General features: G+C 32.4%; 9 protein-coding genes, 2 long non-coding RNA genes and 1 pseudogene across 21 annotated transcripts; 5 read left to right on the forward strand and 7 right to left on the reverse strand.

The window, feature by feature from the left end:
* Positions 1-845: 845 nt before the first annotated feature.
* Positions 846-3019, reverse strand: LOC120090007 (NEP1-interacting protein 2-like). The gene is made up of 5 exons (XM_039047480.2): positions 2223-3019; positions 1821-1999; positions 1568-1651; positions 1304-1471; positions 846-1207 (listed from the first exon to the last, which is right to left on the reverse strand). The coding sequence occupies exons 1-5, from the start codon at positions 2374-2376 to the stop codon at positions 1085-1087; spliced, it is 708 nt and encodes a 235-aa protein (XP_038903408.1). The 5' UTR covers positions 2377-3019; the 3' UTR covers positions 846-1084.
* Positions 3020-10448: 7429 nt separating this feature from the next.
* On the forward strand, positions 10449-15650 carry LOC150032365 (aconitate hydratase 1-like). The gene is made up of 12 exons (XM_090306880.1): positions 10449-10560; positions 10954-11114; positions 11200-11283; positions 11779-11951; positions 12256-12352; positions 13504-13583; positions 13891-13966; positions 14058-14374; positions 14697-14752; positions 14818-14912; positions 15289-15426; positions 15471-15650. Exons 1-12 carry the CDS (start codon positions 10449-10451, stop codon positions 15648-15650), a joined length of 1569 nt encoding a protein of 522 aa, XP_090163006.1.
* A 732-nt stretch (positions 15651-16382) lies between these two features.
* On the reverse strand, positions 16383-17133 carry LOC120089928 (methionine-S-oxide reductase). Its single transcript, XM_039047372.2, has one exon. The coding sequence runs from the start codon at positions 16952-16954 to the stop codon at positions 16574-16576; it is 381 nt and encodes a 126-aa protein (XP_038903300.1). The 5' UTR covers positions 16955-17133; the 3' UTR covers positions 16383-16573.
* A 4656-nt stretch (positions 17134-21789) lies between these two features.
* Positions 21790-31138, forward strand: NRPB1 (RNA polymerase II large subunit). Its single transcript, XM_039048815.2, has 14 exons — positions 21790-22101; positions 22739-23002; positions 23377-23676; positions 23778-23936; positions 24093-24254; positions 24368-24588; positions 24680-24821; positions 24908-25243; positions 25350-25636; positions 26072-29413; positions 29564-29635; positions 29766-29819; positions 29900-30103; positions 30821-31138. Exons 1-13 carry the CDS (start codon positions 22018-22020, stop codon positions 30018-30020), a joined length of 5544 nt encoding a protein of 1847 aa, XP_038904743.1. The 5' UTR covers positions 21790-22017; the 3' UTR covers positions 30021-30103; positions 30821-31138.
* A 642-nt stretch (positions 31139-31780) lies between these two features.
* On the reverse strand, positions 31781-33825 carry LOC120091266 (pentatricopeptide repeat-containing protein CRR2, chloroplastic pseudogene; annotated as a pseudogene). Its single transcript, XR_016524369.1, has one exon. The product of XR_016524369.1 is annotated as a pentatricopeptide repeat-containing protein CRR2, chloroplastic pseudogene (transcript).
* A 604-nt stretch (positions 33826-34429) lies between these two features.
* Positions 34430-38675, reverse strand: LOC150032366 (uncharacterized). Its single transcript, XM_090306881.1, has 4 exons — positions 38481-38675; positions 38278-38385; positions 35341-36159; positions 34430-35236 (listed from the first exon to the last, which is right to left on the reverse strand). The coding sequence occupies exons 1-4, from the start codon at positions 38673-38675 to the stop codon at positions 34430-34432; spliced, it is 1929 nt and encodes a 642-aa protein (XP_090163007.1).
* A 1881-nt stretch (positions 38676-40556) lies between these two features.
* LOC120091837 (Wound-responsive family protein) lies at positions 40557-43929 on the forward strand. 5 transcript variants are annotated; one of them, XM_039049977.2, is made up of 10 exons: positions 40572-41301; positions 41439-41621; positions 41713-41765; positions 41851-41907; positions 42611-42676; positions 42774-42845; positions 43062-43171; positions 43248-43339; positions 43453-43549; positions 43637-43929. In XM_039049977.2, the coding sequence occupies exons 1-9, from the start codon at positions 41049-41051 to the stop codon at positions 43503-43505; spliced, it is 939 nt and encodes a 312-aa protein (XP_038905905.1). In that variant the 5' UTR covers positions 40572-41048; the 3' UTR covers positions 43506-43549; positions 43637-43929. The 5 variants fall into 5 exon arrangements, 2 of the variants coding, with proteins under 2 accessions (XP_038905905.1, XP_038905906.1); XR_016524605.1 differs by having other exon boundaries at positions 40651-41301; positions 43256-43339; XR_016524606.1 differs by having other exon boundaries at positions 40651-41301; positions 43256-43339; positions 43676-43929.
* A 940-nt stretch (positions 43930-44869) lies between these two features.
* On the reverse strand, positions 44870-45412 carry LOC150032367 (uncharacterized). Its single transcript, XR_016524607.1, has 2 exons — positions 45232-45412; positions 44870-45082 (listed from the first exon to the last, which is right to left on the reverse strand). It is a non-coding gene; the product is annotated as an uncharacterized LOC150032367 (long non-coding RNA).
* Positions 45413-50046: 4634 nt separating this feature from the next.
* LOC120092172 (serine/threonine-protein kinase STY8-like) lies at positions 50047-58463 on the forward strand. 6 transcript variants are annotated; one of them, XM_039050404.2, is made up of 17 exons: positions 50049-50570; positions 51436-51550; positions 52012-52112; positions 52431-52550; positions 52971-53025; positions 53514-53624; positions 53787-53837; positions 53929-54104; positions 54198-54305; positions 55032-55105; positions 55380-55555; positions 55890-55985; positions 56711-56791; positions 56897-56950; positions 57032-57166; positions 57241-57363; positions 58116-58463. In XM_039050404.2, exons 1-16 carry the CDS (start codon positions 50368-50370, stop codon positions 57322-57324), a joined length of 1740 nt encoding a protein of 579 aa, XP_038906332.1. In that variant the 5' UTR covers positions 50049-50367; the 3' UTR covers positions 57325-57363; positions 58116-58463. The 6 variants fall into 6 exon arrangements, 5 of the variants coding, with proteins under 5 accessions (XP_038906329.1, XP_038906333.1, XP_038906332.1 ...); XM_039050402.2 differs by lacking the exon at positions 58116-58463 and adding an exon at positions 57461-57568; XM_039050401.2 differs by lacking the exon at positions 58116-58463 and having other exon boundaries at positions 50047-50570; positions 57241-57568.
* Positions 57934-59164, reverse strand: LOC120090538 (protein IQ-DOMAIN 3). The gene is made up of 2 exons (XM_039048264.2): positions 58864-59164; positions 57934-58262 (listed from the first exon to the last, which is right to left on the reverse strand). The coding sequence occupies exons 1-2, from the start codon at positions 59149-59151 to the stop codon at positions 58083-58085; spliced, it is 468 nt and encodes a 155-aa protein (XP_038904192.2). The 5' UTR covers positions 59152-59164; the 3' UTR covers positions 57934-58082.
* Positions 59165-99638: 40474 nt separating this feature from the next.
* On the reverse strand, positions 99639-100430 carry LOC150032368 (uncharacterized). Its single transcript, XR_016524229.1, has 2 exons — positions 100393-100430; positions 99639-100077 (listed from the first exon to the last, which is right to left on the reverse strand). It is a non-coding gene; the product is annotated as an uncharacterized LOC150032368 (long non-coding RNA).
* Positions 100431-114783: 14353 nt separating this feature from the next.
* On the forward strand, positions 114784-117451 carry LOC120091903 (SEC14 cytosolic factor family protein / phosphoglyceride transfer family protein). Its single transcript, XM_039050061.2, has 3 exons — positions 114784-115253; positions 115764-116028; positions 117022-117451. The coding sequence occupies exons 1-3, from the start codon at positions 115118-115120 to the stop codon at positions 117233-117235; spliced, it is 615 nt and encodes a 204-aa protein (XP_038905989.1). The 5' UTR covers positions 114784-115117; the 3' UTR covers positions 117236-117451.
* The last annotated feature ends 2331 nt before the right edge of the window (positions 117452-119782 follow it).

Genomic DNA, 119782 nt, shown 5'->3' on the forward strand with positions numbered 1-119782 from the left:
TGAAACACCAAACAGTTTCAAATTCCTTTTGGTAGATTTTCAACACTATTTATTATGGTAGCTGAAACAAAAACGAACCCAAAAAAAAAAAAAAAACCCTAAAAGAACCAAATATAAATATAAATATAAATAAAGTCACTCTCAAGGTCTCTAATCTAAAGGGCCCCATTGAAGACAACTGTGTTTGTTCTATGACTTTTGGCATCTATGTAGGGTCTGAATCTAAAGAAAGAGGGGGAAAAAAGTTTGAGGCATTTCCTTTTCTTATGAGATTGAAAAATATTGTTTAATCCAAGAGAGTGTTAATGAAAAGGGTGTGTTTTAAAGGCATCTGCCCCTACAATTCTGAGATCCTATCAATGCAGTATCTGATCTTGCAACAGCATGGGGACTTCAAAATATCTTGTATTTCACCCTAATATATATATTATATATATTATATATGCATTTAATATTTTCAAAAAGGTTTCCCAACCAACTTCAACAATCTTACCTTTTGATTTTGGGGCTTAGGACAAAGCACCCTAATGAAGGGCTGCCATTAGTCCATCTGGGCTGTCCCTCCTGTCTAATTTTGTGTTTTAAAATTAAGATCTTTAACTGTTGTCTCACAAGAAACATATAGTAACCTATCAGAGAATCCCACCTGTAAGACAGAGAATGGTGACTGAAACTACAAGTTTAAACAAATCAATGGCTGAATCTAAAAAGTTGTTCAAAAAGGAAAGAAATTATTCAAGTCTTTAAGCTAAGCAAACTTCACAAATATCTTTAGATGACAACAGAAGCAACCAATACTCATGATAATGTCGAACAGTTTTTTTATAGCATAATCGATCGATCAATGAGTAAGAAAAGGAGGAATATAATTTTATTCACAAGAGCAATATAAAGCCTATAATAACTCAAAATTTTTATACATCGGTGATGATCCATCGTCACAGTATGTTCTGAATGCCCCTGTTCGAACTACTGAAGCAATGATCTGACTCAAGTTTAAGCAAAAAATAAGGAAATTTTCTCTGTTTTTTTTTTTTTCTTAATTTACAAGGGCAAAGTTAAGACAGTGGTGAGTGGAAAAATATTACAGATCCCTTCTGCATAAAGGGCAAGAGCCATGAGTAAGAAGCCATTTATCAATGCAGGGCAAATGGAACATGTGATGGCAATATGGTAAGCTTCTTACAGTCTCTCCAAGCTGAAAGTCCTGGGAAAATCAGAGCCAAAAATACGATTAAGCAGCCATTTCGACCGTGTTCATACAAGAACGATCGATATAAAGATCGAAAAGTTAGAGCCTAACCTGAAGGCAAACAGAACAACAGACTTTCTCGCCATAAGCATCTACGCTATTGTTCTTAGATACAACGATTTTGGGAATTTTCTCAACCGAGTCCCCAGGCAATCCTTTCGCACTACTGGTGTCGAAGATGTTCGGGATGTCATCAAAGCTTGTCTCTGTAGCACCCATCTAATTCACATCAAAACCAAACATAAGTTCCATAATTTTACATGAAGCTAGAACAATACAATACACCAACCACAATCAATGGCATTGCAAAGCTACCTGACTTTGAACTGCACTCAATATGGCTGGACCGATGCGTTCTCGAACTAGACGTCCACTGAGGAGGCTTGCAATGACATCAATCTATACAGAATTACAAACAAAAATGATGTTGGATTACCAGAGAAGCCGTGTCCCAACTCGAAAACAGAGCAAAAAAACAAATAATGATTAATAAAACTGAAGCTAAAAGTATTTAGATTGATATGTGGGCTCAAATCATCAAAAGATTTGGATACAAAAGTCTGCTCACCAGATAAAGAAGACAGCCTATCCCTGATTCATCTGATTGCCAAAGAACCAAAGAAGATTCAAAGACTTCAATAGAGAAAACAGCTCCAGAAATTGCCCCAACAGCAGCTCCTCTAACAAACCCACTCTCAGTTTCTTGGCCAATCAATGCTCCAGTCATGGCTCCAAGCAAAGTCCCCACTGCCAAAAGCAACAAAGAACAATTTCATTTCCTCCAAACCCAAATAAGAATCAAAACCCCTGTTTGAATGTTTTCTCTTCTTCTCTTTTGGGGCAAATCAAATTCTCCAATTTGCTTCCATTCATACGATTATCATGAAATTGAAAGGAAAAACACACAAACACACAATTCATAAACACGGAAATGATACTAGGAATTACACAAGATCAATGAGAAACAAACCTAGAGCGAAGAAGAAAGTGAAGATCGCAGACAGGATATTGCCAAGAATCGCAGAAACCGCATAGCAACAAATTTCTCTAACTCTCTCAAAGAGATTCCCAAACGAAGGCGAGGAAGATGAAGAAAAACGAAATGGGTTCGCTATGAAATCCATGGAAATGAAAAAGGGTTGGTCCAAAATCGAGAATCCAAAATGGGTTTTGAAGGATTGGGGGTTTCAAAGAAAGGGGGAAAAACTTAGCGCTTAAGAAGAAGGAAGAGGAGGAAAAGAAGCGCATCAACCAACTCGCATTTAAAGCTGTGTTTGGAAGAGTTTTCTTGTCGCTACAAATTAAAGGGGGTTTAGAGATAATAAATCAAAGGGGGATTGGATTGAAAAGGATGGAGAAAGAAAAGGTAAAAGAAGAAGAAAAAGGGTTGGTTGGGTTCGTATCATTTCCTATGACAAATTTTTTCGATGCAGCGTGTAGTTCAGGGTAATTAATTGGTCCACAACAAATTGAAGCAATTTGCAGAGGGATTTCCAGATTGATCTTGAAATTGCTTTAAAAACAAATACAATTTGAGATCGCCATACCAATGCCTTTTCGTCTTGTTCTCCACAAATCTACCGCCGATCAAGTGGGTCGACCGTCACCAATTTCTTCCATTTTTTTAAACTTCACTTTTTTTCTTTCTTTTTTTTTTTTGGACTTTTTAACTTTGATTTTGAAAGTTTTTTTTTTTAAAAAAAAAAAGAAATTACATTTGGGGATTTGGATTTTGATATATATTAATCTTTCGGAGATTTTGAGGCTGTGGAGGGTTTGGTGATGCATAATTTTTATTGGCTTTTATTTTTTTTAAAAAAAAATTATTAAAATACCATTTTTTGGTCTTGATATTTTAAAGGGTTTTTTTTTTTCAAATTTGATCTTTATATATCTTTTTCCAATTGTTTTATTTTAGTACTTGTTATTTGAATAAATTTTAAAATTAACTCCTATTTAAATTAAATAAATGATGATAATAATTTACATTTCAATATTATAAATTATGTGAACATGTTTTCAAAATTGATGGTAAAAAGTGATATAAATAACAATTTTTTAAAAAAAAACAATAATAAACTAGCATTATGGACTAAATTTAAGACTTATAAAAAATACTTACACTAAAATTAAACAATTGAAAGTACATTGAATGAAATTTCAATTTCAAAATATATGGACCAAAATGATATTTTAATCCTCGTACTTTGAGTTTTGTTTTACAATATAATGACATACATCTCGATTTTACATATATATTTTGACAATATGTGGGGTGGACGATCAAACTACTCTGAAATTGATAATACATATTTATATCAATTAAGTTATGCTCGTAAGGATAATGTTCAAACAACATTCACATGTTAATAAATATTTCTAAGTTAGTAAATTCCTTCTATACTATAATTGTGTAGGTCTGACCACATAAAAAAAATAAAGGACGTAGATTTTCTTTTTGTCATGTAATAATTAAATATAGCAAAGGTTTAAAATAGAAAGTTTAAATTATATAAAATACACATTGTTTCAATAATATCATAAACTTTGAAAAGGTTTCTTTAATATTCTATGACCTTTAAATAAAAGATTTAAAAAAGTAAAATATGATATTAAAATGTCGACATCAATCAAACAATATCTTTTATCATCAATTTTACTTTATAGAAGTTTAAAGTTATTATTGACCATTTTAATAAATAAAAATATTAGATGCATCTTGGACTGGATCTATCTTAGTCCAGTCATAACTCGTCATATGATAAGTTTTGATTTTTTTTAAAAAAATATATATTTTATGTGAGTGGTGGAAATAATGTACAAATATAAGTACATTCCCGATATAATCTTTTTAATAATTAAGTTAATATTTAATTTTTTTCCTGTTTAAAGAGTTAGTTGGTTTCATAATCATAAGACTAGACCAAAATATCGATTTGGTTTTAAGATGGAGAATACACATTGAATTATCAAAATAATTTAATAAAACTTTCTAATCTCAAGAGTAATGTTATTGACCAATTACCAAAGTTCAGATTTAATGTGAAAAAAATGGTATATTTAGGTTAAGCAATGAAATAATCTCTATATTTTTATTTTGTCTTTACATCTTTTAATAATTTTTATTTTATTCTTTGTTACAATTATTCGAATCAAGGTGATTACACGCGAATAGATAAGTGGCCGAAAAAAAAAATAGTATTTTTAAAAAATGGCCAAACCGATTTTAGTTTAGAAAAATAGCTAAACAATTAAATCTTCTACTTTTTAGAAACTAAAAATGGACAAATATACGTTGTCAAATTCTTACGACTACAATTATGTTGTTTTTTAATCTAATATATTTAAAATAAAACATCTAATGATCTTAACCATCCGACCAAAAATTCCCTAAAATTTCTAATTTAAGATACTATACTAATTTAACAAACCAAAAAGTGATATTTTTGAAAAAAAAAAATTTGGTGCCCATGATAGTCCCAAAGAAAGTAAAGCAACCTACTTAAAATTAGATTCATCTTACAAATACTTTATAATAATAAATTAAATCTTTTGATAAAAATACTATATTCGACAAAAGGATTTTCTATTGGATAACTTAATATATTGAAGATCTCAAACGTTGGAATAATAAAAAGTAAATAAATAGTATAAAGAAGACTTCAATAGATTTGAAAAAAAAAATGTAATTACCTAGTGTTTACACATTTTAATCACTTAAAATCTTTTTTTTTTAAAAAAAAAAACAAAAACAAAAAATATTTAATGCATACAAATACTTGATGTTTGCAACTCATCAAAATCTCGAGGTTAAAATAATAAAAAGCAAGAGAATAGTTTAAAGAAGAGTTTAATAGATTCGAGAAAAATATGCAAATACCTATTTACAATGTTCCAATGAAAATCTTCTATCAAAAACACATTTTATTTCTAGAGAGAGATAATAATGACATCTTTCTTCCATCTTTTGTTCTTTTGGCTAGGATTTTTCAAATATGTCTACATATATTCGATGAGATTAGGAGAGCTTTCGGGTCCTCAAATTTGTCCAACCCTTCAATTTGTCCACAATCAAGCATTTGACAAAAATATTCAACAATCACCGTGTACTTTTTAATTTTTCCTTGACCGTAAAAAACCCAAACCACTCATTCTACTCTATGCTCTTGAAAACGATCAACAAAATAGTATATTGATGAACAAAGGCTAGGGTTACCCAAGCCGACTATCCCATTGGACATCTTCCTATATTGTTAGCTACTAACATTGTTTCCTTTCGATAGATATTGCACATAATTTTGGCTTTGAAGATTATACAATAAGGTTTCGAATCCTCAACCATATTGTTCAACATCGATCTAACGCCTTGGTCGACATCTAAAATTGCGTGTTGATCAAAATCCTCGAGAAGGAAAAACCCAGACTTTAATCTTAATTTAATTATATTTAAAATAAAATAAAATAAAACTCCTTAAAGAAATTTTAAACGTCTACAAATGGGTCCTACACATTATTATTATTATTATTATTAATTTTTTTTTTTTTTGCGATAAACCATACAATTCAGAAACCGGTCATATTTTTAATTGAGTATTCGTTTTGACCATCCAACACAATTTCTCTATGTTCTTTCTCATATGGATTTGATCTAGATCATAAATATGAAACATCACAATCGTGTCATTTACTTTGCTTTGTTACACCTATGTGGGTTGAGTGATTATAGTACAAAGTGGTATAACGTCGTTTGTGTATGTAGTGTGATCTAGATCATACAAATAAAAATCACGATGTAATACTTGAGATATGCTTGTGCATACAATCACACATTCTTTGTCCAAATTACAATTATTTGAGTCGAAGTGGTTATACGATAGAGTGGTTTTGGTTGGTGTATACTTTTGTGCATGGTTGTGATTTATATCACTGATATGAAGCATCACAATCTGACTTGGATATATGAATAACAGAGAATCGCGTCATTTTTCCTTTAAAATTTCATATATTTCTATTTTATGTTTTTCTTTAAATATTTACAAGTATTTGAATCAAACCACAAGATTATTTCATTAATTATAATTTTTTTAACTTTTTTTTATGCACTAAAATAATTTTATTAATTTCACGTACTTGGCGCTTGTTATGGCGTGGTAAGAATAAAAGGTTAGCTTAATGTCAAAATCAATCCACTTAGATATAGCAAAAAAGTAATTTCATTACTTCTTATATTTTGCAGTTTTGATATTAATTATTTTGAAAAAATATTAATCTATACTCCTAAATTTTAGAAGTTGATCGATTTAAACAGTGAATAAATATTTGTATCAATTGTAATTATATCAATCTAAACCATCCATTCAATTTCATTTAAAAAAACATTGAACGAAATTTATAATTGTATCAATTAAATCTTCAACTTTAAAAAATTAGTCAGTTTAAATTTTTAGATCTAATTTCATTTAAATATCGTCCTGCATTTGCTCTAGTTGTGCATTATATAAAACCGACATCTAAAGAAGTCAACATACGTTTGATAATTAATATGTGAATGATTTATAGAGACTGACAGATTAAAACTAATACAAGTCTATCACAGATAGACATTGATAGAACTATATCATTGTCTATCAATGTTTTTTATACTATTTTTTAAATAGTTTGACATTTTTTCTATCTGTGAATTTTTTTTCTAAAAAAGTTATATTATTTTACGACTTTTTTTTTTGTCTAAATTTTCAGTAGTACGGAGTTTTCTTTCATCATTCGTTGGGTTCATAAAATGTGTGTTAAGAAAAATACATGTTAAGCGTAAATTAGTTGTTATTATTATTATTATTATTTTTCAAATACAATATTTTCTAAGATAGGAGATTAACCTACATATCTCTTAGTCGTTAATACATATGCCAATTAAGCTATATTTGATTTTTTTTTTTCTCGAAAAAAATACAATAATACCTTGTAGATACATATAAATATATATTTTTTTTAAAAGAAAAACAAGGTTAAATAATAGGTTTGCAAGAAAAGAAAAGAAAATACAAGTCTAATTATTATACTTTAAATTTATGTCTATTTGGTTTCTAAACTTTTAAAAATATCTAATAAATTTCTAAATTTTTAATTTTATATCTATAAAAAAATTCTAAAAAAATTAAAAGAATTAATCTTTATGTTTAACATAAATTTAAAATTTATTTTTAATGGAATTCAAAAACTTTAATTTTGTATTTAGTACCTCCGTAAATTTTTTAAAAGGTATTAAATTTCACAAACTAAATTTTACTATAAGAATTAGAAATAAATACTTTTATCATTTTTTTTTAAGGAACTTGGCTAAAATTTTAAAATTTACAAAATATTGAACATTTTTATTATTAGAAGATACCATGATTGATTACAGAACGTTAGGTGAGTTAGTTTTATTTTTTTCTTCAAAAGGGAACAAAATTTCAGAACTGGTATTTATTAAGGACTCTAATTTTAGATTTTTTTAAGTGATATTCAAATTTAATAATAGTTCCTATTGAGGATTATAAATTAGGTATGGAATTGACTTTGGAGGAAATTAAATTAAATTAAATTAAAGTTTCAATTAGAACAGTATTTTCTACTTCCCACACGCTTTCTTTCTTGGTGTATATAGAAATTGAAAAAAAAAATAAAATAAAATCATTTCTTTTATTATAACAAAATTTAATGGTACTAGAAATCTCTTGTTTTGATTAGGATGGGAAAGGATCTTTCTAATTAATTTCTAAGATGAGGATTGAAAATTATATTTGGTCCCCAATTTTAAAAATCCATCCCTATTCTCGTATTTTTTAAATGTTAAATTATAAATTTAATCCCTAAATTTTTAGGTTCATATCTATTTAATTCTTAAAATTTCAATAATATTTAATAAATGTATGAATTTTCAATTATGTGTTCAATACGTTCTTAACAAATTAAAAGATGTATATAATAGATTAGTTTTGTATCAAATAAATTATTAAATTTTCGATTATGTGTTTAATACGTTTTGTCCTATTTAATATCTTTTTAAAATTCAAGACTCCACTAGAAAGAAAAAAATGGAAGCTTACAATTCAATTACATGCAAATTTCAAATTTTATATAGTAGATCAATTAATTTTTTAAAATATAGTTGAGATTTATTAGATACGAAATTGAAAATTCAAGAACCTAATATTAGACATAATTAAAAAAGACCAATAAACACAAGTTTAAAAGTTCAAGAACCACTCGTAATTTTGAGTTAAATCACAAGTTTAGTCTTTGAACTTTTAAGTTTTTATCTATTTAACCCCTAGAGTGTTAAATTTGTGCCTAATAAGCTAAACTTGTCATATTGAAAAATTTGAAAAACTCATTAATTTATTGGATATCAACTTGACTCCAACTATTTAATAAGACCCTAAACTTTCAATTATGTGTTAAGTAATCTCTAGATTTCAAAGAAAAGTTGAATAGGTCAAAAACTCGAGGGACATATTAAACATAAAATTAAAAGTTTAATGGACAAATTAGTCATTTTTTAAAGTCTAGGGATTAAATAGACACAAACTTAAAAGTTGAAGAACGAAACTTGTAATTTAGCCTATAAAGAAACTTATTGGAGGTCTCTCGAATCTTTTTCAATTATTTGAGAACCATAGAAATACATTGAAGGAGAAAACTAAAATAATTTGTATTAATTTCGACGTAGCTTAGGGTAGTTGTGAAATGCATGAGAAAAAAAAACTATATGAAATGGAGACATGTTATTAATATTTCCGTTTTGAATATTTCTAGTAGTGACAATGAAAGAGATTTAAGGAATTTAGTTGCATTAATTTGAATTTTCAATTTTAAAAAATTTTTGACATTTTTTTGTTCTTCCTTTTGACTAATTCAGACGACGTCGTTTTTATCCCTCTTTCCGGACATATTCCGCATTGGCTAATCCGTACGGCCTATGACCATTTTTTTTAGGCATTAACCATACAAACCCAAAGACCAATTGGTCTCTAACATTGTCATCATCAAGCATCAGAAGCTATAAGAAAAACACATCTTTTCAAATAAAAGAAAAACAAAAATCCCAAAAAATATGTCAAAGCGATAATCGTATGTATCGCTTTGTTCTCCTCACAGAGACAATGATAAAAATTTATCTCATATAAACAAGTGTTTCAATGCTAAACCTAAAATTAAGAAAGTGATACAAATTTTGATTTCGAAATATTGTTAATATATACATACATACATACATACATATATATATATATATATGCATTCAATTAATTTAAACAACTTGTATGGTACAAAATTGTTCTGGAGGTTTTTTTTTTTTTTTTTTTTTTTTCCCAACAGTTTTGACAAAGTTGTTCGATGTTAATTTTGTTTGCACCTTAAGCTAAAATTTGTGCAAAACTTGCTATTATTGAAATGAATGAATTTTTGTTGCTATTTTTGAATTGTTTTCGGTTAAAATTAGTGAGTGAATTGGTAAAAATTAAATGGTAGATAGAAATACCTACACATATTGAAATCTAAGATCTACAAATGAATTGTGAATAACTCATTCTACTCTCTTTGAAACAAGAGACATTTTTTATTCTGTTAGTGCTTAAACAATTTAGTCTTCTCCATATTACTATATCTCAAAAGTCAATACTTTTATATGAGTAACTACTGACCTCAATCACTTGATTGATGAAATTGAAAGTTAAGGGTGAAAATTAGTACAACCTCATGAGTTTGAGTTAAAAATCGAATCTTTCTCTAAATAAGTAGTAGATTATATATCACGATTATAATTCAATATAGTAACATATATGAAATAGTTCACGTCTAAATATAGCTCAATAAATAAGTTACAAATGACCATCTCAAATGTTAGACTATTTTTTCTATTACTTAACCTCTAGCCAAAGTGAACATAACTCAACTAATATCCAATGTATGTTAACGACCAAAAAATCTGTAGTTCGAATCACTTCCACCCGTATGTTATTAAAATAATATATATATATATATATATAGCCTCTAAAAAGAAAAAGAAAAAGAAAAAGAAAACAGTAGTTCTGTTAAGGATCGACATGTAGGAGCTTACTCAGGATGTACATACAAAACAACCGACAGAAGCAGCCTCTTTTTCCGAGAAATCTGTCTCTGTCTCTGTTTTTTTTTCCCTCTCAATCTTAAAATCATGAGAGGACTGCAAAATCTATTCAACAGGCTAATTAAGAAGCTCGAGAAGCCAGAAGGTGGTCACTTGGCCTCCTATTTCTCTTTGCCTCTTCTCCAAGATCCTCAAATTGGTCAGCTTTTCTTCCTTTCTTTTTCATTTCTATCAAATCCACCTGCATCACATTACATGTCATATCAGAACCTTAACCAAGTACTATCGTTTCTAGCCTTAGATACAAGAAAGCTTCAAAAGAATTTATATTTTTGTCGATTTAAAATGGTATTTGAAGCACTTGAAAAGTCATTTCAAATAGAGCCTTACAATGTAGACAAACTAAGTCGTTTCCAGCCTTGGAAACAAGAAAGCTTCAAGAGAATTTATAGTACTACTATCGTACGTGCACCTGTGTTAAGAGTTCAATTTGAAATGACTTTTTTAAGGGCTTGAAAAGTCATTTTAAATAGAGTCTTACAATAGACAAACTATGTACGTCTAAACCTAGATATGTTGTGTTGCATTGCAGAGAAGTTGCCATTTTCAATTAGACTGCTTCTGGAATCAGCAATACGCAATTGTGATGAATTTCAGGTGAAGTCCGAAGATGTTGAGAAAATTCTTGATTGGGAAAAGACTTGTCCCAGACAAATTGAAATCCCATTTAAGCCTGTCGTAGTTCTGCTTCAGGTGTATTAATAGTGTAGCCAATAGATCGATTAAGATTGTAAGTTTATGAAGTTGTGAAGAATTTGAATTGATCAATGGTGATCAGGATTTCAGTGGAGTGATTGATCTTGCTTGCATGAGAGATGTAGTCAACAACATGGGTGACGACTCCAACAAGATTAGTCCATTAGTGAGTGAAAAACTTAAGCACAACTCAACTAGATAAGATTTATACCCTCAAATAGGAAGTCAAATGACCCCAATGTATTCATCTAAAAAGAAAAATCATTAGTGAATGAACCATGTTCATATTTAATAAGCCCAATATGTTCCTCTAAAAAGAAAAATCATTAGTGAATGAATAATGTTCATATTTAATAAGCAAAGTTAAAACGTGTATGCATATATAAAATGAAAAAGTAAGTGCAAAAAGAAAGATTAGTAAAAGAAAGTGGGTAGGAAGAGCTTAATTAGTAGAAAGGTATATACAGAGAATGAAATTTAGGATAAATTATACCTCTCAGGTACTTTTTGCTTTTCTTAATAATTGTATTTTTAAGTTATAGTTCAAACACAGATGAGAGGTAAGAATTGGTTTTAATCCTTTTTAAGGGTATATCGAAACGTGACCAAAATAAATCTAAACTTTGATTTATATATGTAAACTTGTCCTTGGATAATGTAGATTCCGGTAGATCTTGTGATTGACCATTCAGTAGAGGTTGACATAGCAAGATCAGAAAAGGCTGTGGAGGCCAATATGGAGCTTGAGTTCCATAGAAACAAAGAAAGATTTGCTTTTCTCAAATGGGGATCCAATGCATTCCACGACATGCTCATTGTTCCTCCTGGCATCACGTACTGAAACGCGAAACGTTACTTTGATCTTAAGAACCGTAGGTACAGGCATTCAAAGAACCCAACAAATAAAAAAATAAATAAAACTCAGATTGAACGAGATTAATTAGGTTGAGTTGTCAAATCTTTTTAAGTTTGGTTGGTTCATGATTTCATCGAATTGGTTCAATCCAAGTACATGGGTTAGGCTAGGAGTTTTGTTGATCCAACTCGATCCAATCCATGAATATCCATAACGAAGGTTGTTTGGGCATGAATTTGCAGGTTAATCTTTTGGGCATGAATTTCTTGAACATCTTGGGAGAGTTGTGTTCAACGTGCTTTACCCGGACAGTGTTATTGGGACAAATTCACACACCACCATGATTAATGGATTGGGTGTTGCTGCAATGCTTGGCCAGGTTTTCTTTAAAAAAGTTAAATTCTTGTTTTGTATGCAATCTTGTATTCATTTATATCATGTGTTATTGATTAAGATTCACCTATATCGTGTGTTATTGATTAAGATTCACTTGAATGTGAATCTGGTTTTCTAATTTTCTACTAAAAGTCAAAGAAAGAGACTAAGATTTGAATTGTTCTTTACAAAGAAAATGTATTAATGGTATGGTACAGATGATTGGACGGAATGAAGATCCTTTTCTTAGATGTGAGCCATTTTTTAACATTAATTACAAATTTTGGGTAGGTTGAATAAGCAATTCCAAATATATTGGTTCTTAAGTAATGGTTCACATGGATGAGGTAGTTGGGTTGGTCAATTAAGAACAAATACTTCAAAGTTCAACCCACACCTCAAAATAAATAAATAGGTTTCATTTAGTCACAATTTCCCCCCTTTTTTTTCTTTGTTCCTTGAAACAAAAAAAACAAAACAAATCCTAAATCAAGAATTTTATTTTTTAGAAAGAAAAAAAAAAAAAAGCGTTATTCGATAGGTCTTGAATAAATAGAAATGTCTTATTACTTGTGTAGCCCATGAGCATGGTCTTGCCTGCGGTAATTGGATTCAAGTTGAAAGGAAAAATGAGAGATGGTGCGATGACTTGGTCTTGACTGTAACTCAAATGCTAAGAAAATATGGGATTGTTGGAAAATTTGTAGAGTTCTTTGGTAATCTTCATCTTTTTACATCATTGTTGGCTCTTCAAAATTATTAGGCATTCTAATGCATCAGAAAGCAAAAAAACAATAAAAGAAAATGGAAAAAAGAAACCTGTTATTTTCCTATGCAGGAGAAGGCATGAGTGAACTTTCTTTAGCTGATAGAGCCACCATGGCTAATATGGCTCCCGACTATGGTGCAATAATGAGTTTCTTTCCTATTGATCATGTCACTTTGCAGTGATCACTGGCAGAACTGATGAAATTGTTAGAAGTTTTTATTTAGATTTGTATTATAGAGTCTTACTTGAGAGCTAATAAGATGTTTGTGGACTATAACGAGGTAAGCTAAGAACTTCACTTCTAACTTTACACGATGTAATCTCTGGAATCCAAATGGTAATGGATTGATTTATTTTAACTTATAGAAGTTTACTGATTGAAGCAGCAACTGGAAAAAAGAGTTTACTCGTCTCATCTTGAGCTCAATCTTGAGGACGTCAAACCATGTGTTTCTGGTCCTAAAAGGTACCGTTTTAGGTTCTTCCCAATGTAGACTTGTTTTCATGACAAACCCAAAAATGGAAGTATTAGACTCTAACAGATCTCATTTCCAGTTGAGCTCAATTTCCTGAGGCTACATATCATTAATGTCGAAATGAAATATCTTTTACTTCACATTATGATCTACTTTTAAATTCTGAAAATTACAATACTTTATAAGATATCGAAGGCAAGTAAATTTCAACCCTGACAGTTGGAAAGATATCCCATAATCTGACAGTATGATATCGGTATAATTCATGATCTTCTTCTGGGATGTAATACTTGACAGACCACATGATCGGGTCCCTTTGCAAGAAATGAAGGCAGATTGGAAGTCATGTCTAAACAACGGGGCTGGATTTAAGGTTTAACGGTTTTCATTTATCTTTCAGATGGGAAGTTTTTCCTTTCTAAAAAGCTGCCCTGCATACGCTTCAGGAATAATTGGTTGTGCAGGGCTTTGCTATACCAAAGGAATCACAAACTAAGGTTGTAGAATTCAGTTTTCATGGAACAACAACTGAGCTTGGGCATGGTGTTTTTGTAATGGCAGCTATTACTAGCTGCACCAACACTATGCTTGGTGTTGCCTTGGTTGCCAAGAAAGCTTGTGAACTTGGTTTAGACGTGTGCAAGTTGTTCCCCGTTCCTACCTCCTTGCATGGCCTGGCCTGTGTATCCATGATTCCTTTCAGGAGGACAATGACAAACAAAATGAAACATCTTATCAAATCTATTCCAAAACACACCATTGATATTTGGTCTCTGCACAGGTTAAGCCAATCTTCGGGAGGGGAATCTATCTTCTTTCTTACCTCTGTATCGACTGAATCACTCTTTAAGTCTAGTTGGTGGCCATAGACTTTGTCTTTCGGGCTGGGTTGTTGTTGGATAAAGACCAGTCTTGCTCTAGATTCAAGAGTGGTAACCAAATACTTGGAAAAGAGGTGTCATTATCAAACTCTCAAATGCTTCTGTTGTTAAATGAGAAGTAAAAATTGAATTAAGAAATTCAACATAGAATGAACTATTATAATTCATTTATTCTTCTGATTGGGAGTTTTTCTGTTCCTCTTCTTGTTTTTGTTGTTGTAGTATGGAGGGTTATATTTCTGAAGTCAATAATTGCATTTCTGCAGTGGATTGTAGAAGTATTTAGATAAGCTAAGGTTCAATACTGTTGGGTATGGATGCACAACATGCATTGGTAATTAAGACGATCTAGATGAAGAGGTGGCCTCTGCAATTTCTGATAATGGTAAAGAAAAGTTTAATCTTTCCCACTGGTATCCTTTAGCCTCTCTAGCTCAGGTAAGCACGTGAATCACTGATGTTGTAACTTATACACTTGCAGCAACGGTAGTTCTGTCTAGAAACAGGAACTTTGAGGGTCGTGTACACCCTTTGACAAGGGCAAATTATCTTGTCTCTCTGGTTGCCTATGCTCTTGCGGGTAAAGTTTAGAAGGTCTAAATTAACAAGTCATTTCATAGGAAAAAAATAATATTTCACATTGCACATCAAATATTATCAACTCAGTTTCTGATCTTTGCTTTGTTTTTTAAGGTTGACCGCACCATTAAAAATGACCCCGAAAGATATGGAAAAGAGGAGCACTCTCGTCCTAAAATACTAGATGAATTATTATAGTATCTAACTAGTTGATATTGAACTACTGCTGCAATAGGTGAACTTTGATTTTGAGAATGAACCTATTGGAGTTGGAAAGGAAGGGAAGAAGATATTTCTCAAGGATATTTGGCCATCAAGTGAAGAAACAACACACGTAAGTTTGCAAACCCACAATGCTGAATTGCTTGCTCAGGTTTGAATTCTTGCACAAATTTTTCTTTTTCTTTTTCGCCATAGGTTGTGGAATCAAATGTCTTGCCAAATATGTTTCAAGAAGTATACAAAGAAATCAACAAAGGAAACTCGACCTGGAATCAATTGCCTTTTGGAACTTTGTACAATTGGTGGGACCATCATCAACTTATGTACAAAAACCCCTTTCTTCAAAGACATGACTATGACTCCTCCTGGACCTAATGGAGTGAAGAACGCTTGCTGTTTGCTCAGTTTAGAAAACAGCATTACAACAGACCACATCTCACCATCTGGTAGCCTACACAAAGAGAGCCCAGTCGCCAGATACCTAATGGACCACAGGACTAATCGCAAAGACTTCAACTCTTATGGTAGTCATCGGGGAAACCATGAGGTGATGATCCCTGGTGCTTTTGCCAATATAAGACATTTCAATAAACTATTAGATGGAGAGGTTGGACCAAAAACTATACACTTCCCACTGGAGAGAAACTTTCCATCTTTGATGTTGTCATGGTACAGATACCTTTCCTTCATCTTCAGCAAGAAGTCCGTTGTTTGTTTCCTTTTATCCTCTTTCGGTCAATTAAGTTGTTGAGTATATTTACTCTTGGCTCAATACTGAATTAACGTAGATACAAGAGTGAGGGTAATGATATTGGTTAAAATGGGTGCAGGTTGAACTCACTTATTTTGATCATGGAGGAATTCTACACTATGTGATAAGAAGTTTGGTCAACACACAAGACTGAGTCATTAACAAGACCAGTTTGGATGGTCAGGGCATTTATCTTCTTAATGAACATAATAAAAATCAGGTTCTCCATGTTTCTACACGAATTACAAGCATCCAAATCCAGGATATGAAGAAATTTTCCTTCCTGTTTTCCAGCTTATATGAATGTTAAAGGACTCAAAGGGCTGCTTTTTATTTCTACATCAAAAGCAATAAAATGAACAGAACATTTCACAAGCATTCTATTGAAGTTCAACATATTTGTACAGTAACAGTAGTGTGTATTGACGATGTAGACAATATTCACAGATCCCATAGCAAAAACAGACCCAAATCAACTATGCAAGAGTTGAAAAACATACTCAAATCTTAGAACTTTGAAACCCTAATGTGCGATTATCAAAATGTTTCAACTCTCTGAGGTAATCCGAAGAGCCTTGATCTTGAATCTGTACCTGGGAGCTCGGGGAATAACCTGGCTAGGTCCAAAGTGGTACTGACCTGGACTGTCGGTCAGAGGAGGCCCATCGTCGTAAAGATAACCGACGAGATGCCCACAGGAATTGCACTTGAGCTTGGTCCGTTTCCGCTGGATTCCCCAATAGTTGACGGTCTCGAAGAATGGTCGGAGCTTGTCCTCTTTCTCGAGCCTGAACTTGGTGGAGTCGATGAAGGAAAACGAAAGGGTGCCCTTGTTTCCGGCCTCGAAATAGAAATCCGGTGGGAAGAGATGACTGGAATTTAGATTCAGATTCGTTCCGCATTCAATACAGGAATAGATGGAAGCCATTGTTGACGAGAAATTCAGAAGCTTCCCGGAGAGAGAGGTTTTGCAACTCGATTGCGCTCAAAATGAGAAGTGGGATTGTTCAAGCCAAGCGTATGCCCCATGTTTGAAACGAAGATTGAAGGAAGGTTCTATGATACAAAGTCGTCGTCATCGTGGGAAATGGACTTTTGTACTGCAAATTACAGCTCTTGTTCTTATCCTTTGCTGGATTTTTTTTTCCCAACGAAGGGTGAAAATCACCAAAATAGTTTTTAAAAATGTATTTTAATAGATTATTATAAAAAAATATATTTAAATAAAAATAAGTTTTCTAAACTCAAACAACTATTAGAATTTTGACCCTAAAAATTTTATAAATGTAGAAATTAGACACGTATGTACTTGGATTTTTTGTTACAAATAATTAAGGCCTCCAAAATGACAAAATTCGAGTGGATATTTACCATTTCTATAATTATATACGTATGTTTAAGAGTCCAATTTCAACACTTAGGTAAATTTGAGAGCTCGATTTTTACAATTAAAAGTTTGAAAATGAAATTGTAACTATCACTATACTTGAGGGTTATTTTTGTAATTTGACCTTTCTTTCTACATAATTAGTTTAAAAAAATCTTACATTTGGTTAAATTACAAATTTGGTAAGAGGGTCGACAGAGAATTGGAATTTAGTCTCCAAGATTTTAAGTTGAAAATTTGTCCCTTTTTTTTAAATAAAAATTAAAATCTCATAAATGTATTCATGTGCTAATGAGGTTGTTTTTTTTTGTATTCATTTGTAGGAGTTTAGTGAAGTTTATCTCACTAAAAACGTAATAAATCAATGGCAATGTAAAAAGTGAGTTACATTTGATTACTTTTAATGTTGTTTGTTTGTATTTTGCATCGATACATAGGGTCCACTTCCAAATTTGTAATAAAAAATGCAAACCGGTTGACGAACGGAGCGTGCTCGATCCAATTACTTATGAAAATTATGTCGTATTTTTGTTACTATTGCAGTTACCATTATTATTACTGTTATAAATAATAAATTATGATTTTTGACATCTTTATTGTTATCGTTACAGTTATCACTTCATCCTTAAAGGTAATAGTAATGGTAATAATAACAATAAATGTGATAAAATTCATAATTATAAATAAACGGAATCAAAATAAATCTAATTACATTTGCGATTTAAGTTTATTACAATTGATCTATCGATCAAATTCTGTTACGATTACATTCATTTTCATTATGGTTTAGTAAATGTGACCTAAGTTTTAAAAAATGACTCGGATATTCACCCAACCCACGATGATGGACGAATGCACACAAACGTGCTAAATCGGGTAAAACTAATGAAGTCATGCATTCTTGCTCAATTTGTATCGTTGCATGTATTTGTTTATGGTTCTTTCCCAAATTCCTTTGTGCAAACTTGTTTATTTCTTAAGATAGTGTCATATTTGATGCATAGTTGTTGATAGGAGGTCATCGCGTTGGGTTGTCGTTCAATATCTACTCGTGCCATAATCTATTTGCGGTCATACAATTGATACTTAGTTTTAATGGGGTTTGTCATGATGGGGATTAAGGACCCGTTTGATAACGTTTTTGTTTCCTGTTTTCCATTCTCCATTCCCAGTTTTCCCTTTTTTTTAGAACAAAAAATATGAATATATTTGATAATCATTACTGTCTTTTTAAAAAAAAATAAATAAATAAATAAACTTGTTTCATAACTATTTTTTTTTTGTTTTTCCTTATATTTTTCTTTTATTTATATATATATATATATATAAGAAGATAAGTCGTACATTAAATATAAAAAAAATATATTATCAAAAGTTGATGTCATCTAATACAATTAAGTCCCAATGAAAACTAAATATAATAACAAATTGTATCATATTCTTTATATGTTGTCCAAATTTGATTGACCCTATCATAGTCATATGTCTTAAACGACGTCAAGTCAAATCTAACTTAATCCTCTTATCGTGTAAATGTCGTAGTTGTAAAATATTAAAGTTAAATTAAATGAATGTTTTAATCGACAAAATTTATATATACAATAAAAATCTACTTAATTTCAGATATACTGAAATATTAGAATTAATAAAATATATAAACATGCATATCGCAAAGTTTAATGTTGAAATATATATACAAAAAAAAATAGTATACATATTGGAAACTAAAATAATATATAAAAATCTAAATATTGAAGACTTTTAAAATTCAAAATTAAGATAAAATATAAATATAGCAAAATTATTTTTGTAAATAACAAAATTAATAAATAAAATATAAAAGATGAAAATAAATATAAAAAAGTAAATAAAAAATAAGAGTGCCCTCGTAAATAATATATAAATCTAACTATTGAATCATTTTAAAATTCAAAATTAAAATAGAGTAGAAATATAGCAGATTTCTTTAATATAAAATTAATAAATAAAAGATGAAAGATGAAAATAAATATATATATAAAAAAACAAAATAAAAGTGTCCATCTCAACCCACAATAAAAAGATAAAGGAAATTGTGGATATGCAAAACTGTCCATTTTGTTAAATAAAATAAATATTTAATATAGGGTAAAAATGGAACTGTAGAAAACTTTTTTTTTGGTGGTAGTTTTTCAAAATTTTCCATTTTTTAGGAACATTCCTCAAATTTTAGAAACATGAAACGGAATCAGTTGTTAAATAAGTTCGTTTATTAAAAAACGAAAAACAAAAACGAAAATCTTATCAAACAGACCCTAAATTATTATATATTTTAAAACATATAGACTAAATTGTTACTTATTAAAATTCTTATACTTTATCGATATAATTTTAAGTATACCTATATTGAATTATTATGGAATGAAGTTTAAGAACTAAATGATTACCGAGTTTAGACACCAATATTTCTTTTTTAACTAAATATTTTTCATCAACTCATTAGAAATTAATGGACAGGTAATGTTATATTCCCCAATATGTTAGAATTTTATTTTTGATAAATTTGATCAACTGTATTTGATTAAATTAATGCATGTGTTTTGTGAGTGATTTTAAAACGATTAGAATTACTTATATTATGTTCAAATTTATTCGAAAACATACTTGTAATCTCTAAAAATTAATTCAATGAAATAAAATTTATATTATTAAAAAATGATTTTAAAGTTCGGTTTGGTAATCATTTTGGTTTGTTGTTTTGTTTTTCAAAATTAAGCCTATGGACATTTATTTCCACCTCTAAATTTTTTTCCTTTATTATCTATTTTTCATTGGTCTAAAAAATAAGTCAAAATTTGACAACTAAAAAAAACGTTTTTTTTTTAAAAATTGCTTTTATTTTTAGAATTTAGTCAAGAATTCGACTATTATACTTAAAAAGATGCAAATAATAATAATAAAAAAAAATGATATAAGCTTAATTTTAAAAAACAAAAACAAAAAACTAAATAGTTATCAAATGGGTCTAAATGACTAAAAGTAATTTCAAAGTAATCTTGAAAATAACAAAAATGATTTTAAATACCTCAAAATCACTCTCGAACATGTCCATAATAACTTTTTTAATCTATCGTCCAATTGTTTGTCACAACTATATATGATGCCATGCAGTTAGAATTTAAATCTCCCACTTAGTGTATCGCCTAATAAATTCATAAACTTTAAAATATATCTAGTAGATCCACATCCTATTTTGGTCCATGATTTTCAAATTTGTCATTTTTCTGTCCTTAAAACTTTTAAAAATATATACTATGGTCCTCCAACTTTCACATATTACTTTGCTCTCTCAACACTAAAATATCCATATTATCACAACTTTTTTAAAAATACTCATCTTGGCCTTTACCTTTACTTTTTGGTAAAAAATTAGGTAATGACACTCTCACATTTGCCAATTCGCTCTCTTAACATCAAAATGTCTTTATTATCACGATTTTGTTTTATTGAAAAATACTCATCTTGGTATTTACTTTTACTTTTTGTTGAAAATTTAGTTAATAAAGTAACTTTGAGTATTTATAATAATTAATATGTATAATAAAAGAGTGATTTCAAGTTAAAAATGAGTATCGAGACTTGGGTCAATGAAAATTAATTGAAATTTTAACATGAAAATTATCAAAATGTTTGTACTCAAATTGTGTATGGATTAAAATAGATATTTTGAAAATTTTGAAACCAAACGATTTATGATTGAATTGGGATAAATAAGACAAGATATATCAAATTATACTCCAAAATATTTGAGGTTGTATCAATTAAAACCTTGATATAATAATTGATCAATTTAAATTCCGAATCTCCATGAGTGTCGAATTTTCACCTCCCATTATATTCCCATTTTGACTCCTATGAAACTTGTAATGTTATGGATTAAACCCCTAATCTTTAATGAGCAAATCCATTTAGACTAACATGTGGATGTATTAGTGACCAAAAGTGTGTAGTTCAAATTTTCCTATTCCTACAATACTAAAAAAAATCAATTCAGATTATCAATTACGATTTTCATTAACTCCGACATACGAGGAAGGTACACGTATAAAAATTGATGCTGGGTCGATTTTTAATGGTAAGTTAAACAAAAGTTATAAATTGATAAACTATAAATTTAGTTAATACAATTATAAGTTTCATACCGTATTTTAGCGTAAATAGATACTATCACAATTATCAGTCATTTATTTTTTAATTTTCATTGTACACCCCAAATTTAGGGTATAATATTTAGAAAAAAAGGAAAAGAAAAAGGGCAGATGGTTAAGAAAGTAATTTCGCAGGCCGCCCCAAGGGACGTGTTCGTCTATAAATACCCCTCTAGGGCTGCGTTTCTCGGTTCGTTTGAAGCTCTCTCTTCACAGGGGTTTCTGCGAGAGAGAGAGTGGGGAGAGAGATTCAGTCGATCTCTCTGAGTATAGCAGCAAAGAGAAAAAAACGAAAAACAAACTGAAAATTTCTGAAATTCCAAGTTCCAATCCAAATCTTTGTATCTGAACAAGCCGAAACTTCGCTTTCAATCTCTTCAACTTGCTTTAGGGCTTTCTTTCTGCACTTCGATCGCCATGGATTTGCGCTTCCCTTACTCCCCGGCAGAGGTTGCCAAAGTTCGAATGGTTCAGTTTGGCATTCTTAGCCCCGATGAGATTGTAATTCTCTATCCACCGCCTCAATTTTGTTTCATTTTGTTTAATTCTGTTTTAATGTCGAGGGGTTGTTCGAGGGTCAGGAATGCTTTACATTTGTATGAACTGGGTATGGTTTAGGAAGTGGTTCAACTTGGTAACTGCAGCTCGCTCTGCTTGTTTTTTATAACTCGGATATAGAGATGGGAACCTTGGCAATGCTCTCTTCTTTTTCCTGTTTCCTGTTTCCTGTTTCCTAGTTCTTGTTTCTTGTATTTTATTCACTGATCGGTTGTTGTTTCTTTTACATTGAAAGGCTGCTTTTAGTGGTCCTTTTTGGTTTCTTCTCCCAAATTGTAAATTGGAGAGTTGTAATTTTTTGAGAAAAATGTATATTTTTTTCTAAAGTAAAAAGTTCAAAATTATTATGTCATGTTCAAAAGGATTTATTTTTTTTCGTTTTTGAATAATTGGAAATAGGAAATAGGAAATCAGAAACTGGATTCTTTTTGTATGCCAATGTTTCTTTAAAATGAGAAATGGAAAATAGCATCTGTTGCAAAATGTAGACGTTTCTAAAAAATGGAAACTGGACATGAGAAATGAAATCTTTTACCAACCACTCCTTGGTGTTTAAAATCCTATATTCTTTGGATTGCAGAGGCAAATGTCCGTGGTACAGATTGAGCATGGTGAAACTACGGAGAGGGGTAAGCCAAAAGTAGCTGGTTTGAGTGACCCGCGACTTGGTACAATCGACAGAAAAATGAAGTGCGAAACTTGCACTGCAAATATGGCTGAGTGCCCTGGGCACTTTGGGCACCTGGAGCTTGCCAAGCCAATGTTTCATATTGGGTTTATGAAGACCGTGCTCACTATTATGCGTTCTGTTTGCTTCAATTGCTCAAAGATTCTAGTTAGCGAGGTTCTTTCTTAATATTATATTTTATGTTTTCTGGATTTGTCTTCTTTTATTCTATTGTGCAGACAATTAGAAATTCACGCTGCACATATATTTTTCCTTCCGTTTTCTGCTTGCTAGTTGCTATGATTCAGTTTCATTATGAAGGATTCTGGAAGACTGCATAGGATTACATTGGAAAGGACTTTTGTGGTGTTAGACCATGTAATAAGTTTTTTACGGCTTTTAAGAGTAAAGTGGAAAAGATAATTGGATATATCTTTTAAGATGTTGGGATAATGGGAAATTGGTATAAGTGATATTATCTAATTGAGTTATTATAGACTTTGTATGGAAATAGTCACTTTCCCTCAGCAAATCTGTTTAACATCTTTCAGGATGACCCCAAGTTTAAACAAGCATTGCGGATAAAGAATCCCAAGAACAGGCTTAGAAAGATTTTGGATGCCTGCAAGAACAAAACCAAGTGTGAAGGTGGAGATGAAATTGATGTTCAAGGTCAAGAATCAGATCAACCGGCCAAAAAGGGTCGGGGTGGCTGTGGTGCTCAGCAGCCTAAGATCACAATTGAGGGTATGAAAATGACTGCAGAGTACAAGCCTCAAAGGAAGAAAAACGACGATCAGGAGCAGCTGCCTGAACCTGTGGAAAGAAAACAGACACTTACTGCTGAAAGGGTGACCATTTTCAATGCTGATCAACATTATTTTTTGTAATTAACTTTTTTCTTTTTTGTGTTTACCTCTTCATGAGGCCACAATTTGATGGATTGTTGTAGGTTCTTGGCATTCTGAAAAGAATAACTGATGAGGATTGCAAACTCTTGGGCCTAAATCCAAAGTATGCTCGGCCTGACTGGATGATTCTGCAAGTCCTTCCAATTCCACCACCTCCTGTGAGACCATCAGTTATGATGGACACCTCATCTAGAAGTGAGGTATGCCCGTTCTGCTTTTGTTTTCTGATATCTAATTGTTTCTTGTTTAGTTTACTGCTTCCCAGTAAAATTCATTTTGTTTTTCTAGTTAGTTTCTGAGATAGTGTTATATGATGCTCTATCAGATTAATTTTAACATGACATTTCTTAATGCAGGATGATCTAACTCATCAGTTGGCGATGATTATAAGGCACAACGAAAACCTCAGGAGACAAGAGAGAAATGGTTCTCCTGCACATATCATTTCAGAGTTTGCACAACTATTGCAGTTTCACATAGCCACATATTTTGATAATGAATTACCTGGACTACCCAGGGTATTAAGTCTCTTTTGAAGCTATATTATGTTTGTTTTGTTTTTTGTTTTTGTTTTTGTTTTTTTTTTTTCCAACTATTTATTTTCTTACATTAGAATGCTGCTTTAATATAGGCCACACAGAGATCTGGGAGGCCCATTAAATCTATTTGTAGTAGGCTCAAGGCAAAAGAAGGCCGGATAAGAGGAAACTTGATGGGAAAACGTGTAGATTTTTCAGCTCGAACTGTGATAACACCTGATCCAACAATTAATATTGATGAACTGGGAGTACCGTGGAGCATTGCTTTGAACCTTACGTATCCGGAGACCGTGACACCATATAATATAGAGAGGTTCATGTTTTGAAATCATTAGCTTGCTTCTTGATTCTTTCCCTTTCACAATATTTATTGTTTGCAATTGGTTTCTTCTTTTGAAAATCAGGTTAAAGGAACTTGTTGAATATGGTCCCCATCCTCCCCCTGGTAAAACCGGTGCCAAGTACATCATACGAGATGATGGGCAGAGGCTTGATCTTCGATATCTTAAAAAAAGTAGTGATCATCATTTGGAGCTTGGGTACAAGGCAAGATTTTCTGATCATGCATGCAATTTAATATTTTTTAGGCGTTCTATAGTTCCTTCCTAATTCTTTTGCTGCTGTGATCCTAGGTGGAGCGTCATTTAAACGATGGTGATTTTGTACTTTTTAATCGTCAGCCTAGTCTCCATAAAATGTCTATAATGGGACACAGAATCAAGATTATGCCCTACTCAACTTTCCGCCTAAATTTATCTGTCACGTCACCTTACAATGCTGATTTTGATGGCGATGAAATGAATATGCATGTTCCTCAGTCATTTGAGACAAGGGCAGAAGTATTGGAACTCATGATGGTTCCCAAATGCATTGTGTCGCCTCAGTCAAACCGTCCTGTAATGGGTATTGTGCAAGATACTCTGCTAGGGTGCCGGAAAATTACAAAAAGGGACACCTTTATAACGAAGGTGAGAGCAATATGATTGTTATCTCTTGCCCTTTTAGTCTTCAAAGCATTTTTGTCTGTTATAACTTGTAAGTTGGGATCATGAATTTGCATTGGTAAATTTGCAGGATGTTTTTATGAATATCTTGATGTGGTGGGAAGATTTTGATGGGAAAATTCCTGCCCCTGCAATTTTAAAGCCACAACCTCTTTGGACGGGAAAACAAGTTTTTAATCTTATTATACCAAAGCAGATTAATCTCACGAGAACTTCTGCCTGGCATTCTGAGTCTGAAACTGGATTCATAACTCCTGGGGATACTTTTGTTAGGATTGAGAAGGGGGAGCTACTTTCTGGAACTCTTTGCAAGAAGGCACTTGGAACATCAACTGGAAGTCTTATACATGTTATTTGGTATGCATTAGCTATAGGTGCCTATGTGGTCTGTAATCATCATCATAATCTTCTCTTAAAGTTGTTTTGCTCATTTTTTAAACTCATTAAAAAATTTAAAATAACTGTTCTTGACTCGTTGCTTGGCTAATTGGATGTCTTTATCACATTAAAATTAAAAAAAAAAAAAAATCTGCTGTTGGGATGCAGCTTTGAGGTGGTATGCCACTTAGAGATTGAGGTTAGGGTTTCAAGTGTCATGCTTTTCCAAAACTTCCCAAACTAGCTTTTATAAGTCCTACCATTCCCTTCTCTTCTTTGTGGTTTGTATAATAATACTTGCTCTTTGTACTTTTCTTTTGTTTAACCAGCTTAATGTAGCTTTTAAGTTGCCTTCTGTATTGTGTAATGTTCATTTTCTTTTTGTCTCCTTTCCAATCATATAAATGTTTTCAGGGAGGAGGTTGGTCCGGATGCAGCCCGAAAATTTCTGGGTCATACTCAATGGCTCGTCAATTACTGGCTTTTGCAGAATGCTTTTAGCATTGGGATTGGGGATACAATTGCTGATGCAGCAACCATGGAGAAAATTAATGAAACTATCTCTGCAGCTAAAAATGAAGTGAAAAACCTCATCAAGAAAGCCCAAGAACGGAGTTTAGAACCCGAACCTGGACGAACGATGATGGATTCATTTGAAAACAAAGTGAATCAGGTCCTGAATAAGGCTCGTGATGATGCTGGTAGTAGTGCACAAAAAAGTTTGTCAGAGAGTAACAATCTGAAAGCTATGGTTACTGCAGGATCCAAGGGCAGTTTTATCAATATCTCCCAGATGACTGCTTGTGTGGGGCAGCAGAATGTTGAAGGGAAGCGAATACCATTTGGTTTCATTGATCGAACATTGCCCCATTTCACTAAAGATGATTATGGGCCCGAAAGTCGTGGCTTTGTTGAGAACTCGTATCTTCGAGGATTGACTCCACAGGAGTTCTTTTTTCATGCTATGGGTGGTAGGGAAGGTCTTATTGATACTGCAGTCAAGACCTCTGAAACAGGGTACATTCAGAGGAGGCTGGTGAAGGCCATGGAGGATATCATGGTTAAATATGATGGGACTGTTAGAAACTCATTGGGTGATGTTATTCAGTTCCTTTATGGTGAAGATGGTATGGATGCTGTTTGGATAGAATCTCAGAAACTAGATTCTTTGAAAATGAAGAAAAAGGAATTTGAGAGGATCTTCAGGTATGAGTTTGAAGATGAAAACTGGAAGCCAAATTACATGTTGCCAGAGCATGTAGAAGATTTGAAAACCATCAGAGAATTCCGGAATGTGTTTGAGGCTGAGGTTCAAAAGCTTGAAGCGGACAGGTATCAATTGGGAACAGAAATTGCAACTACAGGTGAAAACTCTTGGCCAATGCCAGTTAACCTCAAAAGGCTTATTCAGAATGCACAAAAGACCTTCAAGATTGACTTTCGAAGGGCTTCTGATATGCATCCTATGGAAATTGTTGAAGCTATTGACAAACTTCAAGAGAGGCTGAAGGTCGTTCCTGGGGAAGATCCTCTAAGTGTGGAGGCTCAGAAGAACGCCACCCTTTTCTTCAATATATTACTCCGAAGCACTTTTGCTAGCAAAAGGGTTTTGGATGAATACAGGCTTACACGTGAAGCATTTGAGTGGGTTATTGGAGAAATAGAATCACGCTTCCTTCAGTCACTAGTTGCACCTGGTGAAATGATTGGCTGTGTTGCTGCACAGTCCATTGGAGAGCCAGCAACTCAGATGACTCTTAATACCTTCCATTATGCTGGTGTCAGTGCCAAAAATGTCACTCTTGGTGTTCCCAGATTGAGGGAAATCATCAATGTAGCCAAGAGAATCAAAACACCTTCTCTTTCAGTCTATCTGAAACCTGAAGCTAATAAAACTAAGGAGAGAGCAAAGACTGTTCAATGTGCTTTGGAATATACTACTCTTAGAAGCGTTACGCAAGCTACGGAAGTATGGTATGATCCTGACCCCATGAGCACGATTATTGAAGAGGATATTGATTTTGTAAAATCCTACTATGAGATGCCAGATGAAGAAATTGCTCCTGAGAAAATCTCCCCATGGTTGCTTCGAATAGAGTTGAATCGTGAAATGATGGTGGATAAGAAACTAAGCATGGCGAATATTGCTGAGAAGATCAACCTTGAATTTGATGATGATTTGACTTGCATATTTAATGATGATAATGCTGAGAAGTTGATACTTCGTATCCGTATCATGAACGATGAAGCCCCAAAGGGGGAGTTGACTGATGAATCAGCTGAAGACGATGTGTTCTTGAAGAAAATCGAGAGCAATATGCTAACTGAAATGGCTCTTCGAGGAATACCAGACATCAACAAAGTTTTCATTAAATGTGGTAAAGTGAACAAGTTCGATGAGAATGAAGGTTTTAAGCCAGAGATGGAGTGGATGTTGGATACAGAAGGTGTCAATCTTTTGGCCGTTATGTGTCATGAAGATGTTGATGCGAGGAGGACCACAAGCAACCATTTGATTGAAGTTATTGAAGTTCTTGGGATTGAAGCAGTTCGACGTTCTCTCCTAGATGAATTGCGTGTTGTTATATCCTTTGATGGATCTTATGTTAATTACCGACATCTTGCCATCCTTTGTGACACCATGACTTATCGTGGCCACTTGATGGCGATTACTCGTCATGGTATTAACCGAAATGATACTGGACCAATGATGAGATGCTCATTTGAAGAAACTGTGGATATCTTACTTGATGCTGCAGTGTATGCTGAAACTGATCACTTGAGGGGTGTAACTGAAAATATAATGTTGGGTCAGCTGGCCCCCATAGGAACAGGAGGTTGTGCTCTGTATCTCAACGATGAGATGTTGAAGAATGCTATTGAACTCCAGTTGCCTAGTTACATTGACGGTCTGGATTTTGGCATGACACCTTCCCGTTCTCCTATCTCAGGAACTCCTTATCATGAAGGGATGATGTCTCCTAATTATTTGTTGAGCCCAAATCTCCGCCTTTCACCTATCAGTGATGCTCAATTTTCACCCTATGTAGGTGGAATGGCTTTCTCTCCTACTTCATCTCCAGGTTATAGCCCATCATCTCCGGGCTACAGTCCATCATCCCCTGGCTATAGTCCCACATCTCCTGGTTATAGTCCTACTTCTCCGGGATACAGCCCTACCTCTCCGGGCTACAGCCCAACATCTCCCACTTACAGTCCTAGTTCGCCGGGTTATAGCCCAACTAGTCCTGCATATTCTCCTACGAGTCCATCTTATTCGCCCACCTCTCCCAGTTACAGCCCTACCTCTCCAAGCTACAGCCCCACCTCTCCTAGTTACAGCCCCACGTCACCAAGCTACAGTCCCACTTCCCCAAGCTACAGCCCCACTTCGCCTGCTTACAGTCCCACTTCACCTGCTTACAGTCCCACTTCCCCTGCATATAGCCCAACTTCACCTTCCTACAGCCCTACATCACCTTCTTATAGTCCCACATCTCCTTCCTACAGCCCAACATCTCCGTCTTACAGTCCTACATCACCTTCGTACAGCCCCACCTCTCCAGCATATAGCCCCACCTCCCCTGGCTATAGTCCCACATCTCCGAGCTATAGCCCCACTTCTCCTAGCTATAGTCCCACATCACCTAGTTATAATCCTCAATCAGCTAAATACAGTCCATCACAGGCATACTCACCCAGTAGTCCTCGGTTGTCTCCTTCAAGTCCATATAGCCCGACTTCACCGAACTACAGGTAGTGGATTGTTGAAGTATTTTTGAGATAAAATATCTTGGGTACCGTTCAAGTTTCTGAATGGAAACCCCCTTGCATTCATGCTTGTTTTTCTGGTTTGTTTCTGAATGCCTTGAATCTAACAAGTTTGAACATCGTCTTACCTTGCAGCCCAACATCACCATCATATTCACCTACTTCTCCAGCATATTCTCCATCAAGCCCGACCTACAGTCCCAGCAGGTAAACTTTTACTTTCCCTTTTCTGGAGGTCTGTCCGTAACATCTATACTTTGAGCTAAAGCGATGAATTATGATGCACATTTTTGTCTTCGCATATTCTTAACCCATTATTTGTCTTTTCTCTCCTCAGTCCATATAATACAGGACCCAGCCCAGACTACAGCCCCAGTTCTCCACAATACAGGTTAGCTGAGATAAACTTACTAGTCGAACCATTTACATCTTTTCTCCCAGTGAGAATCTGATTGTTTATTCTCCTTCCAGTCCAAGTGCAGGATACTCACCTACTGCTCCTGGGTATTCTCCATCATCTACTAGTCAGTACACTCCACAAACAAGTGACAAGGATGATAGGAGTAGAAAGGATGATAGGAACAATCGATGAGGGTTCATAGCAAATATCCTTGAAGGAGGAGGGTGAAGTTCTTGAAGCCCTGATATCGCTGATGATAAAAAGGAGGCTAACTGGTTCGTTTAATTTTCCTGAATAATTGATCTTCAGGATGTTTATGTGGATTTCTCTCTGATGCCTGCCATCATTTCTGGATATGAACGGTTCTTACTTCTTAGTAGCTATTTCGTCAAAAAGATTGGGCTGGGTACATACTATTTAGGAGGGCTGAATTATCCCACTAGAAAGCCTCTTTTTTGAGGACAAGAGTGTATACATGAAGTATCTTTATATAGTCAGAAAGAAATATAATGAAGAATACTGGAGTAGACAAACTTAGAGAACACGGATTTTGGTTCCCATATGGCTGGTGTTTTATATAATTGATGCCTAGACAACGTAACACAGGGTTATGTAGTTATTTTCCTCTTGTTTTGGTTATTGAAACATCGCCCCACTTGCATGGTGCAAGTGATTTATATGGAACTTGTCCTCAAGAGAAAAAAAAAAAAAAAATGGAAGTCTGTTCTAGTCTTTGTGGTAAGTTAGGCGGTCAAGTTTCAAAGCATATTCAAATTTTCTAATGTAATTACCTAGAGTTTCTTTTAGAGAGTTGCGAGACAAAAGGTGAAATATTTGTAGTATTTGAGTGAAGTAAGCTTGTGCTGGATTCCTCTCCTTTTGCTAGGCTTGATGTCCTTGTATATTCTTTCATTTGTCCTAATCGAAGTGTGGTTTCTTATCTCGAGATTTGAACGTAGTTGCTTCATTGTAAAATTGAACTGATTGTGCAGGTAATATGTAAATGTCAGACCCTCAAATCTCCGGATGGGAAGAGGTGAATAAATGACCAAACACTGAGGGATGTTGCTCGGAATGGACAACATTATATCATTAACTAGGCTTTCGCAAGCGTGCTTACTTTTGCTTTGAAGAATTTGTCGAACATATTAAGAAGCAAAAACTTGTTCCCTTACAATTAGTGCCACACTTTCCATGTAATTTTGTACCTTGCCAAATAGTAGATCATTATTTGAAGAACCCTGTAATTTGTGTGATGATATTGGAAGCCTGGAACTCTTCTATAACAGTATTCCCTTTTTTAAGCTAAATTATAATCTCTCTCAACTACTAACTATAAATTTTAATTCGATTTTCATCCTTGCATTTTTAGCTACATTTTGATCCTTTTACCTTAAAATATGTTCCTTTTAGTTTTGACTTAGAACCTTTGTTTATTTAGTTCCTGAAATGTTTAAGGATGCAGTTTTTTTGGAGAAGAATCAAATGTTGCATCTTCATGGTGAGTGCAATTGACCCTAGGAGGACATATCTTTAACCAAACTTATAAATGTTGAATTTGTCGAATCTTTTTCCTCTCTAGCAGCAAGAAGAAATCTTGAAAATTTGTTGCATGTCTTTTGAAGTTGTTTAAGGTGTGCAATCAAAAGCTCAATTTTATTTTAGTGGGTTTTTTGAGTCCCTTTTAACATTTTTGGAGTTCTCCTCTTTAAGGATCGAGTTTTACATTCAAAGCTAATTGAACTTTGGTCATTTTCATTATTCATAATTCATACAATATTGTTAACTAGTCTTCTAGAATGTATTTAGATGGATTCCACTTTTTATATTATAATTGATTGATTGTTTTTACTAGGAAGTAAATGTGGTCCGACTTTTTTCAAGGCTTTTGCCTTTCTGGAACAACATAACTAAAATATGTATTTAAAAAAAAATAATGACGACATCAGAAATAGTAGTCAAACTGAATTTTTCTTTGTTAATATCACTAGCATTCAATAAACTGTTTGTTTTCATTATTGTCTGAGTTAAAATTGTTAACAATTGTTAACATGAGGTAAACAAAATGATGGTTAAGTATACTTGTCTTCAAATTATGTTTGAACCACTGTTTTGTTTTGAATTCTGTAGAAAAATAAAAGCATAGTCAAGGATAAATTGTCCTCAAACTGCATTAATTCAAATGTGTGGGAAATCAAAACTCCATTAAATAGGTTCAAAATCTGCCTCCATTATGCTTTCTAGCTTCTCCAATGTGTCAAAAATCTGTTCTGTGAAGGGATGCGTTTCATCCTCCTTCCCAAACACATGATGGATCCTATCTACCTCTATTGAACTGCAACCAACTGGCTTCCTAACATTCCTATCTCTCAACAACTTCCTTAGTTTAGCAGCATCTTCCCACTGTCCTGCATCTTCATACATACTAGCTAAGATCATGTACCGACCGGCGTTTTGGGAATCTAAGATGAACAACTTCTCTCCAATTTCTTTAGCTAGCTCTATGTTTTTATGTATCCTACAAGCACCAAGCAATGCACCATACACATCTTTCCCTGCCTGCACTGGCATGCCTTCGATGAACTCAACTGCTTGTTCTAAGAAACCAGCTCTCCCTAAGAGATCCACCATGCACGCATAATGTTCTTCTTTCCTCTCCACACCATAACCCTCCATTTTTTCGTATATCTCGTGCCCTTTTGCAATCAACCCCGCATGACTACATGTTGACAACAAATTCAGGAAGAGTACACCATCTGGTTTAAGACCTGCTTCTTCCAATCTTGTGAACATGTTTAATGCCTCATCTGCAAAGCCATGCATTCCATAACACCTTATGATTGCACTCCATACGATAACATTTTTGTCGTCGATTCGGTTGAAAACATCTCTTGCAATATTCACATGACCACAGTTAGCATACACTGAAATAAGGCAACTGCCCAGCTGAGCCCCAACTTCCATTCCTGTCTTTATAACATAGGAATGAACCCAGAAACCAACTTGGGACGCAGATTTTGTAACACAAGCAGGAAGAATTCCAAGGAGAGTTGCACTATCAGGTGAGCAAGCAGATTGGTTATGCAGCATGGCATGGAAAAGCATAATAGCATCCTCCACTTTCTCATTCAAAGTATACCCAGCAATCATGGAGTTCCAACTCACAATGTCTCTCAGAGACATTTCATCGAACACTTTACGAGCAGTTTCAACGTCCTGGCACTTGGCATAAAACGCTATCAGAGCATTGCTCACAAACAAATCCAAGTCCAACCCACATTTCAAAACATGCCCATGAACAATCTTGCCCTTGTCACTGTTCTTCATTGCGCCACATGCCTTCAATACGAAAGGAAATGTATAGCGATTGGTGGGTGCGCCACTGACTCGCATTTCATCAAACAGGTTGAGGGCTTCAACAAAAGGACCCAAATTCGCATACCCTTGTATTACCACGTTCCACACGAACACATCTCTTTGAAGCAATTTATCAAACACCTTCCGTGCAATTCCCATTTTCGATTCACCATGCTCGACGTATTTGCCGATTAGCTTCGTGGCTAAGAATCCATTTTGGTCTTGACCCTCAACGATGATCTGGGCATGTAATCCTTGAACGCTTCTGATGGTTCTGCAATGATCCAATAATTTCGTGTAATCGTATGAATCGCGATGATACTTCCCAGAACTCCGATCGCTGAAGAAGGATCTTAGCAATCTGAAGCATGGTTGATTTCTTGACGCCAGAGCTTGTGGAGTGCGCCGGCAGAGCTCATTCATTTGTTACTGTTGTTGCGGCAGTGGACAAACGGCGATCGATTATCCGGTACCGGACGACGTGTCCATCGTGGATCTGATGGTTGATGATGATGTGTTGATGGTGACAGATACCATCTAAATACTTTTTTAAGAAATAAAAGCTTATCAGCATATACATTTATTTTTTTCCATAAAGGAAGACAAATATTTAACAGTTTGTGGGACCCACTCCAGATATTTTTTAACATGTTTGTATGACAATTGAACTATGTTGAATTTGATTTATTGGTGATATGGATTTCTCTTTAAATTTAATACATTTCTTTTCATTTAGGTCCCGTTTGTTTTACAGGTTTGACAGATATTTAATATCTTTGTTTATTTCATAGAATTTCATTTTTTAAAACTTGTACAGATAACTTTAAAACCCTTATGACATGGGTTTTTAATACCCTGCAAAATTGTGAGATTTTTTTTAAATAGGTAATATTATTATACAACAACAAGAGGGATCACACAGCACGGAATCAAGGCACCAATGTAAAAAGAGCACCTACAAAGATGCACAGTGGCGACAAAACATAACCAACAAAAAGGCCCATACGAACAAATAACTAAACATCTAGAAAAACAAAAAACACCCCACAATCCAGGACCTCAGAAACTAGATAAATAGGGTTAAAGTATCCAAATAAAGAATGAAGAAATTAGACAAACTAGATAAGTCCATGAAGACCAATCTGCCACGAAGCAGCACGCGTATGAATCATAGATACAATAAGCTAAAACACAGTAGACGCCAATCTCGATTGACCACTGTGTAACCGACAGTTCTTCTCCTATCAAATATAGTAAATCGACGCACACCAGAAGACTCTAAATAACTTACTCCTCACACCCTTCCCAGTCCCTATCTGACACACACAACTCAACTCCACATCCCACCCAGCAACACGATGAGATGAACCCAACAAGCGTACCAAACCCTCCCAAATTTCACGCCCAAACACACAGTCAAAGAACAGATGATTCCTGGACTCAATCTCACCCAAACAGAGCAAACAAGCATTATCCACTGACTGATTCCATCTCCTCAACCAATCTTGAATACCCGACCTATCTTTCTCTGCCAACCAGGCACAAAATGAATGCCTTGGAATATTACCCCCATACCAAAACAGGCAAGCCCAAGCCACCCTAGGACGCCTAGGATGCAAACTCTCCCACGCAATGGCAACAGTGAAATGATCATTACCACTCGGAACCCAAACCCAACTATCCACCTCACCCACCTTCGGAACCATATCTTGAACCGAACCCCACAAATCATGCAATTCCCAAGATAACAAAGGCCAATGCCAACAACCATCATCAGATAAGAAATCTGAAAGTCTAGCCTCACGACAGTTCACAGCATCATAGACCACCCCCTCCTCATAATTCTCCAAGATAGACCCCATAAGCAACCACAGATTCCACCAAACAAAACATCTCCTCCCATTACCAACCTGCATCCTGACCAGCGGCTTAAACCTATCTTGACAATGTAATATCGCCCTCAGACACCACGACTGCCCCACCTCCAAGCAAATTGCCCATAAAGATCGCCCCGAAGCACATATGCCTCCATCCAAGCAACTCACAAGGACCTAGATTGCACCAACAATAACCATAAAAATTTCATGATAGCTGCCACATTCCAGGAAGATGTGTGGTGAATACCCAAACCGCCTTCAGATTTCGGTAAACAAACCTCATCCCAAGCAACACACACACCCCCTCTACCATCAGTCGGCCCACACCATAAGTATGTCTGAAAGATACGATCCACCTTCTGGCCAACAGAAACAAGAAACACAAAAACACTAGACCAGTAAACCTGGAAACTCTGCAACACTGACCAAACTAACTGCATGCACTTCGCAAAAGAGAGAGATCTCGCAGCCCAACTCTTAACCCTCCCAATAATCTTCTGAATCAACAAGGCACAATTTTCAACCTTTAACCTACCTGACAACAAAGACAACCCAAGAGAGCGTACAGGTAAAGACCCTAGAACAAATCCCATACTCCTAGCCAGGTCCTTCACAACATCACCAGAAATACCAGCCACAAACATAGAGCTGTTCCCAACATTAGCCACCAACCCAGAAAATCCTGCAAACTGATTTAACATCTGATTCACAAAACTCAACGAGGAATAATCAGTTGCACAAAAAATCTTGAGGTCATCCGCAAACAACAAGTGAGTCAGCCTCACCTTCTCACACCTATGATGAAATATAAAGGAGGGAGGAGGATTATTCAACATACGTGATAAGACCTCCATAACCACTACAAACAAAAACAGAGACAAAGGATCTCCCTGTTGTAACCGTTTCTTACCAGGAAAGTAACCCTCTAGAGCTTCATTAATCACCACGGAGAAAAACGGGGAGGTAACACAAGTGTGAATCCAACTCACAAACTTTAAAGGTGTTTCAATAGCCAGAAGAACATGAATGATAATTTGCCCTTGAATAACCCCTAACAAGCTTTTGGCATAGAAGAATATTATCAATGATAATTTGCCCTTGAACAAATGCCAATTGGTTCCCACTAATAAACTGAGGCAAACATACACGTAGTTTGTTAGCAATCATCCTAAAGATGCACTTATATATCACATTACAACATGCAATGGGGCGAAAATCCTCTATACGATCAGCCCCATGTCTCTTAAGGATGAGGGTAAGTGTTGGAACACGAGACATACGCAACATAATAAGGATCTAATAACACTCTATTGCTTTTAATTAAAAGGAAAATAGTATGCAAAAATAGGAAAAACAGTAAATTAAAAGTGAGTAGAGTACAACTTTTGTAGCTCCCGAAAAAAGATTTTCCTCGCTGAATCTCGAACTGAAATCTTCCAATCCACCACTAGAGTTTACCCGCTATTCTATGGACTCAAAAATCGGGTTGTGGGACCCGATAAATGAAGGAATGAAAAGGGGAAGAAATGGTGATTCAAGGTTAATGTGAGAAAGATAGGAGAATTTTTTGTGAGAATTTTGGAAAACCAAAAATAGGAAACTTTTCCAAGGAGTGAAAAAGATTTCAAAAAACTATTTTTATTAAACAATTACATACATCTAATGCATGTAAAAACTCACCAAAATTCAACACCTCACAAAGCACTAAACCAAAGTGAGCTATGTGTCATTCTATAATGTTTACACATAGTTCATTTAAGTTAGTGGGATTATCCAATAAAAATGTTGGATAATTCCACTAACTCTTAGTCAAGGGTAAAATGGTATTTTTTCAATTTGGTCAAATTCAAATTTGGACTTTCCCTAGTGAAAAAGTCAACCCTTTGACTTTTTATAGTTTTGACCCTCTTGACTAATTTTAACCTCCTGAACATGAATCCGCATTCATATTTTCAAAATTCAAATCACATTTGAATATAAAGCGCCATACAAAAAACCGATATCGCATGTACTTGTCGATTTTAATCCCTTTTCCTAATTCGAACAATTTGAATTAATCCAACATATTGTTCTAAGTTTAATCCATATGAGCTAGTAAGGGACCTAATGGACCTACAGATCATGGGCTTCAACAATTCGAGATTAACCGGTAAAACTCTTTAACCTAATTAATCAACATTTGTTAACTAACTGGTCATTCCACTAAAGTCTCGTAGTTGCACTCCCCTCACTGTAGATATGTTTCTGTCCATCTGATATAACCATAATCAGTAAGTCAATATTTCACAGGTTGTTCATGGTCTTGGCTGGGTCAAAATATCGTTTTGCCCCCGAGAACACTTTTTGTTCCTTCAGTACCACTGAACCTCTAAAGAACAATTGATTTGTGGTCCAACCAATAAATCTAGTCCCTCTCAGCCTAGTGAGAGGGTGGGGCCCCTTGTTCTTATTCCGAAGTTAGCACTCAAGGGAACAACCTATCTATTACCCTTAGAGAAGGGTAGGAGTGAAGCCCGTCTTGCACCCTATGTCCCCAATTATTTATCCGGTCTTACCCCTGAAATGGGAGGCTTATTGAGCTAGCGCTGTTAAACTGCTCTCACCCATGTAGATCTAAGGATAATCTCGAATAAATAGGAGTTCTTAGTTAGCTCAGGATTGAGATCGAGTTACTTAGGTCATCAAATTTGAATTAGTCAGTTTTAAACAGTAAACAGTGTTATAAAATAAAAGTGACTAAGTTATGGTCCAGTCTTATACAAACTCATTACATAGGATGCCCCCACTCACATATCTCTATATGAACGATTCAGGATCACATCGTTTGTTCTAACTACAAAGTGGGCCGCATCCATAGTGTCCCCAGAATAAGGCGCCCAATCTTATCCCTATACTATAGACCATTTTAGGCTATATACTCGAACTTGATCCATGTTTTATGTCATTTCATAAAGTTCAAGTCTACATTAAATAGCCTTAAGACCTTAGTTTATTGGATTCAAGATTACAATTTCAATAATAATTTTATCGAAAAACAAAACAGAATATGCTTATCAATTTACAAACTACGAGTTTTAGGACATAAAATCCAACAGCAAGAGCCGTGACATTCACCCCACCGGGAAGATAACACGTAGCAAAGAAATGTCAAACAGTTAAGCAAAAATCATCCTCTACTATATTCCATGCAGATTTATAGAACTCCATAGGAAAACCATCCGGACTAGAGCCTTTCCCAATTTCATTGAGAACAAGACATTACGCATTTCCTCCCTTGTAACCGGTTTGCACATCTCTCGAATACAATCACCAGGCCACTGAAACTGCAAATCGCATCAATTTGGGACGTAAGATCTCTATAACCCACCCTTTATGACCCCAAACTCCCACTAAAATATTTAACAGCCAAATCCACCACCCTGCCATGAGAAGACTGACAAATCCCATCAGAATCATACATCGATAATAAACCATTCCTTACCAAACGCGTCCGAATAGTACGGTGAAAAAACGATGTGTTCTGGTCCCCCAAATCCAACCACTGAACACGAGACTTTTGATAAAGAGAAGCCCTCTTCAGTCTTGCTAGTCTCCAGAACTCTTCGGTTTCCATGGTAGCCTCCCCAATCAAAATATTAGAAGATGGGTTACTCCACAGTAGCCTAAGCAACCTTCATCCTACCTCTAGCCTCCCGAGTCAATCTACTCAATCCCTCTATCTTCCTCCCAAAAGTACTACGCATAACGGGTTTTAAGACCTTCAAGTTCCTCATCAAACTAACCAAAGGGGACAATCCAGGATGCAGTTTCCAAATAGGATCCACAACAGTAAAAAAATCAGCAGAATCAGCCCAATGATTAAAATAACGAAACGTGGGAATTGAACGAGTAACACAACCATCAATGGTGACCAGAATGGGGCTATGATAAGAAATTTCCCATGACCATACCCTAACCTCAATAAGAGGACTCAACTCCAACCACAACTCATTCACAAGGAATCTATCCAATCTGCGTAGAATATCAGTACCCTTAACTTTACTCATCCATGTAAACCAGTTACTCTGTACACCCAACTCCACCAGGTCAGCCTCACGAATAGCCGCATCAAACTCTTCCATCTCGCCCCTACAAGGATTACCCCCAAAGGCCTTCGAAAGGTTGTGAATGTCATTAAAATCACTCGTAACCGCCCCCTGATTTGCCAAGAAGAGCAACTACCCACCACCAACCTCCAGAGGGCATGCCTCTCAGTCATATTATTAGAAACATATATAACAACTACATTTATAGTATCCGACAAGCTCAGCTCCCCAAGACACCATACAATGCACTGCTCATTAATAATCGAAGGAGAGAAGTCAAACATATTCTTTTTCCACATCACCCAAATATGGCCTACACCTCCAGGGCTATAACTACACACACACTTCCAGGAACCCCTAAATCTGCCAAACACTGTATCAAAGTTCTACACCTGAACCCTAGTCTCAAGCAGACAACAAAAGCTAACTGAAGACGAATAAAGAAAATCCATCACCGCCATACATTTAATTGGGTTCAACCCCCTAACTTTCCATGAGCACCAGAAATAATATTGACAAAACCTCCCCACTGCTACCTCCCACAGGTTGATTGCCTGTACTTCTAGTATTACCATCCAGAACAAGCAACGGATCAAGATCAGATTACACTAAAACCAGTGCAAACGAGTCACCCCCCTTCTCTAGCAGAATACCGAACAGGTTATGCTCATCGACATGTTGCACAAACCTCTTAATCCCAGGGGATCCACAGACTAGTCTATCTGGAGGCGTAGATCCTGGAGACCTACTACCAACTCTACCACCATCAGGAGCAAGTCCACCCACATGTCCACCCTTCTCCCCAAAACCACCCTTAGCCACCATAATACTCGAGTCCTGAACCTTAGACATACTCTGCTTCTTACACATACTAGTAGTATGTCTAAATGAACTACAACAGCCACACTTACGAGGTTTCCACTCATACGATACCGTATCTATAAATTCCTGACCCAACATTCTAACAATAACTGTAGGGGGCATCAACGAATCATCATCCACCTCCACACAAACTTTGGCATATGATAAACAACGTCCCTCTCTAGTTGCAGTATCAAGTGTTACATGTCTACCCACTGCACTAGCCAAAACAACTATCCCCCTATCCGTCTACAACTCCAGTGGAACCTGATCAAAGATAAACTAATTATAATTATTAAAAAAATTCATATTATATTAATCATAATGATCATTAACTAACTATAATTATATATTAAATTGTTTGTATGTATGTATGTATAAATTAATTAATTTATTAAATAGGGGTAGGTAAATTCATACACTATAATTTAAAATTTAATATACTTTTATAAAATATAAATTTAATTTTCATATAATAAATAATTTAAATAATATATAAAATAAAAGAATAAAGAAACGTATTATAAGATGTGAGAGTGGAGAAGAAAGGAAGCTAATTTCTTATTCTCATGTCAAAACTATAAAACTTGTCCTTATCATATCCATTCTAATTCTCCCAATCCAAACCTCCTTTCAAAGTGTATATGCATTGTAGTAAAACTTTGAAATTAAAGAAGAAGAAAAAAAAAAGAGTAAAAGGTGATAAATTTAAAAGTTTGGATCAAATAAAACTCATAATTCAATGTCCAAAAGGGAAAAAAAGTTGGAATTTTTTTTTTGTTAATGTTCAAGTTAAGGGGGTTTTGTATTTTGCCTCATCTTCCTTTGATCTACTTTGTCCCTTTCCTCCAAATCTATTCTCTCTCAAAATCGATTCAGCGGATTGAAAAACAAACTCTTTTCTGTAACAGCGAAAAAGAAAGCGCTTTCAGGCCAACCCCACTTCATCCCCAGCTTCCAAACTTTCCCCTTTCCCCTTCAATCTCCATCTTCTTCTTCTTCTTTCTCCATTTCTTTTTCTCTGTAATTCCCTCATTACAATGCTGGGTTTAGCCCCTCACTTCTGTTTTCCCACCATTTTCCCCGGATCCGCCATAGCCATGGATCATCCCTCTGCTTCTCGCCCCTCCTCTTCCCTTCACTTCTCTGTTCTCCGATCGCGTCCCATTCCGGTTCGCTCTCGCCGCCCCAAGTCGATCCTCATTTCTTGCCACTCTTCTCGTGATAGATCCACCCACAGTCATGATGATGATTCTCATCAGGATTATTTCGAAGCTTCGTTTCTTGTTTCAGGTTCTTGGTTTTACTTTCTGGGTTTTCTTTTTTGAGCTTTGATGATTGTTATAATCGCTGATTCAATCGATTGGGGTTGTGGTGTTTCTGATTCCTGTATTTTTTTTTTTTGAATTTTTTTTTTTTTTTACTATTAGAGACTATCTATCACTATCGAATGTGGAAGAAGAGGTTCCAAGAGGACGCGACTTTCAACCAGAGAGAATCATCGCGTGTCAATTCTCATTCACTTGGACTGGGGTTTTTTAGACGTTTTCGAAGCCCAACTGTGTTTCTCAAAATTTCTTGCAATGGAGACTTTCTACTGCCAATTGTCGTAGGTATATTGGTTGATAACTTTTTCGTGATTGGGATTGCGTTTTCTTATGATTTTGTTGAAAATAAGCTGTAAATTTTGGACTTGGTCTGCAGGAGAATATGCTATCGAGAAACTTATTGATTGTCAGCTTGGGATTGAAAATGGGGTTGGTTTTCTTTGGCTTTGTTATTCATATCTTTGGTTTCTTATACTTTGATGTTGGTATTAATCGCCAAGTGACTATGTTACAGGAGGCCCCGGATATCTTTCAGTTTATACAAGATCTCATTGTGAAAGTTGGCTATGAGGTATGGAACTACCTTCTAACTTACCAAATAAATACATGTTCAACCTTTATTATTATTTTGAGTTCAATGTGGTGATCAAACCATCAAACTTTGAGATGGTAATCGGTGCTTTGTCTACTGGGCCGTAGATTTTATATTTGGTTCTATGTTTTCTTGGAGAGAGTTCATGACATGAATGTGAAGGACACTAGGATGAAGTTTTCAGCTTTTGATTATGCACTAGCTTGAAAAGTAAATTGTTGCTTCCTACTGCATGGAAGAACCAAGAAATATGTACATAAACTTTTTGCTTTTTCTCTATACAAGAACCGATAGGCTGAGAAAATCTGCTAGTTTTGTTTGATAACTCAAATGTATGTATACCTGATGGGACAAGGTTATGCCAAGGATATCAGTCTCTCTGTCCCTTACATCCCAATATTATATAATTTGAGACATAATTCTTCATCTAGTCATGGTTAATAAATTATTTCCTGTAAGCTAAGATTATGGGTAGTCAGTGATTAGCGCTAGGAATCTTCCTGCCTTCCTTGACTTGTTTCTTTTAATATAATTGTGTAGTAAAATCTAGAAGCATTTTACGGCTTCTGAATATATCATTTGTACTTCCATTACTTCTTCCCTTTTTTTTTTTTAACCGCTAACCATGGAAAAGGGGTTTAGAACAATAATCTAATACCACTTTATGTTGTTACGAGTATAGGCCACCACAGCGAGAATTACTGAAAGAGTGGTGAACACTTACTTTGCCCGGCTCTTCTTAAGAAAGGTTGGCTCTTATACATTCATTCACAATTAGAATACATGTTTAGAAGTTTTCAACAATGATAATTTTTTAACCTTATCACAACTATTATCACCTGCAGGAAGGGGAAAATGAGATGTTAAGTGTGGATGCACGCCCCTCAGATGCCCTAAATATTGCATATCGGTGTAAGGTAGATATTCTACCATTAACTTCCAAGATCATTGCAGAACATGCAAGTTGCTGGAATGACTTAGTTTCCTTTAAAATGAAGTACAGTAGTACTAGTATATATGCTAATTTGGATGCTTTACTGTGCACCCTCTCACTCTTTCATGACAGAACTAATAATTTCTTATTTCACTGAAACTTCAGCGCCACACAATTTTCCTGTTTAACAAATGTGCAGATACCGGTTCTTGTTAGTAAGCAGATTGTCTTTGAGGATGGGATAAGAGTTAGTTACGGGTTTGGAAGAGTGCACGAGAGGAAGTCATGTTTTGATGTTTTACTTGACTGGTATAAGTGCAATCATCCTCGGCTTATTTGATAGACATCTTTTCTTGATATCTAAAAATGATAATTTCTTGTTCAGTGCTGCAGATGGCCCAGATTTCTTGTCCGAGGAACTTGATATGCTGAAGAATATGAAAATGGCTATTTATGAAGAACGGTACAAAGATGCAGGTATAAGCAGAGAGGGCTAACCAATTTATTCCAATTGCACAAATAGCTATTTATGAAGAACGTTGTGTTTCATGCGAATGAGGGTATTTATAATTGCTATTTGTTCCCTTCAGCCATGTGGAGGGATAAGTTAACAAAGCTCCGCAAGTCGGTACATGAGGCGTAACTTCGACATTCCAACTACATTTATCTACACTTGGACTTGTTCCTGTAAGTAACTCTCAGTAATCAACTGCTGTACGGGGAGAAGTACCATATGGCGAAATTGTGTTTGAATTTAATACTGCATCCTAACAGGGCGACTCTTCTGTTGGGTGGGAATTGTTTCGCTCGCAGGCATCTCTTTGAACATTCAATTCAGCATTGGATGGATTAACACTGAGCGGACTGTTATGCATCGTTGCAGAAATTATTGATAGTGTACAGTTACAGTTAAGAGTATGTAAATATTACGTTCGGGTAGTCAATGTGTTGTATCTCTAAGATTTGAATGAGATGGCTGATATTCTTTTCAGCTTTAAGTTTGCAGAGAATGCTAACATGAAAAGGAAGCTTTTGTATATTCTAACAAAGTCGTCTCGTTCCTCTCACATATACTTTCCTTTGATCCTTTGGCTATTACGAATTAAGTGAGAAAGTAAATGATAGTTCGTCCAGTTTGGATATTGAAATCGAGTTCTGGATTTAGAAGGTAATGATAGAAAGGATGATTAAAGGTTAGTGAAGAGAATTGTCTCATATAATGGAAGATTTGCACAAAAAAGAAAGGAATAGAGGGATTTTATTTTTAATTGTAGCTTTGAAGAGATTATACAATGGGGTTATCATGGAAAAGAGAGAATCCAAAAGGGAATTTACAAAGCAAATACAAACATAAGGAAATATAACATCTGTTGTAACTAAAACTCCAAGGAAGGTGCCATTCTCCAACATTACCAGCTCCCATCTACAAGGCCAATTCCAAACATCAAAACTTAAATAAGAAGAAAGGGAAAAGAATATGAACTTCTTGTTGTTAGTTGACTATGGCTAAATTATGTGTGTATATATATATACAAAGCTTTCAAGCTTTGTCGTTTGTTTAAAAGGTACTTTATTATTTCAAAAATTATAATATCTTTGACCTTTTATAGATGTTTCAAAATTATCACTGGAATAGAGATTCGTTAGAATTTTTTTTATGTAAGTTAGTACATGGAATGAGTATGATAATAAATTGGAATAATGTGATGGTGTGTGAGTCTTAATTTACACGTTGAGTCTTCGCTACGTCGTTTCAAAGATTGTTTTCATCCAACATTCTAACAGATTTCTATGCCGAAATGGTTTTGAAACATTTATGAAATGTCGATGTAAAACCTAGATTTTTTTTTTTTGGTAGTTTAGTGTATGTAGTTGTTACCATATTTGTGCCAGCAAATGAGCATGATGAGACATCTCCTTGCGATATAGAATCTGGACTTTCTCTCTTTGATCATCTCCATACATCCAAACTTGTGTGGTTCTGAAATTTCCATCTCTTCTCTCCCATTTTCTTTCTTGGATTGACACTGCCCCATTCACAATTCACACTTCACCACCATCTGGCTACCCGAACCCGAACCCGTGCTTGCCTTCTTCGCGCTTTTGACAGTGTTTCTTCTTTCTTCTTCAGGCGCTTCTTCCTCTTGTGATATCCATTCTTCTTCTAGCTGTCATCTCCTCTTTCTTCAAGCTCGTCTTCTTCGTACGATATCGTTTCTTCTTCTTTCAAATCAACAACATGTGGAGGTGAGGATGAGAATCAAACCTCTGATTTCTTAGTCGAAAATATATGCTTAGCCAGATAAGCTATATTCAAGTAGCTTATTCTTATTATTTTAGATCAACAACGTTTAGGGCGGGAATCAAACCTGTAATCTCTTAGTCGAAGATATATACCTCAACCAATTAAACTATACTTGAGTAGCTTATTGTTGTCCTCCTAGTATTGCTTCCTCTTCATGTTCTAATATTAATCTCTCTCTCTCTCTCTTTCTTTGTTTCTTCTTCCTCCACCTCGTTTTGATGTTTCATGTTCTTCAAAGTAGAAATAAGAGACAGAGAGTGTTTAATTGAAGCAATTGATTGTTCCCATTTAGCTTGATTGGCTTTTGGTGATCATGATTGGTCCATCATCAAAATTGTGGGCCTCCACCACTGAAAAAATCACAACCGTTCATCCATCCACGTTGCCACTTAGCCAATTGCTTTAAGCCATTACATTTTTCATCTCTTCTTAATCTCCACCAAAAACCTTTGGATTATAGCTGGATCTTCTTAATCATTTTTTTCATACTATTATGCGTTGGCAACCACTGATTGGCCTTCCAACTTATTCTTATTTTAATTTAATCACACACAATTAAAGAAAAAAAGTAGAAGTAAAGGCTCCAACTCTTCTAAGCAGCATTTATCTTAGCAGAAAAGAATAAAAATCGATTTAGTTTTATTAATTACATTCATTAGAAAGATTCTCCAAATTTGTTTCCGACAAGCAAAAGATACCAATTTTATCTTATCAAAATTCAAAAATCAACTCCAAGATATTATTATGACTTTGGCTCAACATTTTAATGATTTTTCTTTTGTTTTTCTTAGTTGTAGTTCCAACAATATCTTTTCTTCTAATGACTAGTTTTGAGATTTTTAATAAACTTTGAATATTTTTCATTAAAAAACGCACATCAAACTTGTCTTATAAGAAATGGTAACCTTTTCTTTTGATCTCGGTCACGATCTCAGCCAAAAATAAATTAATCGAACAGGAGGTTATTTGTGAAAGATGACGTCTATTTATTTGTATGTTTGATTTTGTGGAAGAGTTTAAATATTTTATGGTTGGTTTGGACACTTATTGTATAAATGTAACCATTTATGTTTATTTAGATTTTGCATGGTTTAATATAAGGTTCACGAGCAACATTAAAATTGACTAATCAAATTATAAACATAAAATTTTGAAAGATGAGTAATTAGGTTTATGTGTATTTGGTTAATGAATTTTAAAAAGTGTCAATAGGACTGTATTTAATAGATTCTTGAATTTTAAAAGAGTCAAATGATCTTTAAACTTTCTATTTGTATCTACTAGCACGTCCCTAAATTTTTAATTTTGTACTTTGTAGCCATCATTGACCTATTAATTATTTTCTAAAGTTTCTTAGATCTATTGGATAAAATTGAAAATTGGGTTCCATTAAACATAAAGTTCAATTCTATATCTAATAGATTGGTTAAATTTATAAATTTCGACTATGTTAAAGATTTATTAGACACAATATTGTTGATGTTATTAAAGTTGAGATAAATTTGAAAGTTTTTGGGCAAACTTTTATATTAATAACCTAAAGATAAAAATGAGGTTTCTTTCCAACTACTTGTGTTGACAACTCATTCCATATGGCACCTATAGAAGTATAAATGAAACTATATTATATGAACTGAAACAAGTTTGTGAGGCATATATTATTTAATTTGTGTTATTCAATATATATTCTGTCTATCTCTATGATGATTGAGATTAATAATGGTGCATGTACTATGTATCCAAATTTATATGTGGTAGTTCAATACAATACAAACTAGCTTTGATAAGCTTATACAATCACATTATTTTATAACTTTGTTGCTTCCAAACTTTCAATCACAAGATTCCCTTGAGACTTCAAATATTCAGAAGATGAGGATATCACAACTCATTTACTCATTTTATCTCCATTAATCTCTTTTCAAGTAAGGGTAAAAAATTCTATCAAGTAAATAAAATAAAATAAAATTACCGATTCAATTTCAAAACGGGTATCAATACTATATTGATAAATGTTAAATTAATAAACATCAATGTGGTACAGGTGTTCGTAAGTTAAGTTGAATTGATCAGATTTTTCGATGAACACTCCAACAATGTTGTGTTTGTCAAACAATACTCTAAAATGTCTAAGTTATTCACGATTAGAATAAAATAAGATTTCATATAAATCAATAAGGATTTTAAGCATTTTTTTTTTCTTTTTGAGACAGAGTAATTAACTAAAAATAGTACTTACCTTATTAAGTTAGATATGTCAAATTTTTATATACAAATACTAATAATTAACCTATAGATTATTAATGATCATAGTGATCTTACATTATGAAAAAGATTCAAACTTTTTATAGATTACATTGGTATATAGTAGATTTTGAAATTGTTAGTCTTGATTTGTAGCTCTCCATTAACATAATTCATATCTCTCCCACTTTGATTGGTTTTCAAAATGCAAAAATCAAATTGGCAAAAATCTTGGCTTCTATAGGATAAGTAGTTGACTATTATTGCAAACCAACTTGATTCTTGCAACAATTTTAGTGGATTAGATGTGGCTTATTTATTTTATCAGTTGTCTTGGTCAAAAAGTTTTTTTGCCCCATTCATAAAGGGTTGATATTGATTGAGCATGATCAACATTGTCACTAAGACATCATTCTTTTTTGGTTAAATAATATAGTTGAATTTCAAATGGTTAGAAACTTTGACCTTTTAAATTGAGGATATTTGTATAAATCGGTCAAAATTAGGTTAAAATTTGTGGTTTTACGAATAAGTGATCAAAATCAATGTCATATAAAGAACAAACCAATATTTGGTTTGATTTATTATCGATTTGGTTCTCGATTTTTGGATTTTTTTTTTTAAAAAAATATTTGTTTTTTTTTATTTCCACTTTAATTTTGAATTTGTTCTTTTTGTGAATTTGAAATTAAAATGGGGTCTATTTCTTTTTTTTTTAATAAAATAAAAAAATACAAGTGTCGTAATAATCAACTTTTTTTTAAACAACAAATATATATATATACCATAATACTTAAAATAATAAAAGACCCTAATGCTAGAGTTTATTTTTAATGATATATCTCTCCATTTTGACTGGTTTTTCAAATATAAAACTTATTCGAATCAACACTTTTTAGTTTTTTCAAAATACAAATCAATATATTGAATTCTATACTAAAAAACCAAATCAAACTATTGGAATCAATTTGAATTGATTTAGTTTTTCGATTTTTGGTTACACTCTTAATAAGTCACACCTTACGTCTTCTAAAAGCTAAAGAAATATCTTAAGTGTATTATTGTAAGATTTAGATTTTAGTTTTTGTCAAATTTGAATGTAGCGAATCCGATTTCAAATAATTCCTATTAAAGTGTTCGAAAAAAATAAGATTTTGATTATAATTATCAATAAGTAAACTGTGCTTAAATTAAATAAAATTTAGAGTTTTAATTAATTCAAATTACAAAACCCTTTTTTCTTGGTTAAAATGATAAAATAACATAGTTTCAAGTGATATAGTACCCGTTTTATTAATGTTGGATTCACCCTTCTACATGTTAAAAAAAAAGATTTTTTTATTAGAAAAAAGTGTGGTGGGAAGATATTTTAAGGCATTAAAAATTGATAAAAACAAAATTGATTCGGTGGTCGGAAACTTTCTCTCTCCTTTTAATTTTGCTGTTTTAAAAAAATAATTCGCAATATCCAATATGGCAATTTTATATAGTTTCTGTGGGCCCCATATGACTCGACGCCGACTGTACATCAGATATGTTTATTTTTTTTTAAAAAAAAATAAATATTATTTTTTTCAGGTGGAGGAAGTTCGAACTTCGAGTATGATAGTATATTCATAAATTAAATATTATTTTAATAAAACTTAAATTTAATATTTTAAAGCATATTTAACATTTATATTTTCAATAAAATTTAATCACTTTAATTTTTATTGAAGTTCTTTAAATAAAAATAATAATAACTTTCTATATTTTCAATTTTTTTTTAAAATAACTTACCAATAAACTAAAACCGCAAAAGATGGACTAATTTCAGGCTTCTACATGACTAGAATTAAATATTTGAAACAAAGCTTAAAAAAAAAAAATGAATCTGAAAAATAAACATAATATTAACTTTTTATAGATGTCCATATTTCTATTTCTTCATGGCTTCGACGTGATATTTTCATAGTTTTATCCACATTTCATTTTAATTATATAATATATATATCACAAAAAGATCTATGAAATATACAAATAAATGACAAAATATTATATTGGAATAGGTATAATATAGAGGAAACTATTTTAAATAGCAAAGCTGTTGAAAGTATTTTAAAATATAACAAAATGTCTACAATATTTTCTATTTGTTACTATTTTACATTCATTGGTTTTTTTTATTATTTGTTAAAGTGTTTACTAGTTTCTTCTCAAACTAAAGTAGTTTACATCTTAAACACATATTATCATAATCCAAACTAAAATAATCAACACCATAAACATAAATTATTATAACCCAACTATAATAAACAAGGACTATAATGATCAATTTCTTACCCCAAATGTCATAAAAATTAGTGGATAATAGACTGTTATTATCTATCCCTACTTATTTAAATAGCCTAAAATGTTTATTTACTAATTTAAATAATTTTTTTTAAAAAAATATTTGCTTTTATAAATTTTTCAGAAATATGTATCATCATAAATTTTTCAGAAATATGTAGAAAATACTTCTACCTTAGAGCTCCACACTTCCATCACATTTTAAATCTGAAATAAAATACCAAAATCTTATTATTATTATTTTTTTTTAAAAAAAAGGGAGAAAAAAGAGTATCTTTTAATTTCTCCACTTAGTTCCTTCAGTGAGTCTGAAACCCAAAGACCCCACTTTATTTTTCTCACTGAAAGTGAAACCTGAACATTTCCTCTCTATTTTTCTCTCTCCTTCCACTCTGTCAGCCATTTCCACTGCTCACACCAACCTTCTTCTTCTTCTTCTTCTTCGTCTTCTTCTTCTTCTTCTTCTCTCTCTAGTTCATCCCAATTCCCAATTTCCATGTGCGATTCTTCAATCATTCCTTGTTTCACTCTCTTTCTTCTACTTTCCTTGTCCCCCTTTTGATTTTCCTCCGAAGTTTTTTCTCAGATTCCATTGATCGCTTCTTCCTTTTCGGTCTTCTTATCAATGCCGATTGAAGATGATGTTGAGAGCTGCGGTAGCAGACCCACCGACTCCTCCTCGTCCCATGCCAACCCGAGGCATCATCGCCAGAAGCTTGAAGTCTACAACGAAGTGCTCCGACGAATCCAACAATCCAATTCCCATGAGGCCAATCTACCTGGGTTTGATGATCAGCTTTGGCTTCATTTCAATCGCCTCCCTGCTCGGTATCAACCTTGTCCTAGTCCTTGCCTTTTCGATTATGTGCTAATTGCTTCTAGTTCATTGTTCTTTATGGTAAATGGTCTGGTCTCTAATATGTTTACTAATTCTCTATCTCGTCCTTGGAGGAATCTATTAAAATTTGGTAACACTGATTCTGAAATAATTTAAATTACTTCTGTCATTTTCAATATCACTTCAAAACATAATTTCTATGATATGAAAATGACATTTAAAAGTATAAAATTAAATATTAGATTAGTTTTGAGTGATTAAATGTGATTTCAAGTGAGTTTTTGTTTTTCACAATTTCAAAATCACTCCCAAACATCAAGGGAGTTGAAACTACTCGGTACTAGATTTTTTTTTCTCCAAACTTACACTTTAGTAATCATTTTCAGAGATGTGGGCATGCCACTTGGAAGGGGAATGCTCGAATTTTCCTTATAAGTAGGTTGGGATTAATGGCCAGTATACAATTATTTAACGATATGTAAGACTTTTTCGTTAACAAATTTTCACATGTTCATCGAAGAACCTAACTGAGCAATTTCAATACATTAGGAATAAATTAGAATATTTTGAAAGATCATGGGTGAGATTCAGAATTATTTGGGAGATTAGAGATCATTTTTTTGGTATATTTAGCCTTTTGTTTAATTATGTTATTTTTCAATGATTTATCAAGTGTGACAGTTGGTAGTACGAGGATTTGTGTGGTTGCAGATTGTTTAAAGGATCAATGTTGAGTATTTAGTTTGGAATTCATCTGTTATTTTTGTTTGTTGTTCAGTATTTATAATCACGTTTTTATTGGATTTCCAGAGCACTCCTTCCGTTTTTGTTAAGTTCCTGATTATTGCTGTATAGATACGCATTGGATGTGAATGTCGACAGGGCAGAAGATGTTCTCATGCATAAGAGATTGCTTCAATTGGCTGTGGACCCTGCTAACCGACCTGTATTTGAAATTCGTTCTGTGCAGGTAAAACTTAAAAGTGAATCCAATTGCTTGAATCATTACACTGACTGTATCAATTCAACTGCCAGTTTCTCTCCCTATTTCTCTCTCTCTCTCTGTTGTTTTTTTAAATAATTTTAAATTCTAGTGATCTGATTTGAACATGATATTTATAGATGAACATTTACTATCCTCACAAATCTTATGAATAGAAATTGAGACTTGAGAGAGTATGTGGTTTCAGAGAGTAGGAAGTCATGACATTGTATCACTAGGTTCTATGCGTTTTTCTCAGAATTTGTTCTAGTTCTATTAGAGGCTCATGGTTACTTCGTGAAATTACCTTAAACTTCTTAACATAGAATGTTTGAGAATTGAGTTTGAAGGATCTTGATATTAGATTTTATATAGCATAGAATATTTATCTAGATTTTTTTTAAAATTATTTTTTTAATTTTTTAATTAATTAAAATTTTGTCATGCAGGTTTATCCTTCTGCTAATGAAAACTTCATCAACTCTTCTTGTTTGGATTCGTCAATGATGGAAGATGCACAGAGCTCTTTGAACTATTCTAACAGACAGGGGTGCGGCTCAATAATGTTCTTCTGTACAAGTCTTTTTTTTTCATTTATATTCTGATTCTAGGCTCCCAAGGGGTGGCCCCGTTGCCAAGAGCTTGGGGTCTCTTGGTCATACTGGCTAAGAGGTCCCAAATTTGAGCCTTCAGCAAGCACAAAAACCCTTGATGTCTCTTAGGTCCAGGCCTTTGGGCAGGCATGGGTGCCCCTGGTTATATGGAAGCAAAGCTTCTGGTTCCGATGATATATATATATTTGGATCTATGTATATGTTCTGATTCTGATTTTTGTTTTTGTGCTCACTGATCTACTCTCTCTCTCTAGGAACCATCCACCTCCAACCTTTGGCTCTTCACCTAATCTTGAAGCCCTTGCATTTCAGGGCAGCAAGTACGGTGTTGAAGATAGGGACAGTGCCCCAAATGTGACACCCTGCTTTTCTCGGTGAGGAAAAGATAATTTTTCTATACAGAAGAGCAGCTCAATAAAATAGTAAAAAGATAAGAACTACCATCTAGTTATTCATTTTCAACCGCATATCTCCCTAGAACATTCAAGAGAGGAGAGACATATTCTCGTTTCAGATATACCAATATATTCTCTAATGCATGACCCTTTTTCTTGGCCAGTTTCTTCATGCTTCGATTGAACCTTTGGCTGTTTAATTCTTTATTATTTTCAATTTATTATCCATCTGATTCAATATATTCCTCAAGTGGCAGTGAGATATATAACTGAGTATAAAGCTAATGCCATGCACAACAAAAACAAACTTTTTTTACTGTATATAATGTTAGTTATCTGCTTTTGTCACATTAATGTTTTCGTTACCTAGTGTTTCATTCTGCCATTGACAATCTGTAGGCCGATGCATGAGATCACATTTGCAACAAGTGACAAGCCTAAGGTCCTTAGTCAGGTATTTGGCCTATTTAATAATTCAGAGTCATAGTGTCTGAAGTTTGTTAAATAGAATTGCAATACATTCACCTACATGAAACAATCGTATTTTCTCTATGCTGCAACCAGTTTGTTAGAAGATGACCTAGATTTTCTACCTGTTAACAAATTTTACTATTGCACGAGCATGTGAAAAAACGAGGTAGAATTTAAACTCATGCTGCAGTAATAATTTGGGCAATTGAGACTTAATAATTTGGTGGGCCTACAGTTGCTGTTTATTAGGACTTTCTGCATTATAGTATCTAATATGATCTAACTTTTCCTCAAGCATTGGTCCTGTCCTTTAAAAAATTTGGTTTCATTGTGTCCAAGGCATTCTTGATAAGCTATAAGTATTTATGGCAAAAACTCAATTTGAACGAGATATTTAAGTTGCTAGGGTTACTTTTTCCCTTTAATTATCCCACTCTTCACTGGATGATAGAAGGTGTTGGTTCTGGTCAGTTAACTTCCTTACTAGCTGATGTTGGACTTAACATACAAGAAGCTCATGCTTTCTCCTCTGTTGATGGTTTCTCTCTGGATGTTTTTGTCATCGATGGTTGGCCTTATGAGGTAAGATCTGATTTTTAGGCATTTAAAACTTTGTGGATCTTCTTCTCCATTTACTATCTGATCAATATTCGGAAGTTCATGAGAGCAGTTTACTATTTTGTTTCATTCCTCTTTTATATTAGTCATCTTCATATTTTACTACTTGAATATTGGAACATCTAGGAAACTGAGGAGCTGAAAAGGGTATTAGAAAAAGAAATTTTAAACTTTAAGGTATCTTGTTTTCAATCCATAATTTTTACTGATACAATCTTAAGAGTTTTTTTTTTTCTTTAATCTTTTAACGTACCTGAATGGGATGCAGGAGCAGTGTTGGTCAGAAAAGCAGCCCAGTCCTGCTTTGGGTAAGCATAACCAGAATAGAGTTGAATCTTTTCCTAGTTGTGTTGAAATACCTACTGATGGTGCTGATGTCTGGGAAATTGACACCAGACAACTAAAATTTGAGAATAAAGTTGGATCCGGGTCATTTGGGGACCTGTAAGTTTTATCTAATTATGACATATGATTGTTAACTGATAAAAAACTTGTTAACATATCCTCATCCTAATCTTCCATCCCTCTCCTCTCAAGGTATCGGGGCACGTATTGTAGTCAGGAAGTAGCTATTAAAGTACTGAGGCCTGAGCGTATTAATGAAGAGATGCTCAAAGAATTCTCTCAAGAAGTTTATATAATGAGGTTTGTTTACATTGTTATTAACACCATTGTGCTTTAGAAGAACATATGGTATACCCTTAAAGGACAACATGGGGTGCAATGGGTTTTAGGCTAAAAATGTAGCAATCAGAAAAGGAAGGGCTTAGATATTTTACTCCTTACAAGTTTTGATTGAATCTAAGATCATCTGTTACTTTCTAGTCTTTAGTCTTGAAAATAATGCTTCTACTTGGGAAGAGGTGCTTCTGGTCTTAAAATTCTAATTCTCGCTGCGGTCGAGGTTAAATACTGGCATGCCCCAGATGTCATATTTGATAATAGACAAAACAGCATACTAATTCAAAAGAGGATTGTACAATGGAGGACAATCATACTCTTACTGTCTTAAAGGATTGTTCAAAGGAATGAACATGATGAGAGGTGTCTGGAATGCAAGCCTGATGAAAAGCTAAAACTTTTAGGTCTTTCATAATTAGAGTGGCATCTTTAAATATGTTTCAAGAAACTCAATTTTTAACATATTTTCCACCGCTATTCCACAGTACTCTCCAGATAATTTTGCTTAAAATTCCCATCTTGATCTTGAAGATAGATGGTTTCAGAAAAAATCCCATAAAAGCACTCTAAACGATTTATATTAATTAATAGATTCAAATGTTTCTTACTTACGAGATACAACTACTTGGGACAAGTATTGCAGGGTGAAGCCTGTTACTATCATACTAAAGTCTGGTACCTATTTTGCAGGAAAATTCGGCACAAAAATGTTGTTCAATTCATTGGTGCTTGTACTAAACCTCCAAACCTCTGCATCGTGACGGGTAAGCTTTGATAATTGATAAATAAATGGCTTCATACATAAGGTCGCTATCTGTCACTTATAGAAATTATGTTTCTTAACTTTATAAAAAGTCCTCTATGGAGTAGCAAATGGGGGCATTAGCTGAAACAATACGTTTATAATTGTATATTGTGATATGTTCCTTTCAAATATTTTTGTGTTTTCGAAAATTCTTTCACACACAGATTTTCACGATATAGGTTTTACTTTATTTCTCATCCAATTGATTATTGCTCATGTTTCATCTTTTACAGAGTTTATGTCGAGAGGAAGTGTATATGACTTCCTTCATAAGCAAAGAGGCGTATTTAACCTTCCATCTTTACTTAAAGTAGCCATTAATATTTCAAGAGGGATGAACTATTTGCATCAAAATAATATAATCCATCGAGACCTCAAGACTGCCAATCTTCTGATGGATGAAAACATGGTGAGAGGAATTCATAAAACTGCAAAAATGTGAAATGTTCCTCAATCTACAACCATTTATGCTCCTCCATTAATCCTTCTCTTAATTTTCTCTTGAAAATTACCTCGCTGTTGCACTCACTTGTTTGAAGTCCTATTTATCAATGCGTCTGTTCTTGTTTGTCTTTTTATAATAAGCATTTATACTCATGTTTTGTGCACTTATGTGCACGAACATGCATGAGTGTGCCTATTAGTATTAAGCATGACATAGTATCTTATGATTTAGAAAAAAGACAAGATTGCAAAAGAATATTTGGCATTGACGACGTTGAGTCCTAAATCCTTCGATTCAGGTTGTCAAGGTTGCTGATTTTGGAGTTGCCAGAGTTCAAACTCAGTCTGGAGTAATGACTGCTGAAACTGGAACATACCGGTGGATGGCTCCTGAAGTATGTGTTTTCCTTTAATTTCTCATACCTTAAATACCTTCTTAATTATTCCAAATTAAATATACCTTACTGTAAATACAAGAACGAATCAACGATTAAAATTTAGTGAGATCATTATCAAAAAAGAAAAATTTAGTATTATATACGTCATATGCTTGTGCCAGATTGCTGTGTGCTATTTGGTTCAGCCTAGCTTGATTATTATGCCTCTTTAAGACTTTCATATGTTTACTATTCTGGTATATGAGGACCGAGTCATGCTTAGCTGGCAGTCTGACGCATTTTCTATCATATCTTGCTTTCTCTCACTTCTGTGATTAATTAAATTATAACCTAGAATTTGCATCTTGATCTTACCAACATTTTCAAGAGTGATAACAGTGATGAATTTAAGACACCGAAGGACTGCACGGTTCCATTGATAGCACGGCTTTAGATGGAGCATAGTAGTTAGAAAGGGTATATCTAATCTTGATGACATTAAATGTCCTACTTTTGTTCTTGACACTCACTGACCCAACACTTCAGCACCGATTTGTCTTCCTTGAATCCATAACAGCACTACCTTTTTCAATTTATTACTTGTTTACTACACGAGTTTTACTTAAATGCAGTTTGGTCAGTAGCATTTTATCAACTAGTCTGCCAATGTCTGTTGCTCTAGATTCTAAAGGATGCGCCATGGTTTTGCCTTATGATGATATATTTTTCTTTTTGATGTGAAGGTTATTGAGCATAAACCATATGACCATAAGGCAGACGTTTTCAGCTTTGGAATTGCCTTATGGGAGCTTTTAACCGGAGAAGTAAGCCGCTGCTTTGATTTGAGTATTCACTTTATGGATGTTATTATGCCCTGTCCATTTTAGTGTACATATGATTACCCTTTTGCTATTTTGTTGTATGACTAGATTCCTTACTCATCCATGACCCCACTACAAGCAGCGGTTGGCGTGGTCCAGAAGGTATCGACATCTATTTCTTGATCAATATTACCATTACTGCAACTAAAATGCTTTAATTTAGTATCCAACGTGGTTTGACAGATATTGCGGCCTACAATACCCAAGAATGTCCATCCCGTTCTTGCTGACCTGCTTGAAAGATGCTGGAGGCATGATCCAACCGAACGACCAAACTTCTCTGAAATTTTGGAGATCCTCAAGCAGATAGCTGAGCAGGTAGGTAAACTCATTAGCAATTTCTGACTTGTTGAATTATGAAAAAGTTTCTCAGTGAGATTCAATTGAAGCAGGTCGAAAACAACGGGGAAAATCGACGCAAGAAGGATAAATTATCTGGTGCGTTCTTCTCAGCCTTCAAGAGGGGGCACCAGTGAATGCGCAGAGGGAGCTTAGCCAGAGCTGCAATGATGCTGGTAATCAATAAAACCGTCCCACAAAAAGAAGGAAAATGTTTGAACCTTCCTTTTTTATCACTTTTTTGTGTTCATGTTTCCTTCTTTTACCTTACAGCTATATTTGAAGAACCCTTCAATGTCCATGGCCTAACCCGCAGCATGTTGTATAATATGTTATTTAAAACTGATACATCTGAATGTAGAATTCGGCTTCTTTCTTTGATATTACCAGTGTGATTCTCTCTTCTCTCTCTATCTTCTTTCTTTTCTCTTACATTAGTAAATGCAATCGACTTTTATGAATTTTGAATCTTAAATTAATTAGATTTTGTTGGTCGAGTTATTGTTGTCCTACGCAGTTTTGAAAACTGACTACGACGATTATGTCGTAATTGGGACGATCAAAAGAGAAGAGAGCTGATAATCAACCATTAACAAAAAGAATTTAGCAATTGGATTCTACTTCTGAATCTCAAGAGAATCGTACTAGAGCAAAAATCTTCAAAAACTAGCTGCAAATTTCTCAAGGAGGAAAAAAAAAAAAGAAAAATTGAGAGCACAAGAAAGAACAAGGAGAAAGATAAGTCCAAAGATCACCAAACAACAATCAAACAGGGGCTATAAACACAAAAGAATAGAATTAGACACAGTATTGGCAAACAGATAGATAGGATTGTTCACCAAACTAGCTGCTAGTATATATGATACCTTTCTCTTCAGCTTTGGAGGAACAATCTTCAACAGTCTGACTCTTCACTGTATCTGTTCAGAAGCTGGCGAGCACGAACCCGAACCTGCAATCGGACCAATGCATGCATGAATTGAAGAGCTATGCGTGCTTGCCTCCTCGCGCACACTCCTCGAGCTAGCGCTTGCAGCTTCACCAAGCTCCTTAGCGCTTGAAATGCTCGTCTTGCCTAAACAACAAGCATAAGTGCTGGTGATATATGAAAGGATTAAATGTACTCTACTTTAGGGAGACAATCATTCAATTTGAAAATACTACTTGGTGTGAAAAAACTTATCTAGAATTCAAAATTTCCTTTTTTCTAACTCCAAATTGTTAATGAACACTTATGAGTCTTCTAGTCATCTAGTAAAATACCTGAATTCAAATACTCACCATCTTCTCATCTTATCTTATGTTGTTTGGTGAATAAAAAAATATCTAACTAGAATTAAAAAGGCAGGTACAAAATTTGAAGAAATTGAAAAGATGTCTTGTTAGAGTTAGAAATGAGCATGGCTCAATGATAATCAACATGTATTTGTATTCGAAGTTGCATTAGAAAAAGTCAAAGTACTTCTCTTGAAAGCAATTTTTCTAATACTAATTTACAAACCACATTTTATAATCTAACCCAACCATAATCATGAAAATCATTGATAAATTCTATTTCAATAGGCAAAAAGTACTTTGCATCGCCCAAAACTAAAAAATCATTGTTGGGAGGTGAAATATTTTGGGATGCAAAGAGTGAAAAGAAAGGGAAAAAGTGTCATGGTAAGATATAATACAAGATGGCCTCTGAAACAAGCTTGGATTTTGATGGCTGCCACTTCCTCTACAGACAAAACTTTGTTTTGAAATCTGGGTGTCATTGAATCATAATCAATTTCTTCTTCTTCTTCTTCTTCTTCTTCTTCTTCTTCTTGTTCATCTTGTTGTTGTGGTAATGTAAGTTTGGTTTGTTCTTCATCATGAATTGGGCTGGCATTTGTCTGCAGAAAAACAATGTCTCTGTTGTTGCCATTTCTACTCAGCTTCCTTCTAGCTCTTCTAAACCAGTTTCTTGCAATCCCCATTTTACTTAGCTTTTTCTTCTTCTCTTCAAAGCTTTGATAAAATGCTTTACTTAATCTAATTTCTTATGACTTTAATGGAAACTCAAAGGTTGCATTTGCATGAAAATGGGAGATGTGCGCAACATGTTTGTTTTGGATGACAAGATTTTGGATTCAAATGACCAAATTTTGAATTTGTGTTTTATGTTGTTGCTTTGTCACAAATCCAACAACGTGGAGGGATGTCTTTCTTTCTCTCTCTGCTATGACAAGGATATTGTGAGTTGACTTTGGTTGTTTAGTTGAATAGAATAATGTGGTTGACGGTTTTATATTGAGGATAAGAGAAAAGAATTAAAAACGGTATTATGATCGTGCATATAATTGTCGAAAGTAGTCATATTGTGACAATCATGTTTAATAGGTCTTTGGGTAGAACGTATTTACCTACTTATGGGAGGAGGAAACATTTCTAGTTTGCTCACCTTTAAGGTCTCCTTTGATAATTAATTAATTCTATTTTGTGTTTCTTTGTTTTGTTATCTACTTTCTGACAATAATATTGAAATTCGTACTGTGTTCTGAAAACTATAAAAATAATTTATAAAATCTTTTTTTTTTTTTTGAATTTGTTTAGGAATTCAAAAGTATTTTATAAGAAAGATGTAGATTATTATAAAGAAATTGTGAGAAAACAAGTACAATTTTCAAAAACTAAAAATAAGGAAAAAAACTAAATGGTTATAGAATAAGGTCTAAATGTTTTTTAGAGATCAAGGAGAAAATCTTTCCTCTCTCATTTTCTCTTCATCTACCATGAAGGAATCGTGAAGGTTCGCGGTGGAAGGGGATCGGTCCCAATTTTAATTTTAATTTTGATTTTAATTTAATTTAATTTATTATCTTTTTTTTTTTTAATACAGAATTCCAATTTACAGATCAAGAAAAAATTATGCATTACAATAAAAAATTTAACAGCATGCTTTTACATAAAAGAATTAGGGAAGTAAAATGACTTACCCTTTAAGCCCAATAATCTTTGCGTAGTCCTTCGTTCTGGTCACGAACGTTTCGATCTTCCAATTCGATCTCCAAGAACTGAGATCCCAAATAAAGACACTACCACTTGAGAACCTTCTGTATTCTCTTGGGATTGAGATTTAGCAGGAGTAGTGGACTCTCTTTTGGGAGGAGGGAGGAAAGGATGAGTGGAAGAAAAGAGTTCTCTGTATTTTTCTTCGAGAAAAGCTAGAGAAAACTCTCTCTGTAAAATCAAAGGAAGAAGACAAATGGAAACGTCAAAAAACAACTTCCCCGCTCTGCACGACTGAAATGAGAGAATTACAACTCCCTCCCTTTAATTAAATTAAAATTAAAATTAATTTAATATATATATATATATATATTAAATTAACTTATTATATATATAACTTATTATATATATATATATACTATACATTGTATCAAATATAACATATAACCTATAGTTTTTATAATGTATCAAATACAATTTAACCTATAGTTTTAATTCTCTCAATTACTGATGATTTTTAATATAAATCACATTTATACTAAATTCAATTATATGAATCTCATCTATATAATTAATATTTCAATCATATTCAAATATTTAATTCCTCTCAAATAAACTTTATACTATAATGTATCAAATACATTATATTAATTATATCACATATAATTAATTTCCTTAATTAATTTGAACATTTCAAATTAACCTAAAATTAATTATCAATAATCCTTGTTGAGCTACAGAATGGACCTGTAAACTGAAGCTCCAATGGTATTTGGATAATTAACTAAACTCTTTAATTAAGTTACCCAACATCCATTAGCTGCCGGTTATTCCACTAAAGATCGAAAGCTGCACTCTTCGCACTATAGATAAATTTATGTATTCATTGGATATAATCAGTCAACAATACGATGATCCTTCATAAATTGCTCGTAAGTACAATTGGGCCAAAATTATCGTTTGCCCCTGTAGTTACATCTAACTCCTTAAGTACCACTGATCCCTCTAATGAACAATAAGTCATAGTCCAACTATGACCAAGTCCCTCTCGGGCCAAGAGAGGGTGTAGCCACAATGTTCAAGCCTTGGAATCAGTCCTTAAGGGAGCAATTTATCTACGTACCTCGACATTAGAGAATGAGTGAATTCCATTTTGTGTAGCTGTGTTCCCAGCTCCTAAATCCCCAAAATGGTAGGAATATTGAGTGGACAATTTGGCCACTCTCACCTATACAAATCAAAGGTCCGCCTTTATAGGCAGGAGTTCATAACTCACTCAGGATTCAGGTCATGTCACCTATAGTCATTCTGATGAAATGTAAGTATCTATTATCAATGTGTTGGGGTTAGCCCTAAATCTCGTAGGATTCTATAGTTTGTAAACATTGTAAGAACAAACTCTTATGTGATTAATAATATATGATATTTTATTCATTTTGTCTATAAAATATATGATATTTTAGTTGCATTAACCATAAACCAATAAACTAACATCCAAGGTTATCGTTGTAACTTAAACATGTATGTGGAGACATACAGGTGGATCATGTTTAAGTGATAACCTAAATGGTCTGTAGTATATGGATAAGGCTGGGTACCTTATCAACCTTATCCTGGTGTCACTACGGGTATGACTTGCTTTGTAGGTGTTACAATTGTTGTAAAGTACTACAAATGACCTGATCCTGATCATTCATGTATTAGACATGCGAGCGGGGATATTCTATACAAAAGAGTTTGTATAAGACCGGACCATGAAATGTTTGGTTTCATTATATAACACCGTTCATAATGGAGACTTACATTTCATTAGGATGACCATAGGTAACATGACCTGAATCCTAAATGAGTTGTGAACTCTTGCCTATGAGGGCGGTCCTTTAATTTGTATGGGTGAGAGTGGCTAGATCGCTGACTCAACAAGCCTATCATTTTGGGGATTTGTCTGATTGGGTAGCTGGGAACACAGTTACACAAGATGGAATTCACTACTTCCTTGAAGCAGGGGTAAGTAGATAAATTGCTCCCTTAAGAGCTGATTCTGGGTTTTGAACAAGTGGCACCACACCCTCTTCTGGCCCGAGAGGGGTTTAGTCATAGTGGGACTATGATCTATTGTTCATTAGAGGGATCAGTGGTACTTAAGGAGTTACATATAACTATAGGGGCAAACCGGTAATTTGGCTATTGCACTTACAAGAAATTTGTGAAGGATCATCGTACTGTTGATTGGTTCTATCTAATGGACATAGAAATATATCTATAGTGCGAAGAGTGAAACTGTCGGTCTTTAGTGGAGTGCCCAAAAGTTAACGGAGGTGGATAATGTAATTAAAGAGTTTAATTAATTATTCATGTATTGTTGGAGCTTCAAGCTACAGGTCCATAAAATCCCTTGGTATCTCAAAAGGATTTAGTTGAGAATCAGTTTTTGGGTTAATTTGAATTGTTTAAATTAATAAGAGGAATTTAATTATATGATATAATTAAATTGATATAATTATATATAATATAATTGTTATAATGTATTTGATACATTATAGTTTAATGGAGGAAATAACTATTTGAATAAGATTCAAATATATATTCTATGTGTTGGATCGACACCAGCATGCAGCAGAAGGGAACAAGATCCATAAGCACTCTAATTGATTAATTTTGGCATAAAAGAAATATGCTAAAAACAGAGTATAATGGGTTTCAAGAACATACCTTGGTCGAACCTTCGAAATCTCTATTTCCAGATGCAAAATCCTCCGAATCCTTGTGTAGACCACCACAAGATCTTCCCTACTATCCTCTTGGTGCTCTAGATTGAGTTGTGGGACTCAAAATAAGCTGGAATCAAAGGAAATATGGAGAAAGCTCACTGAACCAATCCATTGAAGAACACTTTCTTCATCCGAATTTTCAGCAAAAATCCAATCGGTTCATCATTACTTTCTTCATTCCAATCTCTTCAATATATTGCAAGACTATCATGCAAGGAGAAGTGCTGCATGAGATGCAACTCATGCTTGGAGTAAACCAAAGGAGGAGGTGGTGGGTTTCTTGTCAGCTAGTTGAAGATGAACTTTGAAAAACCCATTTTCAAGTTTTGTGTAATTTTTCAATTTCCAAAAATCCATTTTGATTTTAAAAACATATTTTATTTCTAAAATAAAAATTTATTAATTTTACAAATTAATTTTCTAATAAAATTAATAAATAATTTTCTAAATAATTTAAATAATTCTAATTAATTTATATCTAATATTAAATTAATTTTTACACAAATTCATCTTCACATATTTAAATCATATTTAAATATATTTTCTCCAATTTCGTTTGATTCTAATTTGAACGTTTCAAATTAACTTATCACACTAGAGCTAATCCATTTCCGAGCTAGTAGGGGGACCTCATGGACCTACAGATCATGGGCTCTAACGATCCGAGATTAATCGGCTAAACTCATTAGATCGATCTAACCCCCATTCGTTAACTAATGGGCCACTCCACTAAAGCCCATAGTTGAACTCTCCTCACTGTATATATATTATGTCCACTCGATATAACCATGATTAGTAAGTTAACCCTTCACAGGCTGTTTGTAATAACGGCTGAGTGAAATCTCTGTTTTACCTCTGAAATTACCTCTTGTTCCTTAAGTCCCCACTGATCCCCTAATGAACAATTGTTTTGTGATCCAATCACAAAACCGAGTTCTTCTCATGCCAAATGAGAGTGCGGATTGGTATAGAGTCCGTGTAGTGGTCGGCCTTTCGAATGCCTCCTTCCTGACTTTTCTGAGAGGCCCTTTACGACTATAAGGATCCCTTGTTCAAGCCCCAAAATCAGCACTTAAGGGAACAACCTATCTATTATCCCTAAAGTGGGTAGGAGTGAATTCTCTCTTGCACCCTATGTCCCCAGCTATCTATCCGGTTTTATCCCTGAAATGGAAATCATATTGAGCTGGCGCCGTTGAGCCAACCCTCACCTATGCAAATCTAAGGGCAATCCCAAATAAACAGGAGTTCATAGTTAGCTCAGGATTAAGGTCAAGTTACCTAGGTCATCGTTTTGAAATAGTTAGTCTTAAATAGTAAACAACGTTATAAAGTAAGAGTGACTCATTTCGTAGTTCGATCTTGTACAAACTCTTTTGCACAAGAACACCTCCACTCCTCATGTCCAACATGAACGAATTAAGATCACTTCGTTTGTAGCACTTTACAATTCCTTGTAACAACTATAGAGCAGGCCGTATCCAATAGTGTTACCAGAATAAGGTACCCAACCTTATCCATGTACTACAGATCATTTTGACTATTTACTCGAACCTGATTCACCTTTATGTCTCCACATAAAGTTCAAGTACTCATCCAATAGTCAAAGAAGTTTTAGGTTCATTGGATTTCTATTCAAGCAATAGATCTATTCAATAACACCTTTATTGAATTATCAGAATAAGTTCCATTGTTTGCATACTACGAGTTTTAAGACATAAAATCCAACACTGTGAATGTGATTCATAGTTGTTAAATTTAATATAAATATGATTTATATTAAATGCCATAAAATAGAGAAAAGAAACTATAATTTACATTGTATATGATACAATATTAAAACTATAGGTTATATGTTATTTTTGATATAACATATAATTTAATATAAATATAATATGATAAGTTCATCTCTGTCAACATCCCCCATTGTCTTCTTGTAAGACAATGGATCCTCAACCTCGCCATCAGCTACCATAACTAGGATTTCAGTTAAATTCATATAGCGAATAGGTGGGTTCGCAACCCTCCCACTACGTCGAGGTTTCCTTAACATTTGAGGTGGATTTGATCTACTAGATGAACCTACTTCAACAACTCTTGTTGAGGTAATAGGCTCTTCAACAACTCTTGTTGAGGTAATAGGCTCTTCAACAACTCTTGTTGAAGATTTAGTAGTTTCTTTGGAAATCTCATTCAACACGATTTTACTTCTGGGTTTGTGCTCCCTTATGTGGTATTCCTCAAGAAAAGTAGCATTTGTCGATACAAAACTTTGTTTTCTTTAGGATCAAAGAAATAACCACCTCTCATTCTCTTGGGGTAGCCTACAAATAGGTATAACCTTGAACGTGGTTCTAATTTCTTAGGATTGGCCTCAAGTACATGTGTTGGGCAACCCTAGATTCTGAAATGACGTAAACTAGCTTTATGATCATTCCATAACTCCAGAGGTGTTTTGGCAACACTCTTGGAGGGAACTTAGTTCAGGATATATGCTGCAGTCTCCACTGCATAACCTCAAAACGAGTCAGGTAAGGAAGCGTAACTCATCATAGACCGAACCATGTCTAACAGAGTTCGATTTCTTCTCTCTGATACACCATTTTGCTGAGGTGTACCAAGTGCTGAGAGTTGGGATGCAATTCCATGTTCTATCAAATATTTTTAGAATGTCAAATCTATAAACTCTCCACCTCGATCAGATCGAAGTGTTTTAATCGTTCTATTTAATGCATTTTCAACTTCAGCCTTGAATTCTTTGAACTTTTCAAAAGACTTAGACTTATGTTGCATTAAATAAATGTATCCACATCTTGAATAATCATCAGTGAAAATGATGAAATATTCATAACCTCCCCTAGCTCTTACATTCATCGGACCATAAAGGTCTGAATACACTAGCTTTAGAGGTTCTTTGGCCCTATGACTTTTTTCCAGTAAAAGGCCTTTTAGTCATTTTGCTTCAAGGCATGACTCACACACAGGTACATAATTTTCTTCTAACTTGCTTAGAAGTCAATTCTTCACCAATCTCTCAATCCTATTGAGATTAATGTGTCATAGTCTTAGATGCCAAAGTTTGGCATTTTCCTTAGGAGAAATTTTGAGTTGTTTATTTTGAGTTACAACAGTTTTAAACATCTCTATATTATGGAGGGCATTTGTTGTAATGGCCTTAGCACATACAATTTTTTTCCCCAATTTAGCAGAACATATATCAACACCATTCTTAGTAATAAATACTTTATTATAAGAAAAGTTCAATTGATAATTGTGTTCTAAAAGACACTTTACAGAAACTAAGTTCCTTTTTAAATTAGGAACAACATATACATCATTCAGAATGAGAAATTTGTTCTGTAAAGTTAACTGGATACCTCCCACTGCTATAGTTAAGACGACGTGTCCAATTCCAAATCGCATTGTCATCTCACCAGCATCAAGTTGATGCTAGGAACTAATTCCTTGAAATGAAGAACAAATATGGTTAGTGGCCCCAGAGTCAATAATCCAGGCAGAATCATCATTCTCCACTAAACAAGTTTCCAAAACAAGCAAATCATATTTACCTTGTTTAACCTTATTCTTTTCTTCCAAATATCTGGGCCAGTTCCTCTTCCAGTGTCCATCCTGGTTACAATGGAAACATTTTCCCTTGTCAACTCTCATTGGTTGTCTATCCCTTGAAGCAGCAACTCTTAGGTTAGCAGCAGCCTTCCCCTTTCCATCCTTTTTCTTTTTCCACATTTTAGTGCCGGAGGAAGAAGGTACAGACTTAGTTCCTGAGGTCGAACCTTTATGGAACTTTTTGGAAGATGAAGCAACATCTGCTTTATCCTTCCTCTCCTTGCTATTCAATAAGGATTGGAAGGTCTGTAGCTCATTGAGTAGAGTAGTCAGATTGTAGTCAATCCTGTTCAGAACAACATTGCTACGGAAGTGTAGGAAGCTTTCAAGTAAAGATTCCACTTTGATGCTAACCTGGCTGGCCTCATCGATGTTTGACCCATTCATCTCTGCCACGTTGAAATGGATCATCATATTGAGAACATGTTCTCGAACAGATGCCTCATCTTGCATATGGGCATTGAAGATGTATTTGAGAGCGTCGTGCTTGAGCTGTGCGGGCTGTTATCCAAACATTCCCTTCAGGGACTCCATGATCTCATGTACAATGACCATGGGCTCATGCTTCTTGGCCAAGGCTTCGTTAAGGCTTGCCAAGATATACGCTCGAGTCTTCTCGTTTGCCCTTGTCTAACGCTCGTATGCTTTCCAAACATTTCGAGGAGCATTAGGAGGTTGAATGGGAGGGCACTCCTCCATTAGGACAAAACATAAGTAATCGATGATTAAAATCATGTTTATCGTATTTTTCCAACTAGTGTAATTTTCGCCAGTTAATTTTTCAGTAAAAAACAAAATAAGTGTAGCGGTAGCCATATTAAATTGCTGAAAAAGAATAAACTTAATTTAGTCTACTTGCATTAAACCACTTTTAGAAAACCAATCAAGTTTTAACAAAATAGTCTAGTGTACCCTAAGTGACATCTATTTTGCAATGATGCTTTAGTGAGGCAGAACAAAAGTCACCGTAGGGTGATCAAGTGCCCTTTCACTGAAATGAGACATTCTTAACCATTAGACAGAAACAACTCTTTGTAACTGTAACTAATAGTCATAATTGTTCGGTTTAGAATTTGTGAACATCCAATTCTGTGTAAGTGTAACCCCTCATTTTAGGTTCTAAAGTCCTGCTCCATTGAGCCAACCCTAGAGAAAAGCCGATTGGAACAAGAGACTAAAATAACCCTATCCATCTCTGGAGATCAAATAAAGCGTCATGAAATACTGCCCTTCTTTAAGGGGACACCCACGATGCCTCGAGGCAATGCATGAAACTTTATCCAACCTAATGAGAGAGACCGAGGGATATGTTGTCACACGTTCTGCTCCCACTTACTATAAACATTCTCTCCATTCATTTTGGTATTGACCTATCCAAACACCACTCGTAGGGGACACCCATGGTACCTCGAGGTCGAGAGTAGATCTCACGGTGTGAACTTTTAGGGAGAAATGTGTAGAGGATAAACGAATTAACATATACCCCATTTTCCTCCCACTGAGTGTTCTACCTAGGATTCATTAACTTAGAAAATTCGGCTACTGATTTTATCTAAGTATTTGTTTAATTTCCTAAAAAACAACTCTTGTCTTTGATGATTAAACAACTTTGATTCAAATCTTATTAAACTCTTTAGCAGACTTTCATCAAATTTGTATGCACGTAAAAAATCTATCTAATTCATCTTTCCAGGTAGGTTCCCAATATATTTGAGAGGGAGTTCATATCTAGGGGGAGCCTAGGTGATTTGAGAGTGAGCTCTACGTGAGCCATTGTAGTAATTGGTGTATTACAGATAAGTACTACGCTATAAATTTCTTAACTCAACATTATTAGTGGATTATCTCTCCTGGGTACACAGCCCCCCAGATGTAGGTAGTTTATCTCCTGTGTTCATTTATCTTTATTGTTGTTCGAATTCTGTTGTTACAATACTTGTTAGTGCTTTTTGTTTAACATTTGAATTTCGAGTGCTGAGTCATCCTAAATACTTTTTCAGTTATATTTTACTAAGAACATTATCCCGGTAAAGGAAATTAAGTTATCCAGGTAGAGGGGATTATGTGATTTATTTATATATATATATTGTATTTTCTTGATAGGTTATGCAAGTGTTCTCTGAAGGGGCATTGCTTGATAATGAAGATTATAGGTATTGCAAGGTATTTACATGGCTTAATCTAATGGACATTTAAATTAATTTTAGTATGTGTGTGTCAAAATATGACAAATATTTTAACTGTTTACAAGTAGAAAGTATCTATTAACACTTACCTAGAGTTTGAGTGTGAAATTTAATGAATATTCGTAATTAGAGTGTTAGATGTTATAATTAAATTTATTGTCACCCATGAAATTAAGTTTTTGGGTCAATTAATGATAAGATAGAGATTACCTAGAAAAGTTATTGGTTGAAATATCTTAAAAGTTCTCAAGTTTTTAAAGCTTTCCACAAGTGTTTATCCCCAAGTTTTTAAAGCTTTCCACAAATATCTTAAAATTCGTTACAAACTTTCAAATGCAAATATATGTAATCAAAGATATTGTTTTAAAAATACCCTCATATTAGTTAAAGACTTAGATGAAGAAATAATATTAAGAACCCCATTCCTATCTCAACTTTATCCACTCTCAGTAAATGAGAAAGGAATAAATTCAAAAATCTTAAATCAAAACATTACTTTCAAATTTATAAATCCAATATCTACTAAATTAATAAATTCAATTCAAAATTTCTCAATATTTAAAATTATTAATTTCATTAAAAGAAAGACACAATAAATACAATTTATAAAAGAAGAAATATGTTATAAAAGAATCGAAAAACAATTAGATGACCCTTATATTAAAATAATCAATAGAATTAGCATGATAGCTTGGTAAGCTTGTGTTCCCAGCAGTAGAATCTAGATCGTTGGTAAGCTTGTGTTTCCAGTGTTGTAGAATTTTCAGCATCCTGATTATTTGTCATAATAGATAATTAGAATTCTAATAGGACTTTAAGCCTTAAAATTTTAATGTCTAAGATAATTGGAAAAATGCTCTCTAAAGCCCATATTACAAAAAAACTCAAATTTAATTGAAGACTATTCAAATGATTCTCAACCCTTAGTCAAGAACTTCAAATAGCAAAAATAGAAAGAAAAAAAACTTCCATAATTGGATTATACCAAAAGTAGATATTAAAACAATCTATGGAATAGGAAAATTTGATTTTCTTCAAGACTATAAAATCAAAACCAGAGAACAATTAGTCTCAATCATAAACTCTCAGAAACTCTTCGTTTATTTTCAAGACAACCAGTTCTTCAACACTAAGAAAAATATAAATTTCTTCATATGGGATTAGTTCAAATTGCCATAAAACCACTTTATAGAATAGGATTAGATACTCCAATTCTGTTACGTGATAAAAGACATAGAAACTTTTCAAACTCAATACTTTCTATAGTCGAATCAAATTTAGAATGATAACTAGTTTATTTCAATTGTTATCTAAACTTTTCAGTTTCATTAAGTGATCCAAATATACTTAGATCTTTAATGCTTGATATTAAAATTCAAAACATGGATTGAGAACCACAAAATGAATCTATTGTAGGAATATTTTGATTACATTATAAACTAACACATACAAATTTATCCCCCAAAGCTTCTAAGACTTCTCCCAAAGCTCAAACCCTCCTAATGGAAGTCAATACAGAATACTCAAATACTCTTACTCCAAAAATGTTATCTTGGAATCAAATTACTCATAATCCCAGATGGAATTTAGAAAACGCTTTTAAACCTTCAATTGAAGATCCAAAATTAACTTGTATTATTGAAAATGAAGATGGAAGTGTAGAAATACAGTTTCAATCTTCAAGATTGGAACTTCCTAGATTTTCTAGGACGTATGAACCTCCTCAACCAAATACTTCTATAAATCTTCAAGGAGTACGGTTTGATAATACAATACCACAACTTTTTTATGCAAAAGATAAGGAATCAACCTTATCCCAACTATATGCAAAATATTAACTTATTTCCAAACCCTTTATAATTAACAAAATAGAATTAGATAAAGAGTTTTGGTCTAACAAAAATAAACTCTCAAGGGATAAATTTTTTGAATCATTTACCAAAACTGAACAAAATGAGATTCATGAATATTATGAAACAATGGAAAAACTTAAAATAAATATATATTTCTTCCGTTGGATGAAATATAGAATATATTATCAAAACATTAACATCTCCTTCCTATCAAACTATTAATACTAATACCTCTTCACCCACATAGGAAACTACAAATCTTAAAAGATGCATAACTTCTCCACATCCTCCCTTAGAAGAATAGAATCCAAACTTGAATCTCAACATTATCCTATAAAATCACAACCTCAACAAATCGATCAAAATCATTATTTAAACCTTTTGCAATATCAGGTAAAGATTTAAAATTAATTAATTTTTCAAGTAAAGAATCTAATAATATTTTAGACAAAATTAACCTTCAATTACAAAATCTGAATTTTAATTCCACAAAAGAATTTAATACATCAACCTCAACATAAAAAATTAATACTATAAATGAAACTTCTGGTCAAAATCATTCTGACATACATGAAATAAAAGATAATCCTGATGACTTACAAAATAACTTGGAAGAACAATTTCATAACCTCACTCTTCAAAAGATAACAAATTCTAAGTATCCAAAATTAAGAAACTATTATTCCAGACCATCTCTCCCTGACATGCAATACGAAAAGATACAGGAAATGACATCTATGAATGGAATATAGATGGCATGACTGAACATCAAATTCTAAATTTAATGTATGAAATGACATTAGCAGCCACTGCTTACAAAATACACCAAAATACAGACCACCAAATTGCTCAAATGCTAATTTCCGATTTCACTGGCAATTTAAAAGGATGGTGAGATAATTGTGTATCTTCAAATGAAAAAACAAGAATACTAAGTGCCATTAAAGTTGAACCAAGTGATTCGGAATAAGTCTAACACAAGACGCCATTGCAACTTTGATTTACACTATTACCAAAAACTTTATAGGAGAACCTGTTCAATTCCAAGAACGAAGTTTTAAAATTCTTTCCAATCTTATCTGTCCAAAACTTCAAGATTTCAAATGGTATAAAGATGTTTTCTTGAGCAAAATTTACACCCGCATAGATTACAATAATCAATTTTGGAAAGAAAGATTCCTCTCAGGATTGCCAAAATTATTTGCTGAAAAAGTACGCCAAACAATAAGACAAACTTATCACGGTACAATTCTTTTTGATAATCTAACCTATGGTGAATTAATTAACTTTATAACAATGAGAGTTTAGCTTTATGCACATAACTTATATTGAGAGCAAATATGAAAAATGAATTTCATAAGCAAAAACATGAACTTGGATCTTTTTGTGCTCAATATGGTTATGAGAAAATACAAGCTCCCCCAGCACGAAAACAACCCAAGCAATTTAAAAGATACAGAAAACCTTATAGAACCAATAATATTTTCAAAATAACTAAAACAAACAAACTTATAAACCAAAAAGAAGATTTAAAAATTACAAAACTACTAAAAGAAAAGAAATTACTTGTTATAAATGTAGACAAAAGGGACACATAACTCCAAATTGTCCTATGAAAAGAAAAATTAATAGTTTAGAAATAGATGAAGATTTAAAAATTCAATTATTAAACTTGTTAACACATTCAGACTCCTCATGACAAAGACGAATCCTCCTATGATCAAGTTTTTGAAATTCAAGAAAATATTGATAATTCTGATTCTGAAATATCAATATCCTCTAGTGATAATCAAATCGAGACATGTGCATGCAAACAAACTATAAATGTTATTTCAAGAGACCAAGAGATTCTTTTTAAAGCCAATAGCCAAATTGAAGATCCCGAAATTAAAAGAGAATATTTTAAAAAACTTATCTTATTATAGAAGAACCTTAAAAACAAAGTTTCCAACATTACAATCTTAAAGAGATAATTTTCCGCTTCGAACCAAAAACAAAACCAGTAACTATTCCTGACATTCAAAGTGAAATAAATACAATAAAGGAAGAAATTTTTAACATTAAAAAAGAAAATTCTCAAATAAAATTTGAACTCTTATCACTTCAAACTCAACAAATAATCGATCAACCTTCCACTTATGAAAATCCTGAAAACATAGAAATTGATAACAAAGTCGATAAATTTTTATTGAATCGTTTATCAATCTTATTAATAAAGTTCAAATACAGAAATGGTACTCTCTTATTGTTCTTGTTATAAATAAGGAATACCATTTAACTTCTAAGGTTTTAATTGACTCAGGAGCGAATCAAAACTGTAGAGAGAAGGCTTAATACCTACCAAATACTTTGAAAAAACCTTCAAAAAATTACATGGTGCCAATGGTCGGCGATTAAAAATTCGTTACAAGTTTTCAAATGCAATATCTGCAATCAAGGATATTGTTTAAAAATACCTTCATATTAGTTAAAGACTTAGATGCAGAAATAATATTAGGAACCCCATTCCTATATCTCAACTTTATCCATTCTCAGTAAATGAGAAAGAAATAAATTCAAAAATCTTAAATCAAAACATTACTTTCAAATTTGTAAATCTAACATCTACTAAATTAATAAATTCAATTCAAAATTCCTCAATATTTAAAACTATTAACTAACAAATACAATTTCTAAAAGAAGAAATAGGTCCTAACATAATCGAAAAACAATTAGATGACTCTTATATTCAAAATCAAATTAATCACTTTAAAGAATTAATTGAAAAAGATCTATGTGCTACAATTTCTAATGCTTTTTGGGAAATAAAGCAACATATCGTTAGTCTACCATATATTAAAAATTTTCATGAATAAAAAATTCCTACAAAATCAAGATTTATACAAATGAATGCTGAATTATTAAAATATTGCCATAAAGAAATTCAAGAACTCCTAGAAAAGGGACTCATATGACTCAACAAATCAACTTGGAGTTGTGTTGCTTTTTATGTACTACTTTTTATGTAAATAATCAAGCAGAAATTGAACGAGGAGTACCTCGTCTTGTAATCAACTACAAACCCTTAAACTCTGTTCGAGAATGGATACGTTACCCCATACCAAACAAAAGGGATAAAGATTTGATATGAAATCTGGATTTTGGCAAATACAAATTGTTGAGAAAGATAAATATAAAATGACATTCAATGTTCCATTTGGACTGAAAAATGCCCAATTTCAAAATATTATGAATGACATTTTTAACCAATATCAAGAATTCACAATTATCTATATTGATGATATTTTAATATTTTCACCATAGAACAACATTTTAAACATTTGAAAATATTTCACAAAATAATTAAACAAAATGGTTTAGTTGTTTCTTTACCCAAAATAAAATTATTTCAACAAAACATAAGGTTCTTAGAATACAATATTTTCCAAGGAAAAATAAAACCAATTCAAAGATCAGATCAATAGAATTTGCTAAAAATTTCCAGATGAAATCACCAATAAAAATCAATTACAAAGATTCTTAAGTTGCTTAAATTATATATCAGACTTTATTCCAAATTTAAGATAAACATGTAAACTACTATATCAAAGACTTAGAAAAAATTCCCCTCCATGGAATCATCAACATACATGCATCATTAAAACCATCTAAGGTCTAGTTAAGAGTCTTCCATGTTTATCCATCATCAATCCACATGCAATCATGTAGAAACAGATGCATTAGATATAGGGCATTCTTAAACAGTCCATCAATGATAACGATATCTGGCTAGGATCTCAAAAAAATTATTCAACCATAAAAAAAGAGATTTTATCCATCGTTTTATGTACCAGCAAATTCCAAAGTGATTTAATTAACAAAAGTTTTTTTAATACGCGTGGATTGCAAAACAACTACAGTTTTTTTTACAAAAGGATGTTAAAAATCTGGTTTCTCGAAAAATTTTTGCCAGATGGCGGCAATACTTTCTTGTTTTGATTTCAAAATTGAAGCTACAAAAGGAAGTGCAAACTCCCTTCCTGATTACCTCACTCGAGAATTTCTTCAAGGCAAGACTAAAGAAGAGAGTGAAAGAGGGAAAGAAAAGAACGAATGAATTCCACTTGCAAGAAAGAAGAAAAGCATGATCGTGATCAAGAACAACAACGATCAACACCTCCACAAACCAAAACATCGTAAGGAGAATCATCACCAGTAATGGAGGATCGAAAAGGGAAAACTCCTCAAGTATTGCCGTTATCAAATAAATTTCAAAATTTGGGATCTTTCATCCCTTCAAGGCCTTCTGCCTTAACAATCAACTCTTCCCTGTCAAAATTGAGGAGTCATCCACTCCTCCAACCAGTTACATCCAAGCCATTACAAACTCAAACTCTCAAAATTCAAAAATTATACCCTCAAACAAAACTTTTAATTATCGATCATCTTCATCTACTTCTTACCATAATAAAACCTAGTATTACAATTCTTGAGCCAGAATTCATAGGTAAATCTATGCTTGAAACAATTCAAAAAACATTTCCGTCAAATTTTCATTTTATTCCAAACCATCCACAAAAAAACTCGTTTATTCTATGAATTTATTCTTGTTGATACCGACTCAATTGAAATCACCCATAACAAGAATAAAGACGACTCCAATAGAATTGTCTTTTCAAAAGTTAGAATTCTTCGTGTTCTAACTCCAACAAAATGGAATCAAAGTATTTATATCGAAAAAAGATTTTCTCATCAATTTTCTCCACAAACTTATTCATACATTGATTATCAAAATGCTTGGTATAATATATTTTGATTAAACATTTTAATCATTATTGGTTCATAATGTTTAACAAAACATGTATTTAAAATTTTCCATTATGGTTTAATGATTGGTGGGATATACTTGGTCTTAATGAGGCATCCTACCATACCTAATTCTTGAAAATTTTAAATACTTTTCAAACAATATTTTCTCAAATTCTTTTGATTTTCATCTAGCATGGATCTTTTGCTGGAATTATTCTATTATAGAATCAAATGGCATCTCCCACCTATCTCGATCATATCGAATCAAGTAGTGGGACAAATTCAACACAACTGTTGCTTCAAAAAATGTGGTGGAAAAATGGTTTTCCATCTATCCCCACAACATGAAGCCAAACCTACAAAAGAATCAACAATTTTTTACTCAAAAATCAAGATTGATGGCTACAATGACACAAGTATCAAATGAAGAAGAGCTCAATATTAATCTTCAACAAATTTTGTCTCCATCCACTACCAGCCAAGAAGAAAATACATCAAACATTTAAAAAGAAGAGGACGACAACGAATTTGCAAATTTTATGTGTCACATCCACACGCCAACTCAATCAAATAAGTAGACGACATAATTCAATTGAAGACAAAACGTTATATGCGTGTCAAACTTAAGCTTCAATGTATTGTACAAATGTTTGGTTTTTAGACTTTAGGTGTCATGTGTCCTATAACGTGTCCACCTAATGTAATGCATGGTAAACTTCTTATCTCTATAAAAGAGGCTTAATATGAATCTAGGGACACAATTTTTTCCTTCGGACAAGTTTTTCCTTCTGCATCTTTTTAGTTTTTGCCTTGAGATAGAAAATCAAGAGAACTTGTACCTTGTGTTATAAAATAAAAAAGTTCTTCATTTCTCCCAAACAATTCAAATAAGTTCATATTTCCAATACCTGCTTTATTTACATCAATTTTTCTTTATTTACACCAACTTTTCTTTATCAATTTTTATAATTTCAACAATTAATTTAGTCTTCTTTTATTAACTTTCAATTTACACAAAGTTTTCATCATCATTTCAAACACATATTATATTAAACCTTTGCCTCATCAATACCAACATACTCATTCCATTCTATCATCATAATTTTCCATTCCATAATTTTCCATTTCATCTTTCTTTGCCACGTGTCAGCCATGCATGCTTCCACCAACTCCATTTACTCCATATTCTTCATGCCACACACACACATCACGTGTCCATTTCTTCCATGCTTCACCTTTTTTTTTTTTTTTTTTTTTTTTGTAATTAAGTTGAAGGTATCCGTAGGATTTCTTTTTTAGTATGTTGAATTCCATGACTCAAACAAAGATTTTAACAATTAAGCTCAAGGTATCCGTAGAATTTATTTTTTAGTACATTGTATTTGCATGACTTAAACAAATATTTTAACAGTTTTAAGATTCTTGTTACTTCTCATACTTGTACTATGCGTCTTTTGACATGAATCATCCATGTATTCTTTTCTAAAAAAAAAAAAAAAAAATTTAGTTTGTTACATTAGATGTGTTTCTCTAGGTTTTTAGTTAGGTAGTTTAGATTTTATTATATATTATTTTTAGTTTTTTAGATTTGTTCTTAAAATACACCATAATCATATAGATTTGACTTGATGTGTAAATCTGTCTATTTGTAGATTTTAAAAAGTAACGAATTTAATTATTTGGTCATTTTTCCAAATTCAGTTTTGGTCATTTTTCAAAAACACCATTTCATTTTGGTCATTTATCTATTCAACCCAAGAAGATATTGTGCTAAGCCTAAGCCCAATTGTTAGGCTCAATAGCAACTAGAACCAAGCCCAAGTAAGGCCATGAAAACTCCATAAATAGAGGTCTTACGCTTCATTTTAGGAGATTAATAGAACTAAAGCCCTAACGTCTTGAAGCTTTGATGTTCTAAAGACCGAAGCTCTAAATTAAATTCTCAAGCTCCAAATATTATCTTTTGCTCTTTTGAAGATCTAAAAACCGAAGATCAGAAGACGGACGATTCAAAGTAGAAGTTAAAGACTCTATGAGAAATTCTAGAAAAAATTTAGAAAGCATAAGACTCTCCAAACTATTGAGAACAAGATGCAAAACCCTCATGACAAGTTTACTTTTCAAGAGAAAGAATCAAATGGTCAAATATTAGAGATTGTACTCACTACATTTAAACCAACACAAATTCAAAGTTTATTTTAGTGAATTAAATTTCTCCATAAATCTCATGCAAACACCATTATAAAAGATTAACTAATCTATAAGATATTAGATTTAATTTTATGTCTAAGGGAATCATAAACTTTTGAATTTGTGTCTAGAAGATCCATGATTTTTTTTAAAAAAAAACCCTCAATTACTAAATTTGTAGTTTTAAAAGTAGGGGACTAAATAAATACAAACATCAAAATTAAGAGATTAAATTAGTAATGTAGCTATATATATATTTAATAGACAAAATCTAATATCTAAAAATTAAGGTTAAAAATTGCTTTTTGTTCTCTAAACTTTAGTCGAAGTAACAATTTGTTCCATAAACAGAGATTTGTAACAATTTTGTTGCCATATTTTGAAATCTATAATAAATTAGTTCTTGAACTTTATCATGTAACAATTTAGTCTCTATGCTGGAAAAGTCTCAATAAACTTAATTATCAATTTTGGTTATATAACTATTTTATAACTTATAATCAAACTTGACCCTTAATTATTATTACCCATCTTTTTAAAGAAACTTTATTCTTAAATAATATTGTTACAAATTTAAAAGAGGATTAAATCGTGATTTTAATTTATTTTTTTAAGGTTGAAAGAAAACTCGAGACTAAATTATAATTCAACGTATATATATAAATATATAGTAGAATAATACAAAGAGTAATTGCAATGGATAACATTTTTAGGGATAATAATCAAGTGTATAACAATATATTTTTTAAAACAAACTAAAAATATACCAAAGTCTATCAGCGATAAACTTCTGTCACCAATAGACTGATACCAGTAATATGATCTATCACTAATATCAATGATATGGTCTCTGATAAACTATCTAAATTTGGTCATATTTATAATTCTTTTTATATTATGCTATATTTGCTAATACTTTAGACATGATTGCTCTACTTGCAATTGTCTCTAATACAAAATGACCCTTCAATGATTATTTATTTTCAATTGAAGCAAATTAATTCAAATTCTTTATTCTACTAAAATTAATCCTTTAATCATAGACTGTATAGTATTGGAACATTTCAATTGAAGTGAAAGGCAGATACTATCTTATTAGTAATTTCATATGCAAATTATATGTATGCTGGTAATACATACGTATTACTCATACAAGTATAGTGCCACATCAAGCATATAACCTTAACTGAGATCAGTAGTGATGTGCACTCATTAACCGACTCTAGGAATTTCAACAACGACATCTTCAATGTTGACGTCAACCCAAACTCGTGTATAATCGAGATTCATGATTCTTACGCTCCCAACTAAAATTTTGTGTGCTTTGACATTAAGATTCTCCTTTTCTATGATCGCAGCAGCAACAAAATATTTTACGCCAACCAATTATGGCCATGCATTTTTTCCTATTTAGAAACACATTTGGTGTTAAAATTGCTAATAAACATAAACTTATAATACAATTAAGGCTTTGTTTGGATCGATTTTCTAAGCACGTAAAATACTTTCTTTTTCTTTGCAGTTAGAAACATCTTTTTAAATACTTAAAAATTAATTCAAACAAACTTTAAATATTGTAAAAAAAAAATCATTTCTAAATATAAATTTACCTACAATAATATTAAATAACATTTTCATTAGGTAAAGGGATAACAATTATTAAAATAATAGAAGAGAAAAAAATGATAGGTTATCTTATTCATATTCCATATCAGGACTAAAATAAGGACACTTAGATGGAGAAAGATTTTGAAAAACATAATATGTTATTTTATTCCTATTTCATGTCATAATCGTTAATTTTCATGTATAAGATTGAAGTTTTGGACATTTGGATGGAGATGTTGTTGGATGAAAATTTAACTTAGAGGGGGAGAGTGAGGAGATAGACTGATGTGGGTTCGGTGGACATCCCACACACGTGTCGCAGTCCGGTCGGGCGAGGCGCATGTGTGTGTGATTATTAATTTTAATAAAAATATTTTTATTTTTTTAAATCGAAAAAAACAAAACAAAAGAAAAAGTCCTCCCCGTTTGCACAAGTCTGCTTTGTCTGCGCAAGTGCGATTCGTCCGTGCAAGTTTTGAGGCTCACCACCTATTTCACTCCCTATCGTTCCACGTTAAAAGCCTATAAAAGGCGTGACCTTCAGCAGTTTGAAAACACAATTCTTTTCATTAACTCCATTCCAATGTTCTCATTTTCTCTCCTAACTCTTCCATTTTAGTTTTTCGAGCAGTGGGTTAGAAAGGGTGTATGTTCCGGTTGGTAACGGTGCATTTCCGATCAGGTTTCTTTGGCTATTTTATCCTGGAGACGACGTGGCATTTTTCAGACTTGTTTGTACACTTGGGTAGAGCTGCGAAATGTCTTAAAGAGAGCGAGCTCCAAAACTCAGACTATAACGAGTTTTTGTTTTGCAGGTTTTTGCTCTTTGCTTGACCATCGTGTCTTGACCGTTTGCTATTCGTCGTTCTGAGGGTCCTGCCGTTTCTAACAGATGTAGATTTTGAATTATTTATTCTCCACATCTAGGAGTTCAATTAACAACCACATAACCATCAAGGTTGTTGATCCTTACACGATCTCAAAAGATTGGGACTCCATTGTCCATTATCACCATTAAAGTTTCTTTCCACACAATACGTCTGGCTAAGGTATTTACTTTACTGTAACTAACTTAACTTTGTCAAAACGAGCTTAGCTCAACAATAATTAGTATGACCTTCAAACTTAAAAGTTGGAGGTTCGATCCTCCATTTATGATAAAAAAAAGAATTTAAGAATCAACTCAACTTCGTTTATAATTTTCAGTCTTCATTAACCATCATAAGAATCAACATCTCAAATTGCTAAGCCCATTTTTTTTTCTTTTTTTTTTTTTTTTAATTTTAGTGTTCCACACACATTAAATTCAAATTTTTACATCTAATACATTAATTAAAGAAAGTTGATTATTCGAGATCTTTTAAAACACTTTTGAAAGTTTATGAACTAAATTATTGTCAAAAACTTTAAAACTTAGGGATTATACTTATAATGATTTCATTTTTTTTTTTGTTTTTAAAATTTAATTATCTCTTAGATAAACATTAGACTATTACTTAACTTTCAAAAAGAAAAATAAAACTTCGAAAATTTAAAAGAAAAAATAATAAAAAAAAAAACAAAATGATTATTAAACAAAATTAAAGTTATTGGATAAACATACAAGGTGGGATTATTACGCACGACATCTTGAAGCCTTGTTAGCTAATTGCAATGGATGTGCCTTATTATTAATCTCTCTCTCCTTTTGATTTGTGTTTTGATGGGTAGATAGTGTGCCATTTATAGCCATTTTGTGAGCTTCAATATTGTCTGCAAATTTGCAAGATATTGCTTTAACAATTTGGTTTTTTTTTTTTTTCCTTCGAGATGAAGTTTAGTTAAAAGTAAAAGATTCACTCATAGAAGTTATCGGGGCTATTTTAGGCATTAAATTAATTTTTTTATAGTTGGTAGGTTATAATAATCTTTAAATTATAATAGTATGTGTTTGGAATATCCCTAAAATAGTTAATGTTTAAGTTTTTTTTTTTTCTACTATTTTTTTATACTCTAATTTAAGAAAGAAATTTTATTACTTAAATAAAGGTTATCTAACCCACAATAAAATTCGTTACACATGATATTGCAACAATTCCAAGAACATCAAAGATAAACACAAAAGATACAACAAGAACAGTACATAGAGTTTGGTATCTAGTTCAGTGCAATACCACCTACGCTTAGGGGGTAGTGTGCTCGCTGAAAGATATTTTCCCGGATAGAAGGTCAAGTAATTACAATATTGTACTTACCTGTGAATGGAAGACAATTACAATGACACACTAATAGCCTAACTTAGTGTATGATTACTTAAGCTTCTCCTTAGTGTGAGAGTCCCTCTCGATGAAACTGAAGCTCTCGAAGTGCGAAAATATTAGTGAACGATCACTTAGGCTCCTCTTAAGTGTTAGACCCTCTCTCACCAAGAACTTTTAGTTTTTAATCTTCAAATGAAGACCATTCCACTTGATGAATTTAGGCTCCCTAAGTTTGAGAATCACTTCTAAAGTAACGAATAAAATTTCAAGAAGATACAATGCTTTGCCCTATTGCAACAACTGGAACGCTTTTCGGTATTGCTCTTCTTAAAATAAATAAAATGACGTGTTTAATGCCATGTTCTTTTGGGAAATATAAGTTATGCATGTTACCAAAGTATGTAAAATATATCTTTTCTCACCATCCCGAATACGCTTTTCATATTTGATGTCATTTAAGCTACTCGCTTTGACATTTTTCATTTTCTATTTACTACAGGTATGTTTGGGAAACGTTTTCAAGAATTTACTTTAAAAAATAAGTCATTTTAGAAGAAATTAGAATGTTTGACAACCATTCAAAATAGATTTTCAAATGTATTTTATTCAATTTTTATCGAAATGTTTAAATAAAAATAAGTTTTTTTTTTTTTTTTTAAAAAACACTTTTTTTTCAAATCAATCCAAACGGGCACTACATATTGGGAGAGATATTAAAATAGTTTAACCCATTTTTATTATGTTTAAAATCTTCCAAAACATACCTTTCGTAATTCAAAATTCATTTAATGTTTAATATTTTACACTTTTAAAGGCCTTTTTTCATACTATAGAAATTAATTATGAATGATTAAAAATATTTTTGGATTGAGCTTGAATATAACAAAAGTGATTTCATGGTACTTTCAAATACATTATTAGTGTTTCTCGTTTCCACTCTTTTAATAAAGAAAATTCTGCACTTGGTAATTATTTCCTATGTTGTTCATGATCATGGTAGGAATAGAATAAACATCTTTAACATTGGGGATTGTTTCGGAGAAAGTTTTGGGGAAAAAAAACAAAGTTAAAATGTCATTTTAGTCCCTAAATTTTTCTCTCTTATTATTATTTTTATTATTTTTGTTCATTTTAATTCTTAAACTTTAAAAACATCCATTTAGTCCCTCAATTTTAAAAATGGATGGAAGGTCCCTACAATTAATTTCTGTAAAAAAAAAAAAAAAAAAAAAAAAATTAAAAATAGATCGATGATGTGACATTTGAAGCACCTCGAACTTTAACCCAAGAACAAAACTTTTCCTACTTATCTCTATTTATTACTTGCTTTTAACAAAACCAACATGCTTTTAAAAATAGTATAGTAATAGTATTAAAAATATATTTATAAAGACAAGTTTATATTATATGAATAAAGAGAGTATATTACTCTTGTAATATTAGAATTTTTTTTTTTTGTTGTAACAAAGCGTATCACATCAAATTAACTTTTTGCATGTTTTGGAGTAATTTTAAAATTGTCAAAATCACTTTTGTCATTTTGAAAATCACTCTAAAATACACTTTTAATCACTTTAAATTAATTTAATATTAAATTTCAATTTCAACATGCAATTTTCACATACTCGGTTTTGAAGAATTAAAACATGCTTCAGTTTGATTTTAAAAGGCAAAAGTGATTTTAACCATTTTAGAATCTCACTCAAACATGTCATTCATCTGAACAATTAAATCAATCTTCCATTACATCACATTATCTCCAAGGGTATTGACAAGAACCATCCTGACTCGTAACTCGTATTGCAAGGTCTAATTTTAGTGTTGCATATCATTACACATTTTTTAGTCTAATAAGAACAATAGAAATCTCCACTCATCTCCACAATTGTATGATAATGTCTATTTTAGTTGTAAACCTCAATGAATTTACTTTTGATACTACTTAGAAGGTTTCATACTAATAAAAATAATTATCCTGAATATTTGATAGGTATTTTATTTTAAAAAAAGTATAAATATATAAAAACGAGTAAATTATAATTTAACTTGAATATTTGTAATAAGGCAACTTATATATATAGTTGTCCATTTAAGTACATCTTTATCCTTAGATTTTGATTTTTCATATTTATAATTTATATCATGTTCATACATGAAAAGGATTGCCCACTTTAACTCTAATAGTTTTAAACCAAGAATAAAATTAAACATTATTAAAGGATATAAAGACAAAATGAATATATTAACAAAATGAAAATGAAAAGATCATATTCCTTCTTCTATATGGCATAGGTTCTAAAAAAAATGGGAGAATGTTTACTTTTTTTTTTTTTTTTTTTTTTTTTTATATATATTAAATATTATCCAAAACTTTTATGAAAATTGTAAATAAATAACTAAAAAATCTTTGAAACAAGTTCACCTTTAATTTTTGATAAAATGCCTACCTTTTATTAAGGTTTATGAAAAACGCCTTTAGAAAAAAAAAAAAAAAAAAAAAACTTTGACCGAGGTTTATCAACAACAATTAAAAAAATATTTGGAAAAAAAAGTACCTCGTTTAAATAAAACATCTAAATATACGGTAGAAAATAGGGTAAATATCAATTTATACTGTGAACTATGAAATTGTATCAATTTAAACTTTAAACTAAGAAATGTACCACTTTAAACCATGAACTTTCATAACTGTATTAATTTAAACTCTCCATTATGCTTTATTTAGATAAATATCGTGTAAGGTTTGTAATTTTATTAATTAAATCTCTAAACTTATCAATTAATTGATTTATTATAATCTTCAATAGTAGTAATTAATTAATATCTTAAAAATTTTGTACACCTTTAATTGAAAAAAATATTTTAAATGACAAAACTATTGAAAATATTTATAAATAATAACAAATATTATAGTCTATCTAGGATAGAGATAGAACGTGATAGATTATTATATGTGTCTATCATGACACAAATAGACATAGATAGTAGTCCATCGCAGTTTATCATGATCTATCGTAGATAGATAATAAAATTTTGTTATATTTATAAATATTTGAGTTCATTTACCTATATTAAAAAACCACCCCTTTAATTACTATCATAATAAGATAATTATCATCCCTTCAATTTTAATTAATGAACCAAAATTACTAAATTGTATATTTAAATATAGAATAAATTCTGAGAAGATATTTATTTAAATATATATATTTTTTAATGAACCAAAACTAAAATATATATTTAAATATCGTATACCCTTTTTTTTTAATCCAAGATTATCCTAAACTTGTATGAGAACTGTGAATTTTTTTTACGAAAAAATTTGGAACAAGATTTACATTTAATTTTGAAACAAAAAAATGCCTACCTTTTATTAAAGTTTATGAAAGAGGTTTATCCACAGCTATAAAAAAATCTTTGAAAAAAATGCCTCGTTTTAATAAAACGTCTAAGCTCTCAAAAGTTGATTAATCTTTAACCTACTTTTAGATTCTTTTAAAAGGTTCAAAATATATACCTTCACTGTCACTACCATTTGTGAAAAATATTTTTAGACAATTTTATCCCTTTATTAAATTAAATTTAAATCATCATTTAGATTAAAATACAAAGCATTCACTTAGTTTTTTTTTTTTCTTTTGAGTATTAAAATAAAAAAAATAAAAACAAACAAAATGTAAACCAAAGGGTTTGATCACTCATGATGGATGATCTTCCATCCAAATTTTCGAGTGTTTGAAATGACAAGCATAAAACGCTGGTTCATGAGCTATGGTATTTCCTTCGCGCTTTATAAAAAGAATCCATGAATGAAACTACTCTATTGTTTTGAACGAAGAGCATCAAGAAAACCTTATAACTCATTCAAATACATCTCCTAACCTATCGAAAGCTTTGATAGAATTTGAGAATTCACTTCAGTCCAAAGAGAGTGTAAGCCAACTTTAATAATGATAGTAATATCGTTAAAGAGATCTAAAGCTTCTAATAATTCAGTTGATCCAAGAATATCCTCATAAGCTTCAACCGTACATAAGCATTATCTCTCCCATTGATTTCGAACAACAATGCCTACCCTCACAGAACAATCTAAAACTGCTACATCTAAATTGATTTTATATGAATGCAATAGAGGAGAATGTCATCATGAAGAAGATGCAATGAGGTCGTTAGTGGTTGTGCTAGAGTTGTGGCAGCCTAATGTAGAAGGGGGCCTCAAAGCAACATTGACATCTACACCACTTACACATCTATTTGATTGACAAATTGAACCATGATCAAGTTCTTTCAGATGATCATAAACCCATTGAGCTTATTGTCATTCCATTAACAATCCATCAGGCTATTGACATAAGTGTTTATCGAAGGTCTCGGGGGAGTAATGATTTTAAAAGTGGATTCACACTACAAAAAAGTAACTTTAGTGGCGTGTAAAATGCATTGTTGAAAGCCTAAAAATGCTAGTAAAAGTATTAACAATACTTAGATGTGTGTCACTGTGTACATTGCAGTAGCCATGTAGCTAAAGATTTTGGTGACATTTTCACCATGCACCAGGGTTAAATGTGTACTAATTGATGGAAATTTCACACAAAAAACCCTGAAAATTGATGGGTTCTCTGAAAACAAGTTCCTTGTGGTCTGTTGAAGGTGGAAATCGTTGAAGAGTTGCATGAATTTTGAAATCAAAGTTAAATATGTACTAATTGATAAAAATTTCACATAAAAATCACCTAAAAATGAATGGGTTCTTTGAAAACAAGTAGCTTGTGACGTGTCGAAGGTGGAAATCGTCAAAGAGCTACACAAGTTTGGAAATTGAGGTTGAATTGTTAGACATATTTAAATAATAATATGTTTAATTAAAGTATGGGGTATGTATGTGGATTAATAATTTATCACATTAGTTATTTTATTAGATTGGGCCCTATTATGTGATGAATTAAGACCCTAGATTCCTAATTGAGTATGGACTTAATGGATAAAAGCCCATTCCTAGTTAATTAATGTTTAATGGGAACCCTAATTGAACTAGTATATAAAGAGAGACCTTAGGGCCATGATCCCCAATATACCAAAACAATAAGCACTCAGTCTTTCTTGAATCCCATCTAGAGAGATCCCACTAAGGGCATTCGAAGTTTTGGTTGAGGAAGACCATAGTCATCCATCATCATCTTGAAGCTATCATCAATTTTGCAATGGAATCCGGTATGTTATTCTTGACAATTTGACATGAATGATCCTAGGGTTTATCTATTCAATATAGATATAAAGAATTTATGCTAACAAGTGGTATCATAGCATGAATTTTATATTGGATTGTTAGTTTATGCATTTTTCATTGGCATTGTTGATTAAATTTTGGTTTTGGTAAAGAATTTAAAGATTTTTTTTTAAAAAAAATGGCCGGCTTACTATAGCAGCATTATAAACTCATCGATGGTAGGATGAAAATCTCGGCGGTCATTTTTTTCTTTGGCAATATGTGTTCTTGCAACCCGTATTCTTGTCTGTGGTATTTGGCATACCCATCACCGATTATGAATGATGTGCTAGTGGTGGATTAAAGTGATTTTTTTTTTTGGTTGATCATTTTGATTGAACGTGGTTTCCTAAAGTTTTTTTTTTTAAGAAAAAAAAACTTAGTTCTATTATTGTCAAAGTTAAGGATGTTCAGTTCAACAATCTTGACAAAAGTCCACCAATGTGATGAAATCCACTGGAAAAAAAGTTAAAGACCGATCGAAGGAGTTAGGTCTTTAGTTGCTGCAAATTTTACCCACCAAGACTTTCAGTTAATGTCTGACTAGAGTTGTCGTTGGGCGAAGGTATCGATCAATTACTGATTAAAGTCTTGCTGGCGGTTCTTGGTTTTAATTATCAGTTTTTTTTTCTTTAATTCTTAATGGATGACTTTATGAGTTGGGTTTTAAATTTGATTAATAATGGAAAAGTTAATGTTGTCGCTGTTTTTTTTCTTTTTTTTTTTTTTAACTGAAAAGTTATGTTAATACTTAATTGATGAATATGAGTTTAAAAAAAGATTGATAATTTTGGACACTGGTGGTTTTTTTTTAGGGTTAAAAAAAAAAACTGATTGAATTTAGTGAATTTATTTTTTAATAGTTTGATAATATTGAATTTGTCAACTATTTGGATTAATTGCTGATTGAACTTCTTGCCCGCGTTTCTAAGTTTTATTGATTAATAACTCAGTGAAATTCTTGAAAAGGGTTCTTAGTTCTTGATTGATAAGTTTGTGAATTAAAATCTACAATTTGATTGTCTTTGTGATATTCACATGTTTATGTTACTTTAATTGTATTATGTGTATGCAAATATTAAGTGAATTTTGTAAAAGACTATTTGGTGTTCTTCTTCCTTTATTTTTTGTACAATAATATTATTATATTATTGTATCTTATATTTTAGATTGAATTGGTCAAAAATAATATGTTACCAAAGTAGCCTCTATTATCTAGATCGTTTTAATTATGAAATATAAGATGTGCATATTCATGAATTTATGCGGATAGTTATTGGCCCAAAGAAAAATAATTATTTGGCCAAATTGTGCGTATGCATATGGTAATGAGTATGTGGCAATTATAAGGATTGTTCATGTGAAAAGTAGTCGGTCTAAAGAAAGGCTATTTTTTCTTTTTTTATTATTGAGTTAATTGTCAGTACTTTGATTACTACTTATCGTTGGTGTTTTTTGCCCAAAGGCTGGACATCAATGTTGTGCTAGGTATCTTGTTAAAGGGGCTCACCACATATATGAAATTATTTTGTTATATTTTAATTGTGAGCATATATTTTGTTGTTTATTATTTCAGTTGGTCTTACTCAAATATATGGAAATCTAAGTTCAATCCCTAAGTTGAATGGATTGAACTTCAAGATTTGGAAAGAAGAGATACTTCTTGGGTGTATGGATTTGGACCTTGCATTAAAGACCAATAAACCTACTTCTACTGAGGAACAGTCAAATATGGCTAATATAAAGAAGTGGGAACGGTCAAATCACATGTGTCTGATGTTCATTAGGCACTCCATTCCGGAGTTTTTTCGGGGCTCTATCACGGAAGGTGAAAATGCCAATAAGTTCCTTGCTCAAATTGAGAAATATTTTGCTAAAAATGAGAAAGGAGAAGCAAGTAGTCTTTTGACTTCTTTAACTTCTATGAGATATAAGGGCAATGGAAACATAAGGGAGTACATTATGGAAATGTGTGTCAGATGGAATTCTTGATTCCCTTGATTTAAGTAACCTCACCGTTTGTGTGGAATGTATTAAGGAAAAACAGAAAAACATAAGAAAATTAGGTGCCAACAGATGCTCAGACGTCTTAGAACTAATACATACAGACATTTATGGTCAGTTCCCTACGGCCTCTTGGAATGGATAGCAATATTTTATTATGTTCATAGACGAATATTCAATATATGGGTACCTATATTTAATTCATGAGAAGTCTCAATCCTTTGATGTTTTCAAGTCTTTCAAAGCTGAAGTTGAACTTCAACTTGGAAAGAAAATTAAGGCTATCAAATCTGATTGTGGTGGTGAATATTATGGTAGATATGATGGATCAGGTGAACAACGTCCAGGGCCCTTTGCCAAATATCTAGAGGAATGTGGAATCGTCCTGCAATACATTATGCCGGGCAAACCCAGCATGAATGGTGTAACGGAAAGGCGAAATAGAACACTTAAGGATATGGTAAGAAGTATGATTACTCATTCTTCTCTACCAGAATCCCTTTAGGTGAGGCACTAAAGACTGCAACATATATCCTTAATAGGGTACCTAGTAAAGCAATAGTCAAAACCCCTTATAAGTTGTGGACAAGAAAGAAGCCTAGTATTAGGCATATTCACATATGGGGTTGTCCAGCTGAGGCTAGGCCTTATAGACCTAATGAAAGAAAATTGGACTCAAGAACTATTAGCTGCTATTTTGTTGGGTATTCTGAGCACTTTCGGGATTTCAAGTTTTATGATCCTACTTCTAGATCATTGTTTGAGACAGGAAATGTTAGATTCCTTGAGGATGTTGAGTTTGGGGGAAGATAACATAAGGAAAGTTGTTTTTGAAAAGGAATTGGTTTATTTTTCTCATGTGATTATAAATGATATTTAGGCTCCAATTCCTGACTTCATTATTGAACCAATTATAGAATAAGACAACATTGAAGTCTCCGTTGTTGAACTTGAAGTTCAAACTCAACAACCTAAAGAAGTGCCACTAAGAAGATCTACTAGAGAAAGAAGAAGTGCAATTCCAGATGATTATATTGTGTTTCTTCAAGAACATCAGGATGATGTGGGCGTAATTAAAGATGATCCAATCAACTTCCAACAGGCTTTACAAAGTTCTAACTCTCAAAAGTGGATAAGTGCTATGGAAGAAGAAATAAAATCCATGAAAGACAATGACGTTTGAGAACTTGTCCAACTGCCATCAGAAGTGAAACCCATAGGTTGTAAATGGATATTTAAAACCAAAAGGGATTCACATGGCAATATCGAAAGATATAAGGCTCGTCTTGTAAGCTCGAACCTTCTCGTTCGCCTGTGTCCATCGCTCATATGCGTCTTAAACGTTTCGAGTAGTAGTAGGAGCTGGAATAGGAAGACACTCCTCCGTAAGGACAAACCAAAGATCATCGATAATTAAAATAGTAAGTATTGAGTTTTTCCAACTAGCGTAATTGTCGCCAGTTAATTTGTCAGCAACTAATAAAGCTAATGTCGCAGTTGCCATAATTAAAAGTTGGTGAAACAAACATGAACGAACTTAATAAGTCTATTCATTACCACTTGTTAACACTAGTTTTAGTTTTTTAGCAAAAATAGTTCTAATGTACCCTAAGTGAAAGACATCTATTTTGCAGTGATGCCCAACGAGGCAGGACAAAAGTCACCGGTGGGGTGATCAAGTAGCCTTTCATAAGATGAGACATTCTCAACCATTAGACAAAAATAACCCTTGTAACTCTCTAACAGTCACCATTTTTCGGTCCAGAATATGTTAACCTTTAACAATTTCGGTAAGTGTAGCCCCTCATTTTAGCCCTAGAGTCCCGTCCTAATGCACCCACCGTAGGGAAAAAGAAGATTAGGACAAAAGACTAAAGTGACTTTATCCTTTTCAGGAGATCAGATAAAGAGTTGTGCAAAACTACCATCCTTTAGGAGGACACTCCCAGGGTGCCTCGAGGCGATGCACAAAATGTTATTTAACCTAATGAGAGAGACCGTGGGATATGTTGTCACATGTCCCGCTCCTACTTACTATGAACATTCTCTTCGTTCACCTTGGTATTAATCTACCCAAAGACCATCCTTTAGGAGGACACTCCCAGGGTGCCACGAGGCCGAGGATAGATCTCACGGTATGAACTTTAGGGAGAAACGTGTAGAGATTTAAGTGAAGTATCATATACCCTAAGTACCTCCCACTGAATGTTCGACCTAGGGATTCATTAACTTAAACAATCCGACTACTGATTTTATACAAGTGTAAGTTTAATTTTCTCTAAAACAACTTTTACTTTTGATAATTAAACAAGTTCGTATCCAGTTTCATTAAACACTTTAACAGACTATTAACGAATTTGCATGCATGCATCATATCTATCTAATTTACCTTTTCAGATAGGTTCCCAGGTAGGGGTGTTCCGTTTTCGTCACCTTAAGTACCCCAGCCTAGACATAACCCACCTTAGACAAAAAGGTCCCTTATAGATAAAATTGTTACATATTTAATCTTTTATTAGTCAATTTAATCCTATTAAACTAATTAAAAGATTAAACTTACGTTTCTAATCTCATTAAAACCATGATCTTAGGTCTATCTCAATCAAATTTTAACACTCTTTTAAAACACGATTCAACCTAAGCTTGCATGCATGTCTTTCTTATTGATTTTAGTTCTAATTTCTAATATAACTTTTATAAAAGAAACAACTAAAATCATTCACATTGCTAAGCTAGACTAGGTATTTATAACTTTTATAAATTAACCTATGTGTCATGCTTCATGCAATGTTCATTCATTACTATATATAACACTTATATAACTTGTAATGAACTAAGTATACATGCTTTCATACACCCTTATACTATAACACTTATAATATAAAGATGATGCATGGGTATGCTTAATGCATACATATATTATAACTCTTATATTATATGATGCACGAGCATGCTTTAAAGTAATTTAGTCATGCAAGCTACTATATTATAACTCTTAAAATATATAGATGATGCATGACAAATGTATAACCTATGGTGGGTTTTAAAACTATATGGCATACTTTATGACATATAAAGAATAAACATACATCACGTGTATATTCATCAAGACTCAATGGATTAGCCTTAAAACCCGAAGAAAATAAAGCTAACTATTACAAAATTTAACGAGCCAACCGATTCAAATAGGTAAATCGGGTCTTGAACCACCCAAGTGAAGTATCATTCCTTTGATCGTATAGCAGCTCCTTGTGATCGTCTAGAGACGCTAAACGAGAATAAACGATCGTATAGCATGAATCGCGTGCCTATAACTATGCGATGAAGCATGAAGGCCACGTGATCATGCAGCGTACATCTGTAATGCACGCCTAAAAGATCGTATAAAGTAGTAAAAGGGAAAGATACCCTATAAATCATCGTTGGTCCTTTTACACACCATAACTTTCTACCCGCCCTGTTACATGAAATGCACTGTTTAGCGAATCGATCGTAATTGGTCTGACCGCTCAAGGCTTATCTCTCGATTCCCTTTGTTTGGTATAGATCGTACGAATCGTGCTGTAGCTTTCCTGCTTCAATCCCCCTTGAAACAACATTAACGGAAGCCAAAGATACGCATAACTTCTATTCAAGCTGTTTATGTACCTGGATAGCCATTTTCATTGGTCTTCACTTTTCTTTCTTTCAAGCCTATGTCTTTCGCAAGTTCAAGGGACCAGCGAAAAACATGGTCCAACCTGAGCCAGATTGTTTAGTAGTGTCTTCTTTTCCTCTTGCCCGGAACTAGTCCCGATGGAAGACCAATTCCTCTGGCGGACCCCCTCTTTCCATCGTACTGGAGCGATCTCAACCCTAGTATGAGAGAACTGGGTTGGGCCAACCTATGGTGTACCAGTTGTTATGCCAATAGCAGCAGTCCGCTCGGCCTACCGACCCGCTCTGAAGAATTCATGGGTCGGCGAGCCTCCAGGACAAGGGGGTGGGCACTACTAACCAAGCCAAGATTACAACATGCCATAAAAGGGAAATACTATGGTTCAAGAGAACTTACCCTTGAAGAACTATTCTTCTCGTTCCCTTGAACTAATTGCACGATCGTTCACCAACACGAGTGAATCTACACTCGAACAGTAATCTCCTCGAACAAGAACCAAATTACACTCGTCCCTCGAACAATAAGAAGATACCACCAGAAGGCTACCTTGGTATTCTTGGTGTGAGAATCCAGGAGTTGTGGGCTCTGTAGGATTTCGTAGAGGGTAGAAGGAATTTCATAGATCGTGTAGATGATCTAGTAAGTGGGAGATAGTTTTAGTCTATCATTTAGACAGTGTACTCGATCGTTTAGAAGATAAGTGAATATCGTATAGAAAACTTGTTACACGATCGTATATGCTCTTAAGTTATTGTATAGCTAATGCTTTTAATCGTCCGATTCTCAATCGTTTAATGATCACGCCCGTGTAATAATGAAAAAAATTTCCATTTTATCCATCAGTTACTATAACTGATCACAATTTCCTACTAAGTTTGTTATAGGAGAAAAAACCGTAACCAATTATCCTATAATTGATTTAATTACAAATATAATCAATATATTCATAACCTATAGTTTTAATATCACATCTCATGCAATATATAAACCATAGTTCTTTTTCTCCCTTATAGCATTTAATAATAATTCATCCATTTAATGTATCTAATACATTAAGTCAATTATATCTCATATAATTGATGCAATTTAATTATATCATATATAATCAAATTTCCTCTTGTTAATTTGAACACTTCAAACTAACCCAAAAACTGATTCTCAACATGAATCCATTGAGCTACCAAGGAGACCTTATGGACCTATAGTTTGAAGCTCCAACGGTACGTGAATAGCTGATTAAGCTCTTTAATCACATTATCCACCATCTGTTAACTGTCGAGCATTCCACTAAAGACTAACAACTGCACTCTTCGCGCTATAGATATAATTCTATGTCCATTGGATATAACCAATCAATAGTATGACTTCACAAATTGCTCGTAAGTACAGCCAGGCCAAAATTCCTCTAATGAACAATACATCATAGTCCTACTATGAGCAAATCCTTCTCGAGCCAAAAGAAGGTGTGGCGCCACATTATTCAAGTCTTGGAATCAGCCCTTAAGGGAGCAATTTATCTACTTACCCGTAAATCGGGGAAAGAGTGAATTCCGTCTTGTGTAGCTGAGTTTCCAGCTCCCCAATCAGAAAAATTCCCAAAATGGTAGGGTTGAGTCAGCGATTTGGCTACTCGCACCCATACAAATCAAAGAACTGCCCTCATAGGCAGGAGTTCCCAACTCACTCAGTATTAAGGTCATGTTACCTGTGGTCATCCTAGTGAAAAGAAAGTCTCTGTCATAAACGGCATTATATAACGAGACTAAACATTTCGTGGTCCGGTCTTATACAAACTCTTTTGAATAGAGCATCCTCACTCGCATGTCTAATACATGGATGGTCAAAATCAGACCATTTGTAGTACTTTACAACACTTGTAATATCTACAAAGTGGGCCACACTCATAGTGTCAACAGGATAAGGTTTCCCTCCTTTATTCATATACTACAGACCATTTAGGTTATCACTTAAAGCATGATCCACTTATATGTCATCACATACATGCTTAAGTTACAACAATAATCAGGGATCTTAGTTTATTGGTTTGTGGTTAATGCAATAAAATATCTAATATAGAAAAGACTTTAGTGAAGAAAATATCTCATATACATGTTTACAAACTACTAGAGCTTATGAGATTTAGGGCATCAACCTCAACAGTTATTGGTGCAAAACCCCAGACATTAAATCAAACACCTTATTTGCATGCGAAGTAGAGTTGGAAAAGGGTAAGGCATGCGATTTGCCCAATTGACACGACTCACAGAATAGATGTTCTTCATTAGATTTAGAACCAAAATTACAACACCTAAGTATGTAGTTTGATACTTTGGACGATGGATTTCCCAATCATCGATGCCAAACAGTTCGGGATTTTACAACATTGACCTTAATTCCAGGCAGAATTAATGATGTATTGTTCTTATTTATCTGCATTGTCTGTTGGTCAGCACACCATCCATCCTTGACAACCTCTACGCCTTTCAACCGATAAAGCCTATCATTAAGCTCTCCTTTCAGTAGCATGATGCTCATATCCTTGTCCTTAGTAAGACAATAATCATCATAAAACTCAATAAATATGGAATTATCTTGTGCAAGTTGTGAAACACTAAGTAAATTCTTAGCTATAGAGGGAATGCACAAAACATTTCGAAAACTGAAACTAGTCTTCCCATCAGATAAAACAAAGTTACCGGTATAAGAAATACATAATCTCTCACCATTTTCAATAGTAACAAGTTCAATACCTCTATATTCAGTGGGATTAGTGATGTTGTTGTAGTCAGCATTCACATGGTTCGTGGCTCCACTGTCAGCATACCAGTTTGGATCACAGACAGTTTCAAGGGTGGCTGCAAAGGACACATTCTTTGTGGTGACAAAGGCAACTAGGTTGTTACTTGTGTTCCGAAATGAGCCATCATTTCCACGACCATTACCAGACACAAGGGTGAAGTCCTTCTCAAAACGATGGTAGCAAATGGTAGTTGTGTGTCTATACTTACCACAGACTTGACAAATTGGTCTATTGTTGTTTCCTTATCCCTTACCTCTATCTTGATTTCCTCCATTGTTATTATTGTTGAAGTAGTTATTGGACCCATTTGCACTATTGCTTCGCTGCCCATTAAATGGTTGGTGATTGAAGTTGGGGTTAGACAACGGCTTGGGTCCAAATTGATTTCAAGAAATCAACGGTAACACCTTGACTGAAGAAGCAAGTGGCCTTTACAGTGTTTTGATATTCTAAACGGTTTTCAAAGGAGAGCAGTTCAAACTACATATCAAGCCATGATATGCCAGACTTCCCTGTATTCCTACCACTACAGGGTTATACTCCTCATCTAGGCCAAGAAGTACCTACGATATTAAAACCCTAATAGTAACCGAACTACCAGGCTGTGCGAGATTATCAGAATGAGATTTCATAGTCTATAGATATTCACTCATTTTAGTATTACCTTTCTTGGTTTGCTGAAAAAATTGACGGAGATAGTCTTCCTCTACTCTTAATTGAATGCCAAAGAGGTCTTGAATAGCCTCTCAGAGTTCTTTTGTGTTGTCAAAGTTCATTAGTTGAATTGCGACCTCTAGGGTCATTAAGTTGTAGAGCCAACCCAGCAGTAGTTGGTCAACGGTGATCCACGCTTCATATAATGGGTTTAAGGTGCATTCGACTATGGTGCTAACAGAGTCTTCTGCCACCATCTGAGAGCTCGACGCAGCTTCGACATTGGTTGCAATTGGTGTTGTATTGTCATCAGAATTGGGGAGAAACATGAGCAGATAGGGGTTTTTACCGAAGAGATGACCTTCGAGTTTGTAACTTCGAAGAATGGGTAGAGTAAGTGTTTTCCATGACAAGTAATTGCCTCACTCAAGCTTCGTGCTTGTAATCTGATTAAGAAGCTAATTTAATGGCGGGTTGTTGAACTTCGCAGGATCAGAAACAATGGAGCTTCCGGTAGATATGACACTTGTCGTTGATACTCTGATACCAAGAGAAGAGTTATAATTCTATGGTTTTCAGAGAAATGTTCTCAATATTTTTCACGACATAATGGTGCCTTTATATACAAAGTGAAACCCTTAATTTGAGCCCATAAAGAATGAGAAATAATGTAACTAATTTGTGAGGACCACATTATAGATGGCCAAAACCTAGGATAGGAATCAATCCAACAGCTTTAATTTCTGGAATTTTCCTTCACATGTGGCATCCCTAGCTGCCATGGCATTCCTGACTGTGAGTTGGAGTCCTCTGACCTTTTACTTCTTCTAGCTGGTGATTTTCCCTAACAAGGCATTGAAGATGTGTTCCACAAGCAGCCATGAATTAGAAGGGGTTACACTGCTATAGTATAAATAAGAGTGAGTTATTAAAAGATAATAAACATTGGTTTTAAATTTTTACACTGCTATAGTATATTGTTTGTATTTTAGCATTAATGACAACATATGTAACCATTTTATTTATTTTAAAACATGTAGGTAATGATACTTACTTAACAACTCAAAGAAAGGTTAGCAACTCTTATTTATAGATGAGGGTTGAAGATGACTACCAAAGAACTTTGAGTTGTTAACCAAAGTTGAAGGTTAGCAGCTCCATGGCTGCTGCAAACCTTCAACTTTTGTTACTCTTCTTGATCATAGATGAGGGTTGAATATGACTACCAAAGGAAAAAGCAACTTGTTCTTGTGGTAATTGTCGTACATGCATCCCTCGCTCTTGTTTCTTTGCTCGTATATCAACAATAAGGACTCCAATGATCTCTGGATCCCAAAAAAAAATGGAAAATATCATTTTGATTTCCTCAAGCATCTTGTTGATCATTTCATTTTTGTTGCCTCTTTGCTGTATAGAAATCTGTCGAGTAAAATAGTGGGAAGTTGATGTTTTTCCTGTGTAGGTACTAATTGCTTCATGTGTTCCTTGATTTATGTTCTCTTAAGATAAATTCATAGAAGCAGTAAGATAATTTTTTTGGTCCTTTTATTTATCTGTGCTTTCTTTTCTTCATTTGTAGTTTGCCCATATAGAAGGAGTGATTTTTGCTCACTATGGAACTGATCTTGGATCGAGCTCATTTGTTCTAGGTTGATCTGCTACACTTCTTTCGTCATGTTCAGCCTTTTCTATGTTCTCGAGGTAATTAATTTAATTAGTAAGTGGTAACCATAAACTGATCTTGTGATCTTCAGCAAATAGAAAATGTCAAGAGTTGTGCAATTGTTATTGATTTTTAGTGATTTTCAATGATGGGGTTCTCTTTAATATATATAGTTAATCAGTTCACTAATTTAATTGTAGAATGTCTCTTGACTTTTGCATAGTTGTGGAGTTATCCCTATTGAATGTGGTTATAGGATTTTGACTTTTGTATAGTTTTTAATTTTCATATGGTTTTGTAATTCTTTCACTTTGCTCTCCCCATTAGATGTTAGCCTTTGTCTGATTTCAAAATTCTATAGTTTCTATAGAGTTCGTTTTAGTTCATGAGTTTCAAAAGGTGTGCAACATCTTATATGATTTCTATCATCCATTTTCTATGCTTTATTTGTTTGGTCAATGCAAGTAATACCATAACAAATTTCTTTCTATCATTTTAGTTCATGAATTTCAAGAGTTATATGAGATCTTATATGACATTTTTGTGATTTTTTTATTATAGAATATGTGTATTTGATTAAAAATGATTTCAAGGCTTCTGCTATATTGTTGAGGGGAAAAAGTTTAGGAGACTTATCTTTATGACTATATTTGTGATTTGTTTGAATAAATATTATGTACTTGAAATTGATTGAAAAGCACATTACGGATTTTGTTATTAGATATTAGTAGGTTTGTTTCTTCCATCTTTATTCCATCTTTATTTTCTTCTATCATCATAATGTATACATCTAAGATGCAATTGGTAGTATAAAGTTTTAACTTGTATGTATATCTTTTTATTATTTTTGTTCTTTATTTCAATAATTTTACTTAACGTTTTATTACTTAATGACATTTGGTAGGTTGTTGAAGAACTATCAATGCATGCAATGCCTAGACAACAAACACGACTAAGTTGGAGTTGATTGGATTTTGTATATCTAACATTTTATAATTTATAAAGATTATGTTTTGTTCATGTTCGAATGTATGATATTCATTGATATTTTTTTTTTCTTTTCACAATATGAACCTTATATGAATGCTTATTTTGATTATATGGATTAAATATTTTTTTTATTTCACTTTTAATGTGTAGCAATGTATAAAAAACAATATTAGCAATAGAAACATAATTGAGAAGCTATAAAAAGTTCTTCCTAAAAAAAGCTATAAAATGTTTATAAAAGCTATCAGAAGAATTTTTTTGAACATTTGAAGGCTTCTTATAGCTTTCATTAAATAAATACTTATAGCTACAAATAAATGCAATAATAGACAAATAATAACCTCATATTTTGGGTATAAAAGTATTTGTATAGCTTTTTCAAAATGCTAGATTATACTTTACAAATATCAAATATGGTTTGCAAAATGCTATAAAAAGTCAAGTATTTCATAACGTGTTACTAAATTCTATTAAAAGGTTGGACTTTTTATAGTATTTTAAAATATTATAAAAAGCCTCATACTTTTTAATAGCTTGAGTGGTCACATCGTTGCAGAAAATGCTTTAAAAAGACCTCTTATAACGTTTTTTTAAGCTACCACAGGTCTTTTTTCCTGTAGTCACTAATGCATGCTAGGTTGAATGTTCAATTAGAAAGATTTAACAGGACCCATAAGATTGGGTTATTATCTATCATGAAAATAGTTTGGTTGATAATAAAATTGATCATGACTATACCTAATGTCACGTTTCTTAATTTTATTTCAAGAAATTAGTAATCAATTAGGATTACATGAGAAAATATTATTATTCAAAGATAATAATCCCGAAAAATAGTTTCTAGACTTAAACATATCATTTACAAATTTCATAGAACTTTTTGACTTAATGAAATCCAAAAAAAAAGGATCTCATTGCTTCAACAGCCACAACCTCACACGATCGTTCTACTATGACCACTATTCCTTCTACATTAATTTTTGTTTGTCAATCATATGAAATTGTAACGGTAGATTTTACTTAAGCTCTAGTCAAACATTTTATGTTATATATATGTTAAGAATGATGTAAAAGTGAAATTTGACGAGTTGATTAGCTGGGTCGTAATTGACATGTAATGACTCTTAATGATGTAGTAGACTAAATTTGACATACATTGTTGTTATTATGTAGAGAATAATACAAAATGACCCTTTGACCCTTTTTACTTTTTATAGAGACCAATTAATTCAAACACTTCATTGTACTAAAATCAATCACTTGATCATAAATAGGGCTATAGTTTTTGGAATAATTCAATTGAAGTGGTAGGCAGATGCTACCTTATTAGTAATTTCAAATGCAATACATACATATATCTTATACAAGTATATGCCAAAGCAAGTATATAGTTTAATTGAGATTAATAGTGATGTGCAATCTTTAACCGATTTTAGGAATTGCAATCACGTTATCTTCAATGTTGACTTCAACCCAAACTCGTGTATTATCAATATTCAAGATTCTTGGATGCCCAGCAACAATCTTGTGTGCTTTGACATTAGGATTCTCCTTTTCTATGATCTCAGCAGCAATCGAAAATTTTACGAAAACCAATTCTGGCCATTCACTTTTTCCTATTCACAACCATATTCGCAATAAATTTGCTAATAGATGTAAACTGGATCAACTTTCTAAGCATCTAAAAACATTTTTTTCCTTCTTTACATTTAAAACATCTTTTTAAGCACTCAAAAAGTTAATCCAAAAAGGTTCTAAATATAGTAAAAAAAAATTATTTCTAAATATAAATGGATGAAAATAAATGAGTAAATAATTTTTTTCCTAAAAAATGAAAAACATAATTGAAAATCTACTCTACGAATACTATTGAATAAAAGGATCAATGGAATTAATAGATGTTAGTTAGTGAAGTGATGGGAAGAACATACCTAAAGGAGATTCAGACATTTTGAAGGTTTAGTTTGGTAAGTAGATTTATCAAAAACTATTTCTTTTATATTTGGGTTTTCCTTTTTTTCATTTTTGTTAATTTTTAATTTTTAAATTTGGTTTGAATTTGGCTTATTGACAAGTTTGGAAGCCGGATTTTTTAGTAGTTTTCATCGGAATAAATTAATGTCTATGTTATTCACGATTCATGATAGGAATGGGATAAGCATCTTTGACTTTGGGGATTGTTTCTAGGTAGCTTTTAAGATAATCTTTTTTAACACTATTTTGTTTCAAAGTTTTCGGTTTTTTTTTTTTTTTTTCATTTTAATCCTTGAAGTTCTTGAATTTAGGGATATTCATAGTTTGATTTGGTCTGATTTTAAATAAAATTATGGATCAGATTGAACATGTCGATTTTCAGCTATGATCGTTCAACCCATTAAAAAAATACTTGAACAAAAGGGTTGTTTCCTCTTTTATTTGAGTTCTTTGAGATGAAAGGGAAAAATAATAATCTCAACTTTACGTAAATTTAAGATTTAAACTAACCTCCCATGTTCCACTAATTTGAATTAAAGAAGGAATAGTAAGAGATGAGAGAGAAAAAATGGAAATCAAAAAATAAATGTGCGTGAAATTTAATAATTAAAATTTGAGAAACTTATTTAATAATAAACAAGTGTCATGTTAGCTTTTCGTTAATTAACGTCGACTTTCCATTAATTAACATCAACCTTCTATGAGTAATTAATGAAAATTCTAACATAGGGATCAAGATTGCTACCAAAAGCAAACCTCAAAAGTAAACTTCTCGAGTTTGATAAAAGTGAAGGACCTAAGTGCAACCTAAATCAAATGTCATGCATATATAAAAAGTGAAAAAAATCTTCGAAAAAAGAGTTTAAGAATATTGTAATTAATGCAATTGTATTTTACATTGTTTGACCAGATAGTTAAAACTATTTTTTAAAAAATAGGAATTTATGACATTTTAAAGTGTAAAAAAATTATTGTCTGTTCAAACATATCTCCACTATTATATTGTGATATTTCGTATTTATGGTCTATCATGCAAACAACTCAAATAGTTGTAATGGGACAAATGATGTGACTTTCCATCGTGATGTTTTATAACAATGGTCTAGATTACATCCAGACAAATGATATACCACGTCAATGTGAATAGTTGTAGCAAGACAAATAACATACGTGACTTTTCGTTTAAGCATATCTCTATAGTTAGATTGTGAAGTTTTATATCTATAGTTTTGATCATATCCATACATGACTATACACCACTTTGTTATATAACCACTTTGGACTTAAATAATTATAGCGAAGAGAAAATAGGTATTATTAAAATATGTAATACTAAAATGAGTTTAGAAATTATTTCCTCATAGTTCTTTTTATATATGGTATAGAAAAAATGTTTTTTAATCTTTTATATGTACTAGTAAGAGGACACGTGTAATCCACGTGGTTCAAAAATTTTAAAACATAAATTTTTAAATAAATATACTTTTTCAAAATTTAAATAACAAATATCTAATACGAAATTCAAAAATAATGAAAGAGATTGTGACTAAAGTTATACATACGTTTTGTAAGATATTTTTATTTTATACTTTTAATTGGTCTTGAGTAAAAATAAATCTCAAGCGTATGACGGTATACACTTGAGAGTTTTTCTAATATGAGTAGTTAGTAAATAATTACATGTTTCTTCAAACAAGTTATCAGTGTCTTATTTTTATTGAGAAAAAAAATAGGTGTTTATAAAATCTAATATATCTTTTTATCTAGCAAAATAAATGTATAAATCTCTACCTGGGAACAAAGACTATTAATATTCATTTACAAGATTTCGAACTCTCTAATAAAATGAAGTTTGGGAAAAAAAAAACAAAATAGATGTTATTATGTGAACAGGTGCCAGAATGAGAAATTTGTAGTTATTATGTTGAGTAAATTTGTACTTATTAAAAAATGTGTATAAATGGTTGTAAATTTCAATTTACTACGTCTTATTAATAATTAAAAAAATTTTAAAAAAAAAAAAACAAAGGATATTGGGATAAAGTAGAATTGTTGAAATATCTAATGTCAAAAGGGAAATGTAAATTTAAATGGAAAAAAAATCATGAAGTGAAAAAAACCTGAGGACAAAATAGGATTTGTTAAAAGATCTAATTAGGGGTGTCCAAAAAATCCATTGACTTGAAAAAAACCGATCGATTAATCCAATCCGTGCGGTTTGGATTGGGTTATCAACTCATTTGTGTTGGGTTGGGTTCAAATAAATGAAAATTTTATGGATTTGGTTGGTTCATGGGTTCACTTAATATAACTTAAACCAACCCGAACCAACCCGAATTTATTATTAACTTTAAATTATATATGTTTTGTTACTTATAACACAATTATTTATGCATATATTGATTTTAATTTTATTTAATTTCAATATTTTTCAACAACTCTTAAAAGTAGTTTCTTTGCACTTTAAAGAGAAAACTTTCACTAAATAAATTGAAATTGAGTAGTTAATCTTAATTCAATATATAAAAATAATTAAATTAGATTTTTACATATTTATGTTTTGTTTCTTTTTAAAACAAAATTTTAAATAAATGACCCGTTAACCCGATCCAACCCAACCCAAATATTTTATGGTTAGGTTGGGTATAAAAGGTCTTCCAATCCAACCTATGAACATCCTTACATCTAAGAACAAAAGAGGATGTAAAATTAAATAGAAAAAGAAAGTAAGTGTGGATGTGAGGATAAAATAGACCTTATGAAAAAAGATAGGGGTAAAGAGGGAAGTTACAAATTCTTCCCCTATAGCCTCTTTCAATAGAGTTTATATATATATATATATATATATAATAGAAATAGGTATCCTTTCACACATCAATATTGAATCTTGTCAACTTTTGTAATCCTATGGATAATTAAAAAAACAGGAGTTGGTATAAAATAATAAATAAAAGTTATTTATTTTAGTATAATAAAACAAATTTTGGGAGATATCACTATATAAGATTCTCCCTACTTTTTTTTTTCTTTTCTTTTTTTAAGAAAGAAAACTTCTTTGAACCCTCCACTTGAACATAAAGAGAAGATATATATAATTTTTTGAAGATAAGGTCTTTATTTCAAAGTTGATGGTTACTTTTTGTCCCACTCTTTGATGAATTCATAGCTTAATTCGTTGTCGGAGGATCAAACTTTCTATTATAAAAAGATTATGTCAATTATTGTCGAGTTAAATTTATTCTATCATTTACTCTCTCTCTGATTAATCAAACTTCATTTTCAACGTTGCAAATCGTCAACATATTGTATATTTAGAAGGTTTTGAGTTCGAGTAAGGTATAAGAGAGAGTTGATTTTCGTTTTTTGAAAAAAGTCCAACAAATAAAAGATTGGAAATGAAGTAATATTTTACAATTAAATTTTACAATTTTAAGGTTGATAAGACGATGATTCAATAATAATATTTTACAATTTGATTAAATTACAAATTTGATCCCTATGATTTGAAGAAAGTTAAAACTTAGGTACCTATGATTTATAATTAGAATTTAGTTCCTACGGTTTGTTAAAATACTTATGAATAGCTACTATAGCAGAGACTGTATGAGAATTTTATCAAATTATAGAAACTATTTATGAGGTTTTATCAAACCATAAGACTAAATTCTTTCAAAACCATAGAAATTAAATTTCAACTTTTTTTTAAAAAAAAATTATAGGAATTAAATTTGTAATTAAAACTAAGAATTTAATCAAGATTCATCATCAAATTGAAAAATTTTAAAACCATACAATTCAACTAAGAAACTTCAAAAATTATGGAACCAAGTTGATAATTTTAACTTGTTTCAAGTGGAGATTTGAAAATTAACTTGCTTGAAGGTATAAATTTAACAAATTGAAGGCATATAATATATAGTTGAAAATTATGAACAATCAAAAAAGGACAAAAAGAACTTTTAGCAATTGATTTTGATTGGGCTTTTTGGAAATGAACTCTTACATTTTCAAGATCTTATTTCAATTATTTAAGTTGCTATTCTTGATCTCTTTAATTTTCCTTTTAATTGGAAATTAACATTTTGTTTATATCCTCGTATTCTTATAGGTTTTTTAAAAAATTGAATTAGAAATCTTATTTTAGTCCCTCAATTTTAAATATTATTCTATTTTGGTCTCTAAACTTTGTAAAATGTTCATTTTAGCCTCTAAATTTTGAATATTATTTTTAGTCTCTAAACTTTTAAAAATATTTGTTAAGTCCCTAAACTTTTAACAAGTGCTTATTTTGGTTCATGATATATTAAGATTTTATTAATTCTTTAACAAAATGGCGAGGTGACTTGTATTTTTAGATGATTCAATTACCAAATAAGTGATCTACGCTAAAAGAATCTAGAGTTTCAATTTTAAATAAGGTGGCCAAGCAGGAGAATTTAAAAGACATTTTTAGTTTAAAAATTTGGTTGTTCAGTATTTTGGCGTGTTAGTTATTGATATTTTACTTTACTTCATCTTGCTCAATACATCTAGACCCTAGTCATCCAAAAATGAAAGTCTTCTCACATTTCGGTTGAAGAGTTAACATAATTTTAATAGTAAGGACTAAGAAAACACTTTTTAAAAGTTTAGGAACTAAAATGAATGTTTTTAAAGTTTAGGGACCAAAATAGAATAAGATTCAAAGTTGAAAAATTAAAATAAAATTTAAACTAAAAACTGCCGTTTTCAAAAATAGTTATAAAAAATATAATTATTTTTATAGCCGTAGATTTTTTATATTTGAAATGGTTTATAGTTTTTTTTATGTCTAATACAATAATCCTTGTAATATAATATGACAATTTAACCGTCACACGTAATTTATTTATCTATTTTTTTAGTATAACCTAATTTAGGTTTGAAATGTCAACTCATGGAAAAATTAAAAAGATTTTGTCCTTTTAGAAACTATTTAGGAAAATATTGTTGTTTTCAAACTATTTGTAAAAAATATTGTTGTTGTTGTATTTTTTTTTATAAATAAGTCGAGGGTTGAAAATTCGACCAAGGTAGGTCGAATTTTGAACCCTCGACCTTGCCCTTTCACTTTTCCAAGGTTTCCATTATTATTATGAGAGAGATTATGAGAGAAAGCGGGATTTTGAGAGGCTTCCATTATTATTTTGAGAGAGAGCGAGATTTTGAGAGGTTTCCATTATTATTTTGAGAGAGAGCAAGATTATGAGAGAGAGCGATATTTTGAGAGAGAACGAGAATTTGAGAGAGATCGAGATTTTGAGAGGTTTCCATAATTTTCAGATAGAGCGAGATTATGAGTGAGATTTTGAGAGAGAGCGAGCTTTTGAGAGCGAGAGCGAGAGAGAGATAGCGAGAGTACACTCCAATTTTTGGGTCATCCATACAAATGTCCCTTTTTTTTTAATTATTACACTTGACCTTCTTCTTTCTTTCTTACTTTCTTTTTTTTTTTTAATTTTCCCTTTTATAAAAACAATTTCTAAAAATATTTTATTATTTTATTTAAACTCTAAAACGAAAAAATTAAAAAAAATAATCTCATAAAAATAAAAGAGAGAGAGCGAGATTTTGAGCGAGAGCGAGAGCGAGATAACGAGATTTTGATAGAGAGCGAGAGTACACTTCAATTTTTGGGTCATCCGTACAAATTTTTATTTTTCTTTTCTTTTTTAATTATTACACATTGTCCTTCTTCTTTCTTTCTTCTTTTTTTTTTTTAAAAAAAATTCACTTATAAAAATAATTTCTAAAAATATTTTATTATTTTATTTAAACTCTAAAAAGAATAAATTAAAAAAAATAATATCTCATAAAAATAAAAGAATGTAAATTAAATATCTCATTTATATAAAAATAATTACAAAAATCAATGTGTCCCACAAGGCGGACGTCGTCGATTTCGAGCTGGTTGTCGTCGTCGACTTCGAACTTGAGGTTGCTCGGGTTCTTCTTGATGTTGCTCTGATACCTCTGCAGGGCGCTTCATAATATAAATATTCATTATGCTCTCCACGACCCCGACCATGTCCATGCACGTATGAAGACGAAGGACCAGCCTCTGAGTTATAATGTCCTAAACCAAATGCTGACATCATCATCATCAGACTAACATAATCAGTTTGACTCTGCGTCTGCATCATAGGGGGCAACTCTTCCACATTATGCGCAACCTCATCAAACTCATCCTCTTCCCAAACAGGTCCTCTACATCTAGGAGTTGGTGGATGAACAATAGGTATATCGTACATATAATGAATTTCCTCCATATAGTTTTGGTTGTCACTACATATAGCAAGAACCTGGTTCGGATCATTCACAACCTCACGGAGTCTACTGTTGTTCGATCTCTGTGAATTATAAAACAATTAGACAATATTTAAAATAAATTTAAATTAAAAATAATTAGATAATATTCATTCATTTACCAGATGACCCACAGCTGCTCCCGGACGAGTGACATAGCGCCTTGTGATATTATTATACCAATGAATATATTCTAGAGTGACATCTGTGTCAAACTGTTCAAGATAAACCCCCATTGCAATAAATCTTGCATGATAGTGTCATTGCACTACCAAATGTGCAACTTTTTCGGACCAATCTCCAGTCCTTATGTCAATATCATGCAGTACGGGTTCGGTATTACAAGGCGATGAGACATCCTTCTGAAAACCGAATTGTCTCATCACCCTGTCAGGAAGATGCCACTCATCAATGTGAAAACATATGAGAGGACTCATCGTTCGCCATATGTTTTGACCATTCGTACAAAAATTAGGCAAAATATGCATAATAATTTTGTACGACTCCCAAATAACCTGAAACACAAAATATTATATTAGAGAATATCAAAGAAAAATACAATAAAAATATGTATAAAATAATCAATTAGGTTAAGTGTAATGTATCTGTTCAGGTTGAAGCAGATCAAACATGTATCTATATTGGCTGACTACATGTGTGGCTGTCCTAGTCACACAAAATTTCTCTCCACCTAAATTTTTAAATTGATAATTTAGAATTTAAATTAACTAGATCAGTGATATAAAAATTAAATTGAATTAAAACAACATACCGAGAACTGTAGGCTCGTCCAACTAACTGAGCGTCATTAACATGTTGTAGCTGTGGAGCCATTGTTGGAAATCGCTCCCAAGCCCATAGTTGCAAAAGTATGAGAGGCCCAACTATCTCTCGAACCTCAGGTCTTGTTGCTTTGCATAGTTGTCTATACAACCATGCAAAACATGTTCCACCCCACGAATACCGCCCCGCATCATGGAGGTTAGCTAATAGTGGCAGGAACATCAAGTGAACAAAATGACTTGATTTATCTGAAAATAGACTTCCACCCATCATTTGTAGTATATATGCTCGCGCATATCTTATGACGATTTCCTCGTCTGCACCATCTGTGAGCTCACAAAATTATGTTCCTAACCATATTAAACTTAACCTCGATCTTTTAATCTTGTCGGCAGGTGGGGTCGCACCGAGGTACAGTTGACAAACTTCTAACCAGTCATCGTACATCACTCCGGTGACCGACTCACCGTCAACAGGTAACCACAACAACACTTCTATGTCTTGTAGAGTGATAGTGCACTCTCCAACAGACATATGAAATGTATACGTCTCGGGCCTCCATCTCTCAACCAAAACTGTGATCAAATGTCAGTCCAACTGAATAAATCCTAATCTGGCAACCCCATAGAATCCAGATGTGCGCAAGTAGTGGTAGTATTCGAGGGTGGAGCGGGATAGTGCGCTAGAAAACTGCCTCTCGATGCCTGCAAGATATTTCTCCAGTAGTACGATCTTGCCATACAACAGATGATCGATGAATGGACTGGTCGTACAAAACATCAAGATCAACAGGTCCTGGGTTTAAAGCCATGATCTGAAAAAAAAAATTATTTCTCAAGTAAAAAAATATTTGTTTCTCGATTAGAAGAATAATGTACAACTTAATTAAAAGAATAATGTACAACTTAACTAGAAGAATAATGTACAACTTAATTAGAAGAATAATGTACAAGTTAATTAAAAGAATAATGTACAAGTTAATTAAAATAATAATGTACAACTTTTTTGTATTAATTATATTACTATTTGTAAACAACAAAAATCTCAAGCATTTGCCTGCCATTTTAAAAAAAAGAAAGAAAAAAAAAAGACAAACATCAATTTTTTGTATTATACTTTTTATAAGAAGTATATTAAAAAATATTAAATTTTTTAGTTTATAAACATAAACTTTTTAAATTTTATGAACATCAAGTTTTTAAACATAACAATAAATTAAACTTTTTATAACTATTTTAAAACATAATAATAAATTAAACTTTTTATAACTATTTTTAAAAATAACAACAAATTAAACTTTTCAAATTAAAATAATAACAAATTAAACTCAATCTCGCTCTCGCTCACAATCTCACTCTCTCAATCTCGCTCTCTCTTACAATCTCACTCTCAATCTCGCTCTCTCTTACAATCTCGCTCTCTCAACCTCGCTCTCTCTTACAATCTCGCTCAGAATCTCGCTCTCTTTTACAATTCAAAATTCTGTTATTGTTGTTATTTTTTTCATTAATGATTATTAATGTTTTTTTTCTCATTGGTCATGTATATAATATATTTATGGAAAGTAAATAAAGTGAAGACAATTATGAGCGAGATCCTCAAGCATTTCTTTAACAAACTGTCTTCCTAGCGATGCTCACGAGATTCAGCCCACATTTCTAGCGAGATTCCCTTCTAGAGCGAGATCTCCATCACAAAATTAGCGAGATTTCCTTATGTATGTCGAAACTTCAACCCTCGACAACCTTAATATACATATTATTTCCAAGTTTTACTTTGTTTGTCGAGTTCTCAACTTTCGATCTCTACATTAATCAAATCCTCAACCCTCAACTTCTAGCCTCGAACTCCCAAAACAACAATATTTCTCTAATAAGTTTTGAAAACAACAATATTAATATTAAAGGTTCTCAACTCATCGCCTCTTTCTTCATGTATAGGGTGTATATATATATATAAAAGAAAGCTGAGATAACAACGATAATATTTTTAAAAATATAGTCCATAGGAATGAGAATGATAAACTTTCACCATCATAATAAACACCAAATTGAACTAAATAAATAAACAAATTGAAACGAACTTAAAAATTAAAATTTGAAAATATCTTTTTTTAAAAAAAAAAAATCACGTTTGGTCCTTAAACTTTCATAAAAGTAATAACTTAGTTCATAAATTTTAGTGTGTAATAATTTAGTCTTTATACTTTCAATTTTGTAATAATTTAGACCCTAAACTTTAGTATGTAAAAATTTAATTCTTGTACTTTTAAATTTGTTACAATTTGGTTCCCAACGAAAACAAATTTATCAAAATTATATACCAAATTTTGTTATTTTATTATGTATACTTTGTATTTTATAAAGTATCTAATTAATTTATTGGTTTATTTATGCAATAAATCTCATTAAATCTTAACACTAATTTTTAAAATAAGGACTAAATTGTTACAAATTTCAAAGTAGAAGAATTAAATTGTTACATAGTAAAGTTTAGGGACTAAATTGTTACAAAATTTCAAAAGTTGAGGGACTAAATCGTTACGATCCAATGTTTAGGGACTAAATTGTTACTTTTACAGAAGTTTAGGGAAAAAAAAGTGATTTTTAACATTTTTTTTCTTCTCTTATACTTTTAGTATTGTTGTTAGATATTATACTAAATTCACTTTCACCCATCAATCACTGCAAGAAATCAAGCCTTTAGCGACAAATTAGTAGTGACTATTTCATAATCGTCGCATCGTTAGAGACGAACTATAATTTTTGTCTCTACCTATGCGATGAAACAATTATAAGTCGCAAAATTGCGACGATTAACACCAATCGTCGTAGTCGTTATGTGATGAAAATTTATATCATCGCACAATATTTACGACGACAACAAAATATGTTGTACCATGCGACGAAACTACATTTGAAGCAGGCTACTTTGCGACAAAATGGGCTTTAGTTGCAAATCCAATTAATTGGGTGGGAGTTTTGGCGCTTAAGGATTTTCGACGAAATTAGTTGTCGTCGAACATTGCGACGAAATAGTGATTAGTTGCAAGACTTTTTTTTTCCACCAATTTCATTCACTCGAAGGTTTCACTATTCTTCTGAAGAAAAAGAATATGTTGCTCGTCTAGGGAGATTTTTCGTCGTTCGTTCGCTGGTTTTTTTTTTTTTTTGGATTAATCCTCTTCTAGGTATTTCCTATATTCAACTCTGAATTATTTTTGTGTTTTAATTTTCTACCTCCTTTGTCGTTCTGGGTCTTCCAATCCAATAGGTCATATTTTCAGATTATGCTTACGAAAACTACAACCTCAGTTTCCAAGGTTATAATTAGAAATTGAAATTTTAGTCTTCTTGGATTTAAGAAATTGAAAACTACAATATGTTGGTTTAGGTTTAATGAGTTGCTTACTAGCTTTTAGCCCCGTTTGCATTAGTTTGTTAATGTTTGAAATTCTAAAATTATCGACAAATGTTAAGTTAGGTGGGGTTCATTTAGGATTGAGGGTTTGGATGATATTTATGTTGTTAAATTTTGGCACTCATTTACTGTGTGTTGTTTTTTATATTGACTTTATGAAGACTTCAAGTAGGATATCATGTCTTACCTTGTTCTTTAGGCCTTAATCCAAAGTGTGGATTCTAGTAATCTAATATTATGCCTTTTTAACATTAGACGATTACTTGAATTGTACGATTCCTTCTAAGCTTAGTTTTATTTCTGGTTAAGCTCATTAAAAGTTTGTAGATCCTTACGTTGTGTTGAGTGTATTTAATTATTATTATTATTATGAAATGTTGAAAGTTATATATATTTTCACATATTTTTGTTTATTTTAAATAAGTTTATGATAAGTTTCCATAGGATGTGTTTTTTATAGGATAAATTATGAATAAAAGTTGGATAAAAGTACAAAATAGATTAACAAAGAATATATTCGTGGAATAAGATCATTTATTAGTTTAGCAGAGAAGCATGTCAATACGAGAGGGTTCACACATTGTTAATATAATGAAACAACCCCGGGATGTTAAATGTGATTTATACACATGGAAGAAGCGTTATACAAATGTGATTTCTTCGTGTCATTGCTTAATTCCATATAACTTGCCACCATGGAAGAACTTATAGAGAGTGAACATTGAGAAAATGAAATAAATAGAGCTGTTGTGGAAGAAGCGTTACAAAGTCAACGTCAAGAATGCGAAAGGAGATTTAGTCAAATGAATGAATTTCTAGAAAGATTCACGGGAAGAAGTTTTTCTCTTAGTAAGGTAATTGTATTTGTTTCCACTTATGTTCATATTATTCAAATTAGTTTTAATAAGGGAAGGGGGCAATATGAATATTTATTTATTTATTTTTTGTGAATGTGTGTGTAGGGAGGAAGAATGTTTACCAGATATGTGTGATTAAGAAATATGTTTATAACCGTTATTATGTGATAATTATTGATCGAGTATTTCATTTTTTTTCCTTGTGAAAAAGTGGTTGGGGAAAACGAGGAGAGAATTAATGTTTGACATTATGAGTTTTTTGTGATAATTAGATTTGAAATTATGAGTTTTGTAATAATTATGTTTTAGACCAACTTACAATTGATAATATAAAATGGATTAATCATTTTATGTAAATGGTGAGTTTGTTTATGTTTGATATCTAACTTTTGATATTGTTGAAAATATGTGAATTGTGTTTGAAAATAATTTGATATGTATCTAATTAGGTGTGCAGGACTAAACCGGAGCTTGTTGATGACAAATATTCAATCTTTGTAGATGACTACCTTTTGGACTTTTCTTTTCCTTAGATCACTAATTGTGAAGTTGTTGGTAGCAATATTTAAACTTTGTTGAAAAAGTATTTTTTGTTGTAGTGGATATGGTGGATTTTATAAACATACTTTAATATATAGTACAATTGAGTTGCACCACAATATATTTTTTTAAAAATATATTAAAATTTGCGACATAACTAAAACATCGTAAGATTATTACATCGAGAACATACACAGTGAACAATGCAACAAACATATAGAAACTTAGTAAATGTCGCATGTTGCGACTTTTAGTAAACGTCGCATGTTGCGACTTTTAGTAAACGTCGCATGTTGCGACTTTTTAATAAACGTCACATTTGGAGTGATATACTCGTAGACATCGCAGATTGCGACATTTTGTCAGTATCGTCACATGATGCAACGTTTTTTTTCAAAAAGTCAGCCAAAAAACATTCACCTAATGGCTTTTAGCGACGAACGTGTGCGATGATATAAATTAGTCCGTAGAACGTTTTTGCAACGAAATAATTTTTTTAGCTACGATTTTTTAAAGGCCAAATTTCTTGTAGTGAGCATAAGCTTTTTGGTCAATTGGCGATTTAAAATGGTATCATAGTAGATAATTTAGGGAGGTCTAATTTCCATTTGTTTGGTCTTCTTTATATTTCAAGTCACAAGTGAAATAGAGTATTAAATAATTTATAGATGACGTGTTTTCGATCAATTGGTGATTTAAACAGGTGATTCAGGGAGGTCTTGTATTCAATCTTCTGCATTGTTGTTTCCTTCCCAATTAATATTCATTTTTAACCATCAACTTAAGATTCGACATTTAAAAATGGTTCTATTTACAGTTTTTTACATTTGTAGTGGTTATACTTTTAAGTGTTTTAATTTAATCTCAATAAATTTTAAAGTTAGTCTCTAATTGTTAATTTATAATTAACATTTTCTTGATAAAGGAAACTATTAATACCGGTGAATTTTCTCCATATAAAATTTAAAATTTAAAAATGTAGTCAGATTATGTATGTCTTCTCTTAAATGAAAAATATTTAGATTTATTTTAAAATTATCTGGATTATTTTATCAAATTTGGATTAAGATTAACTTTAAGTTAACAATAAAAGTTATATTAAAGATTTAATAAAATGAACTAGAGTTTGAACAAGACCAAAACAGAATGTTGTACTTGTATTACATGTCTTATAAAAGATAATTGTTGTGATCTTTGAAATTATTCTATAACTCATAATCCACCCAATCAATACCTTTCTCAATCAATCCTTATGACATCAATGCTTATCTACATCTTCTTTCTAAAAAATTAAAAAAAAAAAAAAAACTGAATTTTTATTTAATAAATCCCTAAATTTTTTTATTTTCCAATTAAATAGATCTCTTAACTTTTAATTTTAGATTTAATAGGGAGTTGTAAATTCAAAACTTTAAAAAATTAACTAACCTATTAGATATTATTTTTAATTTTATCTCTAATGAAATCATATACTTTTTCCTTCGTGTTTAGTAGAACCTTGATTTAGAGAGGAAAAAAAAACTAAATTCGAAGGCTAAATTTATAGGTTTATAATTGAGGACTAAATAAACACAAACTTCGAAGTTCAAAAACTAAGTTAATAATTTAGCTATCTAAATATGTCATAGATCTATTAAAAATAAATTTGAAATTCTAACGATTAAGGTTAAAATCACTTTTTAGTCCCTAAACTTTCATAGAATTAATAATTTAATCCATAAACTTTGAGTTGTAATAATTTTATCCTTATACCTTGAAATTTATTATAAATTACGTCTTAAACTTTAGCATGTGACAATTTAGTCTCTATTGTGATTAAAAAAAAAAAAAAAAAAACTCACCAAACTTAATTATTAATTTTGATTATGTAACAACTTAGTATCCATAGTTTTATAAAAAAAACTTGGTCCTTAATCATCTTATCAATCTACATTTGTATGAAATTTCATTAAATGTCAAAATAAGAATAATTCAACGATAATTGACGTGACCTTCCTCCCTATAGTTTAGAAGTTCAATCCCACATCCAATTGTTTTACAAAAACTAAATAAATTTTATTAAATCTTAATAATATTTTTACATAAAAACTACCACAACTTTTGTTAGGGACAAAAGAAATATAAAAAACAACTTAAAGTACTGTGGCTATCAATATTTAGATTGAAATCCACCTACCGGAGTGATCTTTCAATCCATCAAATTCAATTAATGTCTTCGAACATGATTAGTAACTTCGTAGTACATAGAATTATAATTGTCGTTAACATAGGAGAATCACAACTAAACTAATACTTTTAATTTTTAGAAAAATTAAAATTTATTAAAATTTGGAAACTAAATCATTATAAATTTGATCCGAGTTTTTTTTTTCTTTTTTTTAAGGTTAAAAGAAAAACTCAAGACTAAAATGGTAATTTAAGTTATATATTTAACCGAAAGGAAAAAGGAAAAGAGTGAATTAAAGGAACAATTTATGATGGTGGAGAGAGGTTGGATCTGGGGATGGGAAGATGCTACAGAATATTCCAGTGAGACAATAATATTTGCCCCCACAATCCGCCACCTTCTTCTCCTCCGCCCAATCATCTTCCTTCCTTTTCCAATTTTATTTTTTGAAATCTGATCGTTCGATTTCATTATCCATCGAATCCCTTCCATCCATCCTTATCCAATTCCATTCCCCCTTCCAATTTTGCCCTAAACTATGCTCTGATTCACTGATTCTGCTCCCCGCTCCCTTTTCCGCGTTCTTTCACTATGGCCACTCAGCTTCAGCCTCAACTTCCTCCTCCGCCGGACCAAAACCATCTCGAAAAACTCGACGTCTTCAAGATCAAAGGCAGAGACAAACAAGGCCGCCGCATTCTCCGCATCACCGGAAAATTCTTTCCAGGTTTCCCCGCTCTCTCTCATTTTTTTAGCCTTTGAGTTTGAATGTGTTCGAGAAGCATCTGCATATTTACTTTTCTATTTTCTGATGCTGTTTTCTTGCTCTTTTCGTCGCGATCAAGTTGATATTCTATCGTCATAATCGGCGCGGGCTGTGGATTTGAATATTTTTCCGTAATCTGCTATAATTCGATTTTCTTGCTCTGCTTTGCTTCGATTTTACTTGCTCCGTTTGATCAATTTGATTTTCCGTGGAGAAGTATGCTCTGATTCTGTTTTCTTGCTCTGTTCGGTTTATGTTTTCTTGTTCGTTTCGATCGAATTGAATTTTCGTCGAGAGGCATCTGTGGATTTGTGTTACTATGCTCTGATTCTCGTCTTGTTCTTTTCATCGGAGAAATTGAAATCGAGTTTGTGCTTAGTTCCTGTATATTTTTACTGCTTAACTCCGATTCTAAGTTCTTGCTGTTTAGAGCGATGAGATTGAATTTTCGTTATCTGTTTTGAAAATCAGCGCGGATTGTGAGTTTGGATGTGCTGAAAAAGCATCTGGAGGAGAAGATCTTTCCTAGGCTTAAGAACAAGCGTTTTACGATCTTGTACTTTCATACCGGCGTTCAAAGGAGCCAAAATTTCCCCGGAATCGCCGCCCTCCGATCAATCTATGACGCAATTCCGGCCGCCGTCAAGGCTAATCTCGAAGCCGTGTATTTCGTTCACCCAGACCTCCAAGCCAGGCTCTTCCTCGCCACTCTCGGCCGCATTTTCTTCACCAGCGAGTACTATTTTCTAACCTCCCTTTTTCCTTCAATCATCTTCACTTTTTCTCCATATTTTTTAATATAGTAATAATTTTATTTCTCTTTTCAAAATTTTTATGAATATGTAAATTAAAACATTTTTTTTGTTTTTTTTTTCCGAATTTTAAAATAAGCTGAGTCTCACGATTTTAAGCATATTTTTAAAAATACTTTTAAAAAAAAATTATATCCATATCTTATTTGTCAGATCTAATAATTCCCTTATTCGTTTACTATTTCTTTTTTTTTGTTAGAATAATAGCATGAAATTATAAATTTATTTGATAGATTTCAATCTTCACTCAACTGATAATTTATTAATGTTTTAATGAAAAATTACTTTGAAGATTACAAAACCTGTATTAAACCTTCCTTTTTATTTTAGTTTATATATATATCTTCATATGCATTATATGTTGAAAATAAATATTCCCAACCATATATATCAAATTGATAAAAACAAATATGTTATATAAGTTTAAATTATATTAAATTAATTATAAAGTAATAAATAATTGAATGTAATAAATAATCGTAAGAGCATTCTTGGAACTTTATGCAAATTTAAGACATTTTTAGAAATTCTACAAATAAATACAATTATTAAAAGATTCCTATATATCTATAAAAAAAATATTGCTACAAAATAAATATTGTAATATAAAAATATCGGACATCTATAATTCCTAATATATATAATTACGAGCATCTAAGATTTCGGTTATCTACATTCTCAAAAAATAAACGTCCCGGGGATTAACCAAAAAACTCCTCATTTAATTCATTACTCTTAAAGTTTTAACACCTAACATTATCTATGAATTAAAAAAAGGGTTAAACATTTAATAAAGTGAAAACGATGGAATTTAGAAGTATTTCAACGTAAAGAAAAAGTAGGAATAATCATTGATGATGTTATGTTGGTAATATTAATTTTATGGTTAATGAGTGGGGAATATTTGAATGTGGTAGGGTATATGGAAAGGTGAGGTACGTGAGTAGAATTGATCTGCTGTGGGAGCATGTACGGAGGAACGAGATCGAGGTTCCAGAATTCATATACGATCACGATGAAGATCTTGAGTACCGTCCGATGATGGACTATGGTCTCGAGAGTGATCATCCTAGGGTCTACGGTGCACCCTCGGTGGAATCCCATGTCTACTCCATGAGGTGCATTTCATAATTTGCTTTTTTCTTTTTTCTTTTTTTTTTTCCCTGAAAAAAGGGCCTTTGTTTAAGTGAGTGTGTTTGGATCTTTGGCCCTTTTTTTTGTTTTTTGTTTTAACCACTAGACCAAGAAGTGCTTGTATATATTTGTGGTTGTATAAAACAAAGCTATTGGTATGCGTAACTGTATATAGCCTTTAATGATAAATAATTCTAATATTTAGTTGTTTTAGATGTATTTTCTCTTAATTTAGGTACATCTCGGACAGTTACACTTATCTTTGTGCATATTATCAAATTATCCATTAATAATTTGTCATTTTGTAAATTTTGCTTAATTTCTTTTTAGAATATTTTAATATTTTTCTTATGTGAGTGGTGAAAAGGAATGCATCCAGATTGGTGCATCTTGAGATGCATCTAAGTATTGTCTTTTTTTTTTTTTACAAACCAGTTTAAGTATTTGTCTATATTTTATATCTGTCAAAATTTTCTCACATGAACTAAAAAATATGAGTTTACCTAAACAAAAAAATATACACAGCGCTTGAATGTAGCTTATTTATTTATCTATTTATTTATTATTATTTTGACAATGGGATGGTAAAACTATAATGATAATAAAAATTATTAATTATAAATTAATAGAAAATTTTATATGCAAAAAATACTAAATAAATTGAGTTGTATGGTGTATACTGCCTTAAAAAAATGAGTTAGTAGGATGAAAGTTAAGGGGAGGGTTAGAGCTCCATTAGCTTCTTTTTAAAAATGATATTGAGTACACTAATATTAACACACAAAAAATATTGGTTGAAAAATACTTTGGATTCATGAACTTTTATGGAAATAATAATTTTATTTTTCAGTTTTGATTGGTAATGATTTAGTCCCTATATTTTCAACTTAGTAGTAATTTAATTCGTATATTTTATAATTTGATTTAAATATTATTATTTTCTAAAGAAATTTTTTACACATGTACATCGTTAAATTGATAAGAAATCAAATTTATTTATAAACTATAAAGACTAAGTGGCTATGTAATAAAAATTGACACTCAGTTCAGATGAATTTTTCATGAAATAAATTGTTATTTTTATGAAAGTTAAGGGGCCAAAGGTGTTTTACCCCAAAAAATTATAAAGATAAAACCATAAGGTAAATGAAATAAGTAAGATACTTTTGCTGAAGGGAATCAAATTCCTAAGGAAGTGTGTGATCACCTAGCATTTTGAAAAGTGATTTTATAAAACATAAAAACAGTGAACAAAATCTCAGAAAATTAGGATAAACATTCAAATAAGCCTAAGCATGCTCCTAATAAAGAATGAGAGAAGAAAAGAACTCACCCTTGAAGATTCCCCTTTCTTCACATTTTCCTCTCCTTTGGTCACGAACAAATTTGAACCTCTCAACGAACAAAGACACTAGCGCAAGAGCTTCCCGTTATGCTCTAGGATTCCAAGGAGCTAGATGTATAGACTCTAAGACCTTGGAAGAGGGAATGAAGGTAGAGAGAATGTCCTTGAGAGTAGAGTAGAGAATATGAGAGTGCATGCTAGGGCAACTTTTTCACAAAAAACCCCTACCCTAAATGGATTATAATGGTATATTTATAGCCTCTCCAAGTTTTCTACTTTCTATAATTTGTTAATTGATTAATTAACTATTAATTAATCAATTAACATATGAATTGAATAACTATATATATTAAATCATATTTAATATAGAGTTAATTAATTAACATAAATATCACATATTTACACTAGCCTTCATTCTCCTTTATTAGAATCAATTAACATATAAATTAAATAACTATATAAAAATTATATTTAATATAGAGTTAATTAATTACCATATAAATATTTATATTTATATGCATACATCTCTCTTATACTATTATTTTATATGAATCCAATTCATATAAATATAATATTTGAATCTCATTCAAATATATCTTTCTTATATAGTTTAGATTATATATCATATCTATAATTAAGCATATTCTACAATATATCATAATACACTATATATTAATCATATTAATATAAAATTTCTTTAAGTAATTTGAACAATTCAAATCATTCATCGTTATTATCCTTAGTGAGCTAATAGAAGGCCTTATGGACCTACAAATTAGAAACTTCAATGATATGAGATTAATTAACAAAACTCTTTAATTAAATTAATTAATATTCATTAACTACCAGTCATTCCACTAAAGACCGATAGCTACGTCACACCCCCTTCCGAGTTTACCTCTTAACCGAAAAGGAGGCGTGAGGACAATAGATACCACTCTTTCATGACATCTATTGCCCACTCTACTAGTTCGTTTTTAAACAAATAAACTCGCAGCGGAAATTTTAAGAAAAACAACTGAAATATAACTTGGAAACCAGTTTATACATTTTTAAATAAACTTTTACAACAGTAGTCCCACCCTAACTACAAACTTAATCTAGTAACAATCTAACTCATGGCAGACCTCAACTTCTCGCAGCAACCTGGACTCCTCTGCTACCTATAAGGAAGACATGAGAGAAGAACGTGAGCTTTT

This window comes from Benincasa hispida, chromosome 11 (genome assembly GCF_027475165.1).
Source record: "Benincasa hispida cultivar pf3 chromosome 11, pf3_genome.v1.1, whole genome shotgun sequence".
In the NCBI taxonomy this organism is placed as follows: Eukaryota; Viridiplantae; Streptophyta; class Magnoliopsida; order Cucurbitales; family Cucurbitaceae; genus Benincasa; species Benincasa hispida.

What these genes read in the sequence shown, in the direction of transcription:
- LOC120090007 (XM_039047480.2), bottom strand. Translation starts at nt 2,376, where the DNA reads ATGGATTTCATAGCGAACCCATTTCGTTTTTCTTCATCTTCCTCGCCT. An exon ending in CACTTTCTTCTTCGCTCTAG is followed by an intron (nt 2,000 to 2,222) that starts GTTTGTTTCTCA and finishes TGCTTTTGGCAG; the next exon opens with TGGGGACTTTGCTTGGAGCC. An exon ending in GTTGTTCTGTTTGCCTTCAG is followed by an intron (nt 1,208 to 1,303) that starts GTTAGGCTCTAA and finishes TGATTTTCCCAG; the next exon opens with GACTTTCAGCTTGGAGAGAC.
- LOC120091837 (XM_039049977.2), top strand. Translation starts at nt 41,049, where the DNA reads ATGCTGGGTTTAGCCCCTCACTTCTGTTTTCCCACCATTTTCCCCGGA. An exon ending in TCTACTGCCAATTGTCGTAG is followed by an intron (nt 41,622 to 41,712) that starts GTATATTGGTTG and finishes CTTGGTCTGCAG; the next exon opens with GAGAATATGCTATCGAGAAA. An exon ending in AGAACGGTACAAAGATGCAG is followed by an intron (nt 43,340 to 43,452) that starts GTATAAGCAGAG and finishes TGTTCCCTTCAG; the next exon opens with CCATGTGGAGGGATAAGTTA.
- LOC120089928 (XM_039047372.2), bottom strand. Translation starts at nt 16,954, where the DNA reads ATGGCTTCCATCTATTCCTGTATTGAATGCGGAACGAATCTGAATCTA.
- LOC120090538 (XM_039048264.2), bottom strand. Translation starts at nt 59,151, where the DNA reads ATGGGGATTGCAAGAAACTGGTTTAGAAGAGCTAGAAGGAAGCTGAGT. An exon ending in CTTGTTTCAGAGGCCATCTT is followed by an intron (nt 58,263 to 58,863) that starts GTATTATATCTT and finishes CTTGTTGTTTAG; the next exon opens with GCAAGACGAGCATTTCAAGC.
- NRPB1 (XM_039048815.2), top strand. Translation starts at nt 22,018, where the DNA reads ATGGATTTGCGCTTCCCTTACTCCCCGGCAGAGGTTGCCAAAGTTCGA. An exon ending in CCGACTTCACCGAACTACAG is followed by an intron (nt 29,414 to 29,563) that starts GTAGTGGATTGT and finishes CTTACCTTGCAG; the next exon opens with CCCAACATCACCATCATATT. An exon ending in CCGACCTACAGTCCCAGCAG is followed by an intron (nt 29,636 to 29,765) that starts GTAAACTTTTAC and finishes TTCTCTCCTCAG; the next exon opens with TCCATATAATACAGGACCCA.
- LOC150032365 (XM_090306880.1), top strand. Translation starts at nt 10,449, where the DNA reads ATGAGAGGACTGCAAAATCTATTCAACAGGCTAATTAAGAAGCTCGAG. An exon ending in TTGCTGCAATGCTTGGCCAG is followed by an intron (nt 12,353 to 13,503) that starts GTTTTCTTTAAA and finishes TGATTGAAGCAG; the next exon opens with CAACTGGAAAAAAGAGTTTA. An exon ending in CTTTAGCCTCTCTAGCTCAG is followed by an intron (nt 14,913 to 15,288) that starts GTAAGCACGTGA and finishes CTGCTGCAATAG; the next exon opens with GTGAACTTTGATTTTGAGAA.
- LOC120091903 (XM_039050061.2), top strand. Translation starts at nt 115,118, where the DNA reads ATGGCCACTCAGCTTCAGCCTCAACTTCCTCCTCCGCCGGACCAAAAC. An exon ending in CACCGGAAAATTCTTTCCAG is followed by an intron (nt 115,254 to 115,763) that starts GTTTCCCCGCTC and finishes TTTGAAAATCAG; the next exon opens with CGCGGATTGTGAGTTTGGAT. An exon ending in CGCATTTTCTTCACCAGCGA is followed by an intron (nt 116,029 to 117,021) that starts GTACTATTTTCT and finishes TGAATGTGGTAG; the next exon opens with GGTATATGGAAAGGTGAGGT.
- LOC150032366 (XM_090306881.1), bottom strand. Translation starts at nt 38,675, where the DNA reads ATGGAAACCGAAGAGTTCTGGAGACTAGCAAGACTGAAGAGGGCTTCT. An exon ending in GTCAGTCTTCTCATGGCAGG is followed by an intron (nt 38,386 to 38,480) that starts GTGGTGGATTTG and finishes TGCGATTTGCAG; the next exon opens with TTTCAGTGGCCTGGTGATTG. An exon ending in GAAAGGCTCTAGTCCGGATG is followed by an intron (nt 36,160 to 38,277) that starts GTTTTCCTATGG and finishes CATTTGTTCAAG; the next exon opens with GGCAAATTATCATTGATAAT.
- LOC120092172 (XM_039050401.2), top strand. Translation starts at nt 50,368, where the DNA reads ATGCCGATTGAAGATGATGTTGAGAGCTGCGGTAGCAGACCCACCGAC. An exon ending in TTCAATCGCCTCCCTGCTCG is followed by an intron (nt 50,571 to 51,435) that starts GTATCAACCTTG and finishes ATTGCTGTATAG; the next exon opens with ATACGCATTGGATGTGAATG. An exon ending in TCAAGCAGATAGCTGAGCAG is followed by an intron (nt 57,167 to 57,240) that starts GTAGGTAAACTC and finishes CAATTGAAGCAG; the next exon opens with GTCGAAAACAACGGGGAAAA.